General features: G+C 33.6%; 1 pseudogene; it reads left to right on the forward strand.

Annotated features, from left to right (window-relative positions):
• Nucleotides 1–78245: 78245 nt before the first annotated feature.
• LOC138820649 (small ribosomal subunit protein uS5 pseudogene) lies at nt 78246–79103 on the forward strand (annotated as a pseudogene).
• Nucleotides 79104–144179: the final 65076 nt, after the last annotated feature.

The following is a 144179-nucleotide window of genomic DNA, read 5'->3' on the forward strand; positions in this document are numbered from 1 at the left end:
ATTGATATTTCAATTTTAAAGATTATTTTCCAAAACTCTGAGCAATATAAATTGCATTTCCAACTTTAGCAGAAAAACTTACATTTAGAAGAGTTACAAGTTTCTTAGGTGAGACTTTTAACAAAGAAATATTTTAATCATGATAAGAATTTTAACAAAATTAGTTGAGCCTCAAAGATAGCTAGTGAAGTTTTGAAGTCCTTACACGTAGATCTATAATGAAGAAGTTCATAAGAACAAAGTGGTATTATTTTTTTAAAAGGCACTGATGAGCTTATTACAATGAAGTGTGCTTCAGAAACTTCCAAAATCTAAGTGCAGAGACCTAGTGACCACATCTGGTGAGAGGTCATGTATCTTACCTGAATAGCTAAACTAATGAGAATCCTACACACAGCCTCTCCAGGATGCCAGTTACCTTTCAAAGCCAAGAAAGAATGAAGTGAGAAAACTACTTCATCATTAGTTCTAAAGATTAAAACATTCTATCTATAACATTTAAAATAACAACTGAATTATGGAAAACCATAAAGAATTGTAAACCAGTTGTAGACAACAATAAGGAGGGTTTTAATTCAAAATGAGTAAGAGTTTGGACAATCTGTTGAAAGAAACTTAGAGTTATTGGGATAACTGTTTTATTAATTTTATTTTATCTGAATTTAATTTACTATTTTTAAAAATTTGGTTTATTTATTTTATTTTAATTGGAATTATTATAATCTATTTTAATATACCTGTAAACTGTTGTGTACTGCTGATAACAGGATAACATCTTTCTTGTGCTACATTCAAAGGAAGTTATTTTCTTACCTTCTTTCCTTTTTTCTTTCTTATTTTTGGTCAATCATGGGGCTTGAACTCTGGTCCTGGGCACTGTCCCTGAGCTCTTCAGCTCAAGGCAAGTGCTCTACCACCTCAGCCACAGCTCCATTTCCAGTTTTCTAGTGGTTTATTGGAGATAAAAGTCTCACAAAATTTCCTGCCCGGGCTGCTTTGAACCGTGATCCTCAGATGTTAGCTTCCTGAAAGCTAGGATTACAGGCATGAGCCACCAGCGCCCTACTAAGGAAGTTATTTTCTTGCTCCAAATACTTCTGTTACTACAAGATATCTAATTTATCATTGCTTTGTGGTGCCTGTCTTCAGCACATCCTAAATGTAATTTAGGTACTGTATCACGTCAATATTTATAGGATATATTGCATTTTATGATCTCATAATGAAATGCAAGCATATGTAATCTAATAAATTTAAATCAGGAGAAAAAAACACACAATGCACAAATATACGGCACTGCTTTATATAGTCTAAAAGCAAGTGCTCTGGTTTATAAATGAGTAGTCTACCAACACTCCAAATAGTACAAAACTATTGCCAATTTTGCGGGTCATAAATGGAAAAGAAATAAATCCAGATCATGAATAATTAATCTGCCTCTAGATTATTAAATGATAAAGTAATATCATTTAATGTACACTGACATTTTAGATTTAAATAGAGTAATTCATATAATTTTATTCAGGGTTAGGGAATCCTTGTTTGGGAGATTTGCAAGAGCAACACAGAATGTTTCTGTATGATAGCTAGCCATCTTTCCTTTAAAATTTGACTATATAAGGCCTGAGTCACAATTGCTAAGTTTTGCTATTCTCTGCTGAGTCACTATTTTGGAAGGACTTCACTGATCACCAGAGGAACTAATTTTACCCTCAAGCATTGTCAGTCATTCTACCCTAGAAGATGAAAACTACAGTAACAGTTACCATTACAGAATTTTTGATATATAATATATTCTTTATACTTGAAAATATTATTGTAATTGTGGAAGCTAAGTATTCAATTCTACTTTAAAATTTTCAAAACTCAACCGCCACTGATGTGGTATTTTCATTTCTTAAAAATAAAGTATTAATCTAGAATATATATTTCTGCTCCAAGATTTCATCATAACTTCATCCCCTCTGTCGTACATTGCTTTCACTATGGCTGACAAACAAGACACAGCTTTGATATGTGATATCACAGTGTATGCCATAAATGTCCACCAGCAGCCTCTGATATCTCTAATACATTTTCTGATGGTTCCACTCTTATTGAGCTTATATGCAGAGCCATAAAAACAAGCAGATTCATAATCACCTTTCAACACAAAGAAGTTGTTAATAAAGACACCCCAGTTTCTGAATATCAAAGCCCTATTTGGTACAGTCCTTGATTTTATAATCGATGACATTCTTCTCCCTAAACAGTGATTTTGGAAAAAGCATAGTATTGTAGAAGACCAGATACTTGTTTGCTTTGAAAACAAGTTTGACCCGCTGCTATTCTTAATAAACATAAACTGCTTATTAAGATTAATGGCAACTTCCAGCTCATTTTCCTCTGATAAATCAGAATTATGAATGATTAGGAAGTTTTCTTCCTGTTCAAATGCTCAGTGGATCTTGGAAAAAACCATAAAAGAAATGCAAATCAAAACAACATTGAGATATCACCTCACTCCAGTTAGAACAGCAAAAATCAAGAACTCTAACAACAACAGATGCTGGAGGGGATGTGGACAGAAAGGAACCTTACATCATTGTTGGTGGGAATGTAAACTTGTTCAACCACTTTGGAAAGCAGTATGGAGGTTCCTCAAAAGACTTCACATAGATCTCCCCTATGATCCAGCAATCCCACTTTTGGGCATTTACCCAAATGTTTACAAACAAGACCACACTAAAGCTACCAGCACAACTATGTTTATTGCAGCATTATTTACCATAGCTAAGATATGGAACCAACCCAGATGCCCTTCAGTAGATGAATGGATCAAGAAAATGTGGTATATATACACAATGGAATTCTATGCCTCCATCAGAAAGAATGACATTTCCCCATTTGTTAGGAAATGGAAAGGCTTGGAAAAAATTATATTAAGTGAAGTAAGCCAGGCCCAAAGAAACATAGGTCCCATGGTTTCCCTTATTTGCAATATCTAGTATAGGTATGAGTCAAGCGGAAAAGGTCAGATAATGTGATGTTAGGAAAATGAACCCTTAAATATGTATTTTAATGTTTTCGTTTCTTTCATGCATATGTTTCTAACACATTTATAAGATTATTTCTTTGTTGCTTTGTATGTCCCTCCCCCACAGTGTAACCCCCGCTTTCACTATATTTGATGTCAGTATAACATGTGGAGGAGATGGGGGCAAACAAGTCGTTTAAGGATTCAGGTGGACCTGTTGCAACAATGAGAAGTACAAAATGTCATGTCAAAACCAGCTTTACAATGTCGGTGGGGGAGGGGGGAGGGGGGTATAATTGGGTGGGGGGAGGGGGGAGGCTGGGAAGGGAGGTGAAGGGTAAACAAAGGAGGAGGCTGCAATGCTTGGTAAGAAATGTATGCATTATCCTGCCCATGTAATTGTAGCTCCTCTGTACAGTATGTTCTCAAATAAAATAAAATAATATTAAAAAAAAAAAGAAAGCATGATAGTTACCTTTTTGTCTTTTATCTTTCAGTTAACTATAACAGAATATAAATTAACAGGAAAAATGAAGTCCTTTTATCTTATTTCTAATGTCTGAGAACAAGTGATATAATTTCAAACCTACCCTCTAGATTATTTCTAATCTTATTCTGGGATTTTCTTGTTTCTCTTTATTATTAATGGCATTTTGTATTTATATATATGAATCCTCATGTTTAACAACCACTTTTGAATCTGCTAGAATTATGTAGTGTGTACTACATAGTATTTTAAAAGTATTAAAACTTTTAAAAAATATTGAATTTACAATCTATTTTTATTAATAAACGTTCTCATAGGAGAATATTAAATAAAATATTTTTCTCTAAAGAAAGATGAGGTGATGTTAGGGAAATGAACCCTAAGATATGTTTCAAATTTTTTTTTTCTTTCATGCGATTGTTTCTAACACATTTATAAGATTATTTCTTTGTTGCTTTGTATGTCCCTCCCCCGTAGTATAACCCCTGCTTTCACTGTATTTGATGTCGGTATAATTTGTGGAGGGGAAGGGGAAAAACAAGTCGTTTAAATAGGGATATAGGTGGACTCATTGCAACAATGAGATGTACAAGTCGTTATGTCGAAAACGAACTTTACAACTTCGGTGGGGGGGAGGGGGAGCGGGGAGGACTGGGGGGGAAGGGGAGGATGGGAAGGGATAGGAAGGGGAAACAAAGGAGGAGACTACTACAATGCTTAATAAGAAATGTACTCATTATCTTGCCCATGTAATTGTAACCCCTCTGTACAGTATTTTCACAATAAAGAAAAAAAAAGTCCATTTGAAACTTAATTTGTGAGATATGATATATATGTAATATAATTTATACTTTGCATTAAATATAGATTATATATTTTATTATGAATGAATACATTAATAAATTGAAATATATAAATTTGAATTAAATGTAAACCATAGAATTTAAAATATTCATATTTTCACAATAATATACTGAAGATGAACTCTTGAGAAAAATTATGCACTCATTTTATTATTATAGTATGCTTATGAGCTAGTCATTATTATTACCACATTTGAAAAATTGAAAGTCAAGATAAACAGAGATTGAATACCTTTCTCAATTTCATGCCATATGATACCCCATGTCTTGTATTTACATTGTTCTCATATGAGGAGGGGAAGGGTAATAACTAAATGCTGAAACAAGGATACAGGTCGACCCATTGTAACAATGAGACATACAAGACACTATATTGAAAACAAACTTTACAACATCAGGGTTGGTTGGGGAGAGGGAGAAGTTGGGGCAGAGGAGAGGGAAAGGATAGTAGGGGGAAAACAAAGGAGGGGGTAATAATGCTTGATAAGAAATGTGCTCATTATCTTACTCATATAACTGTAACCCTTCTGTACAGTATCTTTACAATAAAAAAATTTTTTAAAAGAAAAACAATGAACTCCACTGTGTGTATAAACCATATCTTCTTAATCCACTCATCTATTGAGGAGCATCTGAATTGGTTCCATATCTGAGGTATGGTAAATAATGCTGAAAAGAACATGGTTGGGGTGGCAGCTTCAGTATGGCCTTGATTGTTGGCATTTGGGTAAATGCCCAAGAGTGGGATTGCTGGATCATGGGGGAGTTCTATGGTTTAGTCTTTTGAGGCACCTCCATACTGCTTTCCAGAATGGTTGAACAAGTTAAACTCCAACCAACAATGCAGTAATGTTCCCCTTTGGCCACATCCCTACCAGCATCTGTTGGTATTAATTTTCTTGATAATGGCCATTCTAACTGTTGTAAGGTGGAATCTCAATGTTGTTTAGATTTGCATTTTCTTTATAGCCAGATATGTCTCTTAGCCATTCGAATTTCCCCTTCAGAGAAGTCTTTCTTAATGGGATTGTTGTTTCTTTGGGAGTTTGTTTTGGGAGAATTTATTTTCTTGAACTGTAATTACATTGGAGATATGAAGCCCGTAGCTGTTGTATGGCTATTGAAGATATTCTCTTGCTACTTATGACCTTCTCCATTCAGAAGTTCCACAGTTTAGTGAAACCCCATTTATCCAAACTTTGTTGGATTTGTCTATGATATTCTTAATAGGGGATCTCAAAAATCCAACTGCTAAGTGAATAAGACCATATATATAATGAAGCCTATCAATATGAACTCCAATATATAGAAACAAGAGGTTCTTATTATTCCCTGTGTTTCATTTTTGTTTTTTTTCCATTAATCTTAGTTTTCTGTACCTTGTGTCTTGTATATAAGATTATTTGATATATGGAAGGAAAGGGAATCCCAAAAACAGTAGGGCAAAATATTAACCAAAGAAACATTGATACTCACTTGACACTATGTTGGATATGAACCTTACAACTCGTGGGGGAAGAATAGGGTGGGGTAAATGGGAGACAATAAAGGAAAGGGTAACAGTGACTAAAAACAAATGTGCTCATACTTTACATATGTGTTTGAAACCCTCCCCCATCATCTTTTCAATAAAAATAAAATAAAAAAGGAGAAGAAGAAAAACAGTAATACAAAAGTCATCTCATTTAAGGTCTCAGTTTAAGCCACAATACCAGATTCTACATGGAATAAAAGATTTATTTAACATATAGCTGTCTCCAAAAGGGAGCCGTTTTCACAGATCTGATGAAATGGCTCACAACAGGATCTAGCTTTTTCTATTTTCATTCTATACATTCAATTCTATAAAAAAAATCCTATCTGATTCCAATTTCAAATGGGAATACAAAGGAAATACAGTAGATAAAGTGACTTTGTAAAGAACAAAGATGAAGGACTCCCACTGCCTACATTGGAGCTTTATAAGAAATCACTGTGACAAATAACATGTCTCATTTCAGTGTAAATGTATGTGTTAACAAAACAAAATAGAGAATCCATGAATATGTGCACATTGTTTTACTAACTTGCCAAAGTTAATAAAATAATTTAGTATGAAATACATGGTCTATTCAAGAAAATTGTAGGAAATGAGCAATTATATAAAAAAATATTACTCTCACTGGTAGCACTCTATGTCAAATTTAACTTGAAATAGCATTATATTAAAACTAACTGGAAATCAATAATAAACTCAAAGCTAAATGATTAAAATGACCTTATTGAAAACAGAAAATCTATTTGGTCTCAGGATAGGCAAAGATTTCTTAACTAGAATACATTAAACAGTTATTGCAAAAGAAAAAAATCTTATGTACTAGCTAATTCCAAAATGGTAATAATTTTATGGTGCATTTTAGTCATTAAAATGGTATTTTACTTACACTTTTCTACTAAGCCTATCCTTTTGACCACACAATTGAACCAGGGACTTCTTTTTCATGATATATGTATTAAAATTATAAAATCACATGTAGTTTTTCCTTTACGGTTTTTCTCATTGAAATTTAATTTGAAAATGCAAAAAAGAGTTATATACTAGAATTCATCAAAATTAAAAATATCTTCTATTGCAACCATTATGATCAATGTACGAATGTGAAAATGAAACTAGGTAACTTGAGGAGTTGAGTGGTGTTGGGATAAGATGGGAATCTGGAAATAATGATGGAAGACGTGACACTGATCAAGATGCAGTATATATATATATATATATATATATATATATATATATATATATATATGTATATATATACATATATATATATGGATATGTTAACTTGAGAAAAAAAGAATGCCTGTTCTATGTAAGATCTAGTCAAAGAAAATATAAATCACAGGCCTAAATAAAATGTTATTTATAAATTATATTCTCTAAAATTATTTATCTATTGAGTTTATATACACATTATAAATACAGAATATCTAACAAAAATATAGATATGCCAATAAATCATAAGCACATGATGTTATAAAATGGAAACTTTATCTATTCAGACACCTTGTACAACAAAATATAAAAAAATATTTGTACACATGATGTTGTTCAGCATCATGGTTAGCCAGAAACATAAAATTTTAAACCACTTTAAATTTACTACAATGGATAAAATTAACAGTTGCACCAATGGGGATGCCAAGGAGATGTGCATTTGCAATTTAGCTGCAGGAATCTAAATGCAATTGTGTGGAAAAACAGTTTAGCACTTTCTTATTCTGCCACCCCATAATTCCACTAAGAGGAATTTATTTTAGATGATTGAAAGTACATCTATCCAAAGATTTTTTCATGGATTTTCCTAGCAGCAACTATTGTCCAAATGCTTTTAATCTCATATATGAATAAAGAACTTGAGTTATACTTAGAGAAATGGATGCTTTTTATGCAGCAAAACTAACAAAATCCTGATTCATGGAACAGCAAATTCTCAAAATATTATGTTAACTGAAATATGTTTTACAGATAATAGTATAATTCTATTTATAAGTCATACACAAAAAAACTACTTGCAGTGATAGAAATAAAATTAGTGGTTGCCATGGACCAGAGTGAGATAGAATTGTTTGCAAGCAAGCAGAAACATACGTAGAGACAGATATATTCTATACCTTATATTTGTGATTACATCGCAAAAAAAAATGTAACAGCAAATTAAAATTTGTGCTTAAACTACAACACTTATTATAAGCAAATCATTGCCAAATAAAGTTTAATTATAAAGATATAAAGTATAATGAAGAGCCTGGAAAAATTACTAGAATAAAAAAAGCTAAAGGAAAGCCAGTAATCTTAACCAAAATGTTGGTAGGAACTGACATAAAACATGACATTTACTTTGTGACTAATCAAATGAAGATTTTCCCAGCACCCATACACTTATTGCCATTCTGGAATAGAAAAGAGAACATACCCTCTGTCAAGATGTAGAGAAACAATATTGGTAATTGACACCTATGTTCTTATGTAAATCACATAAACGATTGGTAACAATTAATTTGATAGTTGTTTCCCTACAACTCAGTATTAAATACTGATTAACTGTCATGACAAATTCTATCATATACCCTAGGCTTTGTTGAGATAGTACCATACATATGTAAGCGCATATATATATATATATATATACTTGTATGTATGCATGAACATATATGTACATATGCATATATTTACTTATGAACAGACATGGGATATCTATAATTATCTATTTATCAATCCTTATTGTATGATTGGTTATCTTTTAGGTATTTTCAGCTATAAAATATTCACAAGAACAAGGACAAACAGGTTATACTTGTTCTCTTTCTAAAACAAAAGTGACACCTATCTATGGAGAAACTAGAAGGTATCTGTAAATCAATTTCATTCAATATATTAATTTGTCTAGAAAAAAACAGTCATTTAAAGGAAAAACTACAAACTATATTAATATCATTACTAGGGCCCATTATGTCAATCCCAAATCTTTATGGTTTTCAGCTCTGGATTCTTTACAAAATGCCCTTAGTAAGATTTCTGAGCCAGGCACCTGTGGCTTACACTTGTAATCCTAGCTACTCAGGAGGCTGAGAGCTGAGGAACGCGGTTCAAAAGCCAGCCTGGTCAAGAAAGTCCGTGAGACTTTTATCTCCAATTAACCACCAGAAAATCGGAAGTGGCACTGTGGCTCAAGTGGTAGAGTGGTCGCCTTGAGCTGAAGAGGTGAGGAACAATGCCCAGACCCAGATTTAAAGACCCATGAACTCAAAAAAATAATTTGGACCATGATGAGGCCATCTAATATATCAATAATTTCAAATGTATTACAGTATTTATTTTAATATTTATAACAAAGACTCAATTTTAAATTTCTTTTTTATATTTTTATTTATTTATTTTATTTTTATTGTGAAAATACTGTACAGAGGGGTTACAATTACATGGGCAAGATAATGAGTACATTTCTTATCAAGCATTGTAGCCTCCTCTTTTTTTCCCCTTTCAATTTTAAATTTCTTTGTAAATATTTCTTTTACATAATTAAGTTCACAAATATTCATATTCATATATTTCTTTGTAAACACACTCTAGTGGACATTGTCTTTGTTTTTAACAAAGTTAATTCTTGAAATTCTCCATAGGAGCATATACAGTCTTTGAAAGAATTATGTCTGTGGGATTTTGTTATTCTTCATGTTATTTGCTATATTAGGGAGAATAATTATCAATGTCGTATATAGAACCTATATATAAGATTTGAAATCTCCTTAATCCATACATTATAATGTTACTTAATATCATTTTCCAAACAAGAAAGTTCAAGCCCTAAAATCTTTTGAGATTAACAGCTCTTATTTAAAAACATTGGACATATTATAATGCAATGATTGTATTGACCACACTAAGGACAAGGACTTTCTACTTTACGTCATATATATATACATACACACACACACACACACACACACACACACACACATATGTATATCCTTTTAATTCAAATAAAAGTAGCTCTAGCCCTTGTGTCTATCATTATTATTTTTTACCCATCCTTGAAGAAGTAAGAATATTCTTATCAGTGAATTGAAAAAGAAAAATAATTTATTACTCATATAGAAATGAAGATTACTCAGTTTCTACACTCAGCACAGAGAGTAAGTTCTTTTCCACTTTCTACTATTGCATATATAATTTATGCTTGAGAGATTTTTGAATTAATAATGCAATTTGTAAGAAAAATGTCTGTGACATTTTTAATAGCTTGTATCAACTGCAGTGTCTGTTTTATGTCAGAGACAAGCTAAGAGTATAAGGTTTCCAACAGCATCTTTAAGTACTTTATTTTGAAATAGAATGAGAACTTCTGTTTCTGATAAGTAAATAAGAATGGTGTTGGAAGTTTTGCTATATAATAGGAAAGACTAATTTTGATAAAATCGAATTGATGATTAGTTTTTAACTACTTTCTTTATTACCACATATTTTGGTATACTTGTAGCTTTTTAGTATTTAAAAAATAATATTTGCCGGGCGCCAGTGGCTCACGCCTGTAATCCTAGCTACTCAGGAGGCTGAGATCTGAGGATCAAAATTCAAAGCCAGCTTGGGCAGAAAAGTCCGTGAGACTCTGATCCCCAATAAACCACTAGAAAACTGGAAGTCATGCTGAGGCTTGAGCTGAAGAGCACAGGGACAGTGCCCAGGCCTAGATTTCAAGCTCACGACTGACCAAAAAAAAATTATCTAAGCAATTGCTAGAGTATATAAAATAATACATTGATTTTCTTCTTTAATTTTTGTTGCCAAATGTAAGAGAACAGGTGAGAATTTGCCACAAAAGAATGGTATATAAAATTTAATCAAATCCTTGATGCCCTAAAATTTGTACTTCACTAATGTACAATAGTCAAATGTTAACTACTTTTAGATAGATGCATTGTTTCCAATTAAAACTATATTCTTAATTTATTTTGTACTAATTGTTTATGGAATACGCTAGCAGTAGTATTTTCTCATTTGTTGCTATATTATATATCATTGGCCTTGAATAGTCAATCTGTAATAATCAATGTATCTGTAATTATTCAATACTAGGTATATCAGTTCAGTTTGAATGAAAACAATAAGTTTTAGTAATCTTGATTTAAATGTTTTAATAAAACTCATATAGCTGTATTAGGAAGCTCTTAGCCTAAAATACTTTGAAATTAACCAGCATAAATATTGAAAAATAAGGTGTCTCTTAGTAAGATTTCAACCTTTTTAAATGGCTTGAAAGGTTGAAAGTTTTAAACTTAAAAATAAATGGTTAAGCTTTACAAGAAAATTAAATTTGCACAAGGTTTAAATTTCCAGAAGTATTTAGGCTCCTCTTAGAATAAGGCAGAGAATAAAAAATTGCTAATAGTAAACTTAATATAAGGTTAACGAAGACTTCAGAGAACATCTGAACTCTGAGCTTGAAGAAAAATTCTTTTTTATACATCTTTTGTCTACAATAAAGTGACATGAGGCAAAAACCAAATAAAGATATAGAGAAACTGAGGCACACAGAGAGACAGAGACACAGACAGAGCCAGAGATTGAGGATGGGTGAACCTCACCATCAGGGAAAGATAACTGAAGACAGGACTCTATAAGGCACTAACTATAATGCTGCTGGTACCCTTAGTCCAAACATGATATACTCTGAGATAAAAATGGCTTCTAACAGTACACTCATTTTATATATGTAAGAGTATATTATTACCTTTTGTTGTGCTTAGTTCTTTGAAATATTATCCCACAATTCAAACTTTGTTCCATGTATTCATTAGGTATTTGTCTGACGAGTGACTCACTCTACTCCCTTGGTGAGGACAGACAGATCTGATTTGCCAAAAACTTACTAGATTGAAGATTTTTAACTCAGAGATTTTGAATCTATGCACAGACTTTTTAAAGACAAAAGAAGCAGCAAATGTATCAGAAACAGTGTGAAATAGAATAACTCTTCAAGAAATAATGAAAATGTGAGAAACACAAACACACTTAAGTTTGCATACTCATGTTCAAGTAGGTGAAATAATTCAGTAATAAAAGTAAAAAAATAAGATGTGTGATGGCAACTCATTCCTGTAATCTTAGCTGCTCAGGTTCTGAGTCTAAAAATGCAGATCAAGGTAAACCCAGGCAGAAAAGTCCATGAAAATCTCTCTCTAATTAATCACAGAAAGAAAAGAAAAAAAAATCCAGAAGTGGTGCTGTGGCTTTAGTTCCTTTTTTCTATGTGTATGCTCAGGTAAGTATCCCAGTCCTGAGTTCGAGTCCCAGGACCTCCATACACAGAAAAACAGAATTAAATCCGGTTAGTTCTGTCATAGTAGGTAAATAGTTGCTTTGAGTAAATAGTTGCTTTGAGTAAATTATAAAAGGAGATGAGATAATGCTGGCCAATTAAAAACACAACTCATTCACTGTTCTTTGTTCTTTTGTCACTACTGGGGTGTGAACTCAAGAATTCCTGAAGTCATATATCTAAGCATTCTAAACTTTGTTAATTTTGACATAGGGTCTCATGTTTTTGTCTGAAAATGGTGTCAGACAACTTTCCTCCTAGATAAAACTACATGAACAACCACACACAACATGTTCATTGAGATTCATTCTATTTAACCAGACTGGACTTGAAGTATGATACTTCCAATACCAGTTTGTAAGTAGCTAAAATTACAGATCTGAACTTCTTTGCCCAGGCCAACAAAATAAAATGTGGTTTGATATAAATACATCATTCTTTGGTGTAGAGATATAATGAGTATGAAAATAACTTAGTAATGTTATTCAATCAGCCTTTGTGGATTGTTTCAGTAATTCCTAGGTAGGACTGAGTAATCGAGCAAGGTAAGCTACAGGAAACAGTTCTCATACCAACTTTACAAGGATCCAACCTCATACCAACTGCTTCTGCAAGGCTGAAAGACATCAGGAGACATACCACTTACCAAGCAAAGCCCTTACTTTCTTCTAAAGTGCTGAGATGGGTTTTCATGTGAATTTGGTAGTCAAGATCAGCTTACATCTCAAAATTAACAGTACTAAAGAAAATTCAAGTGACTGGGATAATGGTCTAAATGCTACCAACAGTGTGTTGGTATAGTTGAATTTCAAGGCATGCTATTATTTTCCTCTTTAAAAATGATAAAATAGAAATGATTCCCATTCTTTCAAAAGGATAAACAACAAAACTGAAAAGAAAGAATGAATAAGCTGAAGAAATCAAGCTTTCATTTTGTCTAGCACACCATATTCTTGATATAGCCACAGCTGCTGCTGTTGCAGGCAGAATTATTACAAATGCGAGCAAGCTCATTTTCTCCACAAATAATATTTTCATTAATTTCACAGTGTTTAAGGATAAACCATACTGTATTGAATCCTTTAGATTCTTTAAGAAATGAAACTTGTCACCTCAAATCTCAACTTAGATTACTGGACACAATGAAGATACACTGAAAAAATATATTTTAGTATGGATCAAATATCCTTTATCCCTTTACAATACATATATAATTCTTAGGTTTCTTGTAATAACTCGTGCTTTTCATCAAATCACTTACCTTGGGCATTTTTGCCATATTAAAATAATTTGGAAATTCAACTTGATGTCTACTTAATCAAAGACAGTAAGGTGAATTACAGAATACTTTTCTGATGGAAGGAAGGAAACATTTCAGAAGGGAGGAAATGGGTTTCACAGGCAGGGAAGCACATTAGTCACAATTTTTCAGAGAAATAGAAAAAAACAATGATATGCATATATGTAGAAGGAAATACATTGTAATCATGGCTCATATGATTATTGAGGTTAACAAACCTTAAGGTCTGCAATCTCTACGTCAGAGGCAAGAAGCCAAGGTTAAATCTCTATCCAAGTCAGAGCCTCTTGAGTCAGGATCATTTCTGTGGATATTCTAAGTCAAGTACAGAAAACTTCGTCCTATATAGACACAGTGATAGAATGATATTCATTGCTATTGTCGAGAAGAAAACAGTTCTTTCTTGATCTACTGGTTCATACATTATTTCATTCTACACATCCTCAAATTCATAATGATAGAAATGTTTGACCAACTATTTGAATATCCTTTAACCTGGTCAAATTAGTACATAAAATTATCTATCATAGGTAAATGGGAACCATTCACCTATGGCTGATGCCTGTAATGCCAGTTATTTACCAGGCTGGGATTCCAGGGGAAAAAATGTGGTTCTAAGACAGCCACGGTAGAAAAGTCCAAGAGACTTAATCTCCAAAACCCCCAGCAAAAACCTGGGTTGAGGGCATGGTTCAAATGGTAGAGTGCTAGCTGAGCAAGCATTTGAGCAAATGTGCGTCCCTGAGTCAAAAACTGATATTTCCCAAAAAGGTGTTCCATTTGACTTGGGAATCACTTGCCAACTCTGTTAGTTTTAACAAGTTGCATAGTCACTTTCAGCGCCCTTATATTGTAATGGGAAAAATGAGAAGGAAAGAGAAAAAGGTAGTCACAAATATTGACAAAACTGTGATATAAATCTTGTACACTGAAATGATTCACATCTGTTTTTTGTTCTTGTTTTCACTTTTACTCTTTTCTGTGAAGTGTTATACAAAGTCATTTTTCAGAAAGAACTGGTAAGAAAAAGATGCATTGAAAGTTTGATGGTAGTTGAAATAGAGTTGATATTTGTTGTGGAAAGTGGAAAATAACCAGAGAAATAGAATTTTTTAGTGCCATTGATGGCCCCATTGAGAGTGCTGGTAATGTGAAATTGTAGATATGTTCTATTAAACAAACATGTTGTCCCTTCAAAAATACTCAGAAAACCAGTTTTGAGAAAGACAGGTCAGTAGTAGTTTATCCAGAATTAACACTTCGATATGTAACCTAGTAAAGACACAAAAGGATGAGAGCATTCAGAAATTAGACAAAAGAGTGAACAGAATGACAATGAAAGTGTCAGAAGTTCTATAACATGAAGAAGAATTTGAATGGATGTAATTCAAGAAGAAATTGAGGAAAACTAATAAATCTACAAGCAGAAAGCCAAACATTGAATTTCCATTTTTGTTTTCTAAGAGAGACTGAGGCAAGTGGATCATGAGTTTGAGGTCGTCTGGGCTATGTACTGAGACCATGTCTCCCACTAAAACAAAACAAAATAAAAACAAAGCTAAAACGAATTAAAAGGACAGTATTATAACAGAACCTTAAGGTCATCTTCTGAGGAAGCTTCTCTATGTGGTGACACAGGACAGCTCTTAGGATAAAAAGATATTTTTTTTCTTTCTATCTCTGACACTTTCTAACATCAATTTTAGGGAACTGAGTATTTTTCCCATTTTAGTTTCCTCATTTCAAAATAATAGAGCTGTGGTTAAAGCTAACAGGCTAAATTATCTTCCCAAGGTTATAAATAAGTAAAAATGTTGAATAGACTTTCTCTTAATGCAAATCCATTGTTCTTTTTTGGGTGCATTTCAATATGCTATGGCTAAACATCTAAAAGAAAGTAACATGAATTCACAATTCTTGTGCTAGGTTTGAAAAATTCACACAAGATTTATGTTAGTGCTTATCTCTACCAGCTGTCTTTAAATCACAAGGCTAAACACAGGCAGCAGTTTGCTTAGATTTTCCATTTTGGTTACTTGAAACATATTGCAAGAAGCGTCTGTACCTCAGTTTAAAGCACAGTTTAGTTAGTGGCAAAGACTAACTGTTCTGTGTGCAAAAGTTAAACAAGTACTAGACATCTCTTCAGTTTTCAATCAACTGTGCTACATGTTTAAAACATAGTTAAAGCAACAGAAAGAGTTGAAAAGATTATAAGATACAAAGTGAGATATAGGCACAGCCACTTTGCCAATGAAAAAGGAAACATATGGGGAATCATATAACTAGGAAAAATCAGAGCCAGGAAGGAGAAAGCCAGCTTGGTAAGAGCAGCAACAGTATGGAGCAAAGGCAGATTGCTGAGCAAAAATACACCTCCAGGGAAGAATTGTCATCTGAGATTTTTAGAAGAGACAGACAGAGCTAGAGTAAAAAGAGACAGAGACAGAGACTGAGACAGAGAGAATATAAGAACATATTTCATCATTTGTTTTCTTGATAATAGCCATTCTAACTGGGGTGAGGTGGAATCTCAATGTTGTTCTGATTTGCATTGCTTTTATGGCTAAAGATGTTGAGCATTTCTTCGTGTGTCTATTGGCCATTTTTAATTCTTCCAGGAAGACTCTCTTTAGCTAGTTAGCCCACTTATTAGTTGGAAAGCTGGCTTTTTGAGGGTTTAATTTTTTTTAAGTTTTCCGTATATTCTGCATATTAGGCCATTGTCTGATATGTAGCTGATGTGTATCTTCTCCAATTTTGTAGGCTGTCTTTTTACTTTGTTGGCTCTGTCCTTTGCCATGTAGAAAGTCTTTAGTTTGATGCATTTATCAAGATGAAAGTCAGCCTCTTCAACAAATGGTGCTCTAACTGGATAGCCACATGCAGTCAACTGAAAGGAGGTCCTTACGTATCACCTTCTACCAGCATCAATTCAAAATGCATCAATTAAAGGCCTGAAATCTGAAAACTATGGTAGGAAAGAGCATGGAAAGTATTAGGGCTTCTAGGCACAGAAAGTTTCTGAGATTCAGAAGTACAATAAATCGAAGAAAGACTTGTTCTAGTGTTTTTACTATTTGTTTTCTTTAATAGTTTCAGGTTTGAATGTCTTACCTTAAGATCTGGTCCAATTTAAATTGATATTAGGAAAGAAAAACATGGATCTGGCTTCAGTCAGCTACGTATAGACATCCAGATTTCCCAACACTATTTGGAGAATAGGATGCATTTTCTACAAATACATTTTAGATTCCTTTGTGAAGAAACAAAACAGATATGTGAAATATTTTCTCAGTCTTCTGTTCTGTTCCCTTTGTCTTCATAGCTGTGCATTTGTAGATTCCAGACTAGTCTGAATTTTTGAATCTATTTTTTATATATTGAATTATTCTGCTCAAGATTAATACTGCTGGGACCATTTGGAGACAAGTTTGATTCCATAGCAAATTTAGGGTTGATTTTTTTAATAAAGAATTATAAAATAATTCTACCAATAATTATTCAACTATTCTATGAAAATAAGAGTTATTTCTGTCTTGCTTCAGTTTATATCTGGGCATTGTGAGGGTTTAATTTAGTCAATATTCTTTCAGGTTAAACACTCTAAAGAAGCTGGAAATATAAGAAACATCAATATAAACAAGGCTATGTATTACAAAGCTATAGACAATATCATACTAAATGGGATAAAACAAATTGTTTACTCGAAAGTCAGGATCAAAATCAGAATGCTTACTTTCACCACTCATATTCAGTATAGGACTAGAGATAGAGTCATGGCAATAAAGTAAGGGAGCAAAGGGGTTTCAAATTAAAAAAAAAGAATTCGAGTTACCCTACTTGTAGATGACATATCCCTGTATTCCTGTAATTAAGGAACCCTGAAAATTCTACAATCAGAAATTCATAGATCTAATAAATAATTGGCAGTGAGGTAGAGCATAAAATAAACAAAAATGTATTTTTTCTATATACTAATAATACACAGGTAAGTATGGTGTCAGAAGAAAATATCCATTCATTATACCCTTAAATATTAAATGCTATGCTCCTAAGGGCTTCTTTAGAATAATTTATGAATAGTTTGATTTTGTTGCCATTGTATTGCTTTGTGAAACTAATTTACAGAACCAAACAACCAATATATACTATATTATGTACTTAAAGTTATAAAGACCCTACATTATTTAAGTTTATCAGACAAAAATTTTAATTCAGCCAATAACCTAGTTAGTTTAATAATATTTATTTAGTTTATTGAAGTGAATAGAAGGGCTACATTTTGAAATATTTTAACTATGACTTAAAAATTGAAAGTGAATCAGTAATATTTATTATTGCTAATTTGAGTTGCATCTGAAAGAACCAAATAAAATTTAAATATGCTTACAAAAAATATTAAATGCTACCTTTAATGACTACTCTCACCACCTAGTAAAGTGGTCATTAAATAAAACATAAAATTGTATCAATACAAAGACTAAATATATTATCTTTTTAGCATCAAAATAATCAGTATCATTATCTTGGTAACTCTAAAACATTAGCATAGCTTTTCTATACCATACACTACTTTAATTTTTTTCTTCTCAGCCTGAAATAAAAAGAAAGAACTTGACACATACATTGATGACAACAAGGTCAACAATCAAAAAAAGAGCTGTTGTTTCTATGTCTTATGTTCATTTCGATTAGCATCATTTTATATGGTCATATGTACATAGCCATTGAGCCATTGTAATCCTCTGCTTGGACTACCTTAACATATACTAATTATGACAAATGATGGAAATCATGGAGCCTATGTTACTTTGGGTCTGATGTACTTTGGGGGTGGAGGGAGGAGTGGAAGAAGGGATAGTGGAAGAAAAATGAAGGAGTAGGTAACAATGTTTGACAAGAAATGTACTCATTACCCTACTTATGTAACTGTAACCGTTCTGAACAGCACCTTTACAATAAAATAAAATTTAAAAACTTAGAGTTTGTGTTTATCTGCTAAATGCAAAGAAACAAGAAAAATATTCTCTGATGATTTATACTTTTTTACAGTTCTATTTTATTTTGTTATATATATGTTACTTCTAAATAGTATATAATTCTAATGCCTTTTGCTCATAAACTGTTAACTACAACATAATCACAGATTTGTAGTTATCAACTGATATATATATGTATATATGTACATATAATTTGATTTAGACTTTGTCTGAGAAAGGAGAAGAAATAGGGGCATTTTTAGGCGATTTTACTTTGTTCTAACTTTAGCACTTTCTTTTTAATAATGCAATTGCTTTAGAACAGCAACTGAATACTTCTTTAATCTTAGTTGCTTTAAAGTGCTTCTAACTAAATTTTTCCCTCCTAGTTTACAGAGATAATTAGATAATCAAATTTGAAGTTTAATTTTTGCTTGTGTACATAAATATATAGAAAATAACTATTCAAAATTACCTGTCTTTCTTTTTTACATCATATCTCATAAAATCCTCTTTTTATTATTATTGTACATTTCATACCTAATTTAACTTTTTCTATGTATTCTTTTTTCTATTCATATTTGTTTTCTTTTCCTCACACTTTTTCAGTTTGTTAATGCAATCACGTTTTCGTGATCTCAAGTCTTCACTAATGGCAGAAGCCTCCCTAACATATTAATGATAACCTCCACTTAGAAAAACCAGTTTTTCATTATAATAAAAATTGTGTGGCAGCAATCTATCATTGAAAAACTATATATTTTAATATGAAATGTAAAAAGAAAATTGAGCATTTATTAAAATTAAAATTTAAGAAAATGAATGATATGAAATGTATATTTACATATATACACTAACATAATTCAGTCTAAAAATACAAACATTAGCATAGTATAAAATTGTAAAGAATATCACTTGAAAAGTAAATGCAGTTTTATAGCTCATCAGTTGAAGACTTGATCCAATAATAGAAACTTTCTGAAGTGGGGATCCAGTGGCTCATGCCTATAATCCCAGCTACTCAGGAGGCTAAAATCTGAGGGCCACAGTTCAAAGCCAGCCAATTTAGAAAAGTCTGTGAGACTCTTATTCCCAATAAATCCCTCCAGAAAACCAGAAGTGGTGCTGTGGCTCAAGTGGTAGAGAGCTAGCCTTGAGCTGTAGAGCTCAGGGACAGTGCCCAGGCCCAGAGTTCAAGACCCACTACGAAATAGATAAATAGATAGATATATAGATAGATAGAGCTAGAGATATTTGGAACTTGGGAGATATCTTAATTATAACATTTCCCCAAACAATACTCTGCAATTTAACAATGAGAACTGTGTCTCCCACAAAATCATTTCCCAGTCTTTGCATATGTGTAAACAATCTTAGATCCTCATTATGTTCTATAGTTTATATTTGTGTTTTTTTCACTTAGAATGATAGTGAAGTGTCTATTTTAAAGAAAATGGCAATGCTTAAAATAGTCATCAATTAGCTTGATAATAAACAATCAAGTGTCTATTTTGACAGATTTGTTAAAGAAAGTAACAGTGAGTTGCAAAATATTATTATACAAGTGAAATCGTTGAAGTATACATTTATAGAAGTGTCATACAATTTATTAGCAAGTAAAGGAATGGAGAGAATACTTAAAGACTCATCTTGTATACTGAACAAAATCCCTCATGTGACATAAAAATATTTTTGCTGGTGCTATATGAAAACTTTGCCTTTTATCTTTTATAGTATTATGTACAAACTCAACTGTGACCAAGAAACATGTCTCACATTTTAAATCTTGCTACTTGCATAGTTCACAGTCAACCTAGAAAATAAGTTAGAAGAAATGCTTTTCAAATGACATTCCAGGTATGGAGACACAGCTACTCAGGAAGCTAGGAATCTGTGGATCGCATGTTAAACCATCTACCTTTGTGTCTGGACTCTTGCCCATTTTCTAATGTGTTTTTTATAAGAATAAAATATACATGTTTAAGTATTTTATACTCTTGCTTGGTCATTTAGCACTATTCATTAGCACACATGATGTGAGTGTGTGTGTGTGTGTCTAAGCTTGATAGCAAACTAATATATCACATATATTCATGTATAGCCTTTATTAAAATTCCTTAATCTATTCTTTTATAAATTCATCAATTCAATTAATTGTTAATGTATATTTATAATATGCTATAGTAATTTACAAAGCAAAATTCATTTTCTCTCTGCATTTATCTTTAAGGAATTAGCAACATCATGCTTAACATACCATAACATAAAAGATTGAAGGTTCTGGGAATGTGGCTTAGTGATAGAGTGCTTGCCTAGTATACATGAACCCCTGGATTTGATTCCTCAGAACCACATAAATAGAAAAACCCAGAAGTGGCACTGTGGCTCATGTATTAGCCTTGACAATGCCCAGGCCCTGAGTTCAAGCTCCAGGACTGGCAAAAAATCATAAAAAGATTGATGTTATGAAGAAATTAAGTATTAATGGATTGAGACTAAGAGATGATTGTAACTTGAGAAAAGATGCTTAAGAAAGACTTGGATGAAGAAGTGATAAGAAACTGTCTAGGAATCTATAAGGTGAATATCTGAAAGAGAATAATGTGTCTCAGTGTAGTTCAAATAGGTAGAATGGCTTTTACATTAATTATGATGGTAAAGCAAGGAGTGGAGGAATATTATGACAATTGCAATATTTGGGTAAGACTTGCTAAGAGTGCTATATGGAAACACAATGAATGAATTTAATCACATTACATTCCCAAATTCAAAATCTATTTCATTTGTATTAGAAAACTGAATTTATAAAGCTTTAAAAATACAAATTACTTTAGAATGTTAGTATAGCTAATACGTTTTCTTGAACCATACATAAACTGTACTAGGATGTCAGTGATACAAAGTTTTGACTACATTAACATTAAGAACTTGCATTAAAATATTAGAGAAGCAAGTTGCTGAGAGTGATAATTTGAAAATATAAGCCAAGAAAGACTCGTATTTATACAATATAAAGCTTTTACAGGTCAGCTATAAATCAAAATGACCCAATAGAAAAATGAGGATAATACAGGACAGGTATTTCATCACAGAATCCTTCAAAGAGCACATTAGAGAGGTTTCATTTTGCTAACAGGAGAATTAAAATTAGAGGAATGGAAAGCTCTTTAATAATTCAAGAAATCACAATATTAGGTAACACTATCTGTTCACTAACATGAAATGTCTGCCCAAACCATGGACTAGAATGTGAGGTAATATAATCCTGTTGGAATAGAAATTGATAATATTTGTTTGCAAGTATAGTATGGCTTATTAGCTTAAGCTGATTATCCCATGTTTTTGCTAATTGAACTGTTGTTATACAACTTGCAGCACTCACTGCTTGTTTGTGCCAGTTTTAATTTTTTAAAAATTATATTATTCATTACCTGGAATAGAAACAAAACAAGTCTATGGTCTGAATATGAATCAATGAACTGCATTTTACCTGTTGAATTTCACAAGTACACTAAGGAAAATGTTTTCAAAAATACCAATCCACAATAATATGGAGAAAAGTTAAAACAATAACAGTAACTAGAGACAAAACAATCTGTAGTATAATATGTTGTATATATTTTGAAAACATATTAAGCCTTATTGTATATTTATACATCATCACACAGGTATCAAACTATAATAAAAAAACATGGAGGCAATTATCATAAATGTCTTAATAGTCACAAGCTCTAGGAAGCAATACATTCAACTGCAACCACAAAAACACACGCAGTGTTCTGGGATGACTGGCAATTTTCTACTTCTTTATTTCAATAGCTGTTATATGAGAGTGGTTTTATAAAATAAAATAACTGAGTTATGTTTTCTGAATGCTGGTGGCTTATAGCTGTGAGGCTAACTATGCAAGAGGCTGCCAAATGGAGGAACCTGGCTCAAAGCCAGTCCAGGCAAAAGAGTCCACTAGACTCCAACTCCACTTAACTAGCAAAGGTGCCAAACTAGAGGTTTGTCTCAGGTGGAAAAGAGTCAACTATGTAGTTTGAAAACATGTAGGCTAAACGAAATAAACCCCAAGATAGAGACACAAGAGGTTTTATCTTTGTCGCTGTTGTTTTTAATGTACTATGTGATTTTTTTTTTTCTTTTGTATGGTCTTTCCCCATGCTATAACCCCTTTTCTCACTGTATTTGATTCCGGTGCCCTGCATCTTGTATATACATTTTTCTAATTTGGGAAGGGGAAGGAAAAAACAAAATGCTGAAACAAGGACCTAGGTTGACCCATTGTGACAATGAGATGTACAAGACACTAAGGTGAAAACGAACTTTACAACTTGTTGGGAGAAGGGAAGCAGGAATTGGGGAGGTGGGCAGGGAAGAGATGGTAGGGAAGAAACAAAGGAGAAGGTAACAATGCTCGATATGAAATGTACTCATTACCTTACTTATGTAACTGTAATCCCTCTGTACACTGTTTTTACAATAAAAAAGTATAAAAAAAAGAAAACAAACTTTACAACCTCACGAGGGGGAGTTGGGGAGGTGGGAGGGATGGGATGGTGGAGGAAAAACAAAGAATGGGGTATAAATGCTAAGTAGAAAATGTATTCAGCTTACTCATGCAACTCTAATCCCTCTATACAGTATCTTTCTTTACAATAAAAATATAAATAATGCTAATTTTTTTTTGTTGTTGTTGTTGGTCGTGGGGCTTGAACTCTGGGCCTGGGCGCTGTCCCTCAGCTCTTCAGCTCAAGGCGAGCGCTCTACCACTTGAGCTACAAGGCCACTTCCGGTTTTCTGGTGGTTTATTGGAAATAGGAGTCTCACGGTCTCTCCTGCCCGGGCTGGCTTTGAACCTCGATCCTCAGATCTCAGCCTCCTGAGTAGCTAGGATTACAGGCTTGCGCCACCAGCGCCCGGCAATAATGCTAATTCTTAAAAAAGATCCCTCAGTATAGATGTACCTCAAAATAAAGATCAAATAAAATCAAATCTCTATTTAAAAAATAGCATTTTTTAAATTTTAGCAAGTAGATGTGCTTTCATATAAAATTGAAAATTGCAGAAATCTGAATATATATATATATATATATATATATATATATATATATATATATATATATATATATATAGTCAGTCGAGGGGCCTGAACACTGGGCCTGGGCACTGTCCCTCAGCTCTTCAGCTCAAGGCTAGTGCTCTACCACTTGAGCCACTTCTGGGTTTTTCTGCTTATGTGGTGCTAAGGAATAGAACCCAGGACCTCATGCATGCAAGGCAAGCACTCTACCACTGAGCCACCTTCCCAGCCCGGAAACCTGAATTTTAAAAAGTCTTATATAATCTGTGAGGAGACATTAATTTCGTATACAATCTGTTAGACAATAATTTGGTATATTATCTAATGAATGTTCTACTCACATCCTTGATATTGTGATAGTGGCCATAAATGTTTAGGATCTTCTCTTTTAATTTAACTATGAGCATTTTACCACATAATTAAGCATTCTACCAAACATGATGTTTATGGTAGCACTGTATTTCATTTTTTGAGTGTAATGTAATTTATTGAGCACAACTTCTAGTACTAAAATTTAAGATATTTTTTAGTAGTTTGTTAATATAAATACACTTCAGATGTTGCAAGAATGGCCTTAGAATGCAGTGAAATCCTGGTGTGGATACATACTCTTTCATTATTGAAATATAATTGATTGCTTAATTTCCATCCATGTAAATTGACAATATACAATCTAACAGAATGCTTCTCAGGAGTAAAGAAAATTTATACAAATATTGGAACAGTAGCGATTGCTCAAAAAAGAAATTCAGAAGGTGTCTAAACTTTATTGATTTATACTAGATACCAGAATATGATGGGGAAGGAGGGATAAATGGTCATTTTTAAGTTACATGAGATATTCTATGTCATAAAGAATGTCCTTGTACATTTAATCAAACACATAGGATGCACACACCAAGAATAAACCCTATGCAAGCTTAAGATTGGGAGTTGTATGGCAAAGTCCATGTAAAATAACCAATTGTAACACTTGAGTCTCTGTGGTAGTAGCATTATTAATAAATAAAGGGTCATGCATGAGTAGGGGCAGATGATACAAGGAGAATCGCTGTTCCTTATTCTCAATTTTACTAGATACCTAAAATTTCTGTAAAAGGAAAAACAAATGTATGCCCTGGCTTTCCAATACCTAGCTTTATGTTCTAGACTACATTCTTTTACAGCCCACTGATAGTGACATTAGGCTAGAAATGTTTCCAGGAAACCCTCCATTGTTGCTGCTGTTTCTTAGCTTGATTCCTTGAAATTTTCATACTTATACACTTTCCCACTTATATACTTTGGCACCGATACAGAGTCAATAGAAATTGTTTCAAACTTGAAGAGTGAAGACTGCAAATATTTCTAGATTCTGACACAGCAGATTCTATATCTTATCTATTGTGATTTTAATTTAGTTTATATCAATTGCCTCATGCAGTATAAGCCTCCTTTTTTCCATAAACCCATAATGAATGTATACATATATACATGCACATATATATCCAAGCATCCAGGAAATATCTTAGATAATATGCAAATTTAGGAAACCAAGTCCAGTCATTCTTTCCTCACCTTTTTTTTTATTGTGAAAATACTGTACAGAGGGGTTACAATTACATGGGCAAGATAATGAGTACATTTCTTATCAAGCATTATAAACTCCTCCTTTGTTTCCCCTTCCCATCCCTTCCCATCCTCCTCCCACCCCTCACCAAAATTTTAAAGTTCGTTTTTGACATAGCATCTTGTATATCTCATTGTTGCAATGGGTCCACCTGTATCCCTATTTAAACAATTTGTTTTTCCCTTCCCCTCCACAAATTATACTGACATCAAATACAGCGAAAGCAGGGGTTATACCATGGGGGAGGGACATACAAAGCAACATAAAAATCATCTTATAAATATGTTATAAACAATTGCATGAAAGAAAAAAAAACATTTGAATACTTATCTTGGGGTTTATTTCCCTAACATCAACTTATCTGACCTTTGCTGCTTGACTCAGACATATACTAGTTGTTGGGAAACCATGGGATCTATGTTTCTTTGGGCCTGGCTTACTTCACTTAATATAATTTTTTCCAAGTCTTTCCATTTCCTAACAAATGAAGCAATGTCATTCTTACTGATGGAGGCATGGAATTCCGTTGTGTATATATACCATTGCACATCATACAAAAGCCAGAGATCTTGTAGACTGGAGTACCAGAGTTATGTATTCCTTATTGCAAGAAAATGTATGGCAGAAATAGTTTTTCATTTCTGAAACTGTGACTGTATCAATGAACATGAGCATACTACACTTCAAAGTTATTATAGATCTTGCCATTAATTCTTAAGAAATCAACTTCAGGAATTCCTATTTAAATACCTCATCACATGTGTAATTGAAAATTTTGCAGAGGATCTATTCTGTTCTTCCTTAGATCTTCCTTCAAATTAAAATTGAGTGTAGAGCATTAGGTAAATACCACTCATATGCGTAATTAGAAAAAATTTAGGCACTAGGTGAATTACCAGTTTCAGTTTATGTCACCCATCAAAATTATGCTTTCTATCTTTTATATGTGCCACTAAAAATATGATGGCTATCTTCTACAATCCAACTTATGTCCCCAATTTTCTGTAGAAATACAGGTTGACCCACTGTAACAATGAGATGTACAAGACACTGTTGAAAATGAACTTTACAACTTGTGGGAGGGAGAGAGGGAGGGAAAGAGGGAGGGAGGAGTTGGGGTGGTGGGGTGGTGGGGATGACAGGTTATGGTAGGGGAAAAACAAAGGAGGAGGTAACAATGCTTGATAGGAAATGTACTCATTACCTTACTCACGTAACTGTATCCCCTCTATACACTATTTTTACAATAAAAATATTTTTTTAAAATGGCAGAAAAGTGTACTGTCCTCTCGATGTTTAGATTTCAAAAAGATAGCTTAAGTCCTTGAGAAGAACTCCTGGAAGATAATTATAAAGGTACTTGTCTCTTAGGGGCAAAGAAAGAATATTTAACTGAAAGTAATCTGAAGTAAGTGATTGAAGAGAAAAAATGACCTGAAGACTATAGTAGGATGAAGTTGCTGTGGAGTTGATAGAAATGTTTCAAGCTGAGGAATCATAAGCCATTCTCCATCACAGGCAGATCCTGGAAATTAGAACAGATGATGCCCTCCATAGAGCTGGGGGAAGAAAGCGATGTCCTGTACAGGAAAGACCAAGAGAGAACCTAGTAGTAGATAGTAAAAATGACGTGTGTGCTTCACCACATGCCAGCAGGCCTGTGAACAAGACGGAAAGCCTACAGCTTGAGGCATTTGATAAAAGCCTGACCTAAAATATATCCTGAAATACTAGTTATCTGAAAGATAAAAGATAGATTTCCTTAAAAAAATAATCACTGGAGTACTCTCTTTGATTTATGCTACAGGATGCATCAAGAGCCCTAGTATTTTCCATAGACCCTTCAGCTATCATTAGATCAATGGGCTGTCTTTTTGTACAGAACTAGCACTGGAATCTTCTGTTCTATAATCTCTTTATTTTTAATGGCTGTGTATGAGTGGTAAAAAAGAGTTTTATAGAAACCTTGAATGGTTTATACAAGTTAGCTTCCTCAACCACATAGATACATCATCTCATTCTTTAGCAGAAGATGTTTGGCATTGAATAATCAGAAATTAGTAATCATTCTACATAATGCTGCATGTAGACACCTCCCAGGATATAGGATATGGTGCCAATTTAGTTCTTCATAAAATAAATCTCTTCACTCTGTCTAAATCTAAAATGAAAGCTTTGAAGATGTTTAACAAGACAAATGTAGATTTAGAGCACAATAAACCAGATATTAACTGGTCATCTAGAAACACAGATGGCTCAAAATTCTATGAAGAACATACACAAGGCAAATTTTGGACCACTGCAGTAAAAGCATAAACTCAAGCAGATGCATTGAAATCTGTTCCCATTTAAGTGAAAATTCTTGGAAAGTGTGAACAAATTATGACAATATTTAGTCCAACTTTTGCCTTTCATGTGATTCAAATCAACAATCTCTTTCCTCATCTCCTATTTCAAAAGTGGAGTAGTTTAGGTGGTAGACACAAAAGGAAAGTAGAGATACAATTGATTACAGAGTTTGAGCATTTCTTCATGTGTCTAGTGGCCATTCTTATTTCCTCTACAGAGAAGTTTCTCTTTAAGTCTTTAGCCCACTTATTTATCACACAGTTGTTTCTGAGGATTTGTTGTTGGGGGATTTAATTTTTTGAGATACAAGTATATGAGACCCTTGTTCGTTGTATGACTAGTGGCGATCTTCTCTCAATCCGTGGGCTTTCTTTTCTTTTGTGGGTCATGGGGCTTGAAATCTGGGTTTGGACACTGTCCCTCAGCTCTTCAGCTCAAGGCTAGCACTCTACCACTTGAGACACAGTACCACTTCCAGTTTTCTGAGCGGTTTATTGTAGATAAGAGCTTCACAGTCTTTCCTGCCAGGGCTGGCTTTGAACCGTGATCCTTAGATCTCAGCTTTCCTGAGTAGCTAGAAACACAAGTGGTTTTTTTTTTTCTTTCTTGCTATTGTTTCTAAGATATTTACATAGTACTATGTGATTTTTTTGTTTCTTTGTATGCCCCTCCCGTAAGGTATAATCCCTGTTTTCACTGTATTTGATGTTGGTATAATCTGGGGAAGGGAAAGGAAAAACAAAATGTTTAATTAGGGATACAGGTTGACCCATTGCAAAAATGAGAAGACACTATGTTGACAAAGGAACTTTACAATTTAATCTGGGAGGGGAGGGGGAGTTTAGTTGTGGAGGTGGGAGGGAAGGGATGGTTGGGGGAAAACAAAGGAGGAGGCAACAATGTTTGATAAGAAATTTACACACTACCTTGCTGATGTAACTTTAACACCTCTGTACAGTATTTTCACAATAAAAAAAGTTATTTAAAAAAACAATTAATTGTAGACTCAGGTGAACTCAACTTCCATTTGAAGACTATTCCACTGATTTCTGATATCAACATACTAGTTCCCAGTTTACAGATCAAATGTTAATGTTTCCTCTACACTACTTGTAACTTTACTGTTTAAGAATAATGTAAAAAAATTAATATCTTTACTTACTTTGGTGAGGAATTTTAGAATTACATAACTAGGTTATGTTGGGAAAGTCTTAAATATGTTTCAGGCACAATATCAGCCAATGCTATAGAAGCTGCACCTCAATTTAAACAAGAATTTCTTCTAAGTTGGCTTGATCACATGCCTAGAAGCTGATAAGCATTCTATATATTTGTATACTATAGCTAATAGACTAAGTACTTATGTACTATAGCTACTAAACACTAATCATCGGTATACTATAGATACTAAATTCTAAGCACTTATATACTATAGTTACTAAAACAATGTTGTATAGGTCCAGGATGTGAAGAAAAGTGTATCATGACACAATCTTTACAAGTATAGGGCTTAGTAGAAATGGTACACACACAAGTCAGACACAGAAAAATAAAGACTTCATAGTTTCCCCCTCTCTGGTCCCTAGAACCAGTCCATAGACCTATCAGTAAGCACATTGGGTGGTATATAAATGGTTTACAAATGAATTAACTGAACAATAGTAAACATTTTAGAGATTTCAAATAGTATAATTTTGTAGAAATACAAAGTTAAAGTCCAAAAAAATAATTACAAGGAAATGAGGAATTGTGGAAAAGACTTTGGGGCCAAGATTAGAGGAGCAGAGAAATTAAGTAGGGAAGGTGACAAGCATTTAGTGACAAGGAAAGAAAAGTATAGGTTAATTCACAAGAATGGTACAGGGAGTGACACTAATCAAAACAGAGCTCTCCTATGACCCAGCAATCCCACATCTGGGCATTTACCCAAATATCCACAAGCTAGACCCTACTAAAGCTATCAGCACAACTATGTTCATTGCAACATTATTCACCATAATTTAGATATGGAACCAACCCAGATGCTCCTCAGGAGATGAATGGATCAAGAAAATGTGGTATATATGTATATGTATATGTATATATATATATATATATATATATATATATATATATATGCACAATGGAATTCTATGCTTCCATCAGAAAGAATCACATCATCTCATTCATAAGGAAATGGAAAGCTTTGAAAAAAATTATATTATGTGAAATAAGCAAGACTCAAAGAAACAGATCACATGGTTTCCCTCATTTGTAATAATTAGTATATGTCTGGGATAGTCCTAGCAGATGAGCAGAATAGCTCAATAGATATGTGTATATGACTGTATAAGATGACTCTATTTGAAATGAGCTTGAAGACATGGAAATAAGTGTTTTTTTCTTTGTTGTTGTTGTTTTTAATGTAATATGTGGTTTCTTTTTTATTTTGTGTTTTTTTCCCCTATAGTATAACCTCTGTTGTCACTGTATTTGATTTTGTTACCCTGGGTATTGTATCTACCTTTATCTGAATTAGGGAAGGGAAAGGGAACAACAAATTGGTGAGACAAAGGACAAAGGGGCAACCAATGGAACAGCGATACTCACAAGACAATATGTTGAAAAGGAACTGTACAACATACGGGAATTTGGAGGGAGGGAAACTGGGAAAAAAATGAAGGAAGATAAGTTCAGCAAGAAATGTACTCACAGGAGGAGGCTGCAATGCTTGGTAAGAAATGTATGCATTATCCTGCCCATGTAATTGTAGCCCCTCTGTACAGTATGTTCTCAAATAAAATAAAATAATATTAAAAAAAAAGAATTGTACTCAGTACCTCATGTATATAACTGTAAACCTTCTGTACATCACCTTCACAATAAAATTAAGTTTAAAGCAGAAAGATGCATTGTATTCGTTTGTACAGCTTCCTTTCTACAGCTACTTAAAGATAAAATTTTTACAAAAAGACACTGCTTTTAAAAAAGAATTTTGTATCATGAATTAAAATATTTCCTGAGAGGTGTTTAAATTTTATTTTCATCCTATTTAATCTTAAGGAATATGTAGATGATAACAATCTTACATTTGCCAAAAATATAATGTGACAAAACTATTCAGAATGTCAGATTAGAAAAAAAAAAAGCATTCCTATTCAGCATTCAAATATATCTATCTATGTCTCTATGTGTAGGCTCCAGACAAGATGAGCATAATAAAACACAAGATATATTGCTCCATATTTTTAAAACTGTCTAACATTATAAAAAGTAATATCAGAATTTCAAAGACTATTAATTGTACTCAAATTAGCTCAAATTAAATATTATTAATTTCTATTTATGGAATAGATTTGTGAAATTTCAATGAAATATGATTTTAAGAAATAAACTGAGTAGTCCTAAACATGGAAAGTAGCCTAAGAACATTGAATAAAGTCAAAGGCTGATAAACATAAGCACTCAATGCAAGGTAATGAACAGGGGGATATCTCTTCAACAGGCAATTGGAAAGCCATTTTCTCTTGTGGAAATAAAAATGTTTGTTTCTATTTTCATATTTGCTATATAAACCTAATTATTTTTATTTTTAATATGTAAGTAATGTGAGTGAATTGATGACAATAATGCAAATTGAACAATACCTGGAAGACCATTTTTGTTCTCTCTTAAGTGTGATATGTAGTTCAATTTGATGAAAATAATTTTAGAGACTAGAGAAGATATAGCATTAGGAAAGCTGATTGACCTCTATACTTTTGCAAAAAAATTAAATATTAACAAATAATGAGCTGTTACTTCAAGGACTCAGTCATGATTCACATATTCTGGAGCTATATAGCATTCTTGTAGTAACTATAGTGTTCAAGTGCTTAGTGTTTAGTTATAGGTGCTTATACAGATGTGTATTGTTGGTGCCTGAAAAATAAAGGGAAAAAAGCAAAAACACAAATAATTTATTACATTTTTGTTAATGTACAATTTTCCCTTGTATATCTCTGAAATAAAAGTTATAACTAAAATATTATTTAAGAAGAAAAATACTATTTGAATTTAGCAATAATATAAAAGCAAGAAGAGGGTTGGAGATACAGCTCATTGGTACATTGGCCCCAGTTTCTATACATACCTCTACAAAAGAGAAGTCGAATAAAAACTTATATTTTGAATTCTGTCATTTCAAAATACGCAATAAAGGAACACACATTGTGGTAAGAACTTAACTCACAAACTTTTGAAAACAATATACTGTAATTCTTAGCTTTAATTTTTTTTCTTCCCAAAAGACTGTGATTATTGAGTTAGTACAAACTTTATCATGTCTGCTATGATTAAATATTCTGGCTTTCTTTCTAGTTCACATCTTAACTGTGAAACTGAAATGAACCCAAAGGAAATATATTAGAAGACTGCATAACAGAAGTCCCCTGCATGCTCCAAAATAATGCAATGTAAATGAGTCTTATTAGCAGAGGGATAAATGAATGCATCTACGTGTGCATTTATTTTGTATTGCTACAAACATTTTGAAACAGATGAGACTAAAGACAAATATAGGTGCTCTAAGCACTATCGGGAATCAGTGGTCCTATGGCTAGAAGTATATGGAATGGTATGGTCACAAATGGTTTATTTTTTTTCCGTATCATTTAAGTTCCATGTATTCACATGGAATACATAATACTCAGCATTCTTCACCATAATGAAACACTGACTGCAGTCAGCATGGTAAACATCTAGCAAACAAGTACAACAAATGTTGGCGAAGATGAAGGAAAAAAGGAACTTCTATACTTTTATGATGAAAAGGTAAATGATTATGCAACCACTATGGAAATCAGCATGGAGGTCCTTCAAAAAAGTAAAAATAAATCTAACCTATGACCTCACACATTCACATACCATTCTTGGGCATATATCTAAAGGACAGTAAATCAATATGCAAGAAACACACCTTTTAGACATTTTTATCCCCTAAAAGACACAAGTGTACTTCCAGAACCCTTTTAAGATAACTCTATTCATGCTTCATTGTTTTCCTTGGAGACTCTGAACTTGTTCAGAAAACACATGGGTCCTATTTTTTTTTTAAAAAATTACAAATAGAAGTAGTTTGGAGATGAGCAATCACCCACTGATAATGTCATCTCTTAAGCCCATTCCAAACTGTTAAGGAAGTAAAGAATTTAAATCTCCCTATACACATCATCTTCCATCCTCAGTATTCTCTCAATATTTTCTGGACTTTATCATATGTCAATGTTTTGGATCAGAACTCTGCAGAAAAATCCTTAGTTGGGGACTCCGTTTTGTGAATTATATACATAATTACTGCTTGTACATTCGTTTCTACTTATATGTGATTCTTCCATTTTATTGTACTTTCTATTTCTCACAAACAGTCCAATAATTTTATTTTTACAGGATTATTTTGTTTTTTTTTTCCTCTCATAAATCGTGTATGCCACCTTAGTAACTCTACCAATAAATATTCTGTTAAAAATGCCCTTTATCCCATTTCCAATTTCTGTGCAACTTTTGCAACTGAATTGAAATAACTAGAAACTATCAATGCTCCCTGCCATACTTGTACATATATTAATGTACAAGTGATGAGAAGAATATGGTTCAAGCAGTATGAATAAAACTCTTGAAGTCCTTTGTTTACACTGCTTTAACTTGAAATTAAAAATATATTTTTCTTAAATAGTTCATTTATCTTATTTCTTGTTGTTCTTTTTTTGTATGCTTTTTATTGTGAAAATGCTGTACAGAGGGGTTACAGTTACATGAGCAAGGTAATGAGTACATTTCCTATTGAGCATTGTGGCCCTCTCCTTTGTTTTCCCCCTACCATCCTTTCCCACCCACCTCCACCACTACCTCCCCCGACGAAGTTGTAAAGTTCGTTTTCAACATAGTGTTTTGTACATCAAATTGTTTCAATGGGTCAACCTGTATCCTTGTTTAAGCATTTTGTTTTTTCCTTCCCCTCCCCAAATTTGAGAAGTGTATATACAAGATGCAGGGCACTGACACCAAATACAGTGAAAGGGGGAGGAACATACAAAGCAACAATAAAATCACATGTTACATTATAAATACGTTGGAAACAATAGCAAGAAAGAAAAAAAAAGATATTTGTTTTTCCTTACTTGACCAACAGACCCTCTAATTTCATCTCTGGAAGGAAAAGACTAAAAAATTAAACATGCTTAGAAGAAGGTATGCATGAAGCATCCTTTACAATCCATCTGTTGCAAGACCGCTTAGTTTAAATTGCCATTTCCCAAAAGCAACTACTTAAAATAAATTTACATATTCTCAACTTAAATTCTTAATCAAGTGAATTTTTTAAATGGAAATATTTTGTACTTCTAAGGAATTAATTAAAACAACAACAGAGCTATTTGCTTATATGTGAAGAAAACATGCATATTATTTTTATAGACATATGACATTTTAAGTTATAAATGGCATTTAGCATAGGGCTCTATAAATTCTATTGCTGTATTATGGACAGTTTATGATATTGAGCTATTCTGAATTGACTTTTAAACTTCAAATATGGAATAATTTACAGATACTTCTTGTACAAATATCCATGAGAAAACAATGTATGAAAAAGTTTTGATATTGACAAGTAATATTTTCTGAAACTGTTTGAATTGTTCAAGTCAAAATATTATTTTATCAAACACAGATTTGATAGTAAAAGTCAGGCATGTATTTTCCATAGGCCATGCCTTGTTTGATATTCATTAAAATAAGCATTTGATATTATTTACCCAGTGTTCAGACTTTAAAATATTTGGCATTTGGTAGACAAAGTAGATGTGTGGGGTCAATGTGATTATGTTGTAAGGTTCTTCTATCTCAAATTCCATAGTCAAAAAGTATAGATATGGACCTACACATTCATTCTCTTATTGGTTAAAAACAAATGAACAATGAAAGGGAAATTTCAAAATAATCACATAATATAAAGATCTGTGGTCAAATTATTTCTGTCTCTACAGACTAAAAAAAAAACCAAGCACTTCAAGCCATTTAAAAGTTAAGGTCTTTCTAATTTCAGAAGCTTTTTATTGTGAAAATACTGTACAAAGGGGTTACCGTTACATGAGGAAGGTAGTGAGGACATTTCCTATCAAGCAGTGTTGCTTCCTCCTTTGTTTTCCCCTACCATCCTTTCCTTCCCACCTCCACAACTACAACCCCACAACTACATTGTAAAGTTCATTTTTCAACAAAGTGTCTTGTACATCTCATTATTACAATGGATCACCATGTATCCCTATTTAAACATCTTGTTTTTTCCCTTCCCCTCCTCAAATTATAATGACATCAAATATAGTGAAAACAGGGGATATACCATGGGGAGGAACAACCAAAAAAATCACATGATACCTTATAAATAAGTTAGAAAAAATAGCAAGAAAGAAAAATCCACTTGTGTCCCTATCTTGGAGTTCATTTCACTTAACATCATCTAATATGGTCATATATACATAGCTTTGACCATTTTTACTGTTCCAAGACATATACTAGTTATTTCAAATGAGGGAAACCATGGGAACTATGTTTCTTTGGGTGTGGCTCACTTCACTTAATTAATTTTTTTCCAAGTCTTTCTATTTCCAAACAAATGGGGCAATGCCATTTTTTCTAATGGAGACATAGAATTCCAGTGTGTGTGTGTGTGTGTGTGTGTGTGTGTGTGTGTGTGTGTGTGTGTGTGTGTGTGTGTGTGTGTGTGCATATACCACATTTTCTTGATCCATTCATTTACTGAGGGGCATCTGGGTTGGTTCCATATCTTAGCTATGGTAAATAATGCTGCAATAAACATAGTTGTGCTGGTAGCTTTGGTATGGTCTTGTTTGTGATCATTTGGGTAAATGCCCAAAAGTGGGATTGCTGGGTCATAGGGGAGCTCTATGTAGAGTCTTTTGAGGAACCTTCATACTGCTTTCCAAAGTGGTTGAACAAGTTTACACTCCCACCAACAATGCAGTAGGGTTCCCTTCTGGCTACATTCCCTCCAGCATCTGTTGTAATTAGAGTTCTTCATTATAGCCATGCTAACTGGGGTGAGGTGGAATCTCAATGTTGTTTTGATTTGCATTTCTTTTATGGCTAGAGAATTAGAGCATTTCTTCATGTGTCTATTGGCCATTCTTATTTCCTCTTCAGAGGAAGTTTCTCTTTAAGTCTTTAGCCCACTTATTTATCAAGGATTTGTTGTTGGGAGATTTAATATTTTGTGTTCCAAGTATATTTTAGATATGAGACCCTTGTCCATTGTATGGCTAGTGAAGAGCTTCTTCCAATCCGTGGGCTTTATAGTGATCTTGCTATCTATGTTCTGTACAGTTATTTTTACAATAAAAATGTACAAAAAAGAAAAAGAAAAAAAAGAAAAAGGAAAAGTAAAACTGGGAAACAGTGGCTCTCATCTGTATTGCTAGATACTCAGGAGGCTGAGATCTGAGGATCGAGGTTCCATGTCAGCACAGGCAGGAAAGTCTGTAATATTCTTCTTTTTTTAATAAGTTTTTTATTGTGAAAATACTGTACAGAGGGGTTACAGTTACATGAGCAAGGTAGTGAGTAAATTTCTTATCAAACATTGTTGCCTCCTCCTTTGTTTTTCTCCTACCATCCCTTCCCTCCCACCTCCAAAACTACCACCGCCTCAGTTTGTTTTTCAACATGGTGTCTTGTACATCTCATTGTTACAATGGGTCAACCTGTATCCCCTGTACCCCTATTTAAACATCTTGTTTTTTACCCTTCCCTCTCCAAATTAGACCAACATCAAATACAGTGAAAAAAGTGAATTCTATGCCTCCATCAGAAAGAATGACACCACCGCATTTATTAGGAAATAGTAAGACTTGGAAAAAATTATATTAAGTGAAGTAAGCCAGGTCCAAAGAAGCATAGGTACCATGGTTTCCCTTATTTGCAATAACTAGTATATATCTGGGACAAGCAGAAAAGATCAAAAGTTATGTACATATGACCATATAAGATGATGTTAAGTGAAATGAACCCCAAGATAGGGACACAAGTGGTTTTTTCTTTTTTTATTATTGTTTCTAATGTATTTATACTGTACCATGTAATTTTTTTTTGTTACTTTGTATGTTCCTCCCCCACTAGATTTGCTTTTTGAAGGAAAACGAAAGAAACAACTATTTCAAACAAATAAAATTAAACAATTGGAACTGTATCTGTTTAAAATAACATAAAAAATAAGATATCACCTTACCATCTTAATAAGTATTCTTTAACAGAGTATGTTTCTACAAAATTTCAAAATTAATATGGTTTTAAAAACTGTTTGTCATCAAAGCTGCCATTTTTATTATATTGGTTTTAACTTTTCATTTTCAAATAAAAGCAAAATGAACACTGAACTAAGGTTCTCTGTAAACTAAATATTGTTCCTATCTGTTTAAATCATAGGGCATGCAAACAGGTATTCATTGAGCAGAATATTTTCATGAATTGTTATACACTGTACCTGACTTTCAATATATATTTCAATTCATCGCAATTAATTTTGGACATAATTTGATAACCTTCCATTGGGGTATTTTCAAGTCCTTAAATCAATTTCTGCTAAAATTGTTCAGACCTTTCAAATATGTCTACTACAGAGTCTAATGATACATTTCTCTCTGTTCAAGAATGTCCTTCACTTTTTTCTTTCTAATTGCTTATAAAGCACAATGATAGATATTGCTCTCAAATTTGTGAAGGAGATGATATAAACAAGCCTACTGTACCACAAATGGTTGAGCTATAGCACACACAATACTTAGTAATGAAAATAAAACTTTCTGCCTTACCATAGCAACAGCCACAGTCTTGAGGGGCTTGTGCTTTCTTGGTTGTAGTGAGAGTCCATATGCAGTGATGGACACATGACAGAATCATACCACCTATGATGTGATACGTCCAGTATACATTGCTTACTTTTAGACAGAACTGCAAAATGCTATGGTTCTCAGAATGTAGTACAATCATGGAAGGCTGTGTGTAAATACGTAAATATAAGTGAATTATAATTCAACTTGTCAAGTAAACACCAACTCATACTAAGAGGAAAGTGCAGTATTCACCTCAAATGTCCAATGCTTTCTACTGCCCTGACAAATAAATGCCTAGAATGTTCCCAACTTGTCTCAAGGCAAATGAAACAGCTTGATGAATGAGCTTTCTTCATCTCCTAATTAGCTTAATAACTGATCAATTATAATAATAATACCATGAAAGAAAACTAACTTGTCAATAATTTCTATTGCCTTATGCCAATCTAATACTACATCACAAGGCAGACATCATAATGAGGATATTTTTTTTGTCCGTCATGGGCTTGAACTCAGAATCTGGGTGCTATTCCTGAAATCTTTTGCTCAAGGCTAGCACTCTGCCACTTTGAGCCCCAGCCCTACTTGTGTTTTTTGAGTGATTAATGGGAGATAATGTTTTTATTGTTTTTGAAATTAAGTTTTTTAATTGTGAAAATACTGTACAGAGGGGTTACAGTTACATGAGCAAGGTAATGAGTACATTTCCTATTGAACATTGTTGCCTCCTCCTTTGTCTTTCCCCTACCATCCCTTCCCTCCCAACTCCTGAGCTACAGTCCCCCTCCCCTCCCCCACCCTGCGCCTAAATTGTAAAGTTCGTTTTTCGACATAGCGTCTTGTACATCTCATTTTTGCAATGGGAGATAATCTTACAGGGACTTTTCTGCCTGGGCTGGCTTCAATCCATGATCCTCATATCTCAGCCTCTTGAATAGCTAGAATTTCAGTTGTAAGTCACCAGTGCCCCGCAGGGGAAAAGTTATAAAAGAATAAATTATCCCTATTTAAACAATTTATACAGATTGACCCATTGCAACAATGAGACTTACAAGACGCCATGTGGAAAAACGAACTTTACAATTTAGGCGCAGGGGAGGGGGCGGGGGTGAGGGTGAGGTAGCTGAGGAGGTGGGAGGGAGGGGAGGGATGGTAGGGGAAAAACAAAGGAGGAGGTAACAATGCTGGATAAGAAATGTACTCATTACCTTGCTCATGTAACTGTAACCTCTTTGTACAGTATTTTCACAATAAAAACTTAATTAAAAAAAGAATAAATTATCATTTATATCTTAAGCTGTTTATATCTTAAGACACCTGGACAGAAACTGAACATGATACTTTTAATTCTAAGAAATATAGAATTACAATATGAATAGAAATCTATCATACTCTCAATTTGTTGAGCTAAATATGTCAAACCATTTTCAATTGTTCCATGTATCATAATGACAGGAAAAACAGAAGTGTAAAACCACCCAAAGTAGAATCAGTAAGGAAATATTCGGTGTTTAACAGGTTGGGTCAGATGTTTTCTTTTAGATTCACTCTTGAGAATGACAAACTATGTAAATATTTTATTTCAAGAAGAATACATGGATATGTACATATATATGGCTATACATTAAAGGAATGAATTGCCATTCTGCTTGTATAGCATTTTTAGAAGTTAGTCAATATGAATGAAATGTTTTCTCAGTTATCTTTGCAAAAATAAATTTCCTACTAATGATTGCAATACTTCATATAATGAAAATGCAACTTCATAAACCATATAAAGTTACAAAATATAAAATGCAATTAAAAACTTACAAAAATACTTGAAATGTGTTTGGTAATGATATTTTAGTTCTACAGGAAACAAGGACTCTTTTGCAATCTCAAAATGTTATGAAGCATCCCTGAAGAGTAAAATAAATTCTATTCTCTTGTGCAATTCTTACTTGCTTTTAAAATGGAAGAGTGTATTCTGCATGATTGTTGAGGAAAGCAAATTTAAGGACATATCATACATGTTAAATTTTCTTTGCCCTAGTTATTCTGGGAAGCATTTGAATAATTTTTAAAGTAAGTTTTCAAATTAGATTTTAAATTTAAATATTAGCATAATGAAATTAAGCAAATTATTTTATACAATTGAATATATTGTGAATATTTTCAAAATATTAAGAAAATAAATTAAAAAGAATAGGATTAAACATATCAAATAACTGAAAATAAATCTAACAAAATTGGCACAGAATATACTCAATATGTATATGTGCACACACAAGACCTAAAAATTAGAAGTAAAATATAGTTCATTTGACTGGAACATTTATTTGCATGAAGTATCACTTTTGAAAATGCATTTTATTCTCAAGAGATTCTTATAATAAATACAATTCTTACTAATATTTGAGAGAAATTGATATTTATTAGCTTATATTTTTACAGAAAGGCAGAGGTTGTTTTTATGCTTTGTTTTGAGAAATTGATAAGTCAATTCTAAAATACTAAATGGAATCCAACAGAAAGAAATTCCTCATGCAATTACACAGAGAGAATAAATTTGGAGAAGTAGTATTTCCTGATTTAAAATAATCAAATGTGTCATATTAATTTAATGCAATTTAAAGTGTTCACTGAATAATAAGTGAGGTGAAAACAGATGACATATAAATGATTTAATGACTATGAAAAATTGGTGTTCCAGTGTGAGGATAAAGGTAATGATTTTTATAAAATCTGTGCTGGTAAAAATAAACGTTTGAAAATATTTATCTTTAATGATACCTGACATTAGTGATAATCTGAATATGAAGCATAAAGCACATATTTTAAGTTATTATGTATTATATTGAATTGTCATGGCATTAGGAGAAATTCAAAATGCACTAACCATCAACATATATACCCAATGATAAGTAATACTATAAAAATCCATAACAAGCTACAATAGCTGTAAGATATATTTTAAGCCATCAAAGTCAATGAAATTTAAGCCATGAGCCAGGTGCCGGTGGCTCAACCCTGTAATCCTAGGCTAAGATCTGAGGATCGTGGTTCAAAGCCAGCCCCAGAAGGGAAGTCCACATGAGACTCTTATCTCCAATAAACCACTCAGAAAATTGGAAGTGGAGCTGTGGCTCAAGTGGTAGAGTTCTCACCTTGAGCTTAAGAGCTGAGGGACAGCACCCAGTCCCAGAGTTCAAGCCCAACGACTGACCAAAAAAAAAAAAAAAATTTAAGCCATGAAAGAGAGAATGTATTTTAATATAAATATTCAGAAACGATGTGCATGTATTTTATGTAAATTAATCTTACATTGCCAAATGGAGATTTCAAAAGTCAAGAGAAAGAATTCAAAGAGTGAAAGAAATAATTATTGGCTTGACAGTGACTTGAATCGATATCACAAGGACAGGCAAACAGGGTATCATAAAAAGTTCTTTATAATATTAATATTAGGGAAATGTATAATTAACATGTATGACAAAATATCTAAACATACATTAACATAACTAATAGAAAACATGTGTTTTTAAGATTTGCTTTTTTGGAAGAAAAAAATATTTATTTTTTCTTTTTCAGGTGGACCTGTTGCAACAATGAGAAGTACAAAATGTCATGTCAAAACCAACTTTACAATGTCGGTGTGTGGGGGGGAGGGGGTATAATTGGGTGGGGGGAGGGGGGAGGCTGGGAAGGGAGGTGAAGGGTAAACAAAGGAGGAGGCTGCAATGCTTGGTAAGAAATGTATGCATTATCCTGCCCATGTAATTGTAACCCCTCTGTACAGTATGTTCTCAAATAAAATTAAATTAAATTAAAAAAAAAGAAAAAAATATTTATTTCTGATGGCAGTACAAATTACAATTAAGTATTTAGAAAACTCAGAATCACTGTGAACTAGTAATTCCAATTCTGGGCACATACCCAAATGAAATGCTTAAATGTTTCACTAAATTAAGTATAACAGCCCCTAAACAGAAATTTCCAAAACGCTTACCAAGTACCAAATGGAAAAAAAAAACAATTAAGACTTTATCATATACTCTGTTACTTAAACAATAAAATATACAACTTTATTATATATATATATAAAACATTTATAAGTATCATGTTTATAAAAATACCAAAGATTATCTTTGAGATTTCAAAGATATAAGCTTAAAAATAAGGAAAAGTCTTTATGATGTGAAAGTTAGTATTAGTATAATAGTCACCTTTGAGAAGGGTGGGTGATAACTAAAATATTAGGGCATTTCTGGCTTGTCAGGGATTAAATGCTAGATGCAATATTGCTCTTTCTCCCTCTCTCTCCTTTCTCAGTCTTTCTCTCTATTCCTGTTAATTCAGTAGTCTCTGGAATGTCCTCATTTAGAAAGTCATAATGATACAAAATAAGATTTATGAGCTTTGATACATTCATAATTTAAATAGGAATAATGTACAAGTAATAAAACTTTCATTCATATCAAACTGACAAACCATACAAGAAGATAAAAATAATTATTAGAATCCACATAATTGGCTACAATGTGTTCTGTACCAGCCATAATTCATACATATCAAAACCAAATAAAATTTCCAAACCTAATTTTCAAATTGCAGAGATTTGCCAAATTTATTGGATGCCTATAACATATGTTTGCATCAATTAGGGAGATAAAATATTTAAGAAATTCTATTATATTTGTAATTACAAAGATTTCAAATATTTTTACTGTATAATGGTTATAAACATTTGGCTTACAATTTGTGACATGGGTGTAACATAAATTGAGATATGATTAGAGAGCTAGGATAAATACTAATATCCTGCAGTTTTTCTCAAAAGTTATGGCTAAGTGTTTCTTGAATATTGGAGGGGCTAAATAGTTTTATTCCTTGAAATTTGTACCTATCCACATCGACTATCTGTAATTATCAAATGAAAGAAAATAACAATTCAGTAATTTTTGTTATTACAACTTAAATTTCAGAATGTTATTGTTGCAAGAATTAAAGATGACTTTTCATACTTTAAACAATAAATCCACATTCACTAACCCTTAAGCTCTGGAGAAGCAATAAGAGCACAGTAGTTCTTATAACCTTCTGATCTCTTCAGGGTCTTGACTATGAAGTTATGGAAAAAGTGAAAAAAGAAAATAAAGGATTTATCAAATCCTAATGTCCATACTGCCTTTCAATTTTTACTTTCTACCATGTTTCAAAAACATCCATTACACACATTTTGTTTAAATGAAATAGTTTCCTGGTATTCATAAAATAAACTTTTGAAGCATGAACTAGAATCTATAAGTTAGCTAGTGATTTATGTACATTGAAACTTGAACTTCTCATATCATTGTTTAAATATGTTACATTGAAAATGGTTTAGTATGCAAGTTATTGCTGATTTCCCTTTGCTGGTCAATGTCTAATACGTTAAGTGCATTAATACTGCCACAACATGAATCTTCATGCACTACATAGTACACAGGAAAACACCAGGTTCTAAACTCTCAGTGAGATTTTTTAGGACTTTTTCTGAAATGATACTTGGCTTCTCTGTAATATGTAGAATTTAGTATGATCTTATTTTAAAGTTACATTTGATGATCCTTAATCTTTTCAACCACATACTCCTTTTCATTCCCTGAGTGAAATCATCTCAAATGATTTTTTTTTGTTAGTCATGGGGCCTGAACACTGAACTCTGGGTCTGGGTGCTGTCCCTCATTTCTTCAGCTCAAGGCCAGTGCTCTACCATTTGAGCCACAGCTCCTCTTCCAGGTTTTTCTGTTTATGTGGTGCTGAGGAATCGAACCCAGGGCCTCATGCATGCAAAGCAAACACTCTACTACTGAGCCACCTTCCCAGCCCTCAAATAATTTTGAAATTAAACAAAAAATTCCAGTTTAATTAATCTTGAATTTGGAATGTGATGGCAGGTTTTCGTCAGATCATAGGTTCCCTGGAGCATTGCTGATGTGACTGCAACACTCTGGGAATGTAAAGACAGATAAGCATATCCTGTGCCTGATTGAATGGCTGTGCTTCTTGAAGACCCACGTGGCTAGTGGATTTCCATAGACTCTAAGGAGGGCTACCGAGGTCCAAATGTCCCTAATGGTTAATGCAATAAAAACTTAATCAGTAATGCAACAATGTTACAAAATGGGAGTTTTGACAAGTGTTGAGGTCATGAGGTTCTACTCTCCGGAGTAGATTAATGGCTGGTTTGTTACAAGTAGTTTCTCTCCCTGTCTCTTTCTCTCTCTCTCTTTCTCTTTCTCTTTCTCTCTCTTTCTCTTTCTCTCTCTCTCTCCTCTTTCTTTCTTTCTTTCTTTCTTTCTTTCTTTCTTTCTTTCTTTCTTTCTTTCTTTCTTTCTTTTTTTTCTTTCTTCTTTTCTTTCTTTCTCTCTCTTTCCCTCCTCCCTCTCTCCTTCCTCCTCTTTTCTCTCTCCTTTTTCTCTTTCTTGTCATGATACAGAATTATAGAATTCTACTCTCTTGTTATGATATAGAAGGCAGTTTTTCCTTCTTGTTACGATATAGAATTATAGAATTCTTTCTCTCTTTCTCATTCGGATATAGAAGGTAGTTTCTCACTAAATTGTGCTCCTCAATCTTAAACAAATTAGTCAAACAGAACTTTAGGCCAAACTGCTATATATTGTGTATAAATCACTAAGCCTGTGATATTCTGTTTCAGTAAAAGAGCCCAGAGACTGTTGGTATCAAAATACTCATGAACTGAAGATACTGAAGATAACCCAAAATTTACAGTTACACTATTCATTTTATAAAGTGTGCAGTAAAGAAAAGTATATATTATGTGTCCTAAGCTCTGAATGCACATTTTAACACAGATATGTCATATCTTTAATTTTTCCAGATAGAAACTAGTTTTCTGTGTGTGTGCATATACCACTGAATGTATAAGTAATCCAATTTATGTGACTACATTTTTGTCATTGTGTGTACCTCTTGTGGGCATATATCTATATCTGTTTTAATGCTTATGTGTGTGTATGTATCTATATGTATGCCTACAGATATGGATACTTTGATGTGTGTGTGTGGATGTGTGTGTGTGTGTGTGTGTATGTAAGAGTGTGATTTTCTTCTCACAATGAATCTGACATTCAAAGAAAATTTTAGTTTTAGAAAGCTTAGTATCCAATTCCTATAAATATTACAGCTCAATGTAACACACAGGGCTTCTGCCTTCCAATAATTTGTCTTTTCTGACTAGTAGCATACAGGTCCTAGGTGTATTATTGATCTCTACTGGCAGATATGCCTCCCTGACTGTGAATCTATGAGACCATCTTCTAAAGAGTATGATTTCATGTCATCTACCATCTGTTACGGGCATGCAGCTCTACCTATCTTCCCATAATTCTCCTTGTTCTGGTCACGGTCTAGGTGCATTGGCATAATACAAAACAGTTTTCTAACTTTCCATTTACCATTTAGGATATATTTGGCATATTGAAGAACCAATTAAATTTGAGCTCAAATTTAATTATTATTTCTACCATAAATACCTTTTTACAATTTACAACATATGAAATTGAATGTTGTAACATACTTTGCTATAACTATACACAAGGGTTTGCAACAGAAACTAAACTAGAGTTGCTACTGAGGATTAGCCTACATTCACAGGGACAATTAATGTTTGTGGATCTGATTTTAACCCGAGAGCAGGGCTTTTGACAGCATATGGTTGGGATTTGGCAGAATACTGGAAGCAAGCTGAAATCTCTATCAGGGGATTCACAGTTTGTGAATGTTCCAGTTTGTTCCAGTTTGATGTGGTCAGAGATCACAGTACTGTATTTCCAGAGAATGCTACAGGCATGAAATGTCCTAGAGAATACAGGAATGTAATCTCAGGACCATGATTTAGCAATCATTATTAGTCAACCTAATATATTTCAAATAAGGCATTACACTTGAGACATAATAATTTTGAAGTATGATCACCTCTCACAAAGACAACTTTGACGTAGTAATTTCCTCCAACAGTTTATTTTATAAAAATTCAAGAGGTACTTACTAATGGAATGTGAAATCATAAGCCAAACAACTTCACTAAAAAGACCATTTGTTCAGGCACATGGGGAGAAAGAAGTCATTACAAAGTATGTGACACTTAGTCTGGAATGTGCAAAGTGAGCATAATGCCCACAGGAGTGAGGAATGCCACCTCACTGAAGGAGCAATAGATCCCAAAGCATCTAGATGTCAAACTGCACAGTGAAAAATTATTTAGAAGGAATAAAACTGAAGGTATGATCAAGCAGGAAGTGGGTTTTGAGTTAGAGATAGAGATGTGTGTCAGTTTTATGTTATGTTGATAGTATCTATCACACTTCAACTTCTTAGGGTACGCAGGTGACCTTTGTGATTTACTTATGCTGAGATCACAAATACTTTAAGGAGGACCTAAAACTCAGATGATCTCTATCCACCTAGATGGTCCTGGTACAAAGGAAAGAGGCTTAGAGAAGTTAAAGATGTCGTTATTGATAAGGAAAGGAATAGATAGGAGATCGAACTTTCAGACATGGTTTCTAGAGAATGATGTTAGATATATCAGAGAAAATAAGGAATAACAAAGTACATCCACATATTTGTATGGAAAGAGTCATAATATTTAGAGAAACAATTCTGTATATAAAAGCTTCTAAGTGCAATTTGGAAGCTGGTGTTTCAACCAATCTGGTTGTAACAGAAACAAACTCAGTAAATTGGAAAATAGAAAATAAATTTATAAAGTTACACAGAAAGACCAAATTTTATAAAATGGTGAAACGTGGAGGAGACACAGGAGATACAATTAAAGGTGCAATCTACTCATAATCTTAACACTAAACATACAGGATTTGAGGAATGAAAAATAAAAGCAATGTTTAAATAGCTGACTGCTCCTCGTTGTTTGAAACTCACCAAAATGCATAAACCCTATGTAGACATGCTATTAATTAATTAATTTATTAATGTGAAAAGACAAGAGAAGCTTAAAATAAGTAGTGGATAAAAGGCATATTTGTGCTAGAGGAAAAATGAGAAAAATGGCAGCTTACTTTCTACCTTCTAATATAAAATGAGGATATTAAAAAGGAGGACCCACCTTTCAAAGTTAAAAGAAGGTAACTGATGTCAGACCATAACCAGCAAAATATTTTTAAATGAAAACATAAATTCTGCTTCTTGCTAAATTCAAGTAACACAAACTTTTATGTATCTTCTACTACAAACAACAAAAAATACATGAAGCCCAGAATCACAAAACACAAAGAAGACCTCCATGGCTGTGCCAGCTTACTGCTTTAAAGCACAAGGAGAAAATTCAAAGGATTGAGCTTCAAGTTCAGGGAAACTAACCTAAGTAGAGCAAGTGACCATTACACCAGAGTTATGTAGCAGATCTTCCTCAACTATCCAGCAGGAAATTTATTAGTACAAAAATTGTAATTGAAAATTTAATGCAATAAAATGTTTAAGAAATAAAAAATAAATAAAAGTTATCTAAAAGGGGCAAAGAAAACATTTGGAATCTACATGAGTGGATGCTTGGCTTGCTTTTTGAGATTCATTTGACCAAGCCAGAAATCACATTATTCCTATTTCTGTTTCCCAAGTAGCTGGGAAAGGAAATATGGATTGCCTCACCCAGCCTAGAGTTCATGTTTGTATTAAAAAATCCAAAACAAGAAATCACTGCATATAAATCAGTATATCTGCTATAGTTAGAGACTCTAATGAAATGGCACACAGAGATAAAGAGAATATAAATGAAAAGTATCAGTTGACTGTGGCACAACTTGAAGGTAATCTAAAACAGAAATAGATGAATTCTTCTAAGGACTAATGTGACTTTATCTGATAAAGCGATATGAGTCACATGTTTATGATCAGTTAACTAACATGCAAGGATCAGGTATCAACTGGTACCTGTCAGCTACCAATATAATCTTTTAGAGTGTACTTTCAGTAAGAACTGATACTGTTTAGAAAATACTGTTTCTGTTTTTCTAAACACCATTTGCTTAGAGATAAGAGGATCTGTATGCTTTTCTTTCAAGAATGACCAGAAAAAGTACTTCCTAGCAGAAATTAAGAAACACTGGATTACAACTTTTGTATCTAAGGTGGTGAACATTCTCAGATAATATTTTTGTATTTTATTATTTTGTGGCATTAAACCATTAAGCCAAAAGGAAACCTGCATGTTAAAATGCCAAATGAACATATGTATGTTGTCTATTTGCTTAATCTTACATGAGATTTTGTACACAGAAGTCCAATGTTATATATGTTAGAATGCACCTTACATAAATTATCAATTTTTTATTTATTTGAATAAGAGCTTAGTTTAAGCCAGGCACTGGTGGTCCATGCTTGTAATCTTAGTTATTCAGGAGGCTGAGATCTGAAGATTCTGATTTAAAGTCATCTCCATCATGAGACTCTTTATCTCCAATAAATTAACCCCTCCTCAAAAAACAGCCAGAAGTGGATCTGTGACTTAAGTGGTATAGTGCTGTCCTTGAGCAAAAATCCTTAGCAATAGTGCTAGGCCCTGAGTTCAAACCTTAGTTTGAGTAAAATTCAGTAAAGTGATTAGGAAGAATAGATAACTCAGACATATTTTTTTTCAAGTGTGTTAGTTCTCTCATTTAATTCTTTTAAAAATTCTAGGAGGTAGATAATTCAGTACTATTTGCAGATAACAAAGATAGGTGTCATAAAGCAAGATGAAAAGCAAACTAGAGGAGTTCTTAGTAGGCTTATAGTCTTATATAATTGAACTGTGGGAGTGCAAAGAAAGGAACCCAATTAAAAATTGGTTAAATAAACTTGTCATCTAAGAAAAATGGTTAGTTTGCATAAACATTCAAGAATTGAAACAATCACATTGACAGTGCTTCCTTCAAATTCTGAAATCTCAGTGCCAGTGATATTTCATCCCAGTATTAGCAAAATAATTGTGCCCATAACAAGAACCATAAAGTAATGTCTCGTGGTGCCCTAAAATTGCCTGGTACTGATTCTACCAGAATCTAAGTAAGATTAGGGCGAACAATACAAAAATAGACAAGTATATTATTCCAATAAACAATTAAAAATAGTCATGCCTTTAAAGGGCAATGAAATTATAAAGACTATCTCTGGAACATAGACACTAAAAATTAAAAGGGCATACACTTAATTACTTACTCATTTCTGTGTTATTTTATATGAATTATTTCTGTTCCTGAATTTTGAAATATAGTCAAATATAATTCTCAGTTATAACTGTTTCTTTCTCTGTATATCAACACAATGACTTAGCCCTTGTTCTTTCATAAAGACTAACATAATTGATTCTATTTGTGAATGCTCCTGACTGGAAAAACAACTTAGGAAATTACACCTCAGGTGTTTTGTAACTTTAGTGGTTTAACTGTATACACTGAAGATAGCATAATGGCTCTATTATCATGGACTCATAGTTTGATAGTTTACAGGATTAATGAAAATAGATCAGTGATAATGACACTTTTTTACAACAGGAAGTGAAGAAGAATAACATCCACCTCAGATATGTCTTTGTGCCATATTTTTTTGTTTTTATGGAGACATCATGTCTAATAATTCTTCCAGGTTGATTATATATCAAACAGCGTGCAAGTAACTCCAAAAGAAACAATAAGATATATAATAATGAATTGAGTAATCTTAATATACATAATCCTACCAATATGCATACTTATTTAAAGGCATTTAGAAGGCAAGAACACTATTAGATGTAGAAACTTAAATTATTTCCATCACATTATCTAAAAGTATGGCTATAAAAATTGTCAAAAACAAAGAATGAAAAAGAAAAGGTGATAACTATAAGAAGAAAATAAATGTCATAAACATGTTGCATTTGGCCTATAATTATTTATAGATATATCTTTATGATATATCTGCTATTTTCTACTTATTTAGATATGAAATCTTAAGGCATATGGCACAATTAGAAGACATTAATAATGGGGAAACCTGGTATAATACATGCCTGTAAGCCCAGCATTCAGGCTGAGGCAGTAGGATGGTGAACTCAAAAACAGCCTGAGTTATATAATGTGACCCTTTCTCAAAAAGGAAACAAACAAATTCACTAAAAATTGTACTTACATCCAATGGTATATAGAAGGTACTCCAAAATGTAAGCAAGGGGCTGGAAAGGTGGCTCAGTGTTAGAGCGCTTGCCTTGCATGCATGAGGCCCTGGGTTCGATTCCTCAGCACCACATACACAAAAAGAAAAAAGAAGCTGGAAGTGGTGCTGTGGCTCAAGTGGTAGAGTGCTAGCCTTGAGCTGAAGAGCTGAGGGACAGTGCCCAGGCCCAGAGTTCAGGCCCCATGACCCCCCCAAAAAAAAGTAAGCAATACATAGAAATTTTAAGTCATTGGAATTGTTTAAATATAATATATCAGCTTTATCATCACAGTGATGACTATAAAATATGAGACAGAAAATAATTAACTGCATCTAGATGTAGTAAATTGGAACTTATAGAAAATGAACCAACTCCACAAAATATTCCTTTATATCAAAGCACAAAAGAGAGTTATACAGAGACAAAATGTCAGTCATTTGTTATGTAGGACTTTGTTTCTTATATTCACGAGGAAATAAAAAGGAACAATAGTCAGGCAGATTCTACCTAAAAGGTTCATACATTCTCAAGTAAATTCACAACCCTTTTATACATGGCCATATTGTCACTTACACACAACATGCCTAAAATTCCTTTGATTTCAATGTAGTATCAAGAATTTGGTTAGAAATGAAGACTTTCATTAATGGCAAAATTACAAATTTCTCGACTGGACTATCATATATCTGATGATCTAAGTAAGGCATTTATAGTCGAAAAAACAGTTAAGTCAATACCAAATTTTCATTGTTAAAATATTGCTCTTAATACCCTACAAATCTGTTTTGAACCAGAAATAACTGCTTCAAAATAGATGAAATCCGCTGTAAAAGGGAAAGTAGGAGAAAAATGAGGAAAGGGATAACAAGTTTGATAAGAAATATACTTATTACTTCATTTATTTAATTGTAACCCCTCTGTATGTCACCTTAACCATATTTTCAATCAACTACTACTATAATTTCAGGTTCAAATTCTAATATTTTGTTATTTATAATCATCTAACAAAATTTTTCAGAATGCAATCAATTAGCCAGACAATATTACTTTTTATCTGCAACCTGATTGTGTACATGTAAAGCTCAGCTTTACCATCTTTATTTATATCCCAAATCAATATGTATGAAAACCTTAACAGTTACTCAAATAACAAATGTATTTCAAACAATAATATTACCTATTAAGAAATTATATAGTCATTACTGATATTTCTGGCTTCAATAGAATTCCCCAGTATCTATAAAAGTAACATAGCAAACATTTCTATTATCACTTCAAAATATTTCATCTTTGAAACATTTTTAATAGAAAATAGGTAATTGTAGTTTATCAAAAGTAAATTTTCTGCATGTTAATAGATCCTATCAATCAATGAAATGGGTGAAATATTTGTAAATAATATATTTGATTGAGATTAGTATTCTCAATACATAAATCACTCCAACAAAATGACATAAGCAAAACAAGCAACTCTTAAAAAAATGAGTGAATTACTTGACTAGACAATTTTCCAAAGGTGTTTTTTCAATGTATTTTTAAAATTAATTTTCTTTACAGTCATATTTATTTTTTATTGTGAAAATACCATACAGAGGGGTTACAATTACATGGGCAAGGTAATAAATACATTTCTTTTTTTTTTTTTTTTTTTTTTTTTGTCGGTCATGGGGCTTGAACTCTGGGCCTGGGCGTTGTCCCTTAGCTCTTCAGCTCAAGGCGAGCGCTCTACCACTTGAGCTACAGCACCACTTCCGGTTTTCTGGTGGTTTTATTGGAGATAGGAGTCTCACGGTCTCTCCTGCCCGGGCTGGCTTTGAACCGCGATCCTCAGATCTCAGCCTCCTGAGTAGCTAGGATTACAGGCGTGAGCCACCAGCGCCCGGCTCAATAAATACATTTCTAACAAGCATGGCTTCCTCCTCCTTTGTTTCCCCTTCCCATCCCTTCCCATCTCCCTACCCTGCCCCCACAAGCCAAAGTTGTAAAGTTTGTTTTTCAACATAATGACTTGTACATCCCATTGTTGCAATGGGTCCACTTGTATCCCTATTTTAAAATTTTGTTTTTTTTCTCTTCCCCTCCACAAATTATACCAATATCAAATACAGTGAAAACAGTGGTTATGCTGTGGGGGAGGGACATACAAAGCAACAAAGAAATCACCTTATAAATATGTTAGAAACAATTGCAAGAAAGAAAAAACATTTGAATACTTATCTTGGGGTTCATTCCCCTAACATCTGACCTTTTCTGCTTATCTCAGACATATACTAGTAATTGCAAATAGGGAAACCATGGGACCTATGTTTCTTTGGGCCTGGCTTACTTCACTTAATATAATTTTTTCCAAGTCTTTCCATTTCCTAACTAATGGGACAATGTCATTCTTTCTGATGGAGCCATAGAATTCCATTGTGTATATGTACCACATTTTCTTGATCCATTTTAATTGTATTGATAAATCGAATGAAAAAGAATTAGTAATTCTGGTCCACACATACTTATAATCCTTTAATCTGTTGCTAGAAAGTAAGTTAAGCACTGGTGACTCAGGTATAAAGAAGAGTAATACGACCTTAGGCTTTACATAGATTGGTTCTTCCAGGTGCAATGAAAAGCCTAGCAACGTCAAACTATACAAACCAAAAAAAGAAACAAAGGAAAAAGATTCTAAATTTCAGTTTGTATTTCATGCAGAATATGCTGGAAATGATATTGAGAAAATTTTAAGTAGGTACTTGGAGAATGGTTCAGGAAATGATACTGGAGAAGATGGCATTGAGCCATCTTCAAATAGGAAACAGAGTCTAAATGATCAGGGAAGAGTAAAAATAAAATTAAAAACATGAAACACCAAGAGTCTACATTTCTGTTTATTTCTAGATGTCTACAACAATACCAGTGAATTTAAACCAGAGAAATCTATATATAATAGTTTTTTTTTAATTTTTCTTTAGGTAGTTTTACATAGGATTTGCCACTCCGCAGAGTCGTGTATGAAGCAATGGCTCTTAATCAATGTCACCACTTCGAACATTCTCCCTCCAGCCCTCCCCTTCACTCAATTTTCTTTTTTTAATGTTTTTTATTGTGAAAATAGTGTATAGAGGGGTTACAGTTACATGAGTAAGGTTATGAGTATATTTCCTATCGAGCATTGTTACTTCCTCCTTTGTTTTTCCCCTACCATCGTTTCCCTTCCCAACTCCCCCAAGTCCCACCCCCCCAATATTGTAAAGTTCGTTTTCAACATAATGTCTTGTACATCTCATAGTTACAACGGGTCAATCTGTGTCCTTGTTTCAGCATTTTGTTATTTCCCCTTTCCTTCCCCAAATTAGAAAACTGTATATACAAGATGCAGGGCACCGAGGTCAAATACCATGAAAACAGGAGTTATACCATGGGGGAAGAGCATACAAGAGAAACAAAAAAATCACGTAGTACATTTTAGAACGTATCACTTTGATTAATGTTTAGGTTATGCTTTTTTTTTTGCATTTAACACCCCAGTTTGTACACAGGATGCACCTTGATCTGTGTCATCCTTCAACATCTTCACTCCCCTTCCACCCACCCCTTCCCTTATTTTTCTCAGTTCTGTGTCATACACAATGCATCTGTGCCTGCATTCTTCTCATTTCTCCCATTCATACTCCTACTCCTCTCTGTCTGTGTCTGTGTCTGTGTCTGTGTCTGTATCTCTCTGTCTGTCTGTCTGTCTGTCTGTCTGTCTGTCTGTCTGTCTGTCTGTCTGTCTGTCTGTCTGTCTCTCTCTCTCTCTCTCTCTCTCTCTCTCTCTCTCTATCTCTTTCTCTCTCTCTCTCTCTATCTCATCGGTCGTGGTCTCTGGGCTTGGGCGCTGTCCCTGTGCTCTTCAGCTCAATATGAGCCCTCTACCACTTGAGCCACAGTGCCACTTCTGTTTTTTTTTTTTTTCTTTTTCTTTTTATTTTCTTTTTCTTTTTCTTTTATTGTGAAAATACCGTACAGAGGGGTTACAATTACATGGGCAAGATAATGAGTACATTTCTTATCAAGCATTGTTGCCTCCTCCTTTGTTTCCCCTTCCCAACCCTTCCCATCCCCCCCCCTCCCCATACCGATCTCCCCCCCACACACACACTCCAGCACCAAAGTTGTAAAGTTCCTTTTTCTACATGACTTGTACATCTCATTGTTGCAATGGGTCCACCTGTATCCCTATTTAAACGATTTGTTTTTTTCCCTTCTCCTTCACAAATTATACCATCATAAAATACAGTGAAAGCAGGAGTTATACTGTGATTTATTGGCTATAAGTCTCAAGGACTCTCCTGACTGGACTGGCTTTGAACTGAGATCCTCAGATCTCAGCCTCCTAAGTAGTTAGGATTACAGGCATAAGCATCAGCTCCCGGCTACCCCTCTCTTCTTGATGACGAACCCCCTTGCAAGTACCCATTTCCTAGTACTCATTATAAATCTAAAAGGTCAGATAAGATGTTGTTAAGTGAAATGAACCCCAAGCTAAGGACACAAGTGTTTTTTTTCTTTCTTGCTATTGCTTGTAAAGGTATTGATAAGGTACATCGTGATTTTTGTTGCTTTGTATGTCCCTCCCCCACTGCATAACCCCTATTTTCACTGTATTTGATGTTTTTGGGGAGCAGAAGGGAAAAAACCAATTGTTTAAATAGGGATACAAATTGACCTATTGCAACACTGAGTTGTACAAGGAAGCTACCTTGAAAAAACGAACTTTACAATTTAGATGCCTGGCAGGGAGGCTGGGGGATGCAGGGTGGGGGGCAGGGAGTGTAGTTGTGGAGATGGGAGGGAAGGGATGGTAGGGGAAAACAAAGGAGGAGGCAACAATGCTTGATAAGAAATGTACTCATTACCGTGCTCATATGATTGTAACCCTTCTGTACAGTATTTTCACAGTAAAAAAAACTTGTTAAAAATAAAGTTTAGATAAGAACCAAAAGAATAAAATAATAAAAATAAAAATAAAAGAAAGCTCACTGAGTGGCAGCTAAGCAGTTATAAATGAATTAACTGTAGTATAATAGAAATTATGGAGAATGCAAATAGTATAATTTTTGTAGAAAGACTAAGTCAAAGCCTAACAAATTGAGAAATTTATTTTTTTAAATAAAAACCTTGCTTGTTTCCAAGATAGTGAGTCTAGGATGAGATCACCATGGGATTTGTGGGTCAAAGCAATGACATGCACATATCATTTCAAGTGCAATCAACAAACAACAAAGAAACTTCAGAGTGAGACTCACATTTATATTTAAAAGAATAATCCTAGCTTCTCTGATAAAAATCATTAGCATAAGCAAATAAGTAAAATAAAACAAAATATTGATTTATAACTTGTTTCTCTGTTCCAGGGAATTGTAATGACTCCAGGTTCTATGTATAGAACTGGGTAATTGTTGTGAAGCTGAAATAGTTTTCAGTGTTGAGCTCCACATATATTCTTGATATCTGTGAAGACTGAAAGAAAATAACTCCAATTTTCTCAGCTTGAGCCCTGAGGTGACATTTACTCTCATGGGGTAGTTGGAGAGTACACAGACATTTTGTTATATGTGTGTTGCATTGTGTTTAAAAAAAATTAAGAGAGGAACAATGACTTGTAAGATTTAGTAAATCTGTAGATAGATATCCCAAGTGAATAAATGTTTAGTTCTGCCATTCAGATAGCTTTCACTAAAACAGAAATATTTATTTTCTATATTCACTTTCATTGTGCTATTATGGACTATCATTTAAGGAGATAGTGAAGAAAGTAAAAAACTTTAGAAATATTTTTTAAATTTTATCCCTTTTACTTTTTAGTAACAATAAAAATTCATGTAGATATACAATGTCATATTAAGTTTGACATGCACAATTGCTACATATTGATTTAGATATCCTCCATGTACTTTCTTATAAATATGTAAATTTTGATGCTTACTAATATTTGTACTTTCTGATTTGGACAGAGTAAGTACATATATATGTGTATATATATATATATGTATCTATATGTATCTATATGTATATATATAATTTGTTTGCACTGAATTTTGACAGATTTGCTGCAAAATTTAGTTTTGTTCACATAAAACTGACTGTTCAAGATGATACTAATATAGATCTTTTAGATCATACACAATAATCATGAGAATTTCTTGTTAGGGTATATTTACTTTCTCTTAAGGAAAACAACTGGTAAAAGAATATTTTAAGGGATTCATAATGGACTTAAATAATTAAATCGCTTCTGTTATAAGGTATTATTACATAAACTGCAAAAATATAGATTTAAGTAAGCAATCTATTTACAGCATTTTAGAGTTAATAATTGTACTGAAAAATTTTTTTGTTTCTTAATTTTTCTTTTTCTTCCTTCCTTCTTTCTTTCCTTCCGATCTTCCTTCTTCCTTCCTTTCTACCTTTCCTTCCTTCCTTTTTTCTCTTCCCTTTCTCTTTGTTTTTCCCTCTCTTTCTTTTTCTTCTTTCTTTTACGTTCTTTCTTTCTCTCATCCTTTCTTAACTTCTTTAAAAGAGATTTGGTTTCCACACAACAAATCAAAGAAAGGTTGGACAAATGGGATTGCATGAAGTTTCAGAGCTTCTGCATGGCAAAGGACATAGCTAGTAAGATCAATAGAAAGCCTACGGATTGGGAGAAGATCTTCACTAGCCATACAAGAGACAAGGGTCTCATATCTAAAATATATTTGGAACTCAAAAAATTAAATCCTCCAACAACAAATCCTCAAAGAAACAACTGCTAAATAAATAAGTAGGCTAAAGACTTAAAGAGAAACTTCTCTGAAGAAGAAAGAAGGATGGCCAATAGTCACATGAAGAAATGCTCAACCTCCCTCGCCATAAAAGAAATGCAAATCAAAACAACATTGAGATACCACCACACCCAGTTAGAATGGCAAAAATCAAGAACTCTAATAACAACAGATGCTGGAGGGGATGTGGACAGAAGGGAACCTTACTGCATTGTTGGTGGGAGTGTAAACTTGTTCAACCACTTTGGAAAGAACTATGGAGGTTCCTCAAAAGACTTCACATAGAGCTCCCCTATGACCCAGCAATCCCACTTTTGGGCATTTACCCAAATGATCACAAACAAGACCACACTAAAGCTACCAGCACAACTATGTTTTTTGCAGCATTATTGACCATAGCTAAGATATGGAACCAACCCAGATGCCCCTCAGTAGATGAATGGATCAAGAAAATGTGGTATATATACACAATGAAATTCTATGCCTCCATCAGAAAGAATGACATTGCCCCATTTGTTAGGAAATGGAAAGACTTGGAAAAAATTATATTAAGTGAAGTAAGCCAAGCCCAAAGAAACATAGGTCCCATGGTTTCCCTTATTTGCAATATCTAGTATATGTATGAGTCAAGCAGAAAAGGTCAGATAAGGTGATGTTAGGAAAATGAACCCTTATATATATATTTAAATTTTTTTCTTTCATGCATTTTTTTCTAACACATTTATAAGATTATTTCTTTGTTGCTTTTTTTGTCCCTCCCCCACAGTATAACCCCTGCTTTTACTATATTTTATGTCGCTATAATTTGTGGAGGAGAAGGGGAAAAACAAGTCTTTTAAAGATACAGGTGGACCCGTTGCAACAATGAGAAGTACAAGTTGTCATGTCGAAAACGCACTTTACAACTTTGGTGGGGGGGGGAGGATTGGTGGGGGGTCAGGGGGAGGCTGGGAAGGGATGTGAAGGGTAAACAAAGGAGGAGGCTGCAATACTTGATAAGAAATGTACTTATTGTCTTGCCCATGTAATTGTAACCACTCTGTACAGTATGTTCACAACAAAAATAAAAAATAAAATAAAAAAGAGATTTGGTTTCCAAATTTGGGTGGTAAATAGATTGAATGGGAAAAAGTTCTAAAGATGTTATTTAATAATCCCAGCTACTTGCAAGTCAATGACATAAAGGATAGTATTTAAAGGCCAACTCAGACAAAAAGCTCATGAGATCCTATTTCAACAAGTAAGCAGGACATGGTACTGAATTTTTGAAAACATAGATACGTGAGAAATTCAAGTAGAAAGACTACAATCTAAAGTCAGCCCAAGACAAAAACTGGGAGCCCCATGCATGAAAAATGAGCAAAGCAGAAAAATGGTGGGGGCATGGCTCAAGTATTTTAGAATGTATTCCTTCCAACAGTTTTGATTAGTGTCAAATTAAAAGGAGTTACTTCAGATATCAGGATAAGAATATCTTCACAACATTAAAATAACTCTTATTATTAACCAGAGTACAATAATTTAAGTGAACAAAGAGAGATTCATCATAAAAGATTTATAGAACCTTCTTATTTTCAAGGTTGTCTGTCTACATAAATGTCAGTGGAAGAAAGCCTATCTTGACATTTAGTCATTAAAGAATCCATATTCCCTCTCAAATATATTCCTAAGTGATTCACAAATTGGCAGCAAAATTTTCTGGCATTTACTAAACAGGAAAACAAATGTAAAACAGCAAGAAATGTTACCTGAAATTATATTAATCAATTGTTTGACTTATAAAATATTACTTTTACATAATTATGCTGTTTATTATTTCTCATGTGCAAATACTTCTTCAGATTAATAGGGATAATAATACATGATTAAATTCGTATTTATTTTAATGGTATTTTCAGTCAAATTTCAAAGTGATACACTTGGAAAGTGGAAAATTATACGATTATCTGATATCTTCTTACTTGACCTGAAATGAATCTCTTTCAGCCTCACTACAGTCTCAGCCCATCTCCATTAACGTGTGAACATACCATATTTACTGTTGAATATTTCCCAACAGTAACACAAGAATTACTATATTTTATCTCTTTGAAATATGTGTATGCCTATTGAAATCTTCAGGAAATGTTACAGAAAAATATCAGTTATTTTGCTGTTACTTTGAATTCTAAGTTCTTCCCTAAGAAAATAATTTTCTGTTATTTGTTACAAATATCTCATTTTTTAGGAATGGGACTTTCTGTGAAATGTGAGCACAGGCTACATGGTCAATAGAAGTTTAGAGATGGAATGAAAGGCCTGTGTCTCTTTGACATTTCGATCGTCACATATCTGCTCTAATAAAATATTTTCAAGTTAAAATACAAAATGACATAATCAATGCACATAATGACTATATCCAAGTTTCTACTTTGTATTTTCAAACTCCATTTACATTTCAATGAAATAGAATAAGTTGAAATCTCTACCAACTTTCTTTTTTTTTAATTGTGAAAATACCATACAGAGGGGTTAAAATTACATTGGCAAGGTAATGAGTACAATTTTTATCAAGCATTGTTGCCTCCTCCTTTGCTTCCCCTTAGAATCCCTTCCCATCTTCCCACCCCCACGCCCACCCTCGACCCCCCCAACCAAAGTTGTAAAGTTCGTTTTTCAACATAACATATTGTACATCTCATTGTTGCAATGGGTCCACCTGTATCCCTATTTAAACAATTTGTTTTTTCTCCACTGTTCCACAAGTTATACCAACATCAAATACAGTGAAAGCAGGGGTTATACTGTGGGGGAGGGACATACAAAGCAACAAAAAAATCATTTTATAAATATGTTAGAAACAATCGCATGAAAGAAAAAATATTTGAATCCTTGTCTTGGGGTTCATTTCACCTAACACCAACTTATCTGACCTTTTCTGCTGGTCTCAGACATACACTAGTTATTGCAAATAAGGCAAACCATGGGATATATGTTTTTTGGGGCCTGACTTACTTCACTTAATATAATTTTTTCCAAGCCTTTCCATTTCCTAACAAATGAGGCAATGCCATTTTTTCTGATGGAGGGATAGAATTCCATTGTGTATATATACCACATTTTCTTGTTCCATTCATCTACTGAGGGACATCTGGGTTGGTTCCATATCTTAGCTATGGTCAATAATGCTGCAACAAACATAATTGTGCTGGTAGCTTTTGTATGGTCTTGTTTGTGATCATTTGGGTAAATGTCCAAAAGTGGGATTGCTGGGTCATAGGGGAGCTCTATGTGGAGTTTTTTGAGGAACCTCCATAGTTCTTTCCAAAGTGGTTGAACAAGTTTACACTCCCACCAACAATGCAGTAAGGGTCCCTTCTGTCCACATCCCCTCCGGTATCTGATGTTATTAGAATTCTTGATTATAGCCATTCTAACTGGGTGAGGTGGTATCTCAATGTTGTTTTGTTTTGCATTTCTTTTATGGCTAGAGAGGTTGAGCATTTCTTCATGTGTCTATTGGCCATCATTCTTTCCTCTTCGGAGAAGTTTCTCTTTAAATCTTTAGCCCACTTATTTATTGGGCAGTTGTTTCTTTGAGGATTTCAATTGCTACTCATTGCTACCCAGTTCCCCCAACTGAAATTCCATTGTGAATTAATTGTTAAAATTCCAATTCTATATACAATTTTAGGTATTAGAAGTCTAATTCTACATAATTCTACAAGTAGGCTTATATGTACATATATATAATATGTTTATACATACACACAAGTAGAAATATATGTGTAAATATATATATATACCCACACATAATTATTTAAGTTGCTTAATTATGTTTATTTTAAACAACATTCTATATAATATACATGTTGATGATTTTCTTTATACTGACCTCTAAACTTTTTACCAGGACCTGTAATAACATAGCCAATTACTAAACTTCCTCTTTCTCAACACATAACAAATGCATCCATGTGTACAAACTAAGCTGAATTATTCAATATGCAATTAGAGAGAAATCACCTTTATTACTTCTCGTATCTTTACTTTCTCATATATTATTTCTTATGATTTTAGCTAAAACTTATTCACAGAGAAATTTGTGCATCCTAAGTTACAATATGAGATTTATTATCAGAGTATTCCCAATTATGGCCATAGGAACAATATTTAATGGGACAGAATTGAATTTGTTCCACTAAATAGACTGGACATATTCTTTTAAATAACCTAAATGACTTTTCTCCTTCTTTTTTCCTACATTAAACATTTTATTATAATTTTATAACTAATTGCAAACTGAAATTCTCTTAGTCGCATGTCCTTGAAAAAATTTTTTATAAACCTGAATACCGGACTATTCTGTTCTATAATCAATCCTAAGTCAAATGCATCCCACCCACCAGGCCCTTTCTATTCAAACTGGCAGAAACATATTTTGTTCTTGTTGAATTTTTTTTCCTGTGCACCACACGTGATCAGAATTTTAAATTATCTAGCTGTCACTTCTCTTGCCAAATAATATTAATGCAGGCTTTTCCATTGTATTCTACAATAACACAAAGAACATATTGCTTAGAACAGTAACATTTTCATTAGATTAGTAGTTTTACACTTGAAATGGAACACACAGTAACATTTGGCTTTGTCATGAAGCAATACAACATAGAACTCCAGTCACATTTTCTCTCCATGAATTTAAATCTCTACTGATTACAGACACAAAGAATGTAATAGTCTACACTGTGATAAATGTGTAATACGTAAAGACTCCATATATCAATGCTATGCAGAATTACTTTGATTAATTTACATTCACCTCTAGTAAATAGTAATTCCCAAATCCCATAAACAGGGATTTACATGTACAATAGCACAATAGAAATGTGTTGTCAACATGCTGATCTCATTGCTCTTATATTTGTGAGATTTCTGTAGCAATTATTTTAGCATGTGTCTCATATTGCTATTAAGTTTCTGTAGAACAGGTGGCACATTGTGAAAAGCTCTGCACCATACAGAGATATTTCAGTTAGGATAAAGCAATGTGTCATTTTCTTTAAGTTCTTGGGTCCTCACTTATTTTCATTTAAAACAATTTGAATGAGTTCCAAACAACAGTCTCCAGGTTTTGAAGCACACCAAGTGGAGCCTATCTCTCACCTGAAGGCTCAAACAGTAGTGACATCTTAATCATTTTTTTTCCTGCCATAAACCAAGGCTTAAATGGTAGGTAGAGAACAGCAGGAGCAGATGAATTCCTGAAAACAAATGATGTCTATTTGAATGCAAATATCCCTATTAATAAAGAATGAGAAAGGAAACATCTTAAAATGTGTAGTAAGTTAACGTGAATTATTTCTGAGCAGCTTATTTCCCAGCAGTTTTTTAATGAGCTATTTCTTCATATGTTGGTAACTAATTATTGCATATATTTTCTATGTATTTTTAATGGCCATAAACTATGAACCTGATCTTTATTTCTTGCCATTTTATTTGAAAAAAAATTGCAGAAACACATTTAAGCTACAAGGTTTAAGGCTAACTGAGAAACAATGAATTGAAGATAATTTAATATTCAAATTAGATAACAATCTTTGATATAGTACAGTGAATGTTAGGATTTCAAAAGCCCATATTTGTCCTTCTTCTATGATTTAGATATATATTAACATTTTAAATGGTATTTGATCATAAACAACAACCTAGCTAGATAATAACCATCATGTCTACTAATCTGTCTGCCTATTTTTTATCTATGTATCTATCTACCTAGCTATGTATCCAAAATTTCTAGATATTATATTTCAGATTGTGTGTGGAACTTTGATATACAGGCACACAAGAAAGTGAGAATCAGTACCCTGCTAACTACATACATTATATCAGTAGTCAAAGATGGAAGTTAATAGTTTGTCCTCTTTGGTATTTGATGGCACTATGGTACTTCTAGTGATTTAACATTTCTTTATAGTCTGAAGTCAACCTTCATCTCTAGATTTCTGATCTATGCATTCTCTAGCCTATGCCATTGTATTTGCTATTTTTTCTACTTGAATGGCTTTCTTCCTTTGTCATATAGCAAAACCATTAGTAATGGTAGTATACAAAGTGAAATGTGCCCTTCCCACTATAGGAAAAATAAAAATTATTCTTGTCAAGATAATATAAGATATATTCATTTGACTCATAGACTTGTAAATATGTTTCAAATTGGAAAAAACAATTTTAAGAAGCTTAAATTTCAAGAAGAGTGATCATTGGATCATTTGCTTTCCAGACATAGTGATTGTCAATAAGAATCAAGTTGTGTTACAAGAAGGGAATCAAGTGTTGTCAATCTGGAGGTAATTTAGGAAAAGCAAGAGTTCACAAATGTGTTGAAAAAAGATAATCAGTGACAGTTTGGACTAGTCTAGTGGTTAGCTTTTGTATATTTGTATGTACACAATTCATTTCAAATGACTGAGATTAGGGTCAACTAAACTTAATAATGACCATGTCCAAATATATCTCAGTGTTCCAAACCAATGCTGTACAATTTTTATTTCCTTCCTTGACATTTTGAAGTTTTCTTATGTTTCCTTTATTCCCTCTAGTTATTTACTCTGTCTCCTTTGCCTACTAACTGTTCTCTACTTCACATCTGATAGGTACTGTTTTTACTTCTACAAAATAATTTCTTAGCAGTTCTTTTAACACTGATCCTTCTTTGCTGTATCAGCTTTGCCTACATATATATTCCTTCAGAGACCATCAGTAGGTTAAAAACTTCTTTGAAAACAAAAACATTTTCTTTCTCCTTTATTGCTTCCTAAATTTCAAACGGTTGTATAAGGAGCTACCATCTAATGTGTCCAACTATCTGTCATGTGATTTTTTATGAGAATAACCCATAGTGCCATTCTCCCATGTCCCATCTACCATTCTCCTCAAAGCCATTCCCACAGTCCCCACTTCCTTTATTATGTAACTACATTGAAAATTCTGGTTTTGTTTCTTGTTCCATTTTCATTCAGCTCCCCTTCTACTAGCTTCGCAACTCAAACTTGTTTCAGCTTCCTGATATTAATTTTTATTAATCTTTTAATTGTTCATGTGGGTTATATGGTGTTTTACTTCTGCATATACTTCAGTATACTTAGTATATTTTAGTATTCTTTAGTCGACTTAATAATAATGTGTATGTTCATACGTTTACTAGATGTCCCTAACTCTGCTACCTGCAAGAATAACGGCTGATGGCCCAAGACAGAATTTCCTATCTTTAGCATGTTTAATACTCCCCTTAAGGTGAAGTGTTGTGAACTCATTTCCTGATCACACCTTTAATCTGCATACTTCATTTCTTTTGACAAATGTTACTCCATATTTTTTTGTCCTTTCTTAACTGGATCATTGCAGTAGTTTTCTAATTTGTGCTTGATCAAATGATCTTATGTAGTAAGATTATTTCACATAGTTTATTTTCAACACATAGCAAAGGAAAAATGTAAATAAAAAAATCAGATAGGAAGAAATCACTTTGGGGAGTATTTTAATTTATTTTAATAGAACTATTTCTTTATTATGCAAATATTCCTTCTGTGGTCAAATTATCTTTCTAAAGGAATGTCTTTAAGAGAGAAAGTATTTTAATAACCCTAAAGTATGTTATCCAAGTCAATAATTCCTTATAAAATGTGCATGAATTCATTTTTATAGAATAAACTTGATGCCATTTTCTCATGCATGCTTGAGATATTTACATCCTAAACAACTACAAATGTTCTGAAAGCCTTCATTCCTCATCCTGCTTTAAATAAATGATATGTTTTCTTTGGAAAAATATGTACTGTATTCACATCAATATCATTAATACTTAAAATGTCATTTACATTCGTAAGCAACCTGAATAATTAAAAAATGCAAATTTAGCCTACTTAGGAGTAATAACTTTATTTGTAAATTGTATGAGCTGAATTTCATTACTTATTCATTATATACTAACAATTACAAAAATAAAGTACTCTAGCAAAACTGTAAAAGTCAATACATAAAACTTGGCCCTATGGCAATTTAAAGAAGATAAGAATATTTCTTTTCTCTCTCAGGAAAGATAATTTTATCTGGCAAACATTCATTGCTTCTAACCAAATTAAATTATTTTCAAAATAAAAGGAATATGTCAATGTATTTGCTTAACTTACTGTTAACCTGCAATCGACTTATCTATTGGCCACACCATGAAGCATATAAACAACAAATATCATAAAACTGATGTTAGACACAATTCAATTCATTTTGTTTTACTATAGATTTTTAAAATGTTTTTGGCTGTATCATTGAGGTTAAAAATGGATGTTGAATGCAGACTCAATACTTTCAAACAAATTCAAGATCATTATTAGATTAAATATTAGTTTAATAGTAAGAATACATGCATAATGGGATTAAAATCTTAGTTTTAAATACATACACATTTATTTTTTAGCACTGGAAATTTGTCCTTTATTTTTTAAGTGAATTTTCTGCACATGTAAGCAGATTACACAAGAAGTTCTATTGTTTCAATTCCTGCTTGGGCAGGATATTTTGTCAGGTGCTCAATGGATTCAACATTGCTACATTATGATTACTGAGTACGTTATTCTTTTTTCTTTTTGCGAATCTTCTCATCTGCCATAATCTTTTTTGTTTTGATTACATCATAGGTGGCTTCTCTACATGTTTGACATATGTTGCACCCAGAACTTGATTCAAGCCAAAATACAAAACTCAAGAGGAATATAATCAGTGTGTCATTCATTTTTCATATTTGAAATTAGGGGTATCTACTGGCTGTCTCATCTTTTTTCTAGCTAATAAGTAATATGACTTTGGTCCAGAATACATGTCATTTATTTCCCAGACTGCTAAACATACTATACTAACTCCAAACCTTCAAAGACAGTGAAATTGCTGGTGTTTCCCTAAAGTTTTGCCTAACACACAAATCTGAAGCATCCTCATTTTACTCTGGTAATTATTGTCAATGGCTTCTTTTCTTTTTCTTTTTGCTCTTGTACAAAGAATTATACTTTCAACATTTTCAATATTTGACTAGTGTAAGATAACACATTTACAGTGTTGAAAGATACATTTACACACATTTAAACATATGCTTTAAATAAGTCAGCGTAGATTTTGTTTTGGGAGATATCCAGGAGAGAGATTGAGAACAGTAGTAATATATCTTGCTTTGCTCCAGATAATTAGTCATCTAATATGTTGGATATTATGTATAGAAAGGGGAAAGGTGAAAAATCTAGCTTCTATTCCTAATTTAATGGCTTGCAAAGGGGTCTATTTTTGTGTGTGTGTGTGTGGGGGGGGTCTGTCATGGGGCTTGAACTCTGGGCGTGGATGCTGTCCCTCAGCTCTTCAGTTCAAGGCTAATGCTCTACCACTTGAGTCACAGCGCCACTTCTGGTTTTCTGGTGGTTTAGTAAAGAGAAGAGTCTCATGGACTTTCCTACCTGGGCTGGTTTTGAACCTAGATCCTCAGTTCTCACCCTCCTCAGTAGCTAGGATTACAGGTATGAGCCACCAGTGACCAGTTGCCCGATTTTTTTTAATATACTAACATACCACAGACATAGAAATTTCTCAAAACTGTTCCTAATTAAGAAAAACTACAAAGTGTGTGATTCCATACACCTTCATTAAAAAATAAAGACAAAACTAACACTAAAAAAGGAAAAATTAGTCAGGAATTGCTTGTGTTGCAGTGAAACCTGTCTTTGAACTTGGTGGCATTTCATCTGTGTCATGTTTCAATGGTAGTTACCCAGCTGCAAAATTCTTCAAAAATCATCAAGTTATTCCCCTGAAGATGTGTTCTTGAATATCTCTAAATTATATATGTCAGTAATGTGATTAGATGAAAGATTATTTTAGTTTTTTAATACATATGTTGGAGATAGAAAGCAAGTAATTGAATCATTATTATTTTAGTGTAAATCTGGCTATTAAGATAAGGTTTCCTTTTAGGAGGATAATTAAAATAAGTACATACAACTTCATAGAGCTTAAGCAACTACAAAGATCACAAAATAACAATGAACTTGTTAGACAATTTCATTAAGGAGAGTCTAGAAATTTGTATTTCATGACTTCTTTTTCCTCTACCCATACTCAATGAGTAATGATAAAAAAGCATGAAATTCAAAGTAAAGCTGATTTCAAAAGAGGATAATTATAATAGATTATTATACCTTATAAACTATAACATATAAATTATATTTTATATGTAAATAGTATGATTTATGTATTGTATAATGTATAATTATTTTATATACTAATCTGCTATGGTATGTTATTTATAATTTATTAATAGTACATATTCTATATTCTAACATGTCATAATATGCAAATATATTAAATCAAATATAAAATGCACATATATATTATGTAGATATTTTCAATTTTACATTAGTAATCAGAAAGTTATCGTCTGTATCACTAATTAAAAATGAAAAAAGCCATCAACACAAGAGTGAGATATTGTTCCCAAGAAACAGGATGTCCAGTAAAATGTTGATATTAGGAAAATTGCAAGGGGTAGTCTCAGGATATTGACTAAGAGGAAAATATGTCAAATTTTCAGTGAAAATTTAGAAATGCATACACAGAGATTAAGAAAAAATGAGCCACCTACTTTCTTCAGGAATATCAAAATTTTAATATGTATTTTTATTTTAAAGATACTCTACAGAGGGGTTATAGTTACATGAGTAAGGTAATGAGTACATTTCTTATAGAGCATTGTTACCCCTCCTTTGTTTTTCCCTACAAACCCTTACCTCCCCACATCCTCAACTCCTCCCTCCACCCTCCAGAGTCGTAAACTTCATTTTCAACATAGTGTCTTGTACATTAATTGTTACATTGAGTCAACCTGTATCCTTGTTTCAGCTTTTTGTTATTTCCCTTCCCCTCCTCAAATTAGAAAACTGTATATACAAGATGCAGGGCATTGGACTTAAATACAGGGCTTATACCATGTGGGAAGAACATACAAGAGAAGCACAAAAATCACATAGTACATTATAAGTACATTAAAAACAACAGCAACCAAGATAAAACCTCTTGTGTCCCCATGTTTGGGTTCATTTCTCTTAGCATCATCCAAACAAACATAAGTCCCATGGTTTCCCTTATCTGCAATAACTAGTATATGTCAAGGGCAAGCAAAAATGTCAAAAGCTATGTACATATGACCATAAAAGATAAGGAATATCAAAATTTTTAACAAAAGAATATAATAACTTTTGACTTTGCTGAAAAATAAATATTGAACAATTTATAGCATTTAGAATGGTAAATTATTCTAATTGAAACTTTTATATGACAATTCAGTTTCCAAATTAATGACAATTTTGTTACTTCATACAAAAAAACTATAATGATCACAGTTTTATAACTATATAACAGCAAGGAAATGAACAAGCAAGCAATATAGCTGTGGTAAGTGGACAAATCCATGAATGATATCAGGGATAAGAAGAATGAACTCTGGCAGAAATGAATAGAAATATCATTTTTAAGTATAGTATCGGCAGGAGATCCAACAAAATGGAAGAGTTGACATCAGGAAAAAATCAAAATAAAATGTACGGTAAACAGAAATTTCACATAGAAGATTCAAGCCAACATCTATGAGAGAGCACAAGTAAGATAAGAACTTACCAGATTCATAAGGCAGTCTTCAATATGTTGGATGGTTCATTTTCAATGTAGTGTCTATTGAGTATCACTGCTGCATAAGCTTAGCTATAATTGAAAGTATAAAGATATGAAATCCAAATTGAGTACATGTGGAGCTTAGTAAAACATAGGACTAGAAATGGTAGTTTTGCTCAAGAGAAATAGAATAATATATGTCTAAAGGACCAAATCATTTTGTATTACAACCTCTTACACTGAATGTGACTTCACATAGACAGCATCAAGTTTACTAAAGTACTCTAGCAATCTGTTCCCCATGTGCCCATTACATATTAAATTTGAGTCCTTAGACAAAGAATGTGACTTCTATGTCTTCTTAACACTTTTTTTTTCTCAGTCTTCGGGCCTGAACTCTGGGCCTGGGTGTTGTCCCTCAGCTCTTCATCTCAAGGCTAGCACTCTACCACTTAAGCCACAGCGCCACTTCCAGCTTTTTTTTTTCCTGCTTATGTAGTGCTGAGGAATCCAACCCAGGACCTTATGCATGCAAGTCAAGCACTCTACTACTGAGCCAGCTTCCCATCCCTTAACACTATTCTTAAATCATAAGGAATGAAAAAAGCACAATATACTAATGGCAAGAATAGCTGACACTTCAAGGAAATTCAAGAGCATCTTGCCAACTACCTTCATAAAACTAAAGTAATTAAAGTTACATTTCTTTTCACAGAATCTTTTGTAGGAGACTTCATAAATGATCTCTGAGTTTAGCAAAGCATATGTATTTGTTGGATATTATGTAGTCTAAAATTAACTAATAATTTATATAGTACAACTTTTAAGGCATGATGTTACATGTATGTTAACTCTTTAGAGAGATAGAAAACTACATACTTTGGGAATACTTAAATACAGTAAATCTAACATACTCATTCATATATTTGGGAAGAGTACGAATATGAAAGGTTAGGATTTGACTTAGTAGCCTCAAATGCAACTTTTAGTAATATTTTAATTATAGAAAAATTGGGTTAAAAATAAGTTGAGCTTTTACTACAGTCCTATTTATAGTTATTAAGTAATGAGGTATTTCATTTCAAGATTTTATTAGGTTTCTTTTATGAGGATTACCATCACAATGAAAGCATTTAATTTCTTAAATTATAACAAGTAAATGCAAAAGAATTATTTTTTGAATAAATGTCATACAGTTAAGTAACTACACTTTCCTATTGGCTTAATCATATTTTATTTTATTCTTTTTGTTAGCTTACTATAATTGTAAAAAGGAGTTTCATTGTAATGCTTCTACACATGGATCAAATTAACTTTTATCCCATTTTTTCCTCACTCCTTTGTAAACAATTTTAGTGAATTTAATTATTAATTTTTGCCTTTTGCTTATGCTACCTTTGTTCATAATTGCCAAAACTTAGAAGCAGTCAGGATGCCCTTCAGTAGATGAGTGTAAAACTGTGGTACATCCAGACAATAGAATATTAATGCAGCATACACAAAAAGAAACATAGTTATCAATTCATGAAAAATTACAAATTGAAATTTATTTCACTAAGTATAAGAAGCCAATCTCAAAAGACTCTATGTTATATATTTCCAACTATGTGACATCCCAAGAAGGGCAAACCCTGGAAATTGTCAAAAAGGCCAGGAGAGAGGGGAGAGGGCCAAATGACTGGAAAAGAGAAGGGGCATCTGAAACATCAGATACCTCTTGAACTTTCTATGTAGCCCATGCTTCTCTCAAAGTTTCTACTTCAGCCTCACAAGGGCTGCGATTACAAGCATGTGACATCATGTGTGGCCATTTTTTAAGACAGTGAAATTATTTTAATATACTACAAAGATGGATACACGTAATCATACATGTGTCAGAACTCAGAACTTTTTAAAACTCTACCAAATGGAATTAATCGTGTGAGTATAAGAAAAAAGTAAACATATATGGTCATCTCAGCAGGTGGAAAAGGCACTTCAACTATGCATTCCAGATAACTGTTCCAATGTATCCTAAACTAATAACTAGCATCATGACTCATTACTCATTACTCATGATTTTTAAGACACATGCTACATATATATATATATATATATATATATATATATATAATGAATTTTGAATACACTCTACAAATACTATTCCTTTTCTCACTGGTCTGCCTCACATAGTTTCCCTTTTGCATTTATTCAACATTTTTAATGTGAGAAAAGATATGTGATGTTAATCTTTCTGAATCTAGTTTATTTTACTCAACAAGGTGGTCACTGGTCTTATTTTCTTTCCTGCAAACAGCCTAACTTCATGCTTTTTTATGACTGAATAGTATTCCATTTCTTTGTCCATTCTTTAGTTGATGGGTACCTCAAGTGATTCTGTAATTTGTGTATTGTGAATAGTGCTGATATGAACAAGTCCCTTTCATTATACCCCTTTGTCGTTTAGTTATTATAACAAATAAGCACATTATGAAGACAGAAATTTAGAACTTCTGATCATTCTTATTCACTCTACTCTTAAGGAGTGTGTTAGCCAGAAGGCATATGTTAATTTTACTTCACTCAGATTTGTGATACTAATTACAATGGAAAGGAATAAAATTTTCTAGTACTATATGATTGATAGTATTTTTAAAGAACAATACCTCATTCACGGATATAACAACAAAATGTTGAGGGTAGAATTTAAATTGCTAGCTTTACACATGAGTGAATCCACTATTCTTTCTTATCTTTTGGACATTAATGTCTATTATGACAATAGTATTTATGCTGAGTCTTAGCTTTCAGAAAAAAAGAAAAATAGTCTTGCAACAATATAATCTTCCCAACATCATTTAGCAGGAGAAACTACTTAAAAGAAATTATACTTAGTCCTAAGTTACTGGTAAGGAAAACCTGGATTACAGTTGATGACCTACATTACCCAGGTTTCATGAAACAATTACAATTCTGTGAAGCAACCACAAACTTAAGTTTCAATCTTATAATAAATCCAACCATGGCTAAAATTCTTATTTTTGTTCTCCTTTTTCTAGCATCTCTTGTCACCTAATTGATATGATATGTATATATACATATATATTATAAACCTTTCTCATCCATGATTTATAGATAAGTTAACTTCTATATTATTATATATTATCTCTTTCAACATGATGAGATGTAATTCAATAATGATGTCACTTAACTTTAAAATGTTTTGAGATAGGGCTGGGAAGGTGGCTAAGTGGTAGAGCGCTTGCCTTGAAGGCATGAGGCCCTGGGTTCAATTCCTCAGCACCACATAAGCAAAAAGAAAAAAGCCGGAAGTGGTGCTGTGGCTCAAGTGGTAGAGTGCTCGCCTTGAACTGAAGAGCTGAGGGACAGTGCCCAGGCCCAGAGTTCAGGCCCCACAACCAGACCCCCCAAGGAAACTGTTTTGAGATAGATTTTACATTTTAAAAAGTCATGTAAATAGTAGCATTGTATTGTTTTGCATTATGACCAGCCATTAGATATGGTGTATTGGTTCGTTTCACTAATGTTTCCCTAAATTACAAGCACTGAGTTGACATAATCATGTGTGAATCCTGTGTGAGATATTAACAATAAGATGCTGAAAGCAAAACTGATGTAACTAGTCACACGGGTGAAAAACTTACATGGAGAATGTTGCTGGATAATTTCCATTCCAATGGAAAGAAAAATAGGACAATTTCTGTTCTTATATTACTAGACTACATTATAATTAGGAAATGTATAAGGATAAGTAATTGCATTTAGTGAACTGAAAAAAAATCAATGTGTTTTTAAGAGAATCATCACTTTCCAGTACTGAGAGATGTATTATCTACATACGTCTACTGCCTGAAATTTCAAAGATGGAAAATAAAGGAAAGAATAAGGATAAGTCCACAGTAATTTAATTCTGTGGCATACTCCTAATAGATACAAATCTACTGATAATGCATTTGCTCTTGGGAACCTTGCAAAACATTACAGTACTTGCTCATGTCAAGTGCCCTTTCATTCATCTGTTACTATTCTGGTGGTTTTCTTGTCTGCTGATTTTTAATCATTAGATTGTATATCATGCCCGCTACCTACTCTGCAAATGCTGACCCTTAGCTTCTGAGGCACTAGCCATCTGGAACTGTCTGCCCTCTTTGCTTCAAGTCACTGGGAACCTAATTCACTGCCTTCTGAAGTGCAAAATTCCCATTTAGCTCAGCAGGAGTCTAAAGTTTAGAGGTAGGTCATCTCCTGCCCCATCTTGAAACACAGCCAAATGTTGCCACTCTTTTCAAAAGATATCCGTTTTCCGATTTAGGAATTTGTATACAATCAAAGGAAATATAAAATCGAGATTGTCCATTAAACAAGAATACTCCTATAATCCATTTGGAAGTATTCATCTAGATTACATTTGTCTGAGAAGCAAGAATTTTCCATTTACAGGAGAATCATGATGATTCCATATAGTAACCAAGGCCTTGAAGATGTTCCATAAATCCACAACATCAAAGAGTTAAATGTCATCAATCATATTGTCAGTCTGTGAGTCTCTTTTGACTTTGCAATCATATGTACTTTTTTATTTTTTTGATCAAGAAAGAGAAACAGTCACCTTGACTTCAAATACTAGGACATTTCATAACATATGAATCAATTTTGATAATATAAAATGGTCTCTCAGTAATCCATAATGATGAAAACAGGGAAGTCTCTAAGAAAGAAGGAAGACCTTTAAAGCAAAGAAAAATATATATATATATAGAGAGAGAGATACTCTCTCTCTCTCTATATATATATATGCATATATATATATATATATATATATATATATATATATATATATACATAGCGAGGGAGAGTTTGTAGTAGGTTTGCTATATTTAACTCCTGAATAGAAGTACTTTATTAATTGTGAATTAATATTTTGAAATAAATTAGTCTATAAACTGTGCTCTACAAATTTATCTCATTGTATCATTCTCTATCCATTTCTATTTTGGTATCTCCAAGGACTGAACCTAAAAGGTGAGGAATCAGGAAAAAAAATAGTCCCCAAGGTACTTTCCTTGTATCTATGGATCCATGACAGTATTCTAATGAGTCAATAAAAATTTGGAATAAGTAATGAATTGATATTGTTTACTTAATGATTGTCCAATTAATGTGTGTGAAGGTTCTTCAAAGTATCTAGGTACAATTCCTGCTATTTCCTGGGGAATCAAAACTATTGAAGGTTCTTGGTTGACTTCATATAATTCACCATGATGAAATGCTAGCAACAGCTATTACTGATGAAGCCTTTGCTCTTTGGTACATATTTGCATTCAAAGATTAAGGATTCCCCCTCTCTTGTTGTTAATACTGACTTCATTTCAGAACTATTTGTGCCCTGGCCTCACTTACTATGCTGCCCAGGATTGGCATCTTCTGTTGACCATCCACAAGGGTCTCTGTTACTCTTTACTGAGCCTTGTTTGTTATAGATATATTTAATAAACACTTAAAATGAGTTACAGGTAATGCAGAAACCTAATTAATACACAAAAAGTCTGAGGGATATATTGAGAAGCCTCAAAAGATCCTGAAAGTTTTATTCATTGTTTCATGGATGTGGTAGGGGTTCTAACAGATATATTTGCTAAAGCATTCCCCAAAGTTCTTCAGGAGAATTGCAGTATATAGAATGTGAAAAGAAGGAAAAGGCTTTCCTTGGTTTCTAACAGTTTAGGGATTAGCTCTACAATGTACTTATGGACTCGGAGAACTCTTGGAACAGGGCTCTGATTCACTCAAAATATTTGTGGTAATGTGGCCTATGGCATAGACACTACAATCACATATAAGATTTTGTTATAGTTTAGCTATTAAGATGAAAAAATGATTTATTTTAGTAAATTAACTATTTGGATATGAATTTAGCATATTGTTGTGTTAAAGTGTTATCACATAAATACTTGGAGTATAATAAAAGACAGCTAATAGAAGCTCAGTTAGCATTCATTTGATTAATTACCAGATAATTTTTATGTAAGCTATGTATTTTTCCAGTAAGCTGGAAATATTATTTGTAAGAAGTATCACTTCTTGATCTTACTTTTTTCTGTATATCTCTGGAAAGAAAGCGCAATGATTTCAAGCATATATTTACAACTAGAGAAATACTGCTTAAATATATTTTGGCTTTCTTATTCATTTATGTGTTCTCTATCTATTAGTAACAAAAAGTACTCAAAGTGTAAATTTCCAAAAATACAGTGACTTTAAATACATCCAAAATTTACAGAACACATTGGAACGGTTATTACAAAATGTAATTTTCTCTGCAATGTACATATAAATGTAGACATGCCAATTAATACTGTAAAAATTGTGATAAAGTATAGATAACCTAGTTTCATCTTACTAAAATGGCACACTTTTCTTTAATTGTATAAGCAATATATTTCTTTAATCTCCTAAATTTCTTAGTGTAAAGTTAGATTTTGTTATGGATGCAAAATCGAACATTAAATTACTCCACAGAAAACAAGCAATGCAAATATTGAAAGCAAATGAAGGCAGATAAAATAGCATAATGGATTCTACTAGAAAAGTTTTGAGGTTTGTACCATCAGTGCCTTCTCTATACTATTTGCATAAATTACCACACAACACATGTATAGCAAAATTTTAACTTGTGGCATGCTAAGATTTACTTTCAACAAAAGCTTTATACATATTATATATGTATATATATACATACATATATATGTAGTATACATATAGTCTATATAAGTACATATGTGTGTGTATCCTTATGTAATCTTGTATAATTTGGGAATTCTCCAATATATATGAATTTGTGTTTCAAGAAAAACCAGTAAAGGATATGGCCAGCAAAAGCAGAAGAATCAAAAATTAGTAAGAGTGAATGTACAAGTAGACAATGCTTCTGGAAGTTGACATCAGAGCCTGAATTCTGCCCCTGAGCTTCCTTGCTCAAGGCTAGGTCTCTACTACTTAAACACTAGCACCATTTCTGGCTTTTTGGTGGAAAGTTTCATGGACTTTCCTGCCTAGGCTGACTTTGAACAGTGATGCTCAGATCACAGCCTACTGAGTAGCTAGTATTACAGACAGGAGCCACCAGCACCTGGCTTCATTTCTATATACTTATATTCAGTTCTAGAAAAAACTGTGTCACTCATTTTTTTATTGTGAAAATACCGTACAGAGGGGTTACAATTACATGGGCAAGATAATGAGCACATTTCTTATCAAACATTGTTGCCTCCTCCTTTGTTTCCCCTTGTGTTGTCTAACCTTAATAATCTGATGTATATATATATATATATATATATATATATATATATATATATATATATATATATATATAATCATCTTAGTTTCATAGTACATTATTCTAGTGCATAATGATAGGAAACAACAGAAAATAAAATTTACCCATATCTTTCCTATAAATAACCTAATAGTGATTGGAAAATTAGATGTGGGTAAACCATGAAAAATGTGATTTCTCCTGAGACTTATATAGGTAATGAAAGAGAAAGGAATAACTAATAAACAAAAATCAAAGGCTTTGATTCCGGTGGCTCACTTTTGGTATGCTAGTTACTCAGGAAGTTGAGATTTTAGGACCACAGTTCCAAGGCAACTTAGGCATGAAAGTCTGTGAAATTCTTACCTCCAATTAACCAGCAAAAAGGCTGAAATCTGAGCTATGACTCAAGTCACAGAGTGTTACACTTGAGGGAAAGAAGCTCCCAGATAGCATACAGTCTCTGAATTAAAGCCTGAGGATCAGCACAAGAAAGAAAGAAAGAAAGAAAGAAAGAAAGAAAGAAAGAAAGAAAGAAAGAAAGAAAGAAAGAAAGAAAGAAAGAAAGAAAGAAAGAAAGAAAGAAAGAAGAAAGAAAGAAAGAAGGAAAGAAAGAAAGAAGAAAGAAGAAAGAAAGAAAGAAGAAAGAAGAAAGAAAGAAAGAAAGGATGGAAGAAAGAAAAAAAGGAAGGAAGGAAGGAAGAAAGAAGGAAGGAAAAAAGAAAGAAGGAAGGAAAAAAGAAAGAAGGAAGGAGAGAGGCAGGAAGGAAAGAAGGGAAAGAAAAAAGAAAATTCAAAGAAAACATAAAATAACCAAACAATAAAATAATATTCACACTCATCCATATTTTGTGTTAAAATACACAAAATATGGATGGAGCAAATGAGTCCTCGTTTCTTTTTTTTTTTTTTTTTTTTTGGGTCCGGTCGTGGGGCCTGAACTCTGGGCCTGGGCACTGTCCCTCAGCTCTTCAGCTCAAGGCTAGCGCTCTACCACTTGAGCCACAGCGCCACTTCCGGCTTTTTTTCTTTTTGCTTATGTGGTGCTGAGGAATCGAACCCAGGACCTCAGGCATGCAAGGCAAGGGCTCTACCAGTGAGCCACCTCCCCAGCCCAAGTCCTCATTTCTTAAAACATGTTAAAATATTGTGTAAAATTACATTTAAATTTTGAAAGTCTGAAAATAAATTTTAAAAATACTTTATAATCCTCAAGAATATGTTAGACAGCAATCAACTCAGATTATCTCAACTCAGTGTCAGCAACCTGTTTCCCATTCATAAGTACTTTAATCCTTAGGATAGATAGCTCTTTTCACTTTAGAAATGTAAGCTAATACAATAAGAGGAAATATAAAGCGTTAACTAGAGAAAATAGAAATTATTTTAAGAAAAGCTTACTAAGATAATCACTTAGGAACACATAAGAATCTTAATTAACAAGCAGAACATTTTGTACAACTTAAAAAAGTGGATGTTTAGGTCATATATAAATCAGATGGTGTAATGAAAAGCAATGCTAGTCCGGGCACTGGTGACTCACTCCTGTAATCTTAGCTATTGAGGAGGCTGAAATCTGAGGATTTCAGCAGTTCAAAACCAGCCTCAGCAGGAATGTCCATGTGACTCTTATCTCCAATAATGATCAGAAAACTAGAAGTGTGGCTCAAGTGGTAGTGCATTTGACTTGAGCTGAAACTTAGAGACAGCACCCACATCCAGAGTTCAAGCCCCATGACCAAAAAGAAAAATAAAGGATGCTGGACAAAAGTTATAAAGAAAAAAAATCATTTTTATATTTGAACACTTCATTCCTTGAAACATTCAAATAAAATTGAAATGTGTTAAACACCAAGGAAGAAGAAAATTAAACAGTGGAAAACAGGATTGTATTCTGCTTTTTATACCATTTCATAATTATATGTAACAAAATAAAGGCCAACATTTGGGGAATAGTTATAAAAATGAGACAAATTCTGCTTTCAATAGAAGGCAGATAGTTATTTTCTGATTTCTTTCTAGTAATTTACAGCAAAGCAAATATAAATGTCTCCTTGACCGTTTTTACGCAATGTATAAATTTTTTATTTATAAATTTGTATACATAAAATATATGTATGTAAATATGTATTATATGTATGAGCAGGTTTTTCCTCATGAAAGCTTCTTCCAATTAATTCTATAAGGATCTTTCTCAATGTAGCCAACCAGAATCAGACATAAAACCTTTCGTGCATTTATTAGCACTGTGGTGTACCATGAATTAGACTAACTATAGGTTTAGAACAAAAGAACCAATAAATGATGTCATTTAAATAAACTAATTATGGAAGAATGGAATCAGTAACAAAAAATACACTAGTTTAACTAATATGTGGTGCTGTTATAAGTAAACTTCTAAACAAATGTAAACAAAAGTTAAACTTTAGGTATAGCTTAGTGAGGGAACATTTTTCTATCATACATTATACTCTGGGTTTCACAACCAGCGTTATTAAAAAGTATCACCTTAACATAATTCAATGTAGTAAACTACATGGCTCCAGCTATGTGAGACCTTCATGAATAGGTTGGGTTTATTTTTTATAGTGAGTCATTATTTCTGAGGGCTTTGACTCCATTTGGTAATATGTAATGCACAAAAGACAATGATGTCTATAGATTCCTACAGAGAATTGGAAGATACTAGTAAAGGTGTTTTGTTTGCAAATTATTTGTTTCAGGAGTCAGAGATTTAAGGATTGCTGTTCACAGCCATACTGGGCAGGAAAGTCTGTGAGATTCTTATCTCCAATTAACCATCAGAAAACCAGTAGTGGAGCTTGGTTCAAAGTGGTAGAGGGTCCTTCTTCTTCTCCAGGAAAACACCAAATGGCAGATGACACCGGTGCAGCAGAAGGACTGGGAGGTTCCGGGGGCCCGGGCTTGCGAGGCCCTGGCGGCTTCCTGTAGCAGCCTTCAGGGTCAAGGTCGCAGCCATGGTAGAGGCCGGGGTTGCAGCCGCAGGGCTCAAGGAGGCAAGGCCGAAGACAAAGAATGGATCCCCTCACCAAACTGGGCTGCCTGGTTAAGGACATGAAGATCAAGTCTCTGGAGATCTGTCTTTTATCCCTGTCCATCAAGGAGTCTGAGATTATTGACTTTTTCCTGGGGGCGTCACTCAAGATGAGGTGTTGAAGATTATGGCCATGCAGAAGCAGACTCGAGCTGGCCAGCGCACCAGGTTCAAGGCATTCCTAGCCATTGGCGACTACAACGGCCACGTTGGTCTGGGGGTTAAGTGCGCCAAGGAAGTGGCCACTGCCATCCGGGGGCCATCATCTTGGCCAAGTTCTCCATTGTCCCTCTGCGGGGAGGTAACTGGGGGAACAAGATGGGCAAGCCTCACACTGTCCCGTGCCAGGGGACAGGCACTGCGGTTCTGTGCTGGTGTGCCTCATTCCTGCCCCCAGAGGCACTGGGATTGTGTCAGCTCCTGTCCCCAAGAAGCTGCTGCTGATGGCTGGCATCGATGACTGCTACGCCTCAGCCAGGGGCTGTACTGCTACCTTGAGTAACTTCACCAAAGCCGCCTTTGATGCCATCTCTAAGACCTACAGTTACCTGACCCCTGACCTCTGGAAAGAGACCATATTCACCAAATCTCCTTCTCAGAAATTCACTGACCATCTTGTGACAACCCACACCAGAGTCTGCGTGCAGAGGACCCAAGCTGTGGCTACAAAATAGAATTTTATACAAAAATACTACAGTGAATCAAGCCTGAAAAAAAAAGTGGTAGAGGGCAATCCTCGAGAAAACTGTAATCTCCTTATACAGCATCTTTACAATAAATAAAATTTTTAAAAAGAAAAAAAACCCTCAGGGACAATATCCAGGCCTAATTTTTTAAAAGAAAAAGTTATGCTATTAATTTTTCATGGGCTTATATTAAGTCTGTATAATGACGTAGCAATATGTACTCATTTTACTGTACAATATGTCAATGCTTTACTAGTCAGTAGCTGTTTATAACGTATCTACATCTTTTTTTTTTTTTTGTCAGTCGTGGGGCTTGAACTGTGGGCCTGGGCATTGTTCCTCAGCTCTGCAGCTCAAGAACAACACTCTACCACTTGAGCCACAACACCACTTCCAGCTTTTTCTGTTTATGTGGTTCTGATGAATTGAACTCAGGGCCTCATGCATGCAAGGGAAGCACTCTGCCACTGAGCCACCTTCCCAGCCCACATCTTTACATCTTTGAGGGACATAGAAAACCACATTTCCAATACCATGTATGTATAAGTGGCAAGGTGACTAAAGTAAAACAATATACTGTACTCAGAAGTCATATTTATTGTTTCAAAGCCAAACAAATATTTTTTTCTAGTTTTCAACCCTTTAAAATCATACTGTCTTCTCATATTGAAAGAGGAGGACATTTGATGTTGATAGTGACAATTTTCTTAAGTGACATCATGACTCATGGAAGACAAATTCAAAGACTTTTCTGAGATATTATGGGCAAGAAATATTCCTTGTGTAGCTGATTAACAACCTACATCCCAAATAAGAGACTTATGTTTCTTTGGGTCTGGCTTATTTCAATTAATATAATTTTTCCAAGTCTTTCCATTTCCTAACAAATGGGGCAATGCCATTCTTTCTGATGAGGACACAGAATTCCATTGTGTATATATACCACATTTTCTTGATCCATTCATCTACTGAGGGACATCTGTGTTGGTTCCATATCTTAGCTATGGTAAATAATGCTGCAATAAACTAAAGCTGGTAGTTTTAGTATGGTCCTGCCTGGGATCATTTGGGTAAATGCCCAAAAGTGGGATTGCTGGGTCATAGGGGAGCTCTATGTGGAATCTTTTGAATAACCTCCATACTACTAAATGAACTTTGGGGGAGGGGATGGGAAGGGTTGGGAAGAGATGGGAAGGGGAAACAATGGAGGAGGCAACAACATTGCTTGATAAGAAATGTATTCATTATCTTGCTCATGTGATTGTAAACCCTCTGTAAGGTATTTTCATAATAAAAAATGCAAAAACAATGCAATCTACATCCCAATCTACTCTAGAAAATGCTAACCCAACTCCTTTGTCATTTGGTCACCATTAGTATGTGATCAATAAAGTCAATTTAACACATGATATTAAGTTTCAATAAATCTGATTAATGCTGGGATAACAACCATGTGTTAACAAAGAACTCATCTGAGTAGATGTCTTTAAAAACACAGATTACAATATCATCACAATATGAGTTACATTTAGTAATTTCTATGTGGTACGCAAATATATGAGTTACATTTAGTAATTTCTATGTGGTACGCAAATAACAGGCCTTCAGATTTTATTGAAAATATGAAGTATGCAAACAGCGTTAGAGAGAACAAAAAGGGTATTCATATCTTAAATTTTCTAATTAGGAGAAACAGTTTAAAGCACATAAATTTTGCATCTTTGCTAACATAACAAAACGAAAAGCTTTATAACATTGTGAGGTCAAAAGAGTTCTGGTAGCAGTGATTTAAAATGTACCATAAAGCAAAGTTTAACTGATATTAAAGCATTCAACATAGCTATTATTCTCCTACAGTGAGATCACTTCATTCCATAAAGCAGGATGGCACAAATATTGTTCATTGATGTCACCATAAAGTGAACTTTACTGTGGAACAATCAGCACTACTCAATATAATATCCAGACTTAACATTACTAATTGTATCACTGTAAACCAATTTTATAGCTATATAAAATATAAAGATAATGTTGTCAAGCTTTAGTATTAATGACTCGAATGAATACACTAATATATGAATACATCTCATACAAATTGATATATATCTCATACAAACTGATATCAGGTAGAAAAAAAACATAATAGTCTGTTATCACTCTGCACAAAACAAAATAAAGTCAGTCTTTTAAAAATTTTGTATCACTTGATCTAGCAAATAAATAGGTTTAACATAATGTGAAATGACAAGAAACAGCAATCCCAGCATTCTTTTTCAGAAACAGACAAAAAAAGGTTATATGCCTTCTTCTAAGTCAATATTTATTTGATTGGAAAGAACCATGATAATTACTTATTGATTCAAAAATTGTTTAGAGCAATCCTTTAGAAATACCTGTGTCAAGGATAACATAAGAATTCAGCATAATATCCAATTCTCCAGAATTCTTAAAATGCTTTTTACATGAAAAGAAAATTCAGTTTAAGACTCACATGGGAGATTATACAACAAACTGGTCACTTTTTTGCTTTTTTATACATGTGCAGAAAACTTTGGTCTATAATATGGAGATTGATTTATCATTGTACATTTTTCCTTCATTTCTGAGCTGTAAAAAGTTCAATTATATCTATAAAATGTGGAGGTATGCTCTTCAATACTACGTAGTTTGAATTTGTGGCTAAATATTTGTATGGAAAAAAAATACTGAAATGGCCCCAGAATGTGGTGCAAATTTTTGTTCAATACTGAATATTCCTCAGCAATCACCACATGATTTATAAATCAAAATAGAACCCTGAAAGGTAAAATCTACTGATAAAAAATATAGATGCACTACACAATCGCCTCAAAAGTATACTTTGATGTTTGTTTTTCGGATCTAAACATGAGGAAACACATTGGTTGATGGTCTCCTTGTGAGCACAATTCCTATGCAGGGCAAGAAACCTCTATGTCTGAGACAACCAGAAAAGGTCAGATAAGATGATGTTAAGCGAAATGAACCCCAAGATAAGGACACAAGTGGTTTTTCCTTCCTTTCTATTGCTTCTAATATATTTATAAGGTACCAAGTGATTTTTTTTTGTTGCTCTGTATGTCCCTTCCCCATGGTATAACCCCTGTTGTCTCTGTATTTGATGTTGGTATAATTGTAGAGGGGAAGGGAAAAAACAAATTGTTTAAACAAGGATACAGTTTAACCCATTGCAACAATGTGATATACAAGACGCTATGTCAAAAAAGGAACTGCACAATTTAGGTGGGGGTGGGCGGTGGGAGGGGGAGTGTAGTTGTGGAGATGGGAGCGAAGGGATGGGAGGGAAAAAACAAAGGAGGAGACAACTATGTTTGATAAGATTTGTACTCATTACCTTGCTCATGTAACTGTAACCACTCCTCTGTACAGTATTCTCACTATAAAAAACTTAACTTATTATAAAGCAAAAAAAAAAAAAAGAAATGATACAGTTAGATGTATCTCCTAATCTCTCTACTACTTTAAGGTTTTCTATATTCTGTCAAAGAGGCTTCACAATCATGGCTGTTATCTAATCCTAATTGCCTTCCAAAGAACTCCCCTCTAAGTAAGTATAGTTAAGTTTCACTATCCTGACCTGGTAATGGTGATTAAATTTCAACACATGAATGAATTCTTGCAATGCACATTCAAGCTCTATAGAAACCACAGCAGGATTTTAGCCTAATGGAATGAAGACTAATAGACTCAATGAATGTATTGACCAACTATACTAAATATTGTGAAATAGATTTTCCCCCCTACATTTGCTAGAAGCAATGGGGCACCTGTAAATACTCTGATATTATTAATCAAGTCAACTGCACGGACTTTTAAACTGTACAGGATTTTTACTAAGAGAAAAAGGTTATCTTGTTTGTAGTTATTTGTTATAGCACTAAAATTTTGCAGTCCAATTTTGCACAAAGTCATGGTATAACACATAACCAAACAGATATGTCAATGTTTTTGAGTAAACTCCAAAGACTTAAGAAATTATTAAATAATCTACTCACTACAAAACTTGCAATAACTTTATATCTAATATGTCTTATCATCCTAGGTACAGAAAAGTAGGAAACCTAGAATATTGTGGTTCAGGATCAACCAAGGTAGAAAAATCCACATAACTCCATCTATAAAACAAGCAGCAAAACGTCAGGCTGTCAGTACATCTCAAGGGGTTGAGCACAGACTAAGCAAGACAAGTGGGTTATTGGGCCTTTAATTCAAAATGCCATACCAGCAGAAGGTTTCTTTCACCAATGTGTATTAGTATAGAAATTTTGTCTTTAAAATTAAGTAAGGTACACAATACTTCTATAAAGTAAATCCACTATGCCAAAGTTCTTTCCATTTTCTTCTACAATGTTTTATATATTTTCAATATTATAATATCTCAAGATTGTTTAGAAAATTAACATAGTTTTCTTTCTATTAATAAAGTTTCTGTGGGAGGTCATTTGTTAAACTTTTGGACATTTTCAAAACTGTTTGAACACAATGTCTTCAAGGAGTTAATCATAGGCCCCTAGGCTTTTATGAATAAAATATTCCCCTATTTTTTTAATAATTTACAATTGTAGTGGGTTTATTTCTATTTTGTAATAGTAAGATCACAATTGAATGGCAAAGTCAACTGATTTTAAAGTCACAAAACCACAGTTTCACAAGAGGACCCCTTTCGTTCTCCATAGCTCTGGAAGCTCCTTTCAGCTTGAATTGTTATTTCTTCCTTTCATCAGATACCGGTGGCAGCATGAATTTATCACTAAGTGACTTTAGTTAATTCTGAACATCTTCTCTGCAGAAGCTGATAATAAAATTTCCATCAAAATATCCACTGTAGCTAGAATTCTTGATCTTTCCCTCAACATGCATTTCAATCCCACCTTCTCTGAATCTTACCTTAATTTCCCTGGAGTCCAAGTGAGCTCTCGCTCCTAAACTTCTACAATTCTTTTGCACTCATGAGATTTGTTACTATAAATTTCAAAAGCAGAAAAGAAGAAATCTAAAAATCCAAAGCCACACTTACTTTGACTTTCAGAAAACTTGGTAAATTCTACTCTGCTCATGTACATAGCTTATTAACAATTAAAAATCAGGTGCTGTTGGTAGCTCATACCTATCAATCCTAGCTACTTAGAAGACTGAGATCTGAGGATTGTGGTTCAAAGCAAGTTCTAGAAGTAAAGTCCATGAGACTCAACTCCACTTAAGCACCAAAAAAAGCCAGAAGTGGAGCTGGGGCTCAAGTGGTACAGTGCCAGCCTTAAAAAAAGCTCAGAAACAGCAGAGGGCCCCGAGTTCAAGCTTCGAATAGTGCACATGCATACACACACATACACACATATGTAAAAACAACAAGAACTAAAGTCTGTATAAAACTACCAAATATTCAATATAAAGTGTGCATATAAAAATTGATTTTTCAATTGAAACTATGAACCAAAAATCCCTTATCTTATATTGAATCCATTAACTGAATTAATTAAAAGTTATGACACAAGAGGACATATTATCTGTCTATTCACATTTAGTATCTGTATATCTCTTGTGTCTACCATAATGATTACATAAATATTTTATGTAGAAGAAAAAGAAAATATTTTACATATAACTAAAATAGATTTACTCCTTTAAGAGTTACTACACAATTATACAATTCTATTATAGAATCATACAATTATACAATTACAATACAATTTATTTTTTAAGACAAACACATACAACATGCACACATACAAGGTTCTAAATAGATAATAATTATTTTAAAATATTTGTTCCTAATAAAATTTGAAAGCATTAAGAATTTTAAGTTGCACAATTTTACATAAATTCTTTTATGTTTATTTCATACCAATTGCTATCTAATATCTGTTTCACTGTATTTAAATGAATATTTTAAATTTTTACTCATAATCTATTACTTGTATAAGAAGGAAAATTAATCCAAAAATGTTAAAGAGCCTCTTAATTTAATCAATTATTATGTAGGGAATTACTATACAGCCCCAGTATGTAATATAACAGGTATTATAAGGAAAATCAAGGAAACTTTATGGAAGATTCTTCCATATCCACCTAAATTTTTCCAACAAGTGTGCCATTTCATGTCTTTTACAGGCATCTGGAATGTTATCATATCTAAACAGAACTAATCCCACAATATGAATATGAAAAAACAGAAACTTGAAGACTGCAGTCAGCCTTCAATTGTCTCTTTTAAAATAACTTTTTTCTTAGCATTCTTTCTTGGATTAGTATGATTATTATTTGTCATTACCATTACTACTCTCTTCAGGAACCATTCCCTCTACCATCTTAGTAGATGGCATTCATGTTACAAAAGTCCTCAAAGTGAATGCAGGGCAATTTTTTTTTTAAATTGCAACTTTTGCATACATTTCCAGTCTGTTGAGTTTGAACTTAGGATGTTCCCCCAAAGCAAATGTGTTAAAAGCTAAAAGCAAGTTCTCTACCTAGGTGACACTATAAAGAGCACTTTAAGAAACAGGCCCTACTAGAAAGTTTAAATCATTGGGGTATTCCTTCAAATAGGATATTGGGACACTGAACTCTTTTCTTTCTCTCTCTCTGTCTCTCTGTATCTCTGTCTCTCTTTCTCTCTCTCTCACTCTCTCTCTCTCGCTCTCTCTCTCTCTCAAAAGTTTTATTACCTTTAAGTAGATATACAAAGGAATTTCCATTCAACAAAACAAGTTTATGAATACACCTTAATCAATACAAAAAACTTTCAACATCACCCATCCTTATACTACCCACCCCTTCCTTCAGTCCTTTTAATTTTATAGGATATTTGCCTTGAACTCTCTATTGAATTCTCCCCCTCTTCTCCTGTTCGTTTCCCCATTGACTGCACTCCACCCCTTTTCCTAGTGTTTCATTTTGCTAAACTTTGATTTTGGCTTTCTAAGGAACTACATACACCATTTGAGAATTAGCTTGAATCTACTGTATCTAATTAATGCATTTGTATATACTTGCATGCCACCAAACATATTTACTTGTAAGATTCTAAACTAAAATATGCACCCATTGTCTCACTGATCCTTTCTCTCTTTATGCTTCCTGGATGCCATAAAATGAGCGGCTTCTTGTATCACATACTTCTGCCTTGGTGTGTTACTTGCCATAGGTCCATAAATTATGAGGATACCTGACCATAATACTTAGTGTAATCTCTGAAAATATGACCCCCAAATAACCACTCATCCTTATAAGGTAATCAACCCATCATGTCAGGTTACTTCTTTATAAAAATAGAAACTAAAACAAAGTCATTATATCAAATGTAATAGTTTTAATTTTTTTCAGACCATTTTTAAAGCATCATGGAAAACTAAGAAACAATAAAAACTGCTATAATTTTGCTTTCCTTTTAGAAATATGACATTTTCATAGATAATCTGGAAAAAGGAAATAAAAAGAACATGCTTTTGGGGTTCCATTATTTGCTAAGTAATGTGAGTGACAATAAGGCAGATAATGAAGAATGAAACAATATGATATTTTGAATTACTTTAAAACAAGCTAAGTTATTTGAAATTTCAAAAATGAAATTTATTTCTCAAGCTTTCCTTGCTTCTGTACAGTTAATGACTTGGAGTTGTCAAAAGACCATGTTATGACACTGGAAAAATTGAAGTGGGTCGCTAGTCATCACTTTCAAAGATGCAACACAATGAAAAACAAATGTTGAGTGTGCTTGGCAAGTACCAAACATCTGCCCATTTCTTCCTTGTAACTACATACCTCACTCAAACAATTGCTGTCCCTGGTGATGGAAAGATAAACTGGCTGAAAATCCAGAATCTTGGCTCTTATCAAGAGTCAACACTTTCCCATGAATTGCCACAATAACATTCTTGTCTTCACCATGTGCTTAGATGATCAGATTTCCAGGAAAGCCATGCTTGTCTAGAGAATTCATTACATTGAACCACATCATACCATGTCTGTTCATTACAACTGTCAAAATTTTTACAACAGAAAGTGAAAATATACATAATGAGGCAAAATCAAATATACTCATTTGGACAAAGCAGAATAAAGCTCAATAAATAAAATGAAAATATTACAAAATATCCAAAGCCTAGAACTAAGAATTTTATAATATCTATACAATTATGTAAAATCACAAAAATCACTGTATGTTCAGAATTAAAAACAGAAAGAAAAAAGTGAATTTTATTTCTACATACTAAAGCACAAAGGTAGCAATTAGAGAAATGTAGCAATGTGTCTATACTATGAGATATATTAATGAATTATAGTGAACAAAACCCTAAGATCCATATAATGTGTTCTATTATATCAATACATTATATAAAGCAGTATATTCAAAAAATTATATTAAGTGAAGTAAGCCATGCCCAAAGAAACATAGGTCCCATGGTTTCTCTTATTTGCAATAACTAGTATACGTCTGAGACAAGCAGAAACCGTCAGCTAAGTTGATGTTAGGGAAATGCCCAAGATAAGGACTCAAGTGGTTTTTCTTTCTTGCGATTGTTTTTAACATATTTATAAGATGATTTTTTGTTGCTTTGTATGTCCCTCCCCCACGGTATCCCTGCTTCCACTGTATTTGATGTTGGTATAATTTGTGGAGAGGAAGGGGAAAAACAAATCGTTTAAATAGGGATACAGTTGCAACCATTGTAACAATGAGATGTACAAGATGTTATGTTGAAAAACGAACTTTACAACTTTGGCAAGGGGAGGGGGGGGAAGGGGAGTGGAAGGGAGGGAAAGGGGAAACAAAGGAGGAGGCAACAATGCTTGATAAGAAATGTACTCATTACCTTGCTCATGTAATTGTAGCCCCTCTGTATGGTATTTTCACAATAAAAAAATTTTGCAAAATAAATAAATAAATAAAGCAGTATATTCAATTTTCATTAAGGGAGAGACTTCATGAAGTTGAAATCACTTACTACATAGAAATTATTTTACAAGGTATAATATAGTAACCACTATGGACCATTTTTTTCTATTTGTATTAATATTTTTCACTGTCATGCAGATGTAGATGATAATTATAACTTAAAATTCATATTTATGGAATTGTGACAGAAAAAACATGACTGCAGAATATTTTACTAGTATACAAATAAGCATTTAGCATGATATCATACAATAATTCAAATATATAATTGCTCATAATATCGTTTCTTATGCTATAATCCTTATGATATAATCTTTCACTGGATGGCTCTATCATTTGGCCACTATTTGACTCTGCCATATATTTCCTGGCCTCTTGTGCTTTCCTTTGAAATCTGGCTGAATGCTGTCATGACTTGAAAATTCTTGCATTCTATCTCCTTGAAAAACCATCATTAAATGGATGACACCAAGGTTTGCTATCATTTCAAGAGGTAGATAGGCCTGTCCAGGAACATTTCTGTCTCACCCGGATTTAACTATTGTGAAGTTTATCTTGAAATTGTAGCAACTGGGTACATTTTAGTAGTAAATAATGTAAGGTATAATAAATAGGTAGGCTTCATTAGGTAGCCAATGAAGAGAACACCACGCACTATTCAGGCAGGAGAAGTTTCTTTACTTACTGCTGCCCCTGCCATGCATGGTGGAGAGGCATGGCTGAAACCCACCCGTGGACCAGGACTTATCTAGGCCAGGGACAGGAAGAGGCGTGGCCAGGTGAGGGAAAGGTGTGGCCACAATGGATCCGGATATGACCTCAGGGTCTGGGACCCTCCTATGTCAGATGGGATGCATGTGACCAGTGGTGGTCCAGGATGTGACTTACCAGGAAGGGAAGGTGACTTCTGCCAGTTACCTAGGTAACAGATACTGGGCAGAAACTTAGCCAAAAGGTAGGGAGGTGCTCCTGTGCAGACCTTACAAATAATACTTTCAAATTTGTTACATATTAATGTGTTTGTACAGTCAATGCTTTTCACAGACTAACACTTCTGCAAATAAAAATAAACCATTTTATTGAACAAAGATTTGCAACAATTGTGTACTGTACTTGAGATTCATGAATATTTACTTGTAAACAAGATTCCATCATTCCTCAACAATTTTGCATAGATTTTATGTGCTAAAATATTTACCCAGGTTTAAAAATACTTTAAATAGTTTCCATGATTTTCATTTTGCTAGTGTATTAGAATTATTTGTTTTATTTTCAAAATAGTCTTTAAAAATGCTCCACTTGTTTTCTATTGACAAAATGTAAAGATTTGTGATAATATGTTTTCAAAAATGATGTTTCATGAGGAACTTTTTAAGCTACTTTTAAGTAGATTGAAGCAATAGTGTGTTTTATTTATTGATTTATATATAACTGACCTTGAAGTGTTCATTTTTGTCACATTAAGATAAGCTTATTATTTCTCCCTTAAGTGTTTTCCTTGATTAAAGTTTGTTGGAATTTGTTGGCAAAGTTTATTTTTTAGAACCCCAAGATAAGTATTCAAATGTTTTTTTTTCTTTCATGCAATTGTTTCTAAAATATTTATAAGATGATTTCTATGCTGCTTTGTGTGTTCCTCCCCCACAGGATAACCCCTGCTTTATTTGATGTTGGTATAATTTGTGGAGGGGAAGGGCAAAAACAAATGGTTTAACTAGAGATACAGGTGGACCCATTGCAACAATGAGATGTACAAGTCGTTATGTAGAAAAATGAACTTTACAACTTTGGTGGTGAGGGGGAGTATGGGAAGGGATGGAAAGGGAAAACAAAGAGGAGGCAACAATGCTTGATAAGAAATTTACTTGTTATCTTGCCCATGTAATTGTAACTCCTCTGTACCGTATTCTCACAATTAAAAAAAATAAAAAATTTAAACAGTGTCAAAAAAAGAATAGTTTTGTTCTGTTTTAAAATCATTTTCCTGTTTATGAAAATGTTTTTAGGCTATCAATAATAACAATAATATGTGAAGTTTAGGTAAAAAATGGCAAAAATGTTAGAGACTCTATCTATCTATCTATACATATATGTTTGTGTTATTTTCAAAATGGCATGTAATCAAAAATATGGCCATCAAGATAAAGTTATAATCACTATTGACAAAGGAGAAGTATTACTGGACCCTATTCTTTTTCTGATCCCATCAAGAGGCATTTCACTAATAAATTACTTTGCTACAATTTAAGCATATAAAATTAAAATTATGAATTAACAAAAACTAATTTTTAACAAATATAAATACTTTACTTAGTGTAGTATCTAAGGGACTTATTACCATAACCTGATATATTTGGACTCCTTAGAGAGCAAGAAAAGCTGATTAAGTTAGAAAGCCTGAAAATCTCACAACCAGAGGAAGAATGATGTAGATTCAAGTGTGTATATGATGATCTGGGAACCAGGAGCAGAGATAAAAAGATCAGTGTCTCTACTCAACAGTCAAATTGAGAATACATTTGACCTCTAATGATTTTTCTTGTACCTTTTCCCTCCATGGATCAGATGCTGTGTGTGCATGCTAAGAAGGTCCATCAGATTTATTTAGTCCATCTATTAAATTTTAATATTGAAATTCTATAACATCTAGGAATACCATCACTGACACATCTTGAAATGATGCTCATCAGATTAATGGGTATTCTATGGGTGTTGTAATGAATATAAAATCATCCACTCCGATATTTTTTTTGACAGTGAAGATTTTTTGTTTAAATAAGTTTTTTATTGTGAAAATACAGTTCAGAGGGGTTACAGTTACATGAGCAAGATAATGAATCTGTTTCTTATTGAGCATTGTTGCCTCCTCCTTTGTTTTTCTCCTACCATCCATTCCCTCCCACCTCTACAGCTACATACCCCCTCCACCTGCCTAAATTGTAAAGTTCCCTTTTTCAACATAGTGTCTTGTACGTCTCATTGTTACAACGGGTCAATCCGTATCCCTATTTAAACATTTTGTTTTTTTCCTTCCCCTCCCCAAATTATACCGACATCAAATACAGTAAAAATAGGGGTTATACTGTGGTGGAGGAACATACAAAGAAAAAAAAATCACATGGTACCTAATAAATACATTAGACACAATATCAAGAAAGAAAAAAACATTTATTTTTAAGCTTCATTTGCTTGGTTATTAAATTACATTAGAACAGTTGGGGAAAATAGGAAAAAAAGTCAGTAAGCACTTTTAGATCCAAGACAAGGTAGACATATTATAAACGAGCACGGTGACGGAAAGCTAACATGAAGTCAAGAAGCAAAGAGGAGTAATAAGAGGTGAGCAGTGATAGGACAAACCATACCATGGGACACTGCTAGAAACCCACCACATCACTGAATATTGCTGTAAAATGAGCTCTTAGATATCAACCTTGAGCAATTATTCATTTTATTTCAAATACAACTCAAATGTATTACCCTGGAATTTAAGACCTTTCCTTTCTTTCTATAATTCTCTTTTCTCTTTTGTTTTCTTTTAATAATCGTGACCTAAACATGTTGTAACCTTTAAAAAGTCCTCTAATTTTGGAGGGATTTAAATAATAATTAAACAGAAACATGTAAATATTAGAAAAGAAAATTCCTGAACGGAAAGAAATGTAATAAGAATGATTTGATCCCATTATTTTCTATTGTCTAATAAAAAGCATTTTCTTATCTTGGAGTTCATTTCACCTAACATCAACTTATCTGACTGTTTCTGCTTGTCTCAGACATATACTAGTAATTGCAAATAAAGGAAACCAGGGGACCTATGTTTCTTTGGGCCTGGCTTACTTCACTTGATATAATTTTTTCCAAGTCTTTTCATTTCCTAACAAATGGGGCAATGTCATTCTTTCTGAGGGAGGCATAGAATTCCATTGTATATATATACCACATTTTCTTGATCCATTCATCTACTGAGGAGCATCTGGGTTGGTTCCATATCTTAGCTATGGTAAATAATGCTGCAATAAACATAGTTGTGCTGGTAACTTTAGTATGATCTTGTTTGTGATCATTTGGGTAAATGCCTAAAAGTGGGATTGCTGGGTCATAGAGGAGGTCTATGTGGAGTCTTTTGAGGAACCACCATACTACTTTCCAAAGTGGTTGAACAAGTTTATACATCCACCAACAATGCAGTAGGGTTCCCTTCTGTCCACATCCCCTCCAGCATCTGTTGTTATTAGAGTTCTTGATTATAGTTTCTAACTGAGATGAGGTGGTATCTCAATGTTGTTTTGAGTTGCATTTCTTTTATGGCTAGAGAGGTCCAGCATTTCTTCATGTGTCTATTAGCCATTCTTATTTCCTCTTCAGAAAAGTTTCTCTTTAAGTCTTTAGCCCATTTATTTGTTGGGCAGTTGTTTCTTTGAGGATTTGTTTTGGGGGATTTAATTTTTTGAGTTCCAGGTATATTTTAGATATGACACCCTTGTCCGTTGTATGGCTAGTGAAGATCTTCTCTCAATCTGTGGGCTTTCTATTGATCTTGCTAGCTATGTCCTTTGCAATGCAGAAGCTCTGCAGCTTCACACAATCCCATTTGTCCAATCTTTCTTTGATTTGTTGTGTTTCTGGGTCTCTATTAAGAAAATTTCAGCATGTGCCAAGGAGATGTAGGGTTTTTCCTATTCTATCCTGTAATATGTTCAGGGTGTCTGCTTTAACTCTGAGGTCTTTGATTCTTTTGGAGTTGATTCTGGTGCAGGGTCATATATAAGGATCTAGCTTTACTTTTCTACAAGTGATTAACCAATTTTGCCAGCACCGTATACTGAAGAAGCTGTCTTTCTTCCATTCTATTTTTTTTTATCTCCCTTATCCAAGATTAGATGGCTATAGGTCTGTGGGTTCATTTCTGGGTTTTCAATTCTATTCCATTTGTTAGGAAATGGAAAATCTTGGAAAAAATTATACTAAGTGAAGTAAGCCAGGCCCGAAGAAACATAGGTCCCATGGTTTCCCTTATTTGCAATAACTAATATATGACTGAGACAAGCAGAGGTGGTCAGATATGTAGCTGTTGGGCAAAATGAACCGCAAGATAAGTATTCAAATGTTTTCGCTTTCTTGCTATTGTTTCTAACATATTTATAAGATGATTTCTTTGTTGCTTTGTATGTCCCTCCTCCATGATATAACCCCTCCTTCCACTGTATTTGATGTTGGTATAATTTGTGGAGGGGAAGGGAGAAAACAATTGTTTAAATAGGGATACAGGTGGACCCATTGCAACAATGAGATATACACCATGTTATGTTGAAAAACAAACTTTACAACTTTGGAGGGGGAGACAGGAGGGGGGAGATGGGAAGGGGAAACAAAGGAGGAGACCATGATGCTTGATAAGAAGTGTACTCATTACCTTGCCTGTAATTGTAACCCCTCTGTACGGTATTTTCACAATCAAAAAAGTAATAGGCAAAAAAAAAGATTCATTGCATTCATATACTTCATTGTTCAATGGCAATGGCTTTGAATACTACTGAAAGATAAAAAATAAAATTAATGAATAAATAAACAACAAAAAGAATGCATTTTCTAAAAAGTAAACAATGTACTATTGAGTATGATTATCTGGTAAAAAATATTGGGATATTCTTTTATTTATTTTTAAATATATGCCATAGGAAAAACTCATTTTCACATAGAAATACATTTACCTCAAAAACCAAGAAAATTATCTATTAAGGTAAAAATTTTCCATGCATACTATGCCATTGCCAAGCTGAGTAATACAGTCTTGGCTCACTAATCAAGAGAAGTGAATCTGGAAGGAATTGTGTCAGTACCAACTTGCAATTTCAATATAATTCTGAATACAAAAAAAGTGTCAATCAAAATTTAAGATTAAGATGATGAATGAGTTCAATTTCTTTAAGGGAACTTCCTTCTAAGTAATGATATAAATAAGTATATTGCATTTGAGAATTTTGTTCATAGATATTAGGCAGGTTTTACTTAAAAACAATTACTACAACATAGTTTTGCCTAAGGAAATGAAGATTGCACTCAATTCTGGAAGTAGTATTTATGACCAGACAACTTGTTGTTGGGCAGTGGGGTGAGTAGATAGAAAAAAATCATAAAAAAGGTCGGAGGAATTCAGGCAATACTTTGTATTTTTCCAAAGACAGAATAGGATCATGAGTTATTAAAGGTGGAAAAGAAGAAATTATATCTGATATCAAAAATAGGTGATGTTCACTAAACCATTCCAGCAGAATTCTTTCTTAAAATACAGTACACTAAAATAAACCAAGCTAAGATTTGTATGGGCTCAGAGAAGTCTGGCTAGAGATGGCTTCCTGGTCTTTGAAAGCCCTTCTAGTTTAAAAATAGAAACACTTTTCTTTTCTTTCAAAAATTTAAGTACATTTCTTACCCAGTCAACTTATATTCATAACAGACAATTTGAACCTTTTGTACACTGACTCATTTTTCATTATTTCTTTGTGCAAAGCAGTTTTGAAGAAGGTTTGCAAATTTTGGGTAAATTATGTCCAACATAAATGTGCAGATGAGTTATATCTCTGAGTCACAGAGCAACTTCAGTTGATAGTGCAAATACAGATAATGAAAAGATGTTATAGATATAAAAATGAGAGCAAATATTAACATGTAGACAATATTAATATCAGTTTCTGTATACAGAGAACAGTCATTCAAGATTTCAGAACTGAGTTCAAAGCTTCTTGACATGTTGGAATTAGGATGACATCTCATTTGAGCACATGTCCAGTTTTATAGCTAGCATGTATTTGGAGATCGTATCAGATATTTTAGCATTTTTGTTGGTCATAAACAAGCAGGTATATGGCTTACACATACATGATCATGGTAGTTTCTTTATAGTCTATGTTGTCATCTTGCTTTAGCTAAGAAAGGCTAATTCTACTTTTACGTCACAACACATCAAGAGACATGTCAAGAGAGTGGGAAAAAATTGAAAATATTAGCTTGAAGAGATGTAGCAACATATTGGAAACTGGAAAAGAAATTAGAAAAATTGATCCTGTCCAGTTTACAGGCAGATAACAAAGTAGAAAATAAAATGGAGGTTACCAAACGTGAACAACAGCAAAGAGAAAATGAACAAGACTTTACTAAACAAATGCACTGTAGTTTTTTAATGCAATATAATACTTTGTGTAGCCATCCAGTTTCTTATGAAATATAATTCAGGTTATTCTTGTTTACAAAATATAGTTACAATCACTAGATTGGACCTCCCTATTTATTTACATTGTGCAGGGATAATTGAATCAATTGTCTAGGCCTTTTGAGTTTACCTGGCTAGAAACTTCATAAAGAATATAGTATTAGACTTAATAAGTTCATGGCAAGTAAACTAATCCATGAATTTGTTACCAGATTTCCCTTTTACTATCTTATCAAACTGGTTAAATTCCTCTCTTGTTGGGTTTCTTAAAAAATTCCCTTTTCTATGGTCATTCCTATTGGATATAGAACTAGAAGATCTAGAAAACAGATACCAGACTATTTTTTTCTAAGAGAGCATCATAGGCATTAACTGCATGAAGTCAGTTTTGTTTCTGAAAGAGAATAGACTGTTGCCACTAAATTAAAAATTCAAATTTCTAATTCTAAAGTCATTAGGACAGGAGGAATCATTTTGAACAATTTCTGAATATAAATACATGTGGTAAACTCATGTGAGTAATAGGTAGCTTAAGAGAAAGTAGAAAATGGTTTCTTAAATCCAGAACGTAATAAGGAGCCAAAGCTTTCCAAATAACAAATCAGAAAAATTATATACATACACATATAAATGTATGTGTGTGTGTATCTAAGTACATTCAGTCCCATGCATTTTCTTCATCTTCTCTTTGAGCTGGAGGTAGTAAAAACCTCAGGATTTCCACCATCAATCTAGAAATCTTCACATGGGGCAATGAATTTCTGTTTCTACATTAATTTTTTGTCCATGTGGCCCCATGACAATTAATTTCTAAGAGATTTTTTCCCCTTCCGCTAGCAAATATATACTTAGAGAGGCTTTCTTTTTGTTTTTGTGCTGTTCATGATTTTCCCCTGTGTGTGTGTGTGTGTGTGTGTGTGTGTGTGTGTATGTGTATGTGTTTGTGTACACGGTTCTGGATAAACTTCCATTTTACTCTATTTCTACCTTAATAAGTGTTTTTCTGACTGTTTTTCAGTGAGAATAACCTTGAGATAGTTTGGGACTAAAATTAGATTCTTAACTATGTAGAAACATGGATGCCACCACACCTATTAGGAATAATCACCCATTTCTTTCAGTTGGAACAGATCAAGAGTGTTTTCTTCATTTCAACTAAATCTTTGTAGGGAGCCGAGGCGAGACTCCGCCCACTCCCTTGCAGTTTTGAGGATTACCACTCCAGACGGTGCTTGGCGGGACGCCTGGGCTGTGCGCGTGCGCGAGCCCGGTAGTGTCCCCAGCCAATCCCATGACACCTGGTGACGGTAAAAGGCAGGCGACCAACAATAGAAAAGACCCGTGTTCGAATTCCCTATATAAGCGGCTGTATTTCGGGTGTACGCTCTCTCGCGCCCAAGCTCTCCTACAACTAAAAGGCTCTCCAATAAAGCGTGATCTGAGAAGACTCCTGGAGTGGTGGTCGTTTTTCCTCGCTGGTCGAGTAGGCGGTCACTACAAATCTTCATGTCACAATTATACCTAATTTAATGTACTAGTGTTTCTTGGTGAATACCCATAGGACACATCCCTATATCCACATATATGATTCAGAAAAGATGACTAGAATGAACCTAAGTCAATTCGGGGATTTTTGTCATATGATTCTTCAAGCAGTTAATCACCTTCTCACAGGATACACTGTGTAGATAATTTGAATCTGGAAATATTTGAAAAAAGCTGCCTCACTCCCACTAAAGTGTAATGAGAAGATAAAATCTCTAGAAAATAAAGGTTAAAACTGTAGACAAAGAGTTTATCAGTAACCATACAGATTTGCAGGTGCCATTTTCAGTAGTTTGGGTATATCCAGTAGAGTAAATATTGGACCAGATGGTGTGGTTCTATTTTTAATTACTGAGGAATATATCTAATATATTACAAAATCAATGTTTAGATATCACCCATAGTAAGAGTTCCTTTCTTCTGCATTTATTATCTTTTGTCTATTATAATATTCTAATTAGAGTGGGATTATATCATATTGTGGCTTTTTTGGCCTTTCACAAATAGTTAATGATCTAGAACATTTAAATTCACATTCATTTTATACACACATGCACACATATACTTACACATACATATATACAGATATATACAGATATACATATATATGACAATTTATAGGCCTTCTTTAGAGTGATCTTCTTTCAAGTAACATCTATTCAGAATAGGGAACCAATCTAAATAAACATGAAGAAATGATGTATAGATGTATATCTATATGTATAGATTTGCACACACATACACACACACACACACACACACACACACACACACACACATATATATATATATATATATATATATATATATATATATATATATATATATATATACAAACACAAAGACCCAAGGAATACTTTATAGCCAAAAAAGGAACAAAGTACTGTTGTTTGAGATAAAATGGATGAGTTTGGCTGGCATTAAGCGAATTATCAAGGTTCAGAAAGATACACAAGATAAACAATATTTTAAAAATCTCATTTATGTGAAGAATTAAAGTGTTTGCCAAAATCTAGAAGAAAAGGAAAGAGCCTGGTGCTGTGGCTCATGCCTAATCCTAGTTACTCAGGAGGCTGAGATCTGAGGATTGCGGTTCAAAGCCAGTCCAGGCAGGAAAGTGCATGAGACTCTTATTTCCAGTTAACCACCAGAAAACCGGAAATGGCTCTGTGGCTCACGTAGTAGAGCTCTAGGCTTCAGCTGAAGTGCTCAGGTACAGTGCCCAAGCCCAGAGTTCAAACCCCATGACGGATAAAATAAAGAAAAGAAAAAGAAAATAAAATAAAAGAAAAGAAATGAATGGTAGAGGTTCATCAATGGTTATAGTTAGAAGAAATATGTTCTGGTATTATATAGCAATTTCATGTCAATAAAAATTTTAAAATATATTTGAGTGCTGGTGGCTCATGATGTAGTCCATGCTGCTCAGAAGGCTGAGATCTGAGGATCACAGTTCAAAGTTAAGCCCTGGGGAAAACATCATTGAGACTCTTATTTCCAATTATCCACCAAAAAAGCCATAAATGGAGCTGTAGCTCAAGTAATAGAAAACTGACCTTGGTCACAAAAGGTCATCTGGGCCCCAACAGCAGCCAAGACTCACCTAAAAATACAAATTAAATAAAAATTAAAATACAAATGAACAGCATAACAGAAATATAATGAGATTCCTGAACTCCCAGTATGCAGGTACAGTATGCAGTGTCTGTGGCTTTATTCACTTCCTAAGGAACTCTGCTAAAATTCTGTCACTTACACTGAAAATTTCTCAAGTAAGTAAAAATTAACCACAGAAAACAAATAAGTAAGTATTTAGATACGAAACTAAATCTAAGAACCAAAAGGACTGTCGCAATATACATACACTTACATATACACACATACACTTTCTTTGTCAGGAGCATTCTTAATCTAAGAAAGGGAAAAGGGTAAAATACATATTGTAAAACAATTTGTGAAAATCCTTTATATATGAGTATATTTTCTATCATGAAAAAACTTACATAAAATTAAAAAATCTAAATAATATCAAACAAATGGCAGGAAGATTTCCAAGATTAGTGTCACACACTAATATGAGTGTATCAAAATATATTGTAGAAAGGTAGATATGTTTTGAAAACATTTCAGAATGAATTTACTCTTACACTTTCCCAATCCTTTTGCAATACCAGTCCATTTCCTAATAGAAACAGTTAATATATTTCATACTTTGTAATGTCAATGAAAATCACTGAAACATGAAATTAAGGAGGCTGAATATGCAGAGATTAACTTCATACTCAATTCAGATAATTAACCATGAGATTACAATTAGATGCAATCCTTCAAGGGGCATTTTTCTATTTGTGGCTACCCACATAACCCTCTACTCATATGTATGTATCAAGAACACATAAACTTTAATTTTTCACTCACTGGATTTTCTGGGTAGAGTTGCTAGACTCTTCCTCTTGATATATGGGTTTCATCTTCTTGCATCCATCACTGAAATTCCCTGTATGTTTCCACAAATGGTACAAGAAATCAAACTTTCTTGTCACATCATTATCTCCTATTAGTGTATCTTCTAAACCTGAATCTGGAGCTGAATTCCAGGGAATACGGATTTGTATATAGCATGATTGCCAATGGGAATTTAACGAAATTTTCCTATGAGCTCACCTGATTAGTATTCTAGTTAATGAGCTCCATGAAGAATTCACGAAAATAGTACAAATGGGTAATGTCATGTAGAGAATCATGTTTCTCTTCCTAGATTTGAGAATTTTTGAAATCATTTCCATAACATTTTATTGCAAAATTCCTAGTTGTGTGCATGTAGATTTACATATCCACACAGAGTTATTTTTAGCCTACAGAACATTACTTTCCTAGGAACTACCATGTAAGCTCATATTCCTTATTATCAAATCATGAGAACTAGCACAGCTGCTCATGCCCGCATTAAAATGATTAGTTCAACTGGTTTTGCATGTGCAGAAAACAGGAGATTTTTTCCCTCATACTGGCCAACTTATACACTAATGAATGTTCATTTTGTTTGAAATATGTCTAGCTAAATCTGAAAAAGTTACAATTATCACTTTACTATAAAAATGCCAGTACACAGATACAGTGTAGAAAATTGTACAAATAAGAGGGAAGTGGGAGAAAAATGAGGGAGGGGATAACAAGTTCAACAAGAAACGTACTCACTACTTTAGGTATGTAACTGTAATCCCTCTGTACATAACCTTGACAATTAAATTAAATTAAAATATAAAAAACTCAATTTGTTCTGTGATTGGCAATACAACTTGGTTTAATCATGTGATATGATATTTTAATCACATATAAATGTAGGTATGCACTTTTATAAGTATGAATATAAAATATATATTTTATCTATGCATAACAGTATTTCTATGCATAAATTACAAATGCAAATTTAGCTTATAATCTTTTTATGCATAGCTACAGTTAGTTTTCTCATACATGATCCATTTTTCCTAAGTAAAATATTTTTACTTTCTGCAAATATGTCAATAATACTTTTCCTTAGACCACATTATTTTTCATACTTTCCAGAAATGAGTAATAGATGACCTACCTAATGTGTAGGTTGCAAATCAAGGGTACTTTGATTAGTTCTACAGTGCAAATCTGACTTATCAATATTGCTTCACATCATATCTTGCTCCTACTCAGGTTTGCATGAAAAGTACAAGTACTATAGTTTTAAATTTCACATGAAAAGAAGAAAAACCACATAAACTTATTAACAGTTTCTCTTTCCTTCTGTAGCAAAAGGGTGTATGTATATGCGCAGCTCCATCAAAATCTATCATGAGAATGACATGGACATATCAAAGGTAATTTAACAAACACTGAAAAGCTGGTTTTTTGTAGCATAAAGCATTGTGAATATCAAATTAATACCAATAAACTTGTCACCTTCAAATTCACATTTACCAAGAGAAAAGTCAACTAGCTAAATGCAATTGAGAAAGTAAACATTATTTTAAGCCCCAGAACACAGTACAGAACATGAATACTCACCTATTTATAGCTTAAATGCATGCAATTAAAAAGGTCAGAAATGTTAATGGTGATAAAGGTCTTTCAAAAAAAAGAAGAGAAGTAAGTGCTAGATGACACCCTACTTATTAATCATCATCAAAAATGTCCTGGAAATAATTACCATTCCATTATGAAATAACTATCTCAGAGCTTTCCCAAGAGTATAAGCACATATTATGTAACAAACAAACTCAAATTCTATATTATTAAAACCATGCAGATAAATTGAGTTTGATGTTCTATCATCTAACATGATGCTGCTAATTATAAAAAGCTCATCATGAAGATGGACTAGATTCAGCCATAGTTTCATTAAATATAAGTTCAAACAAAACAAAACAAAAACCCCAAGATTGCTGTGCCCTCTCCAAAGATGTGCTCTGTTCAGGACATTGTGTTTTCTAAAACATTTAGATGTTTGAACTCTGTTTACTTTTATTTTAGTCTTTTTGTGATGAGGTAGCAAGATACTTGTTTTAATAATGAGAAGAGGCCATATTATTTTATTTTTTTGCTCATATCTCTAATTCAGACCTAGAAAGTAAAGACTGAAATGTTGATATGAAAATATGACACATTTTGTTTTTTTCCCTTCTCCTCCCCAAAGTATACTGACATCAAATACAGTGAAAACAGGGGTTATACCACTGGGGAAGAACATACAAAGTAACACCAAAAAATCACATGGTACCTTATAAATACGTTAGAAACAATAACAAGAAAGAATAAAACTACTTGTTTTCTATCTTGGGGTTCATTTTGTTTAACTTCATCTTATTTGGTCATATGTACATAGTTTATAGGGATAAAGGTTGACCCATTGTAACAATGAGATGTACAAGACACTATGTTGAAAAACAAACTTTACAATTTAGGGTGTGTAGTTGTGGAGGTGGGAGGGAAGGGTTGGTGGGGCTAAAACAAAGGATGAGGCAACAATGCTTGATAAGAAATGTACATATTACCTTGCTCATGTAACTGTAACTCCTCTTTACAGTATTTTCACAATAAAAATATTTAAAAAAGAAAATATGACAGTGATAGCAAAAAAATCTAGGTAAAATAGATAAGTCAGAAATATTTGATCTATAATAAAATTATGTTACAGACTTAAATGTAGTGTAAGAAATTGCCAAAAATTAAAAAATCACAGAAAAAAGATACTTTGGTGGAGGACAATGTGTGTGGCTATGCATGTATTGACTTTGCTTAATTTAGCAACAGATTGAATAATGACCAGTTTGAATTTTGTCTTTTTCATTATGCCGAAGCAAATAATTGGAAAGAAATCCCCAATGCAATACTAGACCAACATCTTGAAAGATTTGCCATCCATGTATCATCCTGACAGATTAAACAGAGTTATTGGAGTTAGAGATTATACATAAAAAAGTAAAAGTGATAAAGCTGCAAGTCTCTTCTCTATCAGGTGTCATCACATTACAGGCTCAGTTTCTTGTTGTGTTATATTTGAGGCATGTTAGGAATTGACTTCTAGTTATTGAGTATGCTAGGTAAGAGCTCTATAATGCTGTTATATAACAACATTTGGTGGTCTACTTTTAAGTCTTCTGTAAAACAAATGCTGACTTTACTGACCAGCACAGGTATTACTTAATTAACATCACAAGAATTACAATTATTATTACAATTATTATTACAATTATTTAATACAATTATGTATTAAAAATCTAATATTGACATTTATAGTTTGCTAGTATCATTTGTACATATTTGTGCATTGAAAAAAATTCATCCCTGGCAGAATTATTATTTGAGCTCTTTAAGTTCTTTGAAACTATGTTTTCAAATTTTATATATAAATTTCTTCCTGAGACTGACCTACAACTCTCATATTCATCCACCATACAATCTTCCCTGAACAAGCAGTGATTTATTATTCCATCTTATTTGTCTATATCAGTTCTATAGTATAAGTGGGAAAATTATTCTATTTTTTCTTTCTGGAATATACATCAGAAAGTATACCTCTTATTTAGCTCTAATTTCATTTGGCCTTAAATTCAGTAAACAACTAGAACATCTCCAATTTTATTCTCACACTAACTGGAAATATTATTTACGTACTAACTATATATGGAAGAACCCATGTAATGTCATAATCGTTAAATTGTAAGCATTCATGACATCTGGGTTTGTTTAGATTTTCACATAAGTGAACAATACTCAATCCTAAGAATGCATCACAATATCCATGTTCATTCTTCTGTGAAGAGCCTGTCAAAGAACAAGTGAAGTCAAATAAGGCAATCATAGGAGGAAGAGCTGTATGATTTCTTTTAGATGAAGTATTTGTAGAAGCAGGAGTAGAATGGTAGTTGCTAGCAACTGGTGGAAGAGAGACACAGAAAGCTGTTCACTGATGTCTCAGTAATTTCAGAAATTGTTTGGAACACATTGTGTCTACAGACAGTTATATTTGATTGCATATATACTTAATCAGTTGAGTGTTTAACTTAAACTGATCTCATTACTAAATTTGTAAAAATTATTCCAAGGAAGAAGCAATAGTAAATACTACCAAAATAACAAATCACAAAATTTAAGATGAACTAATATAATTTTTGAAGTACGAGTATAAGTATGTTTGCATGTGTTGATATCTATTAACGTAATATTTCTATCAGTATCATCTTCAAAACATATTAATGTCTCCTAAATATAAGGAGATTTATGACTTGGTAATCATGCTTATTATTAACTAATAAAAACAGATGAATGATTTTTCTAGAATAAAATGAAGAAGTTGAACAGTAAATGTCCCTTGAAATGATGTAACTGATTTGAAACTAGACAGGTATCCATCAATCTATTACTACAAGTTGAGTAAATACCATTTTAGTATACATTTTTAAATAGTAATGTTCATTGATACAATTATTTACTACCACTGAAATTTGAGTTTCACAAAATATTTTTGCAAAAATATTATTATTTTTCAATCTTTTTTGCACGACTCTTACCTTGATACCCTGGAAAAATAGGATCTGGTCTGTTATTATGGCTGTGAATTCCATTCTCCTTGTTCCTGCTCTAGGAAAACAAAATTATTTTTTCTACATTCCTAGAAACAAACTTTTGTATTCAGGGAATTCACTGACTATTTTGGGGTGTCTCTGTGTTTGGAAATTTATCATGTTGAAGAAAACACAAGAGAGTATAATTTACAGTTTGCCTGGGAAGCTACAAATCAATGAACAGGAATTCTGCTTCAGGGTTATTCAGTTTTCTAGTAGTTATTTTTAAATACATTCATTGTAGCACTATTCACCATAGCCAAGATAATGAATCAACCCAAATGCCCCTCAGTGGACAAATGGATCCAGAAAATATAGTACATATACAAAACAGAATGTTACTCATTCATTAGAAAGAATGATAAGGAAATGGAAAGAATTATAAAAAAAAATTAACTGAAGTCAGACCCAGAGAAAGAAAGGTTACGGTAGCTAGACTTTGCCTATTAAAGTGTAAGTGATATGCAAGAGGCTACAAATGTATTCACTGAAATACAGGACACTTTAGGAAGAACTCAAATAGTGTAATTCCTTAGAAAGACAAAGTTAAAGCCAAAAGAATAAATGTCAGGAAACTGGTTCTTGTGAGAAAGGGCGTTAAGACCCAGGAGAGAGGAGCAGAGGAATGAAAGGGAAGAGAGGAGGAGGATGCAGTCAAGAATTCATTGTATATACTACAAAATTGAGAAAAGTAAGTTCTGAAGAGATTGCAAGAATTTTTAAATGAGCGACACTTACCATGATGCATAGGAATCATAAAGTGCTTTTCTAAATGGCAACTTCTTTGTGTAACTATTTAAAGATAAGTTAAAACATATATAAAATTTTTAGCAAATTATTTTCTTCATTGCATGATGAACGTTTGAATGTTATGAATTCATTTGTATTACGTAATTTCACACATTTCTCACATTTGAATTTGGTTGACAAAGTAGAAATATCCCTTATATTCACTTGCCTGTGAATATACTTCCAGAAAAACTATATTGCTAATATAATTGTTTAAAATCTTCTGTGCATATTGGTATTTATATAAGACATGAATATGTAATCATGATGATGCTGTTTATAACACTCTAAATTTACTTTGCGTGCAGACAAGCAATTGTCCATGGAAAACATTTTAGGTGGCATAATTATACAACTGTGTAATAAATACAACTAATAACTACCTCCCGAAAAAGACCATATGATGCACAACCCCTATGTTGATCATTGAATAGTATAGCTTTTCACAAATAACAGATACTTTCTTCAATATAAAATATTAATTTGATGTCCATACACATGCTTCAGGAGACCAGTAGATTTTTACAAATTATTTTTAGTGATATATAATTCAAATACAATACAAAGACCATATAACAAGCATTGATTTGAAAATATTAGAAAATATACTTTCTATCCTCTTAATTTAATTTTATTTTTAAATCAATTTTTTATTGTGAAAATACTGTACAGAGGGGTTACAATCACATGAGCAAGGTAATGAGAACATTTCTTATCAATCATTGTTGCTTCCTCCTATGTTTTTCCCCTAGTATTCCTTCCCTCCCATCTCCACAACTACATTCCCTCCACCCGCCCCAAAGCCCCATCCCCGCTTAAATTGTAAAATTTGTTTTTCAACATAATGACTTGTACATCTCATTGTTGCAATGGGTCCACCAGTATCCCTATTTAAACAATTTGTTTTTTTCCTTTCCCTCCACTAATTATACCAACATCAAATACAGTGAAAACAGGGGTTATACCGTGGAGGAGGGACATAGAAAGCAACAAAAATAATCACATTGTACCTCATAAATACCTTAGAAACAATAGCAAGAAAGGAAAAGAAAACACTTGTGTCCTTATCTTGAGGTTCATTTCGTTTAACATCATCTTATCTGAACTTTTCTGCTTGTCTCAGATATATACTAACTATTGCAAATGAGGGGAACCATGGGACCTATGATTCCTTGGGCCTGGCTTACTTCACTTAATATAATTTTTTCCAAGTCTTTCCATTTCCTAACAAATAGGGCAATGTCATTCTTTCTGATGGAGATATAGAATTCCATTGTGTATATATACCACATTTTTTTGATCCATTCATCTACTGAGGGGCATCTGGGTTGGTTCCATATCTTAACTATGGTAAATAATGCTGCAATAAACATAGTTGTGCTGGTAATTTTACTATGGTCTTGTTTGTGATCATTTGGGTAAATGCACAAAAGTGGGATTGCTGGGTCAAAGGGAAGCTCTACGTGGAATTTTTTTTTTTTATTGTCAGTCATAAGGCTTGAAATCTGGGTCTGGGCACTGTCCCTCAGCTCTTCAACTCAAGGCTAGCACTCTACCAATTGAGGCAGAGTACCACTTCCAGTTTTCTAAGTGGTTTATTGGAGATGAGAGTATCACAGTGTTTCCTGCTTGGGCTGGCTTTGAACCCGATCCTCAGATCTCAGCCTCCTTAGTAGCTAGGATTACAGGTGAGAGCCACAGGCAAAGTGGTTGAACAAGTTTACACTCCCACCAACAATGCAGTAGGTTTTCCTTTCCTTCTGCCCACATCCCCTCCAGCATCTGTTGTTATTAGAGGGATTGATTATAGCCATTCTAATTGGGGTGAGGGGGAAACTCAATGTTGTTTTGATTTGCATTTCTTCTATGGCTAGAGAGGTTGAGCATTTCTTCATGTGTATATTGGCCATTCTTATTTCCTCTTCACAGAAGTTTCTCTTTAAGTCTTTAGTCCACTTATTTATTGGGCAGTTTTTTCTTTGAAGATTTGTTGGTGGGGATTTAATTATTTGAGATCCACGTATATTTCATATATGAGACCATTGTTCATTGTATGGTTAGTGAAGATCTCTCAATCCAAGGGGTTTCTATTGATCTTGCTAGCTATGTCCTTTGCCATGCAGAAACTCTGAAACTTCATGTAATCCCATTTGTCCAACCTTTCTTTGATTTGTTGGGTTGCTAAGTCTCTACTAAGAAAATTTCGGCCTGTACCAAGGAGACCTAGGGTTTCTCCTATTCCATCCTGTAATGTTTTCAGGGTATCTGCTTTGACTCCAAGGTCTTTGATCCATTTGTAGTTGATTCTGCTGCAGGGTGATATATAAGGATCTACCTTTAGTTTTCTACAAATGATTAACCAATTTTGCCAACACCATTTACTAAAGAGGCTGTCTTTCTTCCATTCTATTTTTTTAGCTTCCTTATCCAAGATTACATGGTTATAGGTCTGTGGATTCATTTCTGGGTTTTCAATTCTATTCCATTGGTCCTGAGGTCTGTTCTTGTGCTGGTACCAAGCTGTTTTGATTACTATGGCTTTGTAGTATAGTTTGAAATTTGGTATTGATATTCCTCCAGCACTGTTCTTTCTGTTAAGGATTGTTTATGTTATTCAGTGTCTTTTATTGTTCCATATGAATTTTTGGATTGCCTCTTCTATTTCCTTGAAGAATGACGTTGGAATATTGATAGTTAACGCATTGAATTTGTAGATAGCCTGGGGAAGTATTGCCATTTTCACGATGTTGATTCTGCTAATCCAATCCAATCTGTTTTGGTTTTCTTTTTCAAGTTTTTTAAGTTTTCACATCATTTCTTTGGTTAAGTTAATTCCCAGGTATTTTATGTTTGGGGGGGGGGCTATTACAAATGGAGTTGCTTTCCTGATATCAGCCATGCTCTTCTCATTGTTGGCATACAGAAAAGCCATTGATTTTTGAGGCTTACATTTATACCCTGCTACTTTGCCAAAGTTTCTAATCAGCTTGAGTAATTTAGGAGTGGAGTCCATGGGATTCTTTAAGTACAAGATCATGTCATTTGCAAAGAGGGAGAGTTTTACTTCATCTTTCCCTATTTTTATCCCCTTTATGTTTGCATCTTGTCTTATTGCTGTATTCTAATATTAAATTGAAGAAAAATGGAGAGAGTGGACATCCTTGTTTTGTTCCAGAAGTTAGAGGAAATGGCTTTTAGTTTTTTACCATTAAGTATAATTCTGGCCGTATGTTTGGCATATACAGCCTTTATTGTATTGAAGAATGTTCCATGGATTCCTAATTTTTCTAGAGTTTTCATCATAAAGGGGTGTTGGATCTTGTCAAATGCTTTTTCTGCATCTATTGAGATAGCTATGTGGTTCTTATCCTTGCTCTTGTTGATGTGATGAATTATATTAATTGATTTACATATATTGAGCCAGCTTTGCATCCCTGAAATGAATCCTGTTTGATTGTGGTGCTTTGCATCCCTGAAATTAATCCTGTTTGATCATGGTGTATGATTTTTTGGATGAATTGTTGAAGCCTATTGGCCAAAATTTTGTTGAGAATTTTTGCACCAATGTTCATCAAAGAAATGGGTCTATAGTTCTCTTTCTTTGATGAGTCCCTGCCTCGTTTTGGGACGAGGGCTATGATGGATTCATAGAAATAGTTCAGTAGCAAACTTCCTCTTTCAATTTTATTGAAGAGCTGGAGGAGTATTGGTGTGAGCTCTGCTTTGAAGGCCTTGTAGATTTCTGATGTAAATCCATCTGGTCCTGGGCTTTTCTTAGATGGGAGGTCTCTTATTGCTGTTTCTATTTCAATGCTTGATATGGGTCTGTTAAGTTGGTTTAACTCATCTTGGTTTAGATTCGGCATGTCAATATTCGCTAGAAAATCGTCCATTTTTCGAGGTCCTCAAACTCATTAGCATAAAAGTTTGAGTAGTATTCCCTTATAATGTTCTGGTTGTTTCTGTGGTGATGTTTCCATTCTCATCTTTGAGTTTGTTTATTTGGGTCTGTTGTCTTCTTTTTCTGATAAGATTTGCTAAGGGTCTGTCAATTTTCTTAATTTTTTCAAAGAACCAAGTCCTTGTTGTCTTGATGCTTTCTATGTTTTTTTTATTCTAATTCAGTTAATTCTGATTTAATTGTAATTATTTCTTTCCATCTACTGGATTGGGGTTTAGCTTGCTGCTCTTTTTCAAGGAAGTTCAGATGTCTCATGAAATTGTGGTTTCAGATTTCTCCAATTTGTTGATATAGGAACTCAGAGTTATAAACTTGCCTCTGAGTACTGCCTTTGCTGTGTCCCAGAGGAGCTGGTAGTTTGTGTTCTCTTTTTTGGTGAATATCATGAATACTTGAATTTCATTTCTAATTTCTTCTATGACCCACTGGTGGTTCAACAGTGTGTTGTTCAGCCTCCATGTGTTACAGGACTTTGTGTGTTCATTTTTGTTGAATATCATGAACATCTGAATTTCCTTTTTAGTTTCTTCCAGGACCACTGGTAATTCAAAAATGTGTTGTTCAGTCTGCATGTATTACAGGGCTTTCTTTGGTGGCTTTTGTTATTGAGTTATAATTTTATTACCTTGTGGTCTGAGAGAATGCAGGGCATAAATTCGATGTTTCTGAATATTGACAAGTTTGTTTTGTGACCTAAAATGAAGTCTATTTTTGAAAATGTTGGGTGTGCTGCTGAGGAAAACGTGTATTCTGATGTGGTTGGGTGAAATATTCGGTTGATGTCTGTTCAATATAGTTGATATATGCAGTTGATTAGATCTGACGTTTCTCTGTTGAGTATTTGCCAAATTGATCTATCTAGTGGGAATAGTGGTGTGCTAAAGTCCCCAACAATTAATGTCTTTGGATTTTTGTAAGATTTGAAGGAAATAGTGTTTCTTGGATGAATGTGGGTGCTCCATTGTTTGGTGAATAGATATTTAGAATTGTCATATCTTCCTGAAGGAGAGATACCTTAATTAGTACATAGTGACCTTCTTTATATCTTCTCACTAATTTAATTTGAAGTCTACTTTATCTGATATTAAGATTGCAACTCCCACCTGTTTATGGCGGCGGTTTGCTTGGTAAATTTTATCCTAGCTTTTCACTTTCAGAGTATGACTTTCACTTTCAGGGTGTGACTTTTGAAGGCAGCAGATAGAAGTATCTTGCTTTTGCAATCTAACTAGAAAGTCTATGTCCCTTAATTGGAGAGTTTAGTCCATTTATGTGGAAAGTTAGGACAGGACTGAGAGGTGCTTGGTAGTTCCTGCCATGTTATCCACCTTCTTGGGGGCTGGGACAGCTAGGTTCTTCCTATGATTCTTGGATTCTCAGTTTGGATGTGGTTTTTTGGCCTTTATTGTGCTCTTGTTAGTTTTTTATGTGTAGGACATCTTTAAGTATCTTTTATAGGTCTGGTTTGCAGATATATTGTTTCAGTTTTTCATTGTTATGGAAAGTTTTTATTTGACCTTTGGTTATAAAGGAGAGTTTAGGTGGGTACAGTATTCTTGGTTGATAGTTCTTTATCTTCAAGGCATAGAATACAACATTCCAGGCTCTTCTTGCTTTAATTGTCTCTGCTGAGAAATCTGAGGTGATTTTAATTGGTTTCCCTTTATGGGCGATTGATCTTTTCTCCTTGACAGCTTTAAGAACCTTTTCTTTGGACTGAATTGATCCTGTGCGGATTATAATGTGATGGTGGGATGTCCTGTTCTGGTCTGGTCTATTTGGGGTTCTAAAAGCTTCTTGTATTTGAATAGGACTATCTTTTTGCATGTTTATGAAGTTCTCTGCTAGGATCCTGTTAAACAAATTTCCTAGCCCATTATCTTCTGTCTCTAGGTGCCCTTCTATACCCATTATCCTCAGATTAGGCCTTCTGATGGTGTCTTCCAAATATTGAATAGTGCTATCATATTTCTTGGATTTGTCTTGGAGAGTTGTATGTTCTTTATAATATCTAGGCTGTCTTCAATCCCTGAGATTTGATCTTCTGCATGCTCTAAACTACTGTCAAGACTTTCTACTTCGTTTTTTTATTTCTTTTCCTTCTAATTGGTCAGCTTTGATAGCTTCAAATTCTTTGTTGGAGCTTTGTTTTAGATCTCGTATGAGCTTCTACTTCCTTAATTTGCTGTTCAGTGTTTACTCTCAAATCACTTAGTTGATTAGTTATGGTTTCCTTGGACTACCTTGCATTCTGACAGGCTCCATTCAGCATTACCTTTGTGGTCTCCCTGGAGTCTTTCAGTTGTCTGTTTTTTGTTGTTGTTTTTGTTTTGGTTTTCCTTTTTTTTTTTAAATTTCGTTCTTTTTTTTTGTTGTGAAAATACCATACAGAGGAGTTCCCATTGCCATCCCTTCCCATCTCCCATCCCTTCCCTCCCCAGGCCAAAGTTGTAAAGTTAGTTTTCGACATAACAACTTGTATATCTCATTCTTGCAATGGGTCCACCTGTATTCCTATTTAGAAGATTTGTTTTTGCCCTTCCCGTCCACAAATTATAGCAACATCAAATACAGTGTAAGCATGGGTTATACCGTGGGGGAGAGACATACAAGGAAACAAAGAAATCATCTTAAATCCTTATCTTGGGGTTCATTTCACCTAACATCAACTTATCTGACCTTTTCTGCTTGTCTCAGACATATACTAGTTATTGCAAATAAGGGAAACCATGGGACCTATGATTCTTTGGGCCTGGCTTACTTCACTTAATATAATTTTTTCCAAGTCTTTCCATTTCCAGCACAACAATGTTTATGGCAGCATTATTTACCATAGCTAAGATATGGAATCAACCCAGTTGTGTGTTTATTGATTCCATGAATGCCTCTAGTAATATTTGTCTATTCTCTTTCCCCTCACACAATTCCTGTATTACTCTTTGATTAGCTTCCTCACTCTCATGCAACTCCTGTATTTCTCTTTGACTGTTCTCAGCGTGTTCACATAATTCCTGTATATCTGAGTACGGTCCTCATGCTCACGAGATTCTTGTATTTATCTTTGCTTTGCCTCATCTTGCTCCCTATCATGCTCTCACTGAGTCCTTTGAAGGTTTTCATTCTTTTCGTTCACCATGTTTACCAGTAGTGTTTATAGAGCTTTTTGTGAACTCTCCTCTGGATTATTCATTAACTGTTTTGACACCTGATTATCCTGAGTGGGGGCTGAGATACCCAGACATGTCATTTTTCTTGTGTTTTTCTGGCTTGTTCTGCCCATTTGTTATGAAAGTAATACCAATTTTATGCTAGAACTCTATTTTAAGGCAAGCATCAGCCAGAGTCCTCTAGTTGCACAGTCAAAATGGCTACAGATACAATCTATTTCAACAGATACAATCTATTCAACATCAAACAACTATGGACTAATGGGCTAAGAACATCCAAGAGGGATTCAGAAAACCAGAAATTATTAAGTTTAGGAAAAATGAAAAAATAAAAAATAAAAATCTTAAAATTAGAATACTTTAAAGTTATATAGGAATAAAGAAATATTAATACTATCAAAGAAGTTAAGCCTAAGAGGTTGTGAATTGAGTAATAAGTTTCTGGATTAAGTATGTACACAATGAGGGATAAAGTCTAATAATCAATGATGTGTATATAGTTGGGGATGAGTAGAACAGCACTTAAGTCACACAAAAAAGAAAAAGAAGACAAAAGAAAAAGAAAGAAAAAGAAAAAGAAAAAAAAAGACCAAAAGGCCAAAAGAAATTTTAGAAAAAACACACACACATATACACATACAGTGTAAAATAAAAATTATTAGAGAAAAAAAGAACAAATAATAGAAAACAACTAAAAATAACAATAAAAATAAGTATAAAAAAAGAGTTCTTTGATTTTTTTTTTTGGGGGGGAAAGAAGATTCTTTATCTCTCCTGTGTCCATAACCAGTCTCTTGGTGGAGTCTCTGGTCTGCTTGTAGTGTTTGGTTTTCCTGTGGCTTGACTGGTTTCTTAGTCGGTTTGTTTGAGCAGGCATGCAGCTCTGCCTTACCCAGGACTTTTTGATCCTTCTCCCAGGCTAGTTCAGTGGGAGGGAGATTTGATTTGAGTATCACAAAAGAGGGTGATGGGGGTTTCCTCTAGTTTGCTGTGATGAAGCTAGGTTCTGGGTAATGTTGAGGCCTTTCAGCAAACAGTAGCTTTTCCCTGAGAGGTTAGCTCATGGGACACTCACAAAGCCCAGCCTGGAACCATTCTCAGGGTTTATGTTTACTGAGTTTCAATTGTTTGTCTAGGCTGCTGTAGGGAGGGGCAGCCTCTGCCTCTGTTTACTCAGTGAAGAAAGTCACTCTTCCAGTGGCAGAGCTTTCTCTGCCTGAGCAGCAACTTTTCCCTGGATTGAGCTGGCCTGGCATGTCAGGTCAGGTTCCTGTGACCTGCTAGTGGCTCTAATTGTTTCCTTCCAAGGCCTGGGTTGGAGGTAGCTCCTCATCAGGGCTTTTGTCTGTATCAAAGATGGAGATCTCCTCTGGTGGTGGGGAAGGAGCTGCCTTCCTACTGGGAGTCTGTGAGGAGTGAGGATGTAAGGGTTCTACTTATTCCATATTCTTGGTTCTTGGGCCATCCCTGATCTACGATCCGCAGGATGAAGATTTCTGCTCCTTGTCAGTTCTTGCTGGTAGTGAGTAGAATCTGTTCACATGCCGTGTCTGGCACCTTTGTCCCAGACTTTCTCTGTTGATATGGCAGCCGCAGCCACTGCCACAGCTGCTGCAGCCATGGCTACTGGCAAATGCTCAGATCTGTCTCCTTGACCAAGCTGCCTAGATTTTCCCTCTCTGGCCAAACTCTCTGTATTTTGATGGCACACTTGCTGTGATTCTCTAGCCTAGAACTGTTCACTGGAACACTAAAATTGCTTTCTATGTGAGAGCTTGTTTAGCCTCCAGCTTCTCCTCCACCATCTTCCTCCAGCCTCTGTATTTGCTTTTTAGAAGTGGATTTACTTGATAAATGATTGTGCTCATTTTATGGTAATCTCATTGTTCTTGTTGATATTGCTTTGATAATACTTGCTCAGCTCTTAGCACACTGGTGGTTTCCATCCTATACCTCTTAGCCCTGTGGAGCTTTGATACTGGAGGAGAATATGCAATACAAACCATTGTTTACTATGCATTTTAGTTTGGGACCACAGCATATAGTTGCAAATAAGCACTCACAAACATATCTAGAATATGTCGATGATACTCTTAGCAGAGGATCACAATAGCTCAATATCTAGGTGCATATGACCTTATAAAATGAACTCCAAAAAATTGAAAGAAAAGAGTTTTTATAATGTATTGTTTGCTGTTATCACTTTTTTCTTTCCTATTTCCCCCTTTGTTTTATGGCCTATTGTCACTGTTTTTGATTTCTGTACCCTTTGTCTTGTATATAAGTTTACTGATTTGCCTGAGGGAAGGGGAATCACAGAAACAGGACAAATGGTGAACCAATGTGACAGTGATACTCACTAGAGACACTACATTGGAAATGAACTTAACAACTTGCGGGGGAGAGGAGTTAGGAGGGAAGGAAGTGGGAGAAAATGATGGTGCGGGTAACACTGTTCAAAAAGAAATGTACTCTTTACTTTACTTTTGTAACTGTAATCCCTCTGTATATTACCTTTACAATAAAAAGAGAGAAAGAAAAAAGAAAGAAAGAAAGAAAGAAAGAAAGAAAGAAAGAAAGAAAGAAAGAAAGTGAGAAAGAGTAAATAATCAGAATAATACATGAAAATAAATGACCACATGATACATTTCTGTTTTTATAAAAAGAATTTGGAAGTACAGTTGTAGGAGAGAGTATTTACCAGACTATATTTATCTGGCAAAAGCTTTTAACAGGCAGTTCTTTGTGAAAACACCTAGATTGTTTCAGGCTTTACCAGAGGTAAACAAAAACACAATGATTACAGTGAGATATGAGACACAGCTTACATTGCTAGATATAAATCCTGGTGGTGTTCTGTCTGGTTGAAGAAGATACAACTGAAATGCTTATGCCTATTCCAAAAGAACTAAGCAGGGAAAGTAGTTCAAATGTTATTATAAAGATGAAAATGGCATCTCTCCACTTTTAGGCGTTCAGAGAGCTGGATAATGATGAGCATATATCTGTGGCTTTTGATAGATAGGAAAATCCATCAATTCTGTTTTCATGGCTTAAATATACATGTCAGAACCGTTTGTATTTGAAAAGGAGAAAAATATACTGATATCTATTATGTAATCACAATATTTTTAAGTCCCATGTGCCTCTATGATGTGTCACATTATATGGGTATCTGAGTAAAATTAAAGAGCATATTTATGTGTATTTGAAATAAATGGCAATCATTATGAATGGAAACTGGAAAAGGCATATGACTCACTTGATTTAAAAGAAACTTTGTAAATACTAGAAGTTACACATATAATAGAATTGCAAGGACATTTTATGTAATAAGACATAATAGTTTAAAAAACTTATCTATAGTCAAATCTTTGTTGAATTCTGCAACAGAGCATTCATAATTTGAATGAAATCATTAACTCACCCAGCTCATATTCAAATATGTGTGCAATGACTCACAAAGGTTATTGGACTGTGTGCTGATCGTGTATCTAATAGTAATGAACAATAGCAAAATTTATTTAAAGGGCAAATTTATTAAAGTTTTAGGGTAATACTTCATGGACTGAAGATTCATGCTTCAAAAAACACTCAAAACTGCAATTCAACTTTTGATAGAGTTGCTAATTATATCTTAGCATTCAGTAAAGGATTATTGAATAATAAAAACAATAATGAGTAAAATAAATTTAGAATTTTGTTTTTCACAGGTTTTACCTTGTGGTAGGATATATCTGCTGTTTCTACAATATGAAAATTTATCAGACTTTAAATTATTTGCTATTAATCCATATGACATTATAGAAAAGGTATATTCTATCCTATAATTTTTAATCAATTTTTAAAATCTGGTTACATCATAATTAACATTAATGTGTAAAATTTTATTAACATCTTTTGGTTTTAAAGTGCTACTCTATGAACCATAAAATTATGAAAGGAAACAAAACAAATATCTTAATTCAAAGATAATTATTAATATCATTTATTAAAAGCATCAATAAATGAGACCCCTGATAATCAATGTGTGGTTGCTTTCCAGAATTTTCTTTCCCAGTCTTCTCTAGGACATCTGTACACATTTGTGTTTTCACTGAAATGTATGCATGAAGCAGTTGTTATTCCTAGAGCAACTTCATAACCTTCTATATTGAACTCTGGGCCTGGGCGCTGTCCCTCAGCTCTTCAGCTCAAGGTGGGGGGGGTGCTCTACCACTTAAGCCACATGGCCATTTCTGTTTTTCTGGTGGTTAATTGGAGATAAGAGTCTCACAGACTTTACAGCCTGGGCTGGCTTTGAACAGCAATCCTCAAATCTCAGCCTACTGAGTAGCTAGGATTACAGGTGTGAGCCACCGGCCACAGACACCTTCTAGATACCTTCCCTCTGATAATATTTTTTTATTGTGAAAATACCGTACAGAGGGGTTACAATTACATAAGCAATGTAATGAGTACATTTCTTATCAAGCATTGTTGCCTCCTCTTTTGTTTCCCCTTACTATCCTTTCCCATCTTCCCCCCATCTCTCCCCACTGGTCTCACTCCAAATTGTTTAAATAGGGATACAGGTGGACCCATTCCAACAATGAGATGTGCAAGATGTTATGTCTGATAATATTATTTAAGCAGAAGGGAATCTTCTACAAGAAATTGTGCTGCTTTTATGAGATCTTCATAGGACTGCACTATAAATATATTGACTATACCATATTTTAAATACTCTATCTCCCTCTCTCCAATGCTACCCCAGCTAATTATTTTGTAACCATCCATCAGATACATTTAACTAATTTAAACATTGCTAACTTTTAATGGAACCTCAACAGTTACCAATATACATCCAGGAGATTAATAAAATTCTGTCTATTTTAGCAATACTTACATTGCCTTTGATATGTCTTATTGTCTCACAAACATAGAGAAGATTCCAGAAATGTCATATTGAGAATATCCCACAGATTGGTAACAGTCAGATATAGAAATTCAGATAGCATGTATTAAGAGATGCTAAGTGAAATGAACCCCAAGATAGGGTCACAAGAAATTTTATTTTCCTTGTTGTTCTTTTTTTTTTCAATTTTTTTATTGTGAAAATACTGTACAGAGGGTTACAATTACATGGGCAAAATGAGTACATTTCTTATCAAGCATTGTAGCCTCCTCCTTTATTCTTTTTAATGTACTTATAATGTATTTTGTGAATTTTTGTTTCTTTGTATGTTCTTCCCCCATGGTACAACCCCTGTTGTCACTGTATTTGATTCCGGTGTCCTGCATCTTGTATATGCATTTTTCTAATTTGGAGAGGGGAAGGGAAATAACAAAATGCTGAAATGACAAAATAACAAAATGCTCCACTTTAATTTCTATCACTACATAAATGTGTTTGATATTTTACATTTTAGTTTGTTTGCATATTTTTATAGCTCTATCAATGAAGGAGAATCCTTTTCACTTGTGAAAGTTGTTTTATTCACCATCCAACTAACATAAAAAGGTAGATTTTTCAATTCACATTCTAACAAATAAAACAATATCTAGAATGTAGGAGAAAATGTTATGAGAAAAATTATAAGATGTGGAACTTTGGTGAGGTTTCCTTGGCTCTTCATACCTATATGAGACACACCTTCTCTGAATCAGAATGGATGAGCTTCTATAAATGTAGTGTGTATGTCACCTCTCAAAAGGACCATTGTGTTTATGACACTGTGTGTTACACAAAAAATAATTGTCTGGGTGCTTAACATGAAATTTTCTATGGGGCCTGAACATTTTACAGAATCTACATGTGTTTCCCATAAGCAATCATATGGGATCATTATATCTTTATAAAATCATCCTATGAAAGTATTCTCATCATAGAAATTATCATTAAGGATAGTTAAGAAGTCTGTTTTATCAACATGTTTACAAGAAGATTAGATTCGGTCACTGATTTTCTTTCTTTTGAGTATCTCTCTAGTAATCGGAAGAGAAAATGAGCAGATCAGCTATGCTAATACCTGTATTTCAACCTAAAACTCTCCAATTCTTAGAACAGAGCTAAAGATATACTCTGAGTTTTCATAAATTCATGTTAGAGGATTGCCCAGAAATCATTATTTAAGTAACTTTTATATTACACTATGTACTTGGCATAATTATACCTTTTTCAAAGACAATTTGAGGCTCGTAGTATAGATTTATAAACAAATTTTTTAACATTCATCTTTATACATTTACTTAATTCCTTTCTCCACTTAAATTCTCAGGAGTAGAGTTCTCAGACTAAGCATACATGTATATTCTCAGAAGTAGAGTTCTCAAACTAACACATGTATAACACAGTTTAGACATGGGAAAAAACATGAGAAAAAAATCTTTGATCAGAAAGATAGCAGTTTATGACCCACAAGATAGGGCAGGACATGTAGAAGTTCATAACACAATTATTTATATTTTCAAGTATACTTTAAAACATAGCTTGAATGCTTGCAATATTCATATTAATTTTTAATAAGAAAAAATTATGTTCACTATTTTGTTATAATATGAGTGGATATAATTTATACAATTATATGATTTTGGATGCTTCCTGCATTATTCCATTTTTATACTTCTTTAATAACCAAAGTGTATAGACATATATAGAGAGATATATGCATACTCCTCAAATATGCATATATGTATATTTATGCACATTTATTTATGCATAATTCTATACTTATATTTTATGTATATATATTGACATGCATATATATGCATATATAAACATATATTAATATACACCTGCATAAATACAAATTTCCATCTGGATAAAAGGAATAAAACTCACTACAATTCTGTAGAAATTCATTGCTTGTTCTGTACTATCTTTGAATCATAACTGTCATACAATATAATGAAATCATGATACTTAGTTTCTGATTAGCATACAGATTAGACACATTGTACATTAAAATCTTATAGGCTAAAACTTAGCTCTGTTTATTCCACTACTAATTTTATCAAATGCTTTAAATTACTGAAAGAATATTTGAATTGTATGCTTTATTCTTGAAAATCCTTATTTTTTGCCTAAAGTTTAGAAATCACTTTCTCTTCTTCCACCAGCATAAACAAGAAACAGAAGTCATAAAACAAATGTCTGTAGGACATAGGCAATTTTAATGAATAAAATGCAATATAGAAAGTGGTAATGAAGGTATTTACCCAGAACACTTGTCATTGATATTCACAGGAGGTATGCAAGCCCAACTAAAGAAATATTCACTTTGTGCAATTAATTCAATAAAATCCACTTATTCACTGAGTAGGATCTCTTCCAGAATTTTTCAACATTCACAGAGAGAATGCTCTGAATTTGTTGACTATCATTCCATGAAAAATTCATAGATGAAATTACTATTTGAATTGAATATAAAATGTATTCACAATGTGACTTAATCATACATATGTATTTGAGTGTGTCTACACCCACATATAGAATATATACCCTGTATGTGTACATGTATGCATGCATGAATAAGTGCCTATGTATATATACATACTATATATGTATATATACATATATGTATATACATCCACATACATGCTTACATACATATGTATATATAAGTACATACTTGTATATATGTATATATGTTGATGTATATGTCTATATCTATGTATACTTAAAATGTTTATTTATTATATTATATATATTATATTGTTTTGAGTTGGTTTACTAGGATTTTTTGTTACTCAAACAAAGCCAACCAAAAACCTTCATGTGCATTAAACAAATTTCAAAAATGTGTCATATTTTACCTTTAATTTTTAAACAAAACACACTTATTTATATCGGTTTTCCTTTCCAACTAGCATAAAACACCATCTAAAAATAATGAATTGTTATTAATATCTACTCCATTAAGACGTCCTATCAAGGTAAGTTTATTCATTGGTTAATTGGTATTTTTACTTCATATCCATTTATATATCTGTTCATTTTATTGGTATTAAATGCATGCTCATCAAGGAAGCATCTCAAAAACATTAGAATGTGAAAAAATGTAATCTGTGGATACTTAAACAATTTTGTGCTTTGGTTTATACAATCTATTGAGGAAGTTTAATTAAAATGGGAAATTATCTGGTATAACAAAAAGAGAAATATTTTTCTTTTCTTTCCAGCCATTTCCAATACTTCTTATAAACACAAGTATTTCTGTTGTTAGTATTAGAAACTGACTTGCTTAAAGACTGGAATTGCTTGTAGGTTTAGTTTTTTTCTTAAATAGCCTTTAATGTTTATACATTTATATTGGTCTGATTGCTCAATTTGTTGAGTGTTTGGGTGACATTTTTACATCAGTGTTTAGCTTGGAATTAATAATAATGACTTTGAGAAATAGAAATACCTGTGCTTTTTATGTGGCACTGATTTTTAAATGATATGAAATGAGATAGAATAAAAATTTTTATATTTTGACAGTATGAAGTACAAGAATAGACAGAAATATGGGTAAGCATGAGATAAAACACAGCACAATCCCTGTAATTAAAGAACATGAATAGAACAAAGAACTATTTAAAGATGATGTAATTCTGATTATATTACATACTAATAACATCAATTTGGTAACAGTCATTCTAGCTCAGGAACTAAACAACCATTCATTTCTTTATTCATTTCTTTCTTTTTTATCCTGTGGTGAAAGGATTTAAAATACTAAAGCAGAAATGACTACTAATCGAAAGACTGATTGTTGAGCTGACATATCAATATTTTGTGGAAAAAATAGTTTTATGAGGTCAGAAATTTTCTGCAAAAGAAAAAAGTGGGAACTTCTCAGATCTTACTAGAAAGAGGGAACAGGTCCACTAAGCTGGAAATAAGAGCATTGTTTTGACAAACATGAGAAAACAAGACTGCACCTGTCTTTCTTGCCTGATTTTCAGTGCTTCTCTGGCACTGGCACCTAGTCATTTTCCTGTATGGCATGAGAAAGGTACATAGTTAACATTAGTAATGACAAAACCATACTAATAATGTCCTGGGGGGCAATCAGTGTAGTCCTAAATTCAGGATTAACCCAGTGGAAAGAAATGAATATGTGACATAAAATAACTGTTATATCTAAATTTAGAGACAATACAAATAATATATAACTAATGATGAATGTTGCCATACAGAATTTATTGCAATAATTTTAATGAAACTGTAGGAAAATACATTTTTTAGCCATAGATACAAAGAGATGCATTTACAGCAGCAATGTGCTATCTAAGGACTTCTATTCGTCCTTAAGGAAGATAAAGAAAAATAAATTACAAATCATGTGGTAATTGTCAGTTTAAAGTGAAACATGATGACCAGTAAAAAAAATGTCAAAAGTAAGTCAATACTAAAGTAATAGAAGTCTTGGTGTACAAATAGAAAAGAAATGATAAGACTACATAGAGCAAAGCTGAACGTCTATGTCCCCTATATTCTGATCCAGATGTGTGACTTAAGAAAAGTCAATGTGTTTTGTTAAAAAATATAAGAAAATATAGTGTATTGGTATTTTTTGTTGTGAAAATACTGTACAGAGGGGTTACAATTACATGGGCAAGATAATGAGTACATTTCTTATTAAGCATTGTAGCCTCCTCCTTTGTTTCCCCTTCCCATCCCTTCCCATCTTCCCCCCATCCAATTCTCCCCCTCCCCCCCTGCACCAAAGTTGTAAAGTTCATTTTTCGACATAACGACTTGTACATCTCATTGTTGCAATGGGTCCACCTGTATCCCTATTTAAACGATTTGTTTTTCCCCTTCCCCTCCACAAATCATACCAACATCAAATACAGTGGAAGCAGGGGTTATACTTTGGGGGAGGGATATACAAAGCAACAAAGAAATAATCAGTGTATTGGTATTTTATCTTTGTATCCAGCCTTCTTGTGTCTTCATTGAGACAATATTGTGCAAAGAGTTTGTATACCTTCTCACGAAGTTATTATCTATATCATGGAATGTTTGAACCCTTCTTCCCTCTGATGTTTGTTGTATAACTGCATTTATTTTTCCCATTCTTCTCACACTGATAATGCTTATAAAATTTTAGGATCTGTGCTCTGACTATAGTTATTAGTTATTATTATTTCAACTTTCATCTGAATTTGCTATTCTCCCCCCTCTGCCACCATTTTTTCCTTAAAAGTCTTATGGTTGGGTGCTTCAACACTCTTAAGGTTGTAAGCAGTACTGCAGGAGTTAGAGACTTCATTCTGATCTTAGGCCTAACACTGACCATTCAAAGAAAGGATAGTCATAACATTGTCATTGTGATACCAAATATGCAAGTAGACCTGCAACCTAGATATCCAAGTTGACAAATAAAAATTGACTTTTTCCTTAGATGTACATCTGTCTTTAGGTTACATCAAATGACTCATTTAAAGATTATACATCATGGATAAGAATATATTACTAAACTATAGAAAGCAATAAAATATGGAAAACATTATATAATTTCAGAAATAGGTGACTTCATGAACATTGGGTAGGATGAGTGTGAGAGGACACAACATCTACTCTTAGTTATCAGAGCCAAAACATTTCTAAATAAAAAACAAGTTTAATATGAAACACACATAATAGAATAAACCTCAGTAGATTGTGCAGTAAAGTATTTTCATACTTTACTGCTATGTAGAATCTATGATTTAAAAAGGTGTACTTTAATTTGTTGAATAATATTTGATAATTAAATATGGCCAAAGAAGACCTATATATACCTGTTGTATACATGTGTGTATAAGAAATTTAGATATATAGTTCTTCGATCATTTCTGTAATAAATATATATGAGACGAAATATATATCTATGCCAAAATAAATAGGAGAGGGTACAGCTCAATAGCAGTACACTTCACTTGGTTTGACTTACGGCTAATAAAATAAATAAAAATAATGACATATCTTTAATTACATGTCTATTGACATTAAGATCTTTAATCAGCTTGAATTTTATGGACCCAGTCTCCAATAATCTTATTCATATTAGCCTTTAATTTGTTTTGGTGCATTGTCATACCCATTTTATTTTTTCTGCTAAATTTGATGTTTTTGATCTTGTCATTTATGATTTATTTCTGGTTAACAGCAATTATTTGAAAAATATGCCAAAGCAATACAAAAATAAAATCCCCAAACCATTCTATGTAAGAGAAACAGAGATCTGGGAATTTTGTTTTCATCCACTTAGTTGGGTCTTTTTACATGTCTTTCCTTAGTTAGAATTTCCAGTAGTTCTCAGATCTGGATCAAGAAAAACTTGATCTAAGAAGACACAGATCATTGCAATAGTATGACGCAGATAGAGTCATGATGGTCTCAACATGCATACAGTATTGAACTCCTCAAATATTTCTCCTAATGCTTGCCAATAAAGAAATAAAGTTATAGCTCCATATTTCAAAGAACTTAGGATACAACAAGATGAAAACTATGCAGAATGCTGTGTAAGAATTGGGGCAAACAAAAGCACCATTTGCTATTCAACTTAATTCAAAATATATGGAGTGCATTAACAAACACTATGCTGCAGGTTGGATGGAAACTAATGTTTTCTTAGCAGCTTTCTGTCTAATGAGAGAGAAAGGAATGTAAACAAATCATTATGATATTATGATATGCTGAGAAAAAGTGCTATGATAAGAAATGTTACAACAGCTCAAAGACAGGCAGTTACCATCCCTCTCACTATTTTATCATCTGTGGATTGTAAGATTTACAGTCATAAAAAAATTTCTATCACAGTTCCACAATGAGAATACTGACCTTAGATACTTTACTGTGTTCTGAATATTTCAACTCTGTGGCAAGCAATTTCATTTTAATATTTTCCTGAATCTTGATACTCTTGTAAAGCGTAATTTCAACCAGAAACACTCCCAAATCTTTACTAATTTAAACTCAATCAGAATTCTCTCAGTCTTTAGTATTTGAAGACAGATAAATTCTCTGAATTTTCTTCAGTCATCACACTATATTCATCTAAACAAAGGCTTTGCAGACCTGCTAAGTAATGCCGAAAACGGATAAGCTACATTTTCTTCCTTGGTTGAGAAGAGAAGCAAAATTAGCCAGCAAAACAACTTTCTCCTCAAAGTTTTGAAGTTCTCAGTTAGTGCAGAACCACTGCACTATAGCGTCTTCATGTTCCTCTGAGTTTCCAGGAAACTAGAGTGCTTCCATGAAAGACAGCTAGAATGCTTCCATGAAAGACACCTAGAGTGCTTGTCCCCATGCAGCTTACCCCATAGCTTCCTATGGGCAGCTTAGAAGCAAGCAGTACACGCCAGCTTCTCTGCCCCATGGAAGAGAAAACAGTCAGTAAATGTCTTCTCAAATTGATGCTGAATTTTTCAATCAGAACTGAGCTACAACCACAATGGGAGAAGGTGCTGGGCAGGAGCCACCTCAGTGCTCCTGGCAACTAAGGAGCCAAATTGAGAAGTTGTGAAAAAGTCTCATGCAGAATCCCTGTCGATCAAAAACCATAACCCTGAATGGAAAGGGGTCGTCGTGCCACTGGCATCACATCCATTTTAGCACAAGCCTAAATGCAATGAAGGTTGGAAATCTCAGCATGACCTTAAAAGATGTGGTTACAAGGCATGTCAGCAAACACAGAGCCTACCACAGAGTATATCACATATGGAAACCAACAGTGCAGGTATGCAGAATTAACATGATAATTATGAGTTGGCAGAGCCTGGGAGGCATGGAAGTCATCACAGATCAAGTAGGGAGTAAAGATGAAACCCACAACAGTGAGAAGCAAATCTACAGTGAACTTCAAGTTACGCCCCGGGAGCCAGGCCCTGGGAATTGCAAACAGCATATTCTGTCTTTGTCCTGTACTAGGGTCTGGTTTAAGTAAAAGTCTTGTGTGTCCAGGGTGCCATAGCATTAATACTCAAATCAAACATCTCTATAGTTGGTATGCTCTGTTTAGACACATACACAAATATAAATAAACAAAAAGACAGCTCTGGAGACAAGAAATCAAACTTCACTTCCCTCTACTCACTGTTAGGTTTTTGGTTTTCTATTATGTGTACCTATTTTCTCTTTTTCTCATGCTTTATTTTTTCTTTTCATGTTTTCAGTGATTATTAGTGTCTCTGTGTCTTCTCTCCTACCATCTTATCATTTTATGTTTAGATTATACTATATTCTCTTTTAAACTTACTTCTGATATAGTAACAATATGTAATCCAATACTTCTACCTGTATCCTGCCTTTTCTCTTCATTTCCCATTCCTCTGTATTTTGTTGATTAATTATTAACTATGTCCCCCAAACTTATATAACCACTTGCTATTCTGAAAATAATTTAATTCTTTTTAATTATTACATTCTTGGAGCAATATTAGATATTTACAATTATTTCACTTAAATATTACATTTGTTTGTGAGTTATTGATTTGATTATTGCTGTCTGATAATTCTTGTATGAGTAATGGTGAAAGAAACATGCACTCTGACAGAGAGAATAATTACCATGTAGATACACAAGAACTATGAAAATCTAAAGCAATATAACTTCTCCAAAGTTTAACATTAGTGTAATAGACATAAAGGATAATGACATAACTAACAGGCTTGGGCGCTGTCCTTAAGCTCTTCAGCAGAATGTGAGCACATTACCACTTGAGCCACAGCGCCACTTCAGTTTTCGAGTGGTTTATTGGAGAGTAGAGTCTCACAGACTTTCCTGCCCGGACTGGGTTTGAACCGTGATCCTCAGATCTCAGCTTCTTGAGTAGCTAGGATTACAGGCGTGAGCCACCGGTGCCCAGCTCCAATAATATTAATAATACGATTGATGAAATTAAGACACATAACACAAGAATGAATTCAAAGATAATGAAAATAAACAGCTTAACCAATTCAAACAGAATACAAATAAGCAGCCAAATAAAATGAGGAACACAATACAAGATATGAAAGACAAATACAATAAAAAATAAAATATCCTGAAGTAAAAGAAATTTTAGAGTGTAGAAGTAAATAAGTTAAACAAGACTCAGTTGAAAAATGATTTCTTATCTGAATATCAGGACATGAAAACAAGTTAGAAAAACTATAATATTCAGATGAAGATATAGAATAAAATACTGAAAACATAAAATAATAACAGAGGTATTTATACAAGAGAGGAAAAAATTTAAAATATCAAAGCATATTATAGTTGAAATATTATGGGTACACATCAAAGAACTAATACTAAAAGCTGTAAGAGAAGTGATACCACATATAAAAACAACAAAAATCCATCAGAAATATGTTTCTTAACAGAAATTCTAAAATCAAGGAGGACAATGTATATTTTCAAAGTTATGTCAACAAACTAAATAAAAAAATCTTGACTACTGTATATAATAACTGTTATCTTTGTAATTTGCAAAGGAATATCAAAAGACATAGAATGGCACTCTAGATGAAATGACAAACCCAAAGTATTTATTGTGTATAGAAAACCACAACGCACTGGAAAAGACAATGATAGTGCTGAAATGAATTAATAGAAAAAGTAATAGAATGAAAAAATGTATTCAGAACAAAGGTGATTGAAAACAGAGTCAGGGAAATTCAAACTAAAATTAGTTTAAAAATATAAAAAAAAGATATTGAGATATATCCTTATCTCCACAAATGAAGATTTAAAAAACTAAAAATGAGCTCATGCCTGTGATTCTAGCTATTCAAGAGCCTGGGATTTGGCGGGGTACCAGTGGCCAGTGGCTCACCGTCTGTAATCCTGGCTACTCAGGAGGCAGGAAAGCAGGAAAAGTCCTTGAGACTCTTATCTCCAATAAACCACTAGAAAACCAGAAGTGGTGCTGTGGCTCAAGCGGTAGAGTGCTTGCCTTGAGCTGAAGAGCACAGGGACAGCATCCAAGCCCAGAGTTCAAGATCCACGACCAACCAAAAAACAAAACAAAAAAAGAGGCTGGGATTTGAGGATTATGGTTCAAAGCCAGCCTGAGCAGGAAACTCCTTCAGCATCTTATCTCCAATTAATTACTCAAAATAAGCCAGAAATGTAGCTATGGCTTAAAGTGGTAGGGTACCAACACACATCTATTGATAAATATCTTTTCTCAAAATAAGGGACTCTTTATTTCACAACATACCTGTCTCCATTTGGAGGAGAGTAATCTTTAAAATAAAGATACTGGCGATTTGGAGTTGATTAAAATGATTTTTTTAATGAAGAAGTGGAGCAAAAGCTTCAAGTTATATCTTCTGGAGAATACAGAATATAATGTGAAAAGAGTGGCTAAGATTTCAGGGGCGCACTTACAATGGCAGGGTCACACTTTTGTATTCTGAGGTAAGATGTTCATCCAATAGATATAGGTTAGTTAAATCGAGATTAAGCCAGTTTAACCAGAACCATGACTTATATTTTGGTCATAGCTGTTTATTAAATCACAATTATGATTGCTCAGACCCTATACATTTCTAGTAACAGTTATTAGCTCTGTATGTGTTTTTATACATGTACGTATGTGTGCATGTGAATGTAGGTATATATGTCCTCATTGTGTCTGTGTGTACTCAGTGTTTATGGTCTCTCATTTTATCCTTCAAATTCTCCTTCAAAGAAGAAAAATTTTCTTGATTCACTGCCCCCATTTTTTTCCCCTTCCCATCATTTCTCTAATTTAGCCAATCAGGTCTTTACCTTCTTAAGTCATAGTTAGCAATGACTTCTTTTCTTTTTTTCTCAATCCCCCAGTTAAATTTCTTTTTTTTTTATTGTGAAAATACTGTACAGAGGGGTTACAATTACATGGGCAAGATAATGAGTACATTTCTTTTCTCTCTTTTTCTTTTTTTTTTGGGGGGGGGGGGTCCAGTCGTGGGGCCTGAACTCTGGGCCTGGGCGCTGTTCCTCAGCTCTTTAGCTCAAGGCTAGCACTCTACCACTTGAGCCGCAGCCCCACTTCTGGCTTTTTTTCTTTTTGCTTAAGTGGTGCTGAGGAATCGAACCCAGGGCCTTAGGCATTCAAGGCAAGCGCTCTACCACTTCCCAGCCCCATGAGTACATGTCTTATCAAGCATTGTAGCCTCCTCCTTTGTTTCCCCTTCCCATCCCATTTGTTAGGAAATAGAAAGACTTGGAAAAAATTGCGTTAAGTGAGGTAAGCCAGGCCCAAAGAAACATAGGTCCCATGGTTTCCTTGCAATAACTAGTATATGTCTGAGTCATGCAGAAAAGGTCAGATAAGTTGATGTTTGGGAAATGAACCCTAAGATATGTATTCAAGTATTTTTTTTCTTTCATACGATTGTTTCTAGCACATTTATAAGATTATTTCTTTGTTGCTTTGTATGTCCCTCCTCCATGATATAACCCCCAGTTAAATTTCATTTTTACCATTTATTTATTTTTCCAGAAGCATTCCAAATTTATATCTTCTTTGCTCACACTATACTGTTTTTTAAAAAAAACAACTTTGCACTTTCTGCTATTGCTTTTCCCCACTGGCTACTTCTTGCCAAGTCTCTTATTGGTTCACTGCATTTCTTTGAATCATTTTATTAATGTTGGAATTCTTCCAGACTGGATTGCTTCCAGACTTATCTCATGCATGCTGTTAGTTCTCAATCTACTTGCTCTCTGGATAGTCTCATCCATTCTCATGTCTCCCACACTCAAATAATAGTGCCCCTAACTACTCCACTACAATTTATAATGACAAACATCTCTTTATTTGACATTTCAGCTTGGATATGTGATGGGAACTTCCAACAGTTAATTCCTAGTCATCACTACTACTTACTGTGCTCAGACTAATTCTTAACTGATGTGTTAAAGTGTGTAAAAGTCTGTAAAATTACCCATTCTATGAGATTCCTACCCATATCTCTTTGACTTTACCAGTTTAGTGCACATACAAAAATTTCTCATACCCACACATTTTTTCTTTGTGTTTTTGTTGTTGTTTTTTGTTTCTGAACATTGTTCTCCCCTGCTTCAAATGTGAAGAATCAATGTAGGCTACAAATAGTTCTCAACTAATGAGGTTAATTTTGGAATATAAATAAGCCATGACATTCTTGACTGAAACAATCCTGGTATCCTTTCCTTATATTTACCCTCAGAGTTCCCCAGCTCTCTAACAGGCCTCAGATGTCAATTTTCTGATAAATCAACACTGCATTGGTGATCAGTGTTCTGTATCTCTTTCTTCCTGCCATACTACAATCTTGGAATCAATTCCACAGATTGTTCACTTTATATCCTCTTACAGTAATGTTATTGGTGAAGTACGCACTATCTCAGAAATGTTGAGTCTTTTCAAAAAAGTTTATCAAAAGTTTTCCCCATAATGTAAAAAATCCAATCAAGTTTAAAGTTTTGTCAGCCACAGTTGTTACTGGTGAGTCTAAACAACTTCATTTTAATAACTGTATTCTTCAATGTGGTGATCATCTGTAGACAAATAAGTGCAAGCCACAATCATCCTATACAATAGAAGCTGGTAATAGCAAAAAGGATATGAATGCTGAAGAAGTAAGCATCCCTTTCTACCTCATTTGTAAAATTGACCTTATTTTATCATCAAGTCAGGAATTAACATGTGAAAAAATATTTTTTGATGATACCACTGTTCATTCCAGCAACAGCTTTATCTATATACACTTTCTATATTTGTCAAATTTTTGCATCACATTGTTCTAGGAACTAGTTGCTCTAAAATTATTTTTAAATCTCACTGAATTTGTTTTATATCAATTTTATACTTTCACAAAACTATCTAAATATATACTTATATTTTCTTTAAAAAACTTCAATTTTACCATAAGGGTGCACATGTTTATTTACTATATTTCTAGAATATAATCAATGGGTCAGTTCTTATCTGCATAGACTAGTAATGGAATGGATTTTCCATGGTCAAATTTTATTCACTTCAAAGAATAGCTTAGGATAAATTATTTGACTTGTACCATTAATATTACAAATGATGAGACTAATATGGAATTAAACCACACACAAAGTTGTTCTTAAAATTAGCTATCTTCCAATCACTCTTGTTCTTATTTTCCTTTGTACCACTGTTGAAACTTCAGAGACAACAGATTACTCTTTCAATCCATAACAGTATAGAGGGTGAAAGACATTCATAAAATATTTCATTGATTTAAATTGTCACTTTTAAAATTTTGATATCCTGTGACTTGTATATATGTTTATTTGATTGGGGAAGGGAAGAGTAATAACAAAATGGTGAGACAAAAGACAATGGATGAGCAAGTACAACAGTGAACTTTACAACTGGAGTGGTGGAGTCAGGAGAGAAGGAAAGTGGGAGAAAAATGAGGGAGAGGGTACCAATGTTTGACAAGTAATGGAGTCTTTACCTTACTTATATAACTGTAACCCCTATATACATCACCTTGACAATAAAACAAAATTAAAAAAATAAATTGCAAGAATGGTTTTTAAGGACAATATGCTTAATTTGAAAAAAAATCACTCAATGAGTTGAAAACCCCAAACCCTTCAAGGATTAAGAGAAAACTTAATAATGACACAGTGAAATATAAGAGACATATCATTGCTAAGAAATAAAGCAAAGGCACAGACTCACATTTCGTTTGTTATTGAAAGGTGAAATGCAATTCTGCCTCAATGTTTCCAACCTGGATAGAAGATTTCCAAGAGACAGGTCATATCATTGCAGGAACAATTTCTTTTGGATTTTTATTACTATCAATCAGAGGGTTTCATTTAGACACGTCTATATTTATGCCCAATGTACCTTAATCCGACTTACCCCTCTATAACTCTCCCTTATTCTCCCTCTGCTCCTCAGCAAATCTCAACACTTTTTTATTAAAATTTTCACATATACACGTGTTTTTACCCTATTCACTCATCTCTACCTCTCACTAGTCTCTACCTCCTAGACAGGACCTTTTTCTTATTCCTGTCATTCAATATTTTGATATATGCTTGTTTTCATAGGAGACACACGGTGGTTCTTTACATATTCATATATGATGCTTTAATCAGACCCTAAAATAAAGCTTACTGCTCCTAAGCTCTTAATCTTTATAATAGAATACCTGTGACTGACATAGGCTGAATATAAATGTAAGAAAAGGAGAATGATACATCACACAAACATGGAGATCCAATATCTGGAGGGAAATTATTTGAAAGCAGAAGGTTTTGTTACTCACTTTCTGTAACTGCTTTATAATGAAATTAGAATCCAGAAAATACAATATAAAGCTTCCTTTACAGATTCATAAAGCCCCAATATACTCATTAATGTGTTAGTTTAAAAGTAAATGTGTATTGAATGTAGCCCAACTACACATAGAAATTCCTTTACTCAGATGTGAACATGACACTTTACTTAGTTCATGACCCAAGTGGTATCACCTGAGCCAGATAAAAATTGACAACTGAATATTTGCAATTATTTTTGGAAATTAATGAAGTTGTGAACAGTATAATTTTCCATCTACCTTTATGGTTCAGGACTATGGGTGAACAAATTCTTTCCAATGGTCTTCTCTATTAATCGTACTGTTTTATGGAGTTGATGGAAAATTTGATGCTATTTTTTCCTCTTAATATATGAAATAATTATAATGACTCATGGCAAATCTTAATGATAACTTCACAATAGAATTAAAAGTAAAATGGGAAGAATAGTATACATGATTCTGCTTCCCCATTCTAATACTGGGATATGTTCTTATTTGATAAAATCAGGTATAGTTGGCACACACTTTAAGAAGGATCTTTTTAAGTTATCATGTGCCATCTCTCATGTCTATAATATGTTTTATACTTCTGCATTTAAAACACTATTATAGGTTTTTAGTTTAGAAAAAAAGTAGTAAGGAAAGATTTTAAAAGTACTTCAATGATTCAAACTACAAATATTAGGAAATAGCTGATTATCCTGTGTTTTTTTACTGAGGAATGATTTTTTTAAAGATAGTTTATTATCATTAAGTACTTTTCAATATGGGATTAAATGCAAGTAGAACACTCAGTGCCGAAATGTTTTTTTTTTTTTTCTAATAAATGCCTTATGTGGTACGTAGCAAGCTGATTCAGTTTCATATTCTTATTCCAAAGCATTTAAAAAGAAGGCTATGGTTTAGTTTTATAAAATCCAATATTTCTATGTGACTCAGCATATGTACTATCTTCTCTAACACACATCATCAGTTAATTTTCAGATCATTCTTGATGAAAAAATGAGAACAATAAACATGATTATAATTAGGGGGAGTTTGTTAAATATGCTTTAATGAGGTCCTTTTGTGGAATGAATATAGTGAACAAACAGAAATCAAGACTAACCCACTGAAGCAAAAAAGATAAGCAAAACTCATAGTTAGTGAGTAGATACAGAGCTCAAAATTGTTTGGTCTAGGAAGATATCTGAAATACAATTTGGTACATACAGAAAATGTAATTAAACAGTAATTGCACTTGAGCACAATGAGTGTGGGATAAACAGCTTGTGAATCAATAAAGCATGAGCGATCAGGCTGAGGTATTTATTGATTTATGATTCATTTAATTCCAAGTTTATTTTGTTTCTAATTCAATTCAAACTACTGTATTAAACTTCACCAAGAAAGTCTGATGCGGAGACTGTCATTTTATACAAGTAAAAGCCTGCCTAAACAATATTATATTTTAGTTTGATATAAATCATCAGTTTTTCCTATGTTTTAAAATCTACAGAACATTATACATCACTATAATAATAAAGTTTGTCTATTAATAACTTAAATGTTTTACTGATGAAAAATATTTAGGATAGCATATACTGCTGATAAGGACAAAATCCACCAATTCATTATTTTAAGGCATAAATAATAGCTTTAAATGCACATCCTATCCTAAGTCCCAACAAAAGCAATCTTGTTTACACTTGGTAACTGTACATATTAAATAAGACCGGCTTATTGTAACCAAGGCACATCTTTATTAACTTCTATGTAGACATTTTTACATGTGTACTATTAAGTTTAAGAACATTTCCAGATGAATACCAAGAATTTATTCCATTTTTGCTCATTTCAAGCAACTCCAAAAGGAAAATTTTACCATATCCTATCAGGATCATAAAGAACCAGTACTAACACTAAACTTGGGCATACTAAATAGATTGCTCTCAGACTGTGTAAACTATGCAAAATAACCATAGTTTGTCCTTCTTTGTTTTGTTTTGTTTTTGGCTGGTCCTGGGGCTTGAACTCTGGGCTTGGGTGCTGTCCCTGAGCTTCTATTAATCACCACTTGCCCACAGTGCCACTTCTAGCTCTTTTGAGTAGTTCATAAGAGATAAAGTCTCACAGAGTTTCATGCCCAGGTTAGCTTCGAACCACAGTCCTCAGGTGTCAGCCTATTGTGTATCTAGGATTACAGCTGTGAGACACTGGTACCTGACCATTGTAATTTCTAAAGAAATAAAACTGCTATTTTATTCCAGAAAGAATGATATTTATTTACCAATGACTAATCAACCTAGAAAAATGAGAAATGTGTTGAGGTTATCACAAGGATATAATTTAGAGTTGATTATGCACCAGTTACGTATTTCTCAAACTAAAATCTAAAAAGAAATATTTCTCAGGTAAACTAAAAACCAAAACACATGATAATTTCTCACAAACAGAATATTTTGCAAATGATAATCCAGTGTTCACCATAGTGTCATCATTTCAGACCATGTGAACAAAATATTGCTAAATGATAAATAAGAACTAAATCAGGTATATATCATTTTCCTTACTCACATGAGGAGAAACAATTTCTATCTGCCATTCTTTCCTGCTTATGATTGAAAGTCAGGACCTCATACTGGCTAGGCAAGTGTTCTAACATTCACCTATCATGAATCCTTTTGCTTTTGTACTTCAGTTTTCAGATAGGGACTTGTATTAACTTTGACTGGTCAGGCCTCCAACCTTTGATCCTCTTACTTCTACCTCCTTATTATCTGTGATACTGAGTTCATGAATCTGTTTATTCCCTGGTGTTTTTTTGAAAATATTTGAATTTTTATAACTGCATGTGTAAAACTTTGTCTTAAATCATATTCTTGCATACATTATTCCAGTATTTTAGAACCAGTTTTAACCTCATTAACCCTTCATTTAGTCATCTTTGGTATGTGTACTAATAATGTCATATCAACACATAAGAAGTCTACTCAGAGAAACTATCTAGCAACATATCTATGTATGTCACTTTCCTTTCTTTTTCTAAAACATTTCCTACTACCATCTCAAGCAAAGTGTAAAGGCTGTGTAATAGTGCTGTGAACTCCTCAGCAGAGGATTTCTGATTCTGTACCTGCCCCTCTCATTTAGATCTTTCCTAGCAAGGGGATACTTTTTGGTTCTGCACCAATAGAATTTGCACTCCAGAGGATTTGCAGAGCTGAAAAGTTGACTCATAGGAGTAGAAGACTTTGCCGTAATGCAATGGCATTGTTTTGTTTTATTTTATGCAATTCCTTGTATAATTCCTATGAACAAAGTGTTAGGGTTTGTTGAAACCAATTTAAAATAGATTTTTGTGCTTGGGGCATGTGTTTACACATAAAATAGAATGTATCATATTTTGGAGAAAATAAACAGCTGATTTGTGAGCATGTGTGGTCTAGAGTTTTAATGAAAACATTAGCTTCCAACAATCCAATGTTATGTGAAACATGATGTGTGTATATAACCAATGTGCCAAGTAGGATAAGCCTATACCTAAAGATATGGTTGTATTTGGTTCACAAATAAAATCAATGCTCTGCATCAAGCTACTGTACACTGCAGGAATGCCTGAATGCTAGTATTATTTGGTCATTGATCCTCCTGAATTGGTTCTGATCTCCTGCAGGTCTCCTGTTCCCCTTTTGCCACCAATGCATCTAGATACAAAGCTTAAAGCACTTTTGTTAACTCTTATATCCTTATAGGAGCACACACACGTACACACATACTCACACATACTCTATGTAGCAAAATTAATTGAAAGTTATATAAATAGGTGAAGTAACACAAATAGCAATGTTAAATGTTCTTTTTTATAAAAACTACAAAATCAAGCAATATTGCATCTGTCATTTCTGAGTATTTCAATACACTTATGCCTTCAATTCTGTCCTGAAGGGAAATAAAACAAATAGTCAAGAAAAAGAATTACTGGTACTATTATTCAAAAAAATTCATTCAGGGTCATGTACCATCATGAAGTTGGCAGTAGTGAGATTTTGTAGGTGATAGGTGGCCATGCAGTATATGAATTTTGAATATGAGCCATATTTTGTTCTGGATATAATATGACAGGTTGAAGTAGCAACACTATAAGCTAATTTGGAATTCTAATCTTCTGGTGCATGAATGATACTTTGCATTAATTAAGTTGCCATTATCTAGTAGAGAATATTTTAATACACTTTCAGACCATTCTCCTATACTCTTCTCTGAATTACCAGTCCTTATCATTTGTAAAGGTCATACTAACTCAGTTTTGCCATGGTCTATGTAAATATCAAAATTTAGTAGAAACTGATTCTGCAAGTATTAGCAATATATTTTCTGGATAGAGTTTACTTAAATGATTCCTCAGCAACTTTTTATTGAAAAATCTCTCTCTTGCTGTCCTCCTCCTCCTCCTCCTTCTTTTTCTTCTCTCTTTGCCATAGAATTCTTCTCATGCTTTTAATATAGCTCCTTCTTCATCTCTGTTATGAACAAAATGAAACCCAAAGGAATGAGTTCATATTCCAAAACGATACACCTGATGACAACTACAAGAATACATTCAGTACACCAAAAGTTCTTCTCATTTTATTCGTGGCATTTTGTGGAAATAGATGCAGAACAAAACCTACAACCTAACATGAAATATCTCTGGGAGTTTTCCATAGTTAGCTTTCTAATGCATGTTGGACTGCTTCTTCAATGTGATACTGCTCCTTCTTTCTTCAATTTCCTTGTTCTTCCCCCATTCTCTCATTAAGGCACTGCACTCTGGAAGCCAGACCAATGCATGAAGCACTAAGTAAGGCCTAGTGGAGGATGAAGTTTCTTTGAGCATTTTCTCTAGCTTTCCTTATCCATGCTATGAATATTTGAAAGAAGAGATATAGAGAGTTCCAAAGAACGATATATTCAGGATTCATGAAAAGAAGGTAAAGTCTGAGTAGTGTAACAAGTATTATTGATAATGGATTTACAAGGAGGAAAGGATATTTGGGGCACATAGCTCTGGAGCTTCGGTCCATGTGACCATGTGTCTCAGTGCTGTAGTGAGACTTTATAATATCGTGGACGAACATGTGTTACTACAATTCTCCCACCTCATGGTTTGAACTGTAAGACAAAGGGATAGGAGGACCTGGACTCCCAGTATCTCCCACTTTTAAGGGCATATCCTCAATGACTGACTGGAAGAATTCCCTTTAGGACCCACCACTTAAGAATTCCACCACTCCTAAGTGCTGTCAGTTTGAAACCAAGACTTTATTTAACACAGCAGCTTAAGGAGTCATTTCACCTTTAAACTGTAGCATCCATTTCTTCCTTTTTGCAGTTTCTGAGAGGGAGGGACCTTCTTCAGTTACACAAAATCTATCATCTGACCATAAGATGCTATTAGATCAAGCCTTTATATACTTTTTTCTCAAAAACAAAAATGTCTTGTTTTCAATTTCTGGTTTGATTGTCTAAAGATATGATGCAGGGTGGGATACACCAGGGAAGCTTTCTATATAATCAAGCTCACCTTTAAGATTTATTTTGTCTATAGCAGCTGGGGGAAAAAAGACAAAAAAACACATTCTTTGCAAACACATAACCTTGGAATTCCAAGCAATTCATTACACATGAGATTCACCTATACAATACAATAATATATGGTCTCGTACTTTTGCAACATCTTTCAAGATTGTTGCATTTATTAGAAATAGCCAATATCAAAATTAGTCAATATTTGTCTGTTATTGTTCATTAAATAGTGTGGATATATCTTCTTTTAAAAGATTAATCAATTACATTCACAACCAATTGTAATAAATTATTGATCAATTCTATTTATTTAAAAAAATTAACATCTATTTTACCTCGTTCATCTATCGAGGGGCATCGGGGTTGGTTCCATAACTTAGCTATGGTAAATAATGCTGTGATAAACATGGTTGTGCTGGTAGCTTTGGCATGACCTTGTGTGTGATTGTTTGGGTAAGTGCCCAAAAGTGGGATTGTTCAGTCATAAATGAGCTCTATGTGGAGTCTTTTTTTGTGTGTGTGAAAATACTGAACAGAGGGGTTACAATTGCATGGGTAAGGTAATGAGTGCATTTCTAATCAAGCATTGTTGCCTCCTCCTTTGTTTCCCCTTATCATCCCTCCCCTATCCTCCCCTCTCTCCCACAGGCCAAAGTTGTAAAGTTCATTTTCGACATAATATTTTGTACATCTCATTGTTGCAATGGGTCCACCAGAATCTCTATTAAAACAATTTGTTTTTTTTTCCCTTCCCCTCCACAAATTATACCAACATCCAATACATTGAAAACAGGGGTTACACCTAGGGGAAGCACATACAAAGCAACAAAGAAATATCTTATAAATATGTTAGAAACAATAGCAAAAAAGAAAAAAAACAACATGTGAATCCTTATCTTGGAGTTCATTTCACATGACATCAACTTATCTGACCATTTCTGCTTATCTCAGACATATACTAGCTATTGAAAATAAGGGAAACCATGGGACCTATGATTCTTTGGGCTTGGCTTACTTCACTTAATGTAATTTTTTCCAAGTCTTTCTATTTCCTAACAAATGGGGCAATGTCATTCTTTCTAAGGGAGGCATAGAATTCCATTGTGTATATATACCACACTTTCTTGATCCATTCATCTACTGAGGGGCATCTGGGTTGGTTCCACATCTTAGCTATGGTAAATAATGCTGCAATAAACATAGTTGTGCTGGTAGCTTTAGTATGGTCCTGGTTGTGATCATTCGGGTAAATGCCCAAAAGTGGGAAGGCTGGGTCATAAGGGAGCCTATGTGGAGTCTTTTGAGGAACCTCCATACTGCTTTCCATAGTGGTTGAACAAGTTTACACTCCCACCAACAATGCATTCAGGTTCCCTTATGTCCCCATTGCCTCCAACATCTGTTGTTATTAGAGTTCTTGATCATAGCCATTCTAACTGGGGTGAGGTAGTATCTCAATGTTGTTTTGAGTTGCATTTCTTTTATGGCTAAAGAGGTTGAGCATTTCTTCATGTGTCTATTGGCCATCCTTCTTTCCTCTTCAGAGAAGTTTCTCCTTAAGTCTTTAGCCCACTTATTTATTGGGCTGTTGTTTCTTTGAGGATTTGTTGTTGGGGATTTAAATCAAAGAAAGGTTGGACATATGGGATTGCGTGAAATTACAGAACTTCTGCATGGCAGAGGACATAGCTAGCAAGAGCAATAGAAAGCCCACGGATTGGGAGAAGATCTTCACTAGCCACAAGGAATAAGGGTCTCATATCTAAAATATACTTGGAACTCAAAAAATTAAATCCCCAACAACAAATCCTCAAAGAAACAGCTAAAAACATAGAATGGAAGAAAGACAGTCTCTTTAGTAAATGATGCTGTCAAAATTGGTTAATCACTTGTTTGAACTAAAGCTACATCCTTATATATCACCCTTCACCAGAATCAACTCCAAATGGATCAAAGACTTCAGAGTCAAAGCAGACACTCTGAACACTTTACAGAATAGGAGAAACCCTAGGTCTCCTTGGCACAGGCCCAAATTTTCTTAATAGAGACCCAGAAACAACAAATCAAAGAAAGGTTGGAAAAATGGACTTGCAGGAAATTGCAGAGCTTCTGCATGGCAAAGGACATAGCTAGCAAGATCAATAGAAAGGCTACGAATTGGGAGAAGATCTTCACTAGCCACACAAAGGACAAGGGTCTCATATCTAAAGTATACCTGGAACTAAAAAAATTAAATTCCCCAAAAACAAATCCTCAAAGAAACAATTGCCCAATAAATAAGTGGGCTAAAGACTTAAAGAGAAACTTCTCTGATATGGAGTCTTTTGAAGAACATCACGGTTTCCCTTATTTGCAATTGCTAGTATATGACTGAGACAAGCAGAAAAGGTCAGATAAGTTGATGTTAGATAAGGGTTCAAATGTTTTTTTTTCTTTCTTGCAATTGTTTCTAACATATTTATAAGATGATTTTTTTTTGTTTTTTTGTATGTCCCTCCCCCACAGTATAACCCCTGGTTTCACTGTATTTGATATTAGTTTAATTTGTGGAGGCAAAGGGGAAAAAACAAATCGTTTAAATAGGGATACAGGTGGACCCATTGCAACAATGAGATGTACAAGTCCTTATGTCAAAAAACAAACTGTACAAGTTTGGCAGGGGTGGGGGATGGCATGGGTTGGGGGGGGGATGGGAAGGGATGGGATGTGGAAACAAAGGAGGAGGCAAAAATACTTGATAAGAAATGTACTCATTATCTTGCCCATGTAATTGTAACCCCTCTCTATGGTATTTTCACACACACACACACACACACACACACATACACACACACACACACAAACACACACACACACACACAAAAGAGTGGTTGAACAAGTTGACATTCCCACTAAAAATGCAATAGGGTTCCTTTTGGCCACATCCCCTCCATCATCTGTTGTTACTAGATTCCTTGTTTACAGCCATTCTAACTGGTGAGGTGGAATCTCAACATTGTCTTGATTTGCATTTCTTTTATGGCTAGAGAAGTTGAGCATTTCTTCATGTGTTTATTGACGATTCTTATTTCCTCTTCAGAAAAGTTTCTCATTAAATCTTTAGCCCATTTATTAATTGGGCAGTTGTTTTTTGAGGACTTATTGTTGGGGGATTTAGTTTTTTGAGTCCTCAGTATATTTTAGATATGAGACCCTTGTCTGTTGTATAGCTAATGAAGATCTTCTCCCAGTCCGTGGGGTTTCTGTTGATCTTGCTACCTATGTCCAGGCAGAAGCTCTGGAGTTTCTCTTATTCCTTCCTGTAATAAATTTTCATGGAGTATGTTTTTGTTTTGAGGTCTTTGATCCATTTGGAGTTGATTCTGGTGCAGGGTGATATATTAGGATCTAGTTTTAATTTTCTACAAGTGTTTAACCAATTTTTCAAGCACCATTTGCTGAAAAGGCTGTCATTCTTCCATTCTATTTCTTTACCTCCCAAAGAGTAGGTGGCTATATGTCTGTGGGCTTATTTCTGGGTCTTCAGTCCTATTCCATTGCTCCTCAGGTCTATTCTTGTGCCAGTACCAAGCTCTTTTGATTACTATGGCTTTGTAGTGGAGTTTGGAATTGATATTCCCCCAGCACTGTTCTTTCTACTAAGGATTGTTGTTGCTATTCAGGTTCTTTTATTGTTCCACATGAATTTTTGGATTGCTTCTTTTATTTCATTGAAGAAGGAGGTTGGGATATTGATAGGTATCACATTGAATTTGTAGATAGCCTTTGGCAGTATTGTCATTTTCATGCTGTTAGTCCTCCAAATCCAGGAGCATGGGAGGTTTTCAAGTTGCTTAGTTCTGTTTTAATTTTCTTTTTCAGGTTTTTAAAGTTCTCATCACACAGGCCTTCACCTCTTTTGTTAACTTTATCATTTGTCTCACCATTTTTTTGTTTCCCTTCCCTCCCCAAATTCAGATAAACATATAAACAATAACCAGGGTACCAAAATCAAAAACAGTGACAACAAGGGCTAAACCACAGGGGAAAAAAGAAATCATATAGTACATTAAAAACAACAATATTAAAGAAAAACCTCTTGTTTCCATATTTTGGAGCTCTTTTGGTTTAGCATCATCTTATATGGTCATATGTACACAACTAAGACTATCCTAGACATATATTAGTTATTAAAAATGAGGAAAACCATGTGCTCTATGTTTCTTTGGGTCTTGCTTACTTCCCTTAATATGATTTTTCCTAGTCTTTCCATTTTCTTACAAATGGGGCAATGTCATTCTTTAGCTAAGATATGGAACCAGCCCAGAGCCCTCTCAGTAGATGAATGGATCAAGAAAATGTACACAATATATACACAATGGAATTCTGTGCTTCCATCAGAAAGAATAACACTGTCCATTTGTTAGGAAATGAAAAGACTTGGAAAAAATGAAGTAAATGAAGTAAGCCAGACCCAAAGAAATATAGGTCCTATGGTTTCCCTTATTTGCAATAATTAGTATACATCTATGATAATCTGACCAGATGCACAGAAAAGCCCCAATGCTATGTACATATGACCATATAGATGATGCTAAGCAAAATGAACCCCAAGATGTGGACACAAGAAGTTTTCCTTTGTTGTTGCTTTTAATGTGCTATGTGATTTTCTTTTGCTTCTTTTGTATGTTCTTCCTCCTATGGTATACCCCTGTTATCATTTTATTTGATTTTGATACCTTGCATCTTGTATACACATTTTTCTAATTTGTGTTGAAACAAACACACTGAATGACCCATTGCAACAATGATACTCACATGACACTATGTTGGAAATTAACTTTTAAATTTTGGTGACAGATAGTAGGAGAAAAACAAAGGAGGGGGTAACAATGCTTGACAAGGAATAGACTCATTACCTTCTTCATGTAACTATAACTCCTCTGTAAGTATCTTTACAATAAAATACAATTTTAAAAAACTACATTCAAAAATATTGTTGCTAATGGTGAACACTCTTGACTGTGGGAATGACCCTTTGTCTTCATAGGCAGGTTCTTGGAATTTCTCCCCAAGCTCTCATGGTCAGAATGTGTTTCAAAGGAGTTTGTGGTATAGCTCCATACCTAGAGATACATGTGTGACTTGCTTTAGGCTATGTTTCTATATGTATCAAAGGAAAAGCTGTATATATGGATATCCAAGGTTACCCTAATCTTTATCATCATCCTCATTTCCTATATCTTATTTTGGTGGTTTTGCCCACAGATCTTTCCTAAAACAATTTTTCTATAGATTCATATCACACAAGTAATAACTAAGAGTGGACTCTGGGTCAAATTCTCTTCCTTTCACAAATATAAACTTTCCTTTCCTAGGACATTAAAATTAAACTCATAAACTCCCATCAGTGAAAAATCTTCCTTTTTAATGTCTCTATGCTGAAAATCATATCATTTCCCTCTTTTGCTCTGGCTAAGAAAGTTTTTCAAAAAGTGTCTCACCTATATTACCCCTCCCTCTGTCTATCTGAATTTACCACTCCACTACCATGCTGTTGGAGTTATGGCCCTGTTAATCACTATCTTTAAGTCCTGGTAAAGTTAAGTATTTAGACCGGTCTCCAAGTACATCATCTCAGATGCTAACTTTTCTATCTTTTTTAGTATCTCCTTTTTGGGGGTTGGTTGTAGGGCTTGAACTCTGGGCCTGTATGCTGTCCCTGAGCTCTTATGCTCAAGGCTAGGACTTTACCACTTGAACCACAACACTACTTCTGGTTTGCTGGTGGTTAACTGGAGATAAGAGTCTCACAGACTTTCATCCAGGGCTGGCTTTGAACCACAATCTTCAGATCTGAGCCTCCTGAGTAGCTATGATTATAGGCATGAGCCACCGGCACTGGGCTTAATATGTCATTTTTAATTGGTAAAGTGTTTGTGTTTCTATGCTAGACTTGCTGGTATTCACAAAAATTTTCCTCTGTCCTTTAGGTTTTATTTTCAGGAGTTCTCTTTTGGCAACTTCAACATAGAATAAGTGCAATTATTTCAAACTCAAAAAAATACACCTCATAATTGAAACTGAGTTACACATTGCATTCATAGTAGATATTAATGACTATTATTGCTGTGCACATTATGAATGGGGATCACAATCACAATTGTTTTTGAACCTTCCATGACTTTCTAAAGCTCCAAAATGTGTAATTTGGGGTTTGACTGACCACATCTTAAAGGAGTAAAGCTTAGTAAAGAGAGCTAAGTATGTTGCCAATCATGTGCTCATCAATTTTAACGCTCTTTTTCATGCCTTTGTGCCATCTCTCAACTTTCTTTTTTTTTCTTTTTTAAAATTATCAAATACTGTAATAAATCCATCAGGATTATATTTGGATAAACACATTACATTTCCTTAATATATGTGGTAATTTTTTTATGAAAATGAGCAATTTAATGGAAGGCAGTTTGTTAATTCTGGATGGCCACTATGTGTGAGAAGTAAATCACTTGATTCCTTATAAGAAAATTCTGATGTCCCTATTTAACAGCACAGAAGGAGCCCTCTTTGCTGGAATATGACCCCTGCACTCAGAGGGGAAGATCTCCTAATTAAATACCATATGGGGCCCTATTTATAGGTATGTTGTAAAGGACATTTAGGTGACAATTTTGTGGCATTGAAATGTCTTCCATAAATGGAATTTTAATTCTGTACAATATGTTCTCCTCATGTAACAAATAACTTGGCTTAAATATATAGTAATCAAAATAAGTAGTGTTCTCTCTTTGGATAAAACATACATATATCAAAATATTAATTTTATTTTTGTGGTATAAACTATATATGCATAGACTGAACTATCAGTAAGACTTAACTGACAGATCATTTTGTGTTACAGAATTTACAGCATATTTTCAGAGGTGTATTAATAGTATACAGGGATCAGTTATGAAACTAGGTACAAGGTGTTTCAAATGCAAAATTATTTTTAAGAGTTTTAGCTTCATAAATTCATTACCTAAGACATTAAAAATAGCAAATTGAACTGTTATCAGTTTATTTAATTTTTCTATGAGCAATGCTGTGATACTGATTCTCCATCCAAAAAACTGACCAAGTGTCACCACTGTACCAGTACCCAAAGAAAAGCTTAGCGTATGTCAGCTGTTTAACTACTTAGAAGACATTCTAAGGTCTCAGTTGGGTAAGTAGGAGAGGGATGTGTGAGACTATTGAAAAGGTGATATTGATAAAGATATATTATATTCATAAACTTCTTCATTATTGCAAATAAGGGAAACCATGGGACCTATGTTTCTTTGGGCCTGGCTTACTTTACTTAATATAATTTTTTTCCAAGTCTTTCCATTTCCTAACAAATGGGGCAATGTAACTAGTATATGTCTGGGAAAAGTAGAAAAGGTCAAAAGCTATATGCATATGACCAGATAAGACAAAGTTAAGCAACATGAACACCAGAATAAGGACACAAGTGGTTATCTCTTTCTTGTTATTGGCTCTGACATATTCATAAGGTACCATGTTATATTTTTGTTGCTTTGTA

This window comes from Dipodomys merriami, unplaced genomic scaffold (assembly GCF_024711535.1).
Source record: "Dipodomys merriami isolate MVZ:Mamm:240054 unplaced genomic scaffold, mDipMer1.0.p SCAF_9, whole genome shotgun sequence".
Classification (NCBI taxonomy): Eukaryota; Metazoa; Chordata; class Mammalia; order Rodentia; family Heteromyidae; genus Dipodomys; species Dipodomys merriami.